At 47.6% G+C, this 141,829-nt stretch overlaps 3 protein-coding genes across 11 annotated transcripts in view; 2 read left to right on the top strand and 1 right to left on the bottom strand.

Moving 5' to 3' along the window:
• Positions 1 to 1,009: 1,009 nt before the first annotated feature.
• Positions 1,010 to 75,245, top strand: EEPD1 (endonuclease/exonuclease/phosphatase family domain containing 1). The gene is made up of 8 exons (XM_081147688.1): positions 1,010 to 1,421; positions 1,753 to 2,750; positions 46,814 to 46,865; positions 64,096 to 64,206; positions 65,961 to 66,095; positions 68,292 to 68,430; positions 72,952 to 73,146; positions 74,518 to 75,245. The coding sequence occupies exons 2-8, from the start codon at positions 1,873 to 1,875 to the stop codon at positions 74,715 to 74,717; spliced, it is 1,710 nt and encodes a 569-aa protein (XP_081003814.1). The 5' UTR covers positions 1,010 to 1,421; positions 1,753 to 1,872; the 3' UTR covers positions 74,718 to 75,245.
• A 1,376-nt stretch (positions 75,246 to 76,621) lies between these two features.
• Positions 76,622 to 141,829, top strand: part of ANLN (anillin, actin binding protein) — a 77,603-nt gene continuing 12,395 nt past the window's right edge. For 3 of the 8 annotated variants that reach the window (XR_013999510.1, XM_081146719.1, XM_081146721.1), the window contains exons 1-15: positions 119,570 to 119,749; positions 125,077 to 125,230; positions 127,081 to 127,398; positions 129,555 to 129,934; positions 131,211 to 131,433; positions 133,185 to 133,375; positions 133,656 to 133,763; positions 134,563 to 134,695; positions 135,464 to 135,574; positions 136,278 to 136,516; positions 137,225 to 137,370; positions 137,643 to 137,802; positions 138,402 to 138,537; positions 139,388 to 139,570; positions 141,091 to 141,217. Coding sequence is in view for 5 of the 8 variants with exons in the window: in XM_081146719.1 (XP_081002845.1) it covers positions 119,732 to 119,749; positions 125,077 to 125,230; positions 127,081 to 127,398; positions 129,555 to 129,934; positions 131,211 to 131,433; positions 133,185 to 133,375; positions 133,656 to 133,763; positions 134,563 to 134,695; positions 135,464 to 135,574; positions 136,278 to 136,516; positions 137,225 to 137,370; positions 137,643 to 137,802; positions 138,402 to 138,537; positions 139,388 to 139,570; positions 141,091 to 141,217 (2,627 nt within the window). In the remaining 3 variants the exon portion in view is untranslated. Of the gene's footprint in view, positions 76,765 to 119,515; positions 119,750 to 119,890; positions 120,421 to 125,076; positions 125,231 to 127,080; positions 127,399 to 129,554; positions 129,935 to 131,210; positions 131,434 to 133,184; positions 133,376 to 133,655; positions 133,764 to 134,562; positions 134,696 to 135,463; positions 135,575 to 136,277; positions 136,517 to 137,224; positions 137,371 to 137,642; positions 137,803 to 138,401; positions 138,538 to 139,387; positions 139,571 to 141,090; positions 141,218 to 141,829 lie in introns of those variants that run through there. The other 5 variants (XM_081146718.1, XM_081146720.1, XR_013999509.1 and 2 more) reach the window with 4 other exon arrangements.
• MATCAP2 (microtubule associated tyrosine carboxypeptidase 2) lies at positions 81,464 to 106,522 on the bottom strand. 2 transcript variants are annotated; one of them, XM_081146723.1, is made up of 7 exons: positions 106,263 to 106,522; positions 96,685 to 97,001; positions 90,082 to 90,225; positions 88,746 to 88,878; positions 87,899 to 88,204; positions 85,433 to 85,530; positions 81,464 to 84,085 (listed from the first exon to the last, which is right to left on the bottom strand). In XM_081146723.1, exons 1-7 carry the CDS (start codon positions 106,285 to 106,287, stop codon positions 83,924 to 83,926), a joined length of 1,185 nt encoding a protein of 394 aa, XP_081002849.1. In that variant the 5' UTR covers positions 106,288 to 106,522; the 3' UTR covers positions 81,464 to 83,923. The 2 variants fall into 2 exon arrangements, with proteins under 2 accessions (XP_081002849.1, XP_081002850.1); XM_081146724.1 differs by having other exon boundaries at positions 96,685 to 97,400; positions 106,263 to 106,436.

Consider the following 141,829-nt stretch of genomic DNA (forward strand, 5'->3'; position numbering starts at 1 on the left):
CTGTCTGACCAGGGTCAAAGTATTTAACAATCACCACATGGTTTGTTTAATCCAAGACTCTAGCTTCCGGTGTCCCCTGTAATGCAGCAGGTTCTTTAGACTTTAACTCAGCTGTCATTTCGTGGTATGACCCCAAAACGTCTGAATTCTGGGAAGCCTTCATTTCCAACTAGCATTTCCTTCCTTCTTAGTGACTAGACTTCATGCTTATAGGAACGTCCATGTTTACTCAGCGCTGGCTGTGCACAGGGGCAGCGCTGTGAGTACCTGCGCGAGCGCATCGCCAACGGGGGGGGGCGCCCCTCCTAGCAGCACAGGGGGCTGCTGGCGCCGTCTGAGGACATCTCCGTGGGAGCGGGGCAAAGCGAATCCTCAAGTGGGAGAAAAGAGCCGGGAGTGGGGGACGGAAGTTACCAGGGCCCCATCCAGTCCCTCTCCAAGGTTCTCAGATTTGACTGCAGAACCGAGCGAGGCCCCCGACCCGCAGGCGTGCCTCCCTCCCAGGGAGTCCCTGGCCCAGCCCCGAGCCCCAGGCAGTGTCCCTCCCTGGGCGCCCCTCGCCTTGGTGGGGCTCCGCCCGCGAAAAGCAGCCGCGCAGGTCTCGCCTCGGGGAGACTCAACAGCCTCCAAGCCGCGCAACCAGCTCTCGGACCAGGGTGGCAACCCCAGGTCAGCATCAGCGGACTCCCCGCAGCCCTCGGGTGACCAGCCGCAGGCGCCAGGCCCCGCCCCCTCAGCCCCTCAGCCCCGCCTCCGCGCCCCAAGCCCCGCCCCTCCCGCCCTAGCCCCGCCTCCGCGCCCCAAGGTTCCGTCTCACAGCCTCGCCCCTTGGCCCCGCCCCCGCGCCCGGAGCCCCGCCCCCGCGCCCGGAGCCCGCCTCTCGCGCTCCCCGGCCCCCGCGCGCTCGGGCCCCGCCCCACGTGCCCGCCGGGGGCCGGGGAGGAGTTGCCGCGCGGAGGAGGCGTGGCCGAGGTGCCCGCGGAGGCGCGCGCTTCGCGGCCCGGACTGTGGCTTTGACACGGGCGGCGAGCGGGAGCCGGGCGCTGGCGCCGGGCACTGGATGCGGTTCTGGCGGATCCCGCGCCCGAGCGGAGCGCAGGACTTTTTGCCTGGATCCACGCCGCTGCGGGACGCCGCAAGCCCTGGTGCGGCCGCGAGGCGGTGCAGCCGCGGCGGCCGGGTTTCGCCGCCGCCCCGCAGCCCCGCTTCTCTGCCGGCTCTAGGAGGGCGACTCCGAGAGTTTCTCCCGCAGAAGGAGCCTGGACGCGCGGCCCGAGGGGGCGTGGGAGGGATCCCGCGGTCGGCCCCTGGCCCGCACCCGCGCGCGCGCCGCGGCCGGAGGCAGGGCCCCAGCGCTGTCCGGGGCTGGGCGCCGGCTCTGGAGCCGCAGGTGGAAGAAGGACGCCGGCGGAGCGGCCGAGGTGGGGCGCGGGAAGGCGCGGGTCTGGGGGGCCGGTGAACACCTCGGTGCCCGCGCTGGGCGGCCGGGATTCCGGCGGGAACGAGAGGTGCGGGCCGACGGGATAGGTCTCTTTCCAAGAGGAGCGACTCGTAGCCTTTTTTGGTGCCACTGTGATAAAACCGGTCACCCCCAGAGGAAATTCCGCAGGGGCCGGCCTCACCGTGTGCTCAGGGTTCAAGGACAGCCAGCAGCCCGGACTCCGGGTTAGGAACCAAAGCTCTGGGTAGGGAGCGCCAACGCGAATCGATTGACCGGTCCAACTGATTTCCGTTTCTCAATTTGCTTTCCAGGTGGCCAGGTGCGAGCTACTTTTGGACGCCCTTCTGTGCCTTAAGGTCTTGCCGGGCTTCCTTCCTAGCCAGAGTCATCTGCGGTGGGGACGCCTTCCCGGCCCCCGATCCTGGCCGGTCATGGGGAGCACCCTGGGCTGCCACCGCTCCATTCCCCGGGACCCCTCGGACCTGTCCCACAGTCGCAAGTTCAGCGCAGCCTGCAACTTCAGCAACATCCTGGTGAACCAGGAGCGGCTGAACATCAACACGGCCACGGAGGAGGAGCTGATGACCCTGCCTGGGGTCACGCGCGCCGTGGCGCGCAGCATCGTGGAGTACCGCGAGTACATCGGTGGCTTCAAGAAGGTGGAGGACCTGGCGCTGGTCAGCGGCGTGGGCGCCACCAAGCTAGAGCAGGTCAAGTTCGAGATCTGCGTGAGCAGCAAGGGCAGCTCCGCGCAGCACTCTCCCAGCTCCGCGCGGCGGGACCTGCTGGCCGACCCGCAGCCTCACCACCTGGCCACCGCCGTGCCCCTCACCCCGCGTGTCAACATCAACACGGCCACCCCGGCCCAGCTCATGAGCGTCCGCGGCCTCACGGAGAAGATGGCGGCCAGCATCGTGGACTACCGCCGGGAGCACGGGCCCTTCCGCAGCATCGAGGACCTGGTGAAGACGGGCGGCATCAACGCCGCCTTCCTGGACAGGATACGGCACCAGGTGTTTGCCGAGCGGTCCAGGCCCCCGTCCACGCACACCAATGGGGGCCTGACCTTCACCGCCAAGCCTCACCCCAGCCCCACCTCGCTGAGCCTGCAGAGTGAGGACCTGGACCTGCCGCCGGGGGGGCCCACCCAGATCATCTCCACTCGGCCTTCCGTGGAGGCTTTCGGGGGCACGCGGGATGGGCGGCCTGTGCTGCGGCTGGCCACCTGGAACTTGCAGGGCTGTTCCGTGGAGAAGGCCAACAACCCCGGGGTGCGAGAGGTGGTGTGCATGACGCTCCTGGAAAACAGGTGAGGACAGGAACCACCACGGGTGTTGGGGTGCAGGCAGCTCTGGCATGGCCTCATCCGTGCATGCAAATGAGTGAACTTTTGGGGGGGTAGGAAGAGGGCAAGAGTATTAATCAGTGTTCTTGAGCCGCCAGCCAATATTGTCGCCTGCAGCTGAGTGCTCCTGCTCCCGAATGTTCAGAATACAGCTGTCAGGCTTGTGGTCCCTATCATGAATGTGGTATAGCTGAGATCAGGTCATCATTTGGGGTAAGTGGAGTTGAATTGGTGGTCCTGTTTGGCTCAAGTCCTCATGGGTTTACACCACACCGGGCCCTCAGAGCCTGGGAACTAGAGCACAGTTTTGCATGTGAGAAAGGTAGTTGGAATTTTTTTTTTTAACGAGAGAAAGTCACATTTGTTTCACTAAATATGCCTATTTGTGCGCACAAAACCAGCTTACACGCTAGGTATTTGCAAACACAGGCATGGTGTGTATTTACCAAAATGCTACGAATGAATCACTCTTCATTCTTTTTCCTTATTTAGCCCGAAGTTGCTTTTCATGCCCACAACTGGAGCCCCGAATGTATGTAACCTCTCCTGTCCCCTAGCCAGAAAAGGTCACACTGACCTGTGGTGAATATTGGCCACGTTTCCCCGCTTGAACCACCGGAGAAGAGACTGTGGGCTGGGCTCTCATCACAGGGTTTAAATAATTCACAACAGTGCGCTCTATAGGAACTTCCCCTAACCCCTTCCCCCCCATAAAACACAACAGTATTATAGCAGTCACTCCGGCTGTTAGTAAAATAGCGAATTGTATAATGTAGTCAGCTTTGGGAAGGAAAGGGATATTTTTCTGGTCCCTTCCAGGTCAAACCCTCTGAGCCTGACACCCTCCCGAGGTGGGGTGTGCTTGTGGCCACTCCTGCCCTCCTTTGCGCTGGGTTGGTGAGGCTGGCCCAGCAGCAGTCTGGTGACATGAAGTGAGTTCGGGGTGAGGGATGGGAATCCCAGTGCCCTGTGACAGAGTATCGAGATAAATGGGTAGGGAGAAAACCAGGTCACAACGTTTTGCCGGTCCTGTCCCAGTGGCGCTCTCTTGTCACTGAGGATGGGGGGATGGAGGGACCATGCACCAGCTCAGTGACCTGGACCTGGGAGTCCTGAGTGCTCTTCCTGCACCAATGTGTCCTCTGTTTTGCAGCATAACTCACTCCTTTTGCAAAATCATCTTGTACACAGGTGAGAACCAGACTCAGTCCTGGGAGATATTTATCTGGAGTGGTTTGATAATTGTCCTCATCGATGGCAGCATGGGAGTGTGTATGCGACCAGGGAGGGTAAGAGGGAGGGATGGCTGTTAAATTCCCATCGGGAGTTTCCTTAAGGCTCCCTTTGGGGCTTGGAAGGGATGAATCAGGACCTGAAGTCTCCCTAGTGAGAATGACAGCTCCAGCGGCTCTGGCTAACTTACCATGACAGTGATTTTTTCAAGTTCGGTCTCTGGACCGGCACTGGCATCCGAGACTGACTCAGAAACCCTGGGTTTCTGTGTTTTCTCACGCGCTCCGTTCGGTTCTGACTCACACTCAAGGCTGAGCCCCGTTATACTGTGTGTCCGACAATCACCTGTCCCCATGGCTCGCTCCGTAAAGCACCTTCCCCAGTACTGTCTTTTCTGACAAGCTCGGTGAATCTACCCAGAGCTTTCTAGGTACTGTGTTATTGTTATTATTTTTTATTGTTCTGATTATCACTGTGTTTACTCAACCATATGATGATCTTTCTGGTCAGAGTCTGAAGGGCTTATTCGGCTTCTAGAATAGATGAATGTCAAGGACAGATAATAGGGGGGAGAGAGCAGGGGACAGCCGGCCTCAGAGTGGGCTCCTCCCTGCAGCCCAGACCTGGGGCCATGTGGACACATGAGGAGGAGCTCTAGCAACTCTTGTTGGGCGTGGCCACATCTCTCACCTCTCACACCTGGCACACCTGTCGTCCTGTGGTGGTTCCTTCGTCTCTTCACAATATGTACAGTGTTCTGGGCACTCCCGGCACCTAGTTAGGGTCTGGTAAACATGAAGTAATAGGCTTAGGGCCTGTGTGACTATCCTAGGTTGACTGTGACAGCCGATCACGTGTCCTTAGAACAGCAGTGCACATCCTGCAAGAGCCATGTGTTCACACTGATTCACAAAAATCTCTCACATTCCAATTGTTTCTCTTCTTAGGAAGAGGAAATAGGTTTAGTCTGAGCAAGGACGGCCGCAGGTAAGTTTCTGGGTGGCTGTTTTTCATACATGTCTGCATATAAGGGTTACCTGACTTCTGGATCGGCCCTCATAGCTTCCATCAGTTTTCCCATTCATTTGACTTCCCAGTAATTCTGGGAAGAAGACAAGGCGTGCTTTAATGAGTGATCTCCACCTCTGGGCGAGGAAACTAAAAGCAAAGAAGTTCCGTGACTCGCCTCTGTCCCACGGCTCATCAGTGACTCACCTGGGACTTGAATCCAGACCTTCTGACGTTAGACCTATGCTCTTGGCATGCATGATGCCATGTTTGGTAAGCAAGTCACCTTTAGCCACCTCTTGAGCCACCTCTTGTTCATGCATCTCACACTCTGCCTATTCAAGGACACTTGCCAAATTATGTGCCAGTCACTTTTTCTTATGTTAAATCCATTGTAGACACATTTTTAAAAAAACCTTGGCTCTACCTTTTCTGTGTTAAATTGGTGAAATTCCTTAACCTCTCCAAGTCTCAATTTTTCCGTATGTTAAATGTAGTTCAAGAAAAAAAAGGCCCTTCTTTTGCAAAGGGCATAGCTAACTCTTGTTTTCCTTTCTGTGGGTTTGCTTAGGAGGCATTTTCTTAGACTGAAGTCCTCCGTGTGGGACTCTGCAGCATTAGGGTCCTTCCCTGAGTCCCTGAGATGCTGTTGCATTGGGGGACCGGCATGTGTAGCTGCAAGAAACAGTTTTGCCTGCAAAAGCTGAGGCCAGACAGCGGAAAGCTAAAGGATCACACAGTCACCATGAGCCTGCAGGGACAGGTGACACAGAACTGACAGGTTTCTCAGATTCCTCTGCCAGACCTCAGTCCTGGGCAGTGCTTCTCCTTGTTCAGTATTTATGGCGGAAAACTAACGAAGGAATGCTTCTGCCAAGTTTCTTTGCAAAAACTTGATGACAGTCAACAGATGGAATGAAGATTGTTTAATTTTTTATTTATTTTTTGCTGAGGAGTTGTTCTATGTTAAAAAGCCCTTTTGGTTTCTTAAGGAATAAGCCTGGGGAAATGGACAGATAATCTCCAAAGAAATCAGGAGGTTTAATATTCCACTTACCCAAATCCACATGGCCTCCATCAGGAGGCAACGTGTCCACATCTTGAGCTTTATAATGGCCTTAGTGTGTTTTCTCCCACGTATCTGCCTGTGGTATGGAAGGACAAGGGGAATTAGCTCCTGGCCATACCTGCCAATGGTGAAAAAAGACTTTAGTTTATCCAACTTGATTACGGGGATTAATATAAACACAAATCATCTTGCCATTGGAGTCATTCATTGAAGAATACGTATCGAGTGGCTGCTGTGGGCATGCATTTGCTAAATCCAGGAGTCAGCTTGGCCCTGGTCCTTAACAGAGTTAAGTGAATGTGAATCAGCTTGTGTGGCTCCGCCTCAGAACAGCCTGGGAAACCCATTTTTTAATTTTTTTTATTTTTTTGAGGAAGTCACTGAGCGTCATTGACATCTGGTTGCATTTTCCCCGTAGGAATAAGGGGCTCATTTTGGGCAATTGGAGGGCAGGTAGATGCAGCCACACATAACGGCTGTGAAATTCGTTTTGCTAGCTGTGGAAACTGAGGCTCAGGCTGAGTAGCATCCTTGTAGCCTTCAGAAATACAGATGTTGGAGTCAGGATTTGAAGCCAGGCCTCTGTCTGATTCCAGAGCGGGAAGCAGAGGTGTCTTTTCCCAAACTCCGTGTCCTTGGACTGACCCCCGGCCCACCTGCTGTTTCCTCCCTGTCTTGGGTCTTCGGCTGGCCGGGCTTCACCTAGACTCCTGGGACCGTGGCAAGGCCCTGGAGGCCTCCGCTCTCTTCCTGTTTTTGTTCTGAAGGACCAGGCTAATGGCCAGAGGTAGAGCGATGCAGAGGGCTCCAGGCCCCTCCACCCAGCCCCTGAAATGAGAGGCTGTGACCTTGGCTGCACTCCAGGGTGGAGTTCTGGTTCTCTGAGCCAAGGAGCTCTGGGTCATTTCCAGGGAGTAAGGTGGTCAGCTTTGAGACCGTGGGGTTAACAGCAGGAGATAGTGGGAATGAAGAGAAGTCCTGGTGTGGGCATGGCATGGGGTTTATTTCTCTCCAGGGAAGGATGTTCCTTTAGTCTTTCAAGAAAGCTGGGCCCATTGGGATCTGGCTTTGGAGGTTTGATAATACTGATTGTCCCAGGGCATGTTCATTCCTTTATTATTGACTCATTCATTCAACAGATGGTTTCTGAGCTCTCATGGGGTGCCAGGCTCTGTGTCAGACTCTGGTAATCAAGTGAACAGGTCACAGGCCCTGCTCTCTCATGGAGCTTCCACGTTAGGCGGGGAGATGAACACGTCAGCACGTGGATATGTAATTAGACAGTGACTGATGCTGAGGAGGGTGGAGGGGAGGGGAAGAGAAGCCTGTTGAGGTCAGTGGGGGTCAAGGAAGGTCTCAGCTGAAAGCCGATGGAGGAGGAGGAGCTGGGCATGGAAGGAGGTGGGGGAAAGAGTGCTCCACGGGAGGAACCAGCAAGTGCAAAGGCCCTGAGACTGCTCTTTCCAGACAGAAAGCCAGAGCTCCTGGAGTGGCAGGTGGCGGGTTTGCAGCGAGAGGCAGGGCCAGGTGGGTGGGGCCTCCAAGGCTCTTATTTTAACCGCACAGGGAAGCCACAGAGAGTTAGAAACAGGTTGATGAGTTACCTTTTACCAGGTGGTTCTGGCTTCAGGGAGTCCCCTAGGAGTGGGCCCTGGGAGTTGAAAGAGAGGCTGTTGCAGAAAAAAGGCTAAAACCGGCATTGGCCAGGGAGATGGGGACGTGGGTGGGGATGAGAGAATATTTAGAGGTGAAAACTGGAAAGACTCGCCTATGTTTGGGATGTTGCGGGAATTAACCGGGAGGACTTCTAGGAGACCGGCTCAGAGGAAGTTAAGAAATCTGGGGCTGACTTGACTGCCTCCCTGACGTGTGGACATGACACAGCTTGCCGACCTCCATCCACCTCGCCTCTCCCTCTGTGCTGCCTCGCTCAGGACAGGTGTGGATCCTGGTCCATCGTGGATGGAGGCAGAGGCCTGGTGTTCTGCAGACCCGCAGCTGAGAAGCAACTTTCTCTTTAGTATCAGTTTCCTATAGAACAGGGCATATTTGGGGGGTTTTAGGTGATTCTTTCTATCAAAAGCCATTTACATATATTTAATTCAACACTGATTGAGCACCTGCTCTGTGCCCACTACCTGGTGAGGTCAGGGACACAGGGAGAAGGTACAGCCTAAGCCCAGATCTGCTACCTGCCTGCCTGGTTCTGGAAGCATGTGACCTCAGTGTAGGGGAAGGTGGAGGGGACAGGACCAAGACAGGAGGTGGGGAGGGAGTTAGTCTGGAGGGGAGGTTGGGGTCTGATGTGGCAAGAGCATGGTGGCCATGGGGTGAAGGTCAGCAGACCCCCCGCAGCTGACCAATGAGGAGTAGGAAGTGGGAGTCAGTTCCTAACACTTGGGGCCAGCATGGCCCCCTGCCCTGGCTTATAATCTGGAATGTTTAGACAGGGACACGGCAGGCTCCCACGCACGGTGCCTCCCAGTAGAGAACAGCAGCGAGGTGTGTGCTATTTTTAACTCAGAATTACCCTCCCTTACAAGAGATTTTATCCTAGATAGAATTCCTTAATAACGAACTCTGCCAATACCATGAAATGTCCTGTGCTTGTCATAGACACGTGGTCTGTGTGTATCATGGACAGAGGAGTAGAAATTCCCTGCCAATGACTTCTAGCATCCAAACACTCAGAAGATGCCACAGCCATGCCCAGCTCCATCTGCAGCATCCAAACACCCAGGAGATGCCTTAGCCACGCCCGGCTCCACCTGCCGCCTGGGAGCCAGCAGCAAAGATTTGGGGACCTCAGAAACTTCCTGACCCTGAGTCTTGTGCATTAGCGAGGTCCCCGCAACAGGTTTTAGTGTAATGATTTGATTGATAGCTGTCAAACTGCTGGATTCCAGTGACTAGGGAACCTGGGGAGATGGGCTCAGAGCAGACATTTCATTATAAAGAAGAGCCTTGAATCCTCCTACCAGATCTTGGATGAAGAAGCCCTGGGTTTTCTTCTCTGGGCACAGCTCCCTCACCCTGTTGCTCTGTTGTTTGTTCCCAGTGAGCCCTTGTTTCCTGCGAATTCTATTTTGGTTCAGCCATCACCTGATTAAGCTGTTAAGGGAGGCCTCCCATTGTTTTTTTCTGGAGGCCACTGTCAACTCCAGAAATGCAGTGCTCAGCTCCAGAAGGTTGTTCCCGTGGCCACGTCGAGGATTGCGTGCATTCGGGGGGTGGTTTTATCGTGTTCTGGGAATCTGATCCTGTTTCTCACCCAAAAGCTGAACAGTAGAATTGAGACGTCATCTTTCTCGCCTTGGGCCAAGAGGGATGTCTTGGATGACTGGTGCTTTGAAAAATACTGACCAATATCCTGCTAAAAATACCCCCAAAATTCCAGAATGCATTTTCTTTTGTTTGTTTTTTTTTTCCCTTCCTTGTCACCATTTATTGGATGAACTCGACCAGGTGAAGAATGTACGTTCAATAAGCAAATTCAGTCGGAGTGAAATACTTTTGTGTCTCCCTTTTCTAAAATGGGGAAAGAGTAACCATTTCGGTGGCCTCAAAGTACCGAGGAGTGGCACTGGGCCTGGACCCGGCTGCCCATAGCCTCAGGGTTTCCTTGCTGGGGGGTGGGGGCTGCAGCTTTAGGTCACTATGTCGCTTTACATGCCGGTTCTTTACAAAGGGGTGCCCTGTCATTTTTAATTGGAGGATTCATTTTAAGCAGTAAAATACTGCACCCTCCCCCGCCTGATGATGGTTGTATTTTCAGTGTCCACTTGGTTGTATTTGTACCAAGAACAGAAACAATGGTAATTAGCACTGGTAATTCCTGTGGCTGAGGCCCAGAGCTAAGCAGCTCTGCACGTGGGTAGCATCCTTCACCCTCTTTTACAAACAGAGATGGCTCGGGAGCCGAGTGATTTCCCCCAGACACACAGCTTTAGGTAGTGGGGCCTGAATGGTAACTCAGGCAGTGAGACTCCAAAGTTTGGTGATAAGAAGCTGCCCTGGGTTCACTAGTCTTTCCCACATACTATATTTTATTCATCACCCAGCCTGTGCACTGGACTAGATTTTTCACCAACTTGTTTTGCATCCACTAAGTCATGGTCTTTCATGTAACGATGTAATTGTGTGTGTGTGTGTGTGTGTGTGTGTGTGTGTGATATTTGTTTCTTCAAAGTGGAGCAAGGATATCTGCAAAGCAGTCCGAGTGCAGGATCCTATATTTTCATGACTACCCAGCCTTTTATAATCGTCCCACCCACACCTATTTTGACAGCAACTTCTTTAACTTGCTCTTATAGGAGCTGTCCAAGCATTCCTGTCGGTTTTCTTAGAAACTTCTGCGCGCTCCTATTTCATCACTTGATGTCCCGTTTTAGGAGACCAGAGCAATATGTACTCCTGGCATAAACAAGTCTGGGGACAGACACTGCTGACCCCGGCAGGCACATGATGAGTGCCCCTGAGTGGAAGTGCGCAGTTAGCTGCTTGGGGGTGCTCGTGACCATGGGATTCCACCTCTCAGCACACTTTATGAAGAAACTGGGGACAGTCTGGTGCGTCTCTTGCGCAGAGGTTGCTGAGGAGAACATTATCATATTTCTAAACACACTAGTACCTGGGCCAAGTTATAGCATCTATTAGTCTAAAGGCAGTATTGCGGTCTCTCTATGTTGCACACCTAGCGGTAACTGGAGGTGGTTACTGACCTTCTATATTCTCTAGAAGATTGACTAAAAAATGGAACTATGTACTCACAAGGCTGAGAGTTCATTGTCCCAGTTCCCCACCAAAAATTTCTTGCAAATTTTAGAAATAAAAGAGGTGAAGGAGCAGTGTTTGTTTTGTTTGTTTGTTGTTTATTTTGACTTAAGACCTGTACTTGTCAGTGTTTTCTTCAGTGACGGATGGCTTGCTTACAAAACAAAACTCATAAATAACTTTGAGCCGAGAGGAATTTAAGCAGGTGGACCGGACTGGATGGCTTATTTAATACCTTTCCAAGTCTGTAACTCTTCACTGTCTTTGCTAACTGTTCTGAGTTTGGTTTTAGGGTTGGTTTTTGTTCGCGTTAACGCCATGTCCACATGTGGAACCGCATGGGAGACTGCAGTGTAGACATACATATGAACTGAACTCAGTTAAATACAGGCAAGACTGTTAGGAGTTGTTGTAACCTTGAATTATGTTAGTTTGTTAGTTTTGATGCTTCCAACAATTATAATAAAACCATAAATTGTTAGATATTGTTTGAGTTTCAACTTAGAACTAAAAGGTGCTTCTGCTTTTTTTTAAACTTTGGGTAAATTTAATTGAAGGGCATTTGAGATTATTTGATGGTTGTTCAAAATGTTACCACTTGCAAGCATTTATCATCTTTGCAGTTCAGGAGTGTCTTGTCATTGATGGACCAAAGCAAGGTAGAGAAATAAACAGGATGCTGAGTGAGAGATCAGACTGCACGACCACCCATGACCCCTGATTTCAAATACAGTATTTGTGTTTATCAAAGTAGCTATGATTTTTTTATTGGTTGGTGTATAAATAAAGGTTCTATATTTGAATGTATACATTTCTTCTAAATCACAAAAGTCCCTTCCAACCCTGAAGCTTTTCTGCAGAGAGGGAAAATGATCACTATTTCTACCAAAAAGCCTTCATTCCAAGAAGGGAAATACCGTAACAAATACCGCAGCCTGGGTGGCTTAACCACAGAAATTCACTTCTCACGACCTGGAGGCTGGAAGTCCAAGCGCAAGGTGTCGTCAGAGTTGGTTTCCTTTGAGGCCTCTGTCCCTGGCTCGTGGATGGCCGCCTTCTCCTGTGTTTTCCTGTGGCCTTCCCTCTCTACCTGTGTCCTAATCTCTTCCTAAAAGGACACCAGCCTTAGCGGGCTAGGGCCCCTCTAAGGACCCCCTTTTACCTTAATCACCTCTTTAAAGATGCTGTTTCAGATACGGTCACGTTCTGAGGTGCTGGGGGTTAAGACTTCAGGATATGAATTGGGTGGGGGAGGGCGGCTCCATTCAGCCCATCACAGGATGGTGTAAGAAAACTGCCCTGGGACTTCCTTCTTGGCGCTTTGTGCAGAACCTGCTCCTTCGGGTGTTTCCTGGAGAGATGATGATTTCCCGGTACTTGTTTCACGGTTTAAATGCTAGAGAAACCCGCGTTCCAGCTCCTGGAATGGCAGTCTGCAGGCGAGAGGGATGGCTTTGCTGCCGGGCCACACAAATACGGACCAGCTCTCGGGGCTGGGCTCTCCCCTTCCACCTGCCAGCCCTTGGCTTCCTCCTGAAACCTTCCACCCACCCCCAGCAAGGCAGCAGCTCCACTTTGCCAAGTTCCTTGCTTGCTCTTGGCTCCAATCATGGTGACACATGATGTTTATGTGCCCTTTAGAGCTCAGTGCCCTTTGGAACTGCTGTGGAAGGTGAGACTCAGAGGGACCCCTTGGAAGCCACTCCGGCCTGCCCTCCCTGACTTCTTCGTTACGCCCCGTGTTCATCCTGTCGTACCGGCCTGTATGATGAGGTCTGCACCCCTAGACTGGGCACTCTTTGCTTTGCCCTGAGTGCTGTGGCTGAGATTTTTATAGTCATTAAGTAACTTAATCTTCACGCCATCCCAGTGAGGCAGGCAAAGCATCCCCACCTCACGCATGAGAAAACTCACCTCGAAGAGCTGACAGTAAACTTGCTGGAAGTGCCATGGTTGGTGAGGAGGGGGCAGAGTGAGCGCTGGGCAGGGCTCCTCAGCCCAGACTGTCCCTCTGGCCAGTTCAGAGGCAGGGAATCTGCACACCTGCGGATAGGACCGGGCGGTTAAGAGGGAGGGACAGTGGTTCGCTAGCCTTCATATATCTAGAAAGCGTGAAGAGATCAGGTTAAGGGGTATTCCCTGGAGTGGTGGATCTGGTAACCAGGACAGCTAAGTGACCAGTGGGCGGGTAGAGTGTCGCCCTTTGTCTGTGATTCCCTTTGTACAACAGAAGTTCTTAGTTTTGATGCCATCAAATTGGTTAATTTTCCTTTGGATGCTATTTAGCAAATTTCATGTCACTCCAAGTTCACTCTTACATTTTCCTCTTATCTTCCTAAGTTTTTTATCTCTCTGGAGTCTACCTTTGTGTAGGAATGAGACAGAGGTCCAATTTTACTTTTAAAAATTTTCCCAGTGTCATCTGTGGGCAATTTATCCTTTCCCCACTGACTGGGGATGCCTCCTTTATCACGTGTCCATCAGGTTTAGTGGTGTCCTGTGCCTTTTCCATCCTGTGTCTGATACCATGACATTCGGATCAGGTGTGTCTCCTTCCTGTTCTTAAAATTTGCTTAACCATGTAAATTTTAGGATCAGGTTGAGTTTCTCAAACATCCTGTTGGTTTTTTTTGTGTTCTGTTTTGTTAATCCTTACCTGAGGATATTTTTTCCCTTGATTTTTTGAGAGCGTGGAAGGGGGGAGGGAGAGGGAGAGGTAGAGATAGAGATGATAGAGTTAGAGATAGAGATAGAGATAGAGATGATAGAGACAGAGAGATCATAGAGATAGATAGAGATAGAGATAGAGATGATAGAGATAGATAGAGATGGAGGGAACATCAATGTGAGAGACACACATTGATTGGTTGCCTCCCACATGTGCCCTGACCTGGGCCGGGGAATCGAACCTGCAACCCAAGTATGTGCCCTTGACCAGGAATCAAACCCTCCACCACCACTGAGCCACACTGGGCAGGGCCATCCTGTTGGAATTGCATTGACTTTACAGGTGGAGTTTGAGAAAATTTGACGTCACTGCAGTGTCAACTCATCCTTTCCTTGAACATCTGTATTTATTTGTTTATTTAAATCTTCTTTTGGAACTTTTATTTACTTACTTATTTTGCATTTCTATACTCAATCTCGACGTGGTTTCTTATTTATACCCTCAGTTATAGGACTTCCATTCAGCTAGTCTTCAGGTGGGTCTCCAGGTTGATCGTTCAGTAATTTAGTTGTAATTTTGATGTGGTTGTGGGAGGAGGCGAGCACAGTGTTCACCACCTCGACGGAACCTTCTTTTGGAACTTTCGTTAGAGCTTAACATATTTCTACATGAAGAGCCCGTGCCTTCTTTCTCTGGTTAAATCTTAGATACTTTGAGTCCCTATTTTTAAAGATCCCCAGAGAATGGAGTTCCACAGTTTTGCTTAACTGTCCTTATTACCATGAGGCTTTTCTTCCACCCCTGTACATTCTTTATTTGTAATTTAGGCTCATTTTTCTAAAATGTTCCCAGGAGAAGTAAAAATCAGCCTTCAGAACCTCTTTGGGGCTCTCTCTGTATGTTTGGGGACCTCAAGTTTAATCTTCCATTTTCTAGTCTCCCCCTGATTAATTTCAGTTCATTTTGTATTTCTCCATGATTCATATTTTTCAAGCATAAGTCATTTCTATGACTATACCCTAAACCACAGACTGTTCTTCGTGTATGAGTAGGTCTGCAGATGTGAGCAGACCCAGTAGAAAAGCCCAAGCACGTGCTGCTGGCTTAAAATAAACAAGCGAAAACATGTGGTGACCCCAGATTATAAATGTTTAAATTTAAAATTAATATTATTTGTGCAGAACAACTCTAGCAGTGAGTCAGACTTTATTGCAGGTCAAATTTGAGATCAAAGAGCTTGGAATTACCTTTTTTAGTTTAAACATCATTTATTGAATCTGGTTTTTGTAAACCTTTTTTGCTTCTCACGTGTCTGTGGATTCCTGTGTGTATGGCTGCAGACATAGGTCGGTACATGCTTCCACCCGCAGAGTGTCTGGCTCTGCATGAGTTATAAATGCACTGTATTTTAAAATAGATCTTTCTCTTTAGTGTCAATGGCTCCTTTGCTGCTTCCACCTTCTCTGTGACTGAGCAGAGGTGGGGGACCTGGATGCAGCTGGCTGTACACCGCCTTCTGAGCATGTGTAAGCTCTGCTCTGTGGTTCGTTCCAGCCGCACCCAGCGGTACCAGGTGAATATTAGAAGTTTCTTTTATAACCGGTTTCCAGATGACCCGGTAGCTGCTAAAGTCCATGACCTCGGTCTTCTGCACAGTTCAAGGCCAGACTATGAAGTCTGTCTTTGGCATCCAAGTTGGGGCCTTTAGTTTTGATAAGAAACATTTAAAAGATACAAAGTGTGTAAGTCGTCCTTGAGCCCTTTCTCCCCTCGTGTCAGTGCATTTTACTTTCTTGAGCACCCAGAGCCCTTATGTCCCACTGTCATTCTTTTAGGTCCCTCCCACCCCACACTTCTGTGCTTGGAACATTTTCTTCCTTGTAAGACTTGGTGGGCAGCAGAGTCCCCCGCCCACGGGGAAGCAGGAGATGCAAAGGCTTACTTTCCCAGCATCCTTTGCAGCTAGGGCCTGGGCTCTGCTGCTTGTGGGCTGTTCTAACCTCTGAGTTGGGAGGCAGTAGCAGTGACAGGGCAGGGACTATGAAGAGCTCACTCCAGCTGTGGGGACAGCTTACGCAGGAGCAGGGCCCCGGGACAGCAGAGACGATGTGGCTGGTGGCCACTTCCTCCGAGAGCCCAGCCTTCTCTCGGCCTTCTGGTCACTTTCAGCAGGTAGTGGTTACACCTGGCCCATGCACAAACCCTGCGCAAGTGTGGACACCTGGATCAAGGGACATCTGTTACATGTCTGGCTTAGAGTCCTTGTCAGAACACAGTCCATTTTTAAGATAAAAAACCCTAACAATCAATAAACAGAAAGGGCTGGAATTCATCCTCACATGGAAAAGTGAGGTCTCTCAATCATGGCAATTTTGACCCTTTAAAAAACTTTTCATGTTGAGATTATTAGAGATTCGCATTCTGTTGACATTTTGGGCCAGGTAATGGGGGGTGAGGGAGGCCTGTGCACTGTAGGATGTTTAGGGACCTCTCTGGTCTCTACCCACAAGATGCCAGGAGCACCTCCTTTCCCAGGTGTGACAACTGGAAATGTCTCCAGACATTGCCAGATGAATGTTCCTAGGAGGCAGGATTGTCCCTGGTTGAGAGTCACTGCTCTAGAACCACTCATCAGAAAGGCACAGAGTATGGTATGGCCACTGTGAGGACTCTGGCGCAGGCGGCCAAGTTTCTGTGGCTTCAGGAGAAGTGCTGGACGCAGGGGCCCAGGCTGGGCAGGAAGGAGGGAAGCCAGGGGGCCGAGAGGGAGACGACTGGTCTGGTGAGGTTGAAGTAGAGCTGTGGGTGACTTGCATCTGGAGAGCTGGGCAGTGAGGCTGGGCATGCACTGTTTTAGCTGTGGAGCGTGTGGGGTAGATGGAGCTGGAGGGAACATACGGAGTAGAAGGCAAGGCTGGGGAGGTGAGGCCCAGGGACCCCCCTGCACCCCCGCCCCTCAGTGGGACTACCAAGTAAAGGAGGAACTTGGGAGCCCCAAACTGATTCACCGCCCTAATGATGAGGGTGAGCCTGGGGTGGCACAGGGTTCAAGATGCAGGAAGGGCAGGGATGCTAAGCTTAGCAAAAGTCCCTTGGAAGCAAGACCTTGGGGGGAGGGGGTGTCAGTGGGCTTCCTGGATGGCAAGTCATGTTAGGAGCAGCCAGGAAAGAACCGCCTTCCTCACACAACCTGGGGACAGAGTGGACATTTAGGAGAGAAGAGGTGGGGCCACTTACTCTTGGGCCTTGTTTTATGGTAGAAAAATTGGGTCTCATGGAAGTCCAGTGAATCCTGCAAGTTCTCCTTTGCAGTGGCTATTTGAATAAAATTACTTCCGTTCACCTGCTAGGAGGTGCCCCTATTATAGTTGTGAACGTGTAGGTAAAATATTAGCAGGGTTAAGATACTCAGGTATTAGTGTTCATACTTCTATAGGGGAGATCATAACATTCCTTAGGAATGACCCCTTTCAAATACAAATGAAAACTTAGTCAAAATAAATGAAATATAAATATTATTTTTCATATAGAAACATCTCAAATTAGAAAAATACTTGTCTTTGACTTTAGATGATGCTTACCTGATGTGTGCTTGACTCCATTATAAATACAATCCTAAATAGAGTGCTAATGCCAAAAAGCAGAATAAATCATTTTCAGCAGGGAAAAAGGAGTGGGAGGGAAAAGAGCATATGGTATAAATTCTATATATAGGTGTAACCTAAAAATAAAGCTGCCTGCTTCTCCTCAAGTAGTGCTTAGGTACTTTGAATGTCTTCAGGGGAAAGAAAAAGAATAAATCCAGAAATAATTAAATATATTTTCACTTACAATGCTATCACCTACATTTTTAGAGACAGAAAGTGGGTCGGTGGTTGGGGCCAGGGGTCGAACAGGGACTGACTGCAAATGGGCACAAGGAAAATTTGGGGGAGGACTGAGAGTTCAAACTCTGGATTGCGGTGATGATGGCAGCCGTGTCCCCTCACCAGGGCCATCAGTGTTACTGCTCAGCACAGATGTCTTATTTTCCATGGTGTCTTATTTGACTTCTCTGCAATTTTTACATCAGTAGAAGCTTTTCCTCGAAGGACATTACAGGTGGGACTCCAGTGTGTACAAGGCACACACAGAGATGGAAGTGGGAAGGTGGGGCCTGGAGTCTCGCCCACCTGACTTCCCTGAGTGCCGCTCAGCCCTCTTTGTGCTTCATAGTCGCCTGAGAAGCCTTAAGGCCATTCTCACACTTTCCATACCCACTTCTGCCCTGCCATGCCCTGCAGCTGGCCTGGGAGGGGCTGGGTGTGGGGTGTTCTCCCTGGAGCCTTCCAGGTGGTTCTGAGACTGCTCCTCCCAGCACAGTGAGAAGCGGCTCCAAGTGTGAGTCAGGCCCTCGGTGCTGGAGCTGTGAAGCAGTAGCAGAGACTCCAGGAGCCTCTTGTCCACCGCAGATCACCTCCTGGAGAAAGGAGTTGGGCAATTGGCAGGGCAGGATGCTCGGACCGGCTGTGCAGCACCTGGAGGAAGCGGCGGGCAATCTGTGCAGGTGGTGCTATTTGTCCTACCAGACGCCACATTCCGTAGAACCCTTTCTACTTGGCTGGACCAGGGTTGACAGGAGAGGACAAAGGTGACGGAGCAACAGCTTTTCCTTCCTGCCTGCCCTGCCCGCTCTCTGATTTCCCATTTTGGGGACAGCGGAGGGAAAGTGTCCAGTAGGGCTTCAAGGTCTTCCCCAGATCTCCCAGCCCAGAAGCCAGGGCCAGGTGCCCCTCCCTGCTCTGCCGTTGGAATACTGGGGATCCTGTGACTGTACCCACAGCTGTAGCTTGTAGACCAGGGTAGAGGGCAGGAGAAACTGTAGTAGACACAGTCAGGACACACGCATGGTGGCTCTCAGGGCAGCCCCGGTGCCATGATCTCAGGAGCCTGCATGTGTGTGCCTGGGTTCTCACGGATGCCAGCACATCCTCAGATCCCAGTTTCAAATCCCTCCCTCTGGAAAGCTGACCCTGATCTGGGCAGATCCGGCCCCTTCCCTGCTCTGTGCCCGCTGGGACAATGGGCATCGTTCCTAGGTCCGGTCGGTTCTACCCCTTCTGTCTCCTGCTCTGCAGGCCCTTCCCTGGGCTCCCAGCCCCATCGCACGCATCTGGCCTCCCGCAGCTGTGTCCCCTTACTTTTTCTCTTTGTGTCCTGTCTTCTTTCACTGTACTGGCCCAGGGGGACTTGAACATTTAAGGCCTGCCTGTCACTCTTGTCACCCCCCACTCTGAGTTGGATAATCTGTAGCATTCCCTGGAGTGCTTTTTTGTAAATTCCTGAGCCCACCCAAGACCTACCAGCTCTGACCTCTAGGGTGGGGTCTGGGAAATGTGCACTTGACCAGCTCCCTGGTGATGCTGGTGCGGGTGGACGTTTGAGGTTCACCAGGTGGTCAGCAGGTACCTGTCCACGTGCCCTCTTCACCTTAGGACCCCCCTTGCCCCCCCCGCACTCCACCACCGCATCCCTCTGCCCTAGTTTCCCACAGCTGCCTGTGTTTCCTTCATTCCTGGAGGGCTCAGATGCGGGTCAGGTGTTGGTGCGACACAGATGCGGGTCAGGTACCCCCTTGCTGTGGCTTTCTCCACATGTCCCGTGTTCATCTCCACGTTTTGGGAACGCACGAATCCAACTGCCCGTCCCAGGGTTGTCTCTTCCATAAGCAACTCAAGATGAGTGGTCAGATCTCCACTCCTAATATCTCACACAGCCTGACTTGGGAGGCACAAAAAGAAGCTGTGAGAGGAATTTGCAGGGTAGGAAGCATCTTGAGCTTGGCCTGTGTCTTGGGGATCCTTCATGCTCTTAGGCCCCTCTCATTTTAGAGGGATATGCACGTCCTCGTGGGAATACCATAGTGTAAGAGAGAAATCAATATGGCAACAGAGTTAGGAAACACAGGAGTTTCTCTTGGTGCCCCCATGACCTCAGCATGAACAGGGCAGGGGGATCTCAGAGAGGAGGGTCCAGGGGATGCCAGTCCCTGTCCCTAAGTTCCTGCCAACTCACATGACAATTTGTTATAACTGCTCCCCAAGTTCGAGCAGCTGACTGGGTCTGTTCCAAGTGTCTTAGAGTGTGCGGATGGCTGGCACATGTCACGTTCTCCATGGGGACGGACACCTGGCTTGCTGGGCCCAGGTTTTGGGCTTGACTGACACACCTTCTAGCTGGGCTCCTTGGAGAAGATAATGGAGACCCAGGAAGCCTGAGCATGGTCTCTTTTTGATAAAATCTGGTCCCATCTGCAGAGTGGACCAGCCCGACAGAGGGCCCACAGAATTGCTTTTTCCTTGTTTTTTAGCATCGTACCCAGCTTGTGTCTAGGAAGCATCCACCTGGGATGTTGTAGGATGTTGCCAGTTGGTGCAGCAGCTCTTCACCTGATTGGACAGCAGCTTTGCTTCAATGCTGGTTGCATTTCTGTTTGTTTGCCTCGGACTGTATGGATTTTTCCACAATGGTGTAACTTGTTGCTTTGGCTGCTCAAAACACAGATTGGTGGCTGCTGGGTGTGTCCCCTGGGCTTGCAGGTTGCTGATTCCTGCTCAGACCACCGAGGTGTTTGATCACTTCTAATAAAGACACATATACCCAGCAGCTTACAGACTGTGTTTGACCTGCAGTCCATCCTATCTGGGTGACAGTCACAGAGTCAAGATTCACATGTACCCCAGGGGTATCAGACCTGGGACTCAGGGCAGAGAAAGCTCCAGAACAACAAATCTGTGTTTCTTCCTTCCCCTGAAGATTTGTGATCCCTTCAGTTGGAGGCATTGAGTGATTCTCTAGTTCTCGCTATCTTTTTATAAAATGAGTTGCTACAAAAACGTTCGCAAAATGTGTATAAACTATAAAGCATTAGTGAAACAGTGAGCACCGTATGCCTGCCACCAGCATGAGAGCAAGAAGTTCCCTTTCGAAGTTCCCTTTGTGCCCCTCCCACACAGAGACGACTCCTGCTGGAAATGTGTGCTTTTGGTTCCTTGTTTTTCTGGAGAGTCTGACCACATCTGTATGTATCCCTAACAGTTGCGCCGTTGAGCTTCATATAAATGGCGCAGCGTGCCACGTATTTCTTTGCAGCTCACATTTTGTTCTCTCAACCTCATGCTCCTGAGGTTCGGCCTTGCTGGTGCACGCAGCTATAATGTGTTCAGTTTCAACGCTGCACCGTTCCATGGTGTGGACTCACCACACTCCACTTACCGTTCTGCTGCTGAGAGACATTTGGGTTGTTTCCAGTTTTTTGTTGTCACAAATAGTATTGCTGCATCCCTGGTCGGTGTTGGTCAATGGTTAGGGCGTTGGCCACACACCAAGGGATCGTGGGTTCGAGTCCTGGTCAGGGGCATGTACCTGGGTTGCAGGTTTGATTCCCGGCCCTGGTTGGGGCACGTGTGGGAGGCAACCAGTCCATGTGTCTCTCTCACATCGATTCTCTCTCTCTCTCCCCTCCTCCCCCCATCCCTCCTTTCCACTCTGTCTAAAAAAGCAATGGAAAAAATATCCTTGGGTGAGGTTTAACAACAGAAAAACAGTACTGCTTAAAACATTCTCGTATGTGTCTCTTGATGCACATGGGCAAGAATTTCTGTTGGGAATGGATTAGAATTCATGCTTAATGAATTTTTATTTTATTGATCAAACTAGCATCAAGCATCCCTGTGCCAGACATGATTTCACAGTGATTTGGGATCACGTGGATTCCCAGATCCCTTGCCTCACTCCAGTGGTCTGTGGCCCTAGAAGGATGCTGCTCCTAACAACTCATGACGGTCACCGGTAAGAGATGAGCATCCTGAGCTGGAGATGGTTGCCGTAAGGGAAGGAAAACAATGCCTCTGCACCTGTTCACGGTTCCTAAGCAGCCTTGGTGTTTCCCCCTTGCCCTTTGTGTAGGTGGCACTGTGTTTGTTTGGTGTGTCATTAGGCTCTGCAGGGATCCTTTGTTCTATATCAAGTTTCTTTTAAGCTCCGTAGAAAGCCTTTACCTTGGCACAAAAGTATGCGGCACAGATCAGAATATCCCTTTACCAACTGGCAAAAGGGACCATTTAATGCTGGAACAAATAGTTCTGGATGTTATAAGTATAGGCATTTGAAGTGCACTTACCCTCACTCTTTCCTTCCTAGAGATTATGTGTTTCTTGGTGGGTTGGTTTCTTCCTGGCATTTGTAGAAAACCAGCAGCATGGTCTTAGTCTTTTAGATCTAGTCTTTTACCTCCTCGGGCTTCCCAGAGAAGGGTGACAGTGGCCAGTGGAGGAAGGGCTCTGAGGCAGGCTGGCTCTCCTGCCCCCGGAAAGTTTATCCAAAGTGGGGTCTGCCTGAAGTCCTGAGTGTGGATTCCAGGACAGGCAGTGTCCGTTCCTCTGGCCCCAACTCCAGACCCTCGGTGGGAGCCCTAGAGGGTTCTGCTGGCCTCACCCAAGGACAACAGAAATGCAGGGCCGCCTGCTCCTGTGGAATCGGAAACTAGAGCCGCAGCCTAGCGGAGCGACCCCCAGTCGTGGTCTGTTCTTTCCTTAATGCCTGAGTCAACATTCCTGCGTTGACCTAGGGAGAGAAAGATTCAAGGCCAGCGACCGAGAGTCCTGGGGATACACGTGCAGCGAAGGGCGCGCTGGTGTGCGTTCCTGTCGGCGGAGGGGCGGGCGGGCCAGCGCGCAGCTGCCTACAGGCAGCGTTTGGACTGAGTAAAACTTAGTCAGCCAGCCATTCTCGCGGTCGCCTTAGGAACTGTGACGGGGACATTAGTGCCGGACTGCCTTGCCGAGTCTCTAACGCGGTCATCGCAGAGGCTCGTGACTGCCTGGGAGGGAACGGCGTCTGTGTGACGCGGCAGCCTGCTCCCCGCATTTTCGTCTTTGCACAAGCCCAGCAGAGCCCTGCAGGCCGGGGCAGGACCCGCACCTTCGCCTGCCCCGGCCCGCCCGCGCCGGGCTCTGTTCCCGAGGTGGCCCTGCGTGCCTCTCTCCGAGCTAGGTGGCCCTGCGTGCCTCTCTCCGAGCTAGGTGGCCCTGCGTGCGTCTCTCCGAGCGAGGTGGCCCTGCGCGCGTCTCTCCGAGCGAGGTGGCCCTGCCTGCCTCTCTCCGAGCGAGGTGGCCCTGCGTGCGTCTCTCCGAGCGAGGTGGCCCTGCGTGCCTCTCTCCGAGCTAGGTGGCCCTGCGTGCCGCTCTCCGAGCGAGGTGGCCCTGCCTGCGTCTCTCCGAGCGAGGTGGCCCTGCGTGCCGCTCTCCGAGCGAGGTGGCCCTGCGTGCCTCTCTCCGAGGTAGGTGGCCCTGCGTGCCTCTCTCCGAGCGAGGTGGCCCTGCGTGCGTCTCTCCGAGCGAGGTGGCCCTGCGTGCCGCTCTCCGAGCTAGGTGGCCCTGCGTGCCTCTCTCCGAGCGAGGTGGCCCTGCCTGCCTCTCTCCGAGCGAGGTTGCCCTGCGTGCCTCTCTCCGAGCGAGGTGGCCCTGCGTGCCTCTCTCCGAGCGAGGTGGCCCTGCGTGCGTCTCTCCGAGCGAGGTGGCCCTGCGTGCCTCTCCGAGCTCCGCCGTCGCGGGTCGCGCCTTGGCCTCCGCACTGCCTCCTTGGTCAGGCCACCTGGAGCTTTTAGAATGTTCAGTGAAGTCTGCTTTCTTTTAAAAAAAATTTTTAAATTGCGGTGTAACTTACATAACATGAAACTTAACCATTTTAACCATTTTTAGTATAAAGTCTGTTGGCATTAAGAACATTTACAGTTGTGCGACCATCACCACCTGGCATCCCCAGAAGTTTTCATCTTCCCAAATTGAAACTCCGTACCCATTAAACACGAACTCCCCCCCACCCGGCTCCTGACAACCCCGTCTACTTTTGTCTCTGTGATTTGACTACACTCAAGAACCTCATATAAGTAGAATTATACTGCTTGGCCGTTTGTGACTGGCTTGTTTCACTTCGTGTAATATTCTCGAGGTTCATCTATGTTGTAGCATGTGTCCAAACTTCCTTTTTAAGGCTGAATAATAAACATTTTGTCGATCCATTCATCTGTCCGTGGACCCTTGCCCCCCCCCCCATTTTTCTCTTGTGAAAATAGGGGTATAAATATCTATCTGCAGGTTCTATTTCTCTACTTAATGGTAATTTAACTCGGTTTTAACTGTGCTGGCCATTTTAAAAACTGTAATTGTTACTTTCTTTGTTAATCTTCTGGGTACAAATTTGCATCAGTCTTGTATGGTCCGTCTCTTTTTTTCTAAATAGGACCTGTTATTTTTACTACAGGATGTTTAGAACATGTGCTCTGCTTGACAATCAATATAGCAATAGTGATTGTATTTGATGATGAGGCCAGAAATGGGCGGGAAGAGGCTTTTTCTGTTCTCCTGACATCAGCCAGTTATAAGGATGTCATTTTATTGGTCATTTTATCCTGTGTGTCTGGCACCTGCTGGCACTGTGCTGGGGTGAGTCTAGGGGGTGATAATGGCCTTTGAGTCCCCTAACAGTTTTGGGAGTTAGTGACTGCAACTGAGACAGGCAGGCTGGGTGGCTGTCGTCTGAGCCTGTGGGGAGGGAGGGCCTGGTGATGCCAAAGGCTGTGGTCAGTGATCAGTGCCAATAAAAAGCAAAGTTTCAATCAGGGCCTTTCCTTCCCTCAGGTGAGATCTCCAGTAAATTGGTGGTGAGAGTTAATTCCACGTATTTTCCTTTGCTGAAATGAGTGGTTTACACTTAAAACACACACACACACACACACACACACACACACACACACACAAATAAAACGAGCTCTGAAATATGTAAATGGTAATTACAGATATTTAGTTTTAAATATGTTTGGAAAATGAGTAGATGAATGCTTATGAGGACCATTTGACTACTTCTGATGTTTTATTATGAATGCTAAATGTTATCAAGGATTTATATAATTTCATATTTGGAAATGCTTTATAACAATTTATTAGCAAATACTGATTTCCACATTTAAGAAATTTTAGTTTAATGCATGACAAACTGAGTGTCATTTGGTGGTTTCAACTGGACAGATACTGTGGAACTCTTGAGTAGTCCGCTACAGTAACCAGAACCATTGAGATATGCCCACGCTTCACCCTGGCCCTGCCGTTGGTGTGCGTTGGTGTCAGATGGTTTTCATCCTATCAGTCCTTGTGGGACTTGAGATACAGTGAGGGCAGCCAGGGGTTGTGGGGGAGGAACCCAGCCCAGCACTTGGCACAGTGCGGTCCTCAAAAATATATTTACTATTTGGCTAACCTAACTCATGGAATTTCAAGATGAGTGCTAATCTGAATTCTGAGGATGGAACACTTGTCTGGTTGAAAAATAGGGATTTTTTTTTTTTTTAATGCCAAGTCCCAGAAAAGAATCAGTGAATGGCTTATTTAGTCTTGAAATACTAGTACTGGTGTTATTAAATGTGCAGTAACTGTGGCATGACATTGAACTGCTTTATGTCATCAGTGGACATTGATTTGCTAAATGTTTTCAAAGTTCTCCGGCTATGTTATCTGTTTGGAACGTGAGGATCTTGATGTCCAGTCAGTGTTTATTGAGTACCTGCCATGGGGAGAGCTCCAGTGGGCTCATTGCTTTAGGGAGAGAAGACAGTGCTCCCCCTACCACTACCCAAGACAACTGAGAGTCTAGGTTTCCCGGGAATGAATTAGTCACGTTTCCTTACTGAGGTTATTTAACTTACTGAGGTTAAGAACAGAAGTCCCCAAACAGACTTGGTTCAGGTCCTGCGCCTGACGCTCGCTGTCAGGACTCACATAAGCTGCCTGTGCCTCAGTTTCCCCATCTATAAACTAAACTAAAAATAGCAACATGAGCCTCTCTGACATTGATGAAATGTAGGTGGACATGCAGATAAGGCTCCTTTAATATATAGGAAATGTGCAACCAGCACCAACCATTATTTTTAGCTCCGGTGACTCTTGGCTTGGCCAGGCCACTTATTTCTCTCCCACCCTCAATTCTTGTGACATCATCAGACAAAAATCAGTATAATCCTGACTAAGAAATGATTCTTGATTTTCCAAAGGCTGTGCATTTCACTCTTCAGCCCCAGCTCCTTGCGGAGGGGAAACTGGGCGCAGTAACCAGCACCCAGGCTGGCCTGTGCGGACTCACAGAGGCAAACATACGGCAACTTCCGCCGGCTCCCTCTGTGCCTGTGGGTTTATTTCAGTTCTTGGAGTCCGCTACCTGATGGGAGCCTGGCACACGAAAATAACACGAATCCCAGCACAGTTGTAAACAACCCGCTCTTGAAAGTGGGGGTTTGGAGCCTGTAGTGCGATCACCCCCGGGTTATTTTTAGAGAAGCCCACCCCATGTAATCACACATCCGTCCTGGCCTCGCCTCCCGGCGTTGGGACCCTGCTGGCTGGGAGCTGGCTTCCACCCGCCACACCCAGGATGGCCGGCTTCCTCATTTTGGTGTCTTGCCAGCCGTCTTCCCTGAAGTCATTACAGGTCATTACAGGTCATTGACCTCTTCCCTAGAAAAAACGCTCAGAGGTTTTTGAACTTGAAATGGTTCCCCAGTCGCTTTTACTCGGAACTTGAGAGTTCCCTCATTTGGGCTAGATGATATAAAATCAGACAAGTGTCCATGGTTACCGTGGGCAGCGTGGTGACTGGTCCTAAAATTCAGCATGTGCTGGGACTGACGAGGGTGAGCTGACAGGACAAGGAGCCAAGGCCCTGAGGTCACCAACTGCGATAGCTTCAATTCAGAACCTAAAATCGAGGTTTCATCTCCAACCCCTTGTTGTGGGCAAACCTTTCTGGCACAGCTGTGTAGGTGAGCGTGGGAGAGGGTGTGGGTGTAGATGGCACACCAGAGACGGGGACAGCACCCTGGAGTAGCCTGGAAGCAGCTGCCCCCAGCCTGCTGAGTCCTCCCTGTTTTATGGCCGAGACCTGAGATGGCATGGGAGGGGGCCGAGTGCCACTTGCTTCCCACAGTGAGGTTTCCGGCCCACACTGGGGAAGGGCACTCAGCTTGGGGATGGTAAGTGATGAGGCCGGTTGCCTGGTCCAGCGCGAGACATCCTAGGAGGTGTGACCTGGGACTTCTGATTAAAGCAGACCCAAGACCCTGTCTGCCCCAGGTGGCCACGCCGGGTCTCTGACCACCCACACTTCATTCTGCATCTTCACTGTGTAACTCGAGGCTGCTCTTTTTCGTTAGTTGGAGGGAGCTTATCCCGGGGACAGTATGTGGCCGGAGGGCACAGCCTGTTCTGGTTTGGGAGTCTGGGATCCTGAGGCTGTGCCCCCTGCCTGTGCCCTTGAAAATGATGCATGTGCAGCCGCTGGAGGCCCAGGGGTGGGGCACCGATACTCTCCCAGGGGGCGCAATCCTGCGGGTTAGAGGCCCTCGCCTGGACCCGCTCCACACAGGCTCGGGATGCTCCGGGCACCATCTTCCGCGTCTCTAAAAGCAAAGCCAAGAACTTTGCATTTGCAGATGTGACTTTTATTTTTAAACGCTGGGAGTGACGGTGCGTGAGCAATGACGCATCAGCTGCCAGCTAATCTGTATTGTGTAAAACACACAAACCACAGATTATTTTTAAAGAGGAAGAAAGCACAAAAACAGATACGGCCAGCTCCTCATGTCACGTGAATTGGGGGAGATGCCACCAGCGGCATTTCTGAGCAGCGGAGGGGAGGCCGGTGTGACCAGGCTACAGGGCAGGGAATTCTGTCTGGCCATCTTCTTGGGGTTGACACCTTCCCTTGTCTCTAATTCCCAGGGCACTGATGTTCATCTGTAGCAGCATGTATTCCTTCTTTCTCTTCTCTTTGAACAAATCTGCATAATTTTTGTGTCCACGCTGAAAAGCACAGAAAAAAGCTGAATTACAGAGCTTGCGTGTTATCCCAAAGTGAACTAGCCTGGGACCCGAGCAGTAGAACCTTTCCCAGCGAAGGCCTGCGTCTCAGCACCAGGAAATACTCGGCAGACCTGGTTTACTCAAGCCCTGGACTAACAATAACCTGGCTCCTCTTATATTAAAAAAAATTGATTTTAAAATCTAGGAATAGAGCCCTGGCCAGCGTGGCTCAATGGTTAGAGTGTTGGCCCACACACTAAAGGGTCAAGGGTTCAATTCCTGGTTAAGGGCATTTACCTTGGTTGCAGGTTTGATCCCCTGCCCCTGTCAGGGTACGTATGGGAGGCAGCCAATCGATGTGTCTCTCTCACATCAATGTTTCTCTCTCTCTGTCTCTTTTTCTCTCTTTCTCTCTCCCCCCTCCCCCCCCATCTCTAAAAATCAATGGAAAAAATATCCTCAGATGAGGGTTAACAAACAAAAATCTAGGAATAGAAATGCTACTCCCTGGACCACCATTGAACTAAATTGTGTTTCCATGAATGAAACCAGAGGCCTTCCCAGTTCAAGAGACGAAAAGCATCCGAGTGGGAAGGACCCCTCCTTCCCCTCCCTGGTTCAGAGGCTAGTCGGGCTGCACGTTTTCCCGGAGGCCAAGTGGGGCCCGGATGCCCTGGGCTGGAAGGGAGGCTGTGGCACAGCGCTGTTCCTCAGTCCCATGTGGGGCGCCTTGGTTTTCCAGTGTGGGCACTGTCTAGATGATAAGAATTTTCTAGAAGGGGGGAGGTGTCATTATCATTATTATTAACAGCTCATTATTCCTCCCTTTAGCAGTTTAACTTTTCTAATTATTGGCCTGGCCTTCTGAAAGGGTGAGGGTCGGGACTTGCTGAGAGATGGCAGGACATGGTATTTATAGGAATGAGGCATCCTATCTGGGATTGATAGTGATTAATAGCAATAATGTCTGGGATTTATAAGTCCATGACTTTCTGAAACTTTCAGGGCTCCCTGGGCCAGTTTTATAGAGACTGGGATGGGGGGAGAGAAGTGGGGCTCACAGCCTGCCCTTGGATGGGCCTGGGCTCAGACCCTCATTCCCCTTTCCTGGCGGGGTGATGGCATCGAGGTCTCAGCTGCTTCTTCCCTGAAATGGGAATAGCAGGCTTTTCCCATGCCCCAAGTCTCTAGGGAGGGGAGGGACACTTCCCCTGGGGCAGGGAGCGGGTGATCACAGCCATCAGAGCCCGGAGGCGGTGGTAGGTGATGGTGATCAGCTCCCTTCCTTACCAGTCCTACCGGGTTGTCATGAAGACATGCCACACTCAGCACCTGGCCTGTCGCCAGCACTTATAAATGACGGCTATTATTTATTACCTGGTGAATCGAATTCTGCCTGCTCTTGTGTAAGATGTGTGGGTATTTCCTTCTACATTCATTTCTTGCAGCTTGGAGCCCAGTTCTGGAAAGAAACACTTACTCTGAGGGAGTCATTCATTCCCTGCCCATTCTGGTGTTCTGGACAGACACTTTCTTGCCCTTCAGAACCTGTCGGGAGGTTGACCCCAAGGGTGTTTAATTTGTGCCTTTGTTGTTTTTTGTCACCAAATCGCCCAGGCTCACTTCATGCCTGAGGCTGCCATGGCAGAGACTTGCTGGAGTTTTCTACAGGTTGTCGCTGCGTCAGCTGGCTGTTACTGTGTGACCAGATTTCTGGAGTCCTGTAGCCCCGGGCGCAAGGGCCTGAGTGTGTCCCAGAATCACCTGGCCAGACATGTGGGAGTCTCCAGGTAATTCCTATGGAAGAGTTAGTAATGACATAGAGAGCAGGGGAGACACCTGCAGACACCACCCACTGGAATGGGACAGAGCAGCCTCCTGTCTCTCCTCATACAATGTTCTGAGAAGATACAACCTCACTCCTGTGGTATTTTTGCCAAAAAAGCATAATCTGAATTTTGTTGTTGTTGTTTTGTTAATCCTCACCTGAGGATATTTTTCCATTGATTTTAGAGAGAGTAGAAGGGAGGGAGGGAGGGAGAGAAAGAGAGAGAAACATGGACGTGAGAGAGACACATCTATTGGTTGCCTTCCACAGGTTCGAACCCTGGCCCCTGTTGGGGTGTGTGTGGAGGCAGCCAATAGATGTGTCTCTCTCACTTCAATGTTTCTCTCTCTCTCTCTTTCCCTCCTTCCCTCCCTCCCACTCTCTCTAAAATCAATGGAAAAAATATCCTCAGGTGACGATTAACAACAACAAAACACACAAAAAGACAAAAAACAACAAAACTCTGGTTCTCTTTTCAACTCAGCTGAAAGGCTCAGCAGAGATGGGCTGTTGCAGAAAGACTGCATCCCCGTTGTAAAAGCTGCCTCGTGGGAGTAGCCGTAGCCGTAGAGGGAGGGGAATGTGGCAATAAAGACAGACCCTGGGCCCTCGTTGGCAGGAGCAAAAAGAAGGCAGCCCGTGGGTTTAATGAAAAGTAGGCAGTGAGCCAAAAATTGCCACTCTCTCACTTTTTTATTTGAAAGAAGTGTCATAAAAAGAATAGGTTTTACTGTGAAAATTTAAATGAGTCAGAAAAGCACAAATAATAAAGAAAAACCATGCTTAATACCATTCAGAATAACTGCTCTTAGAACCTCAGCAGGCGCACTTCCAGTCTCTCTCTTCTGTGCTCACGGATAAATGTCTGTTTTTACAAAATTGGGGTCATGCCGATGTATAGTTTCATAAACCACTCTTTTGCCTCAATAATATTTCGGTCTTTTCCCCATGTCGTGAAATGTCCTTTAGTTGTGAAATGGCTGCGTTAGATAGAGGCCTCGCAGTTAGTTCATCTGAGCCCAGCAGCTGCAACGAAGGTGATGGTGATGCTGCTGAAGAATTAGTTTTGTACAGTAGCCCCCCTTATCCATGGGCAACCTTGACCTGAAAATATTAACTGGAAAATTCCAGAAATAAGCAATTCACAAGTTTTAAATTGTAGGGTGCTGGAGTCTCATGAGACCACTCTCTGTCCCCCGCAGGGCTTGAATCATCCACTTGTCCAGTGTCCCCCACACCGTACGTGCTCCCTGTTCTTTCGTCCCTTAGTAGCTGGCAACCCTTATTTTGCTTAATAATGGCCCCAAAGCCATTCACATAACTTTTATTACAGCATATTATTATAACTATTCTATTTTATTATTAGTTGTTGTTGTTCATCTCTTGCTGTGCCTGCTTTATAAATTAAACTTTATCATAGGTATGTATGGATAGGAATAAAATGGTATGTACAGGGTTCAGCGCTGTCCACGGTTTCAGGCATCCACTGGGGCCTTGGAAAGCACCGTCTGCGGATAAGGGTGGGGCGACTGTATAGAGCTTGCTCCGTGCCAGGCGGTGTTCTGAGCTTTACACGTAAACCTACAGCACTTCATCATCACACAGCCCTGTGAGGTAGATGCTGTAGCTCTTCCCACGAAATCCTTGTTGCTTGACATCTAGGCTTTTCCTTTAAAAATACATGTTTTATACAACTCTGTGATAAGCATCACCTTCAAGCACACACGCTTTGCTTCAGGTTGCTGCTGGGTCACAGGGGCTGCATGTTTCAGAGTCTGGCTGCATGTCCCTCATCCTAGAGAGTGAGTCTCCCCTCCCTGTCCCTTCCCTCTTGTTTGGTCTGGGGGTGGCCTGAAAGATGAGAGAGGGCGACTCTTGGGTGTCTGCTGAGCGTCACAGCCTGTGACCGTGGGGTCTGAAGAGGGAACAAGTCTTTGGTCCCAATCTCCCAGGCCACTTGTTGGCCTTTTGTTGCTTTGTAGTGTCTTCCCCCTGAGGTACTGACCTTGACACACAGAGCTCCCGTGGGGTTCAGGGCTGTCTGGCCATCTGGTATTTGCACCTGCCCCAAGACACACTGGGAAGGAAACCTGGGGGTCCCAAGCCTGGCACACAATGGGGCCCCCTGGGCTGCAGAGGCTGGGGCTGCCTCTTGCCCGGGTGTGCCTCCCCCTCCCCTCTGTGGAGTTCCTGACGAGGCTGGAAATTACTGTGCAACAGTAGTTTTTAAAAACGTGTGTCTTGGGGCAGTGCAGCGAATGTTGATTACTTCCTGGGTGCTAGACACTGTGCTAGACACTGCGGGGTAGGGACAAATAATCTGTGGGTTGTGCCTTCTAGGAACTCTGGGAAGCCCATCCTGTCCTGGTTCTAAGACAGGTAAAAGGTTAGGAGGCAGTGGTCCAAGTTCATCTCTTCTCTTCTGTGGCTATATACACAGGTCATCCTGGAGCCCTGGCCCTCGGGACAGAGCAGGGTGAGCGGGAGGCAGGAGGGCTGGCCACCGACTGCAATAGACAAAGGTCATGTTTCATCGGGGACAGAGTCCCAGAGGTGGCAGTGGTGTGACACTTCTGTCACTCCCTTCTGTACAACTGTGATTTTCTTTGTTGTTTTATTAATCCCCACCTGAGGATATTTTTCCCATTGATTTTTAGAGAGAATGGAAGGGTGGAGTGGGGAGAGAGAAGCATTGATGTGAGAGAGACACATCAACTGGTGGTCTCCTGCACCCACCCTGATGGGGGCTGGGGATCAAACCTGCAATCCAGTTACTTGCCCTTGACCCAGAATTGAACCTGTGACCTTTCGGTGTTTGGGCCAATGCTCTAACCTCTGACCCACACCAGCTAGGGCTGTACTACTGTGATTTTTCTTTTTACAACGAGAATGCAGCCTTGTGTTATTTGTATAAGTGAAACAATTTAGAAGATAAGCTATAGATAAAAATAGTCTTTGACTCTAGACTCTCCCAAGACTCCCCCACTTTGAAACTGTCTCATGTCTAAGTCGCTGTTGCTGGTGGCTTTACGAAGGGGAGAACACACTCTGCATTTCACACAGGAGAGGAGGGGTGACCACAGGGTACTCCGGGCCCCTCTGGAGCTTTGCAGAGGGCTTCACATTTCATTGCCCACACGGTCCTCGATTCTCAGCCCCAGTGTGGTGCGGGGAAGGGTGAAAGCGCTTGTCTACAGTGGGATTTAGGAAACTGAGCTGCAGATGGACAGCATGGAATGTGATTCTCTCCCCCGAATGAAGTGATGTTAGGTTTTGAATTATGTATTTAACTTCTGAAAATGGGAATAAGTTCCCAGTATGAGCAGGTTGTTTTGTTGGGACTGGGGAGTGAGTTGCAGAGACACCAGCTCTCTGACTGTTTAACATAAAGTTCAGTGCGTCCGCGAAGTGGTGTTTTCTGCAAAGAGTGGCCAGGATAGCAAAGAGTGGCAAAGACAAAACCCCATAGAAACTCTCTCGGACACTGGGGTAATGGGGCCACTGACCTAAATAGGGCAGGAATCCGCCAGTACAATGAGCTCATGTTGCCAGGACGGGCTGAATTGAGGCCACTGCACCCAGTATTTACACGCTGGCTCTGTGTGCATTCAGGCCCAGACGACAAGCAGGCCGCTGTCCCAAGACAGCCAGATCACTCCCACCCGCCCACAGATGGTTTCCTGGCACCAGGAGCCTGCCAGGCTGGGTGGTAATGGGGCTAAATCCCTGGACAGAGACACTGACAAAGGAATAAATAGGATTTCATCAGAAGAATCCCAAGACAGGGAAAGAACCCAAGTGTCCTTTGATGGGTGATTGGGTAAAGAAGGTGTGGCACATGTACAGGATGGAATACACTCAGCCATAAAAGAGATGAGATACTGCTGTTTGCGACAGCACCGGTGGGTCTTGAGAGTATCGAGCTAAGCGAAATGAGTCAGATGGAAAGTCAAGAACCGTACAGTTTCACTCATAGGTGGGATATAAGCAGAAAGCGACAAATGAAAGAACAAAACAGACTCGTAGACACAGACAACAGAATGGTGGTTACCAGAGAGAAGAGGGTGGCCGAGTAGAAGAGGGAAAGGGGGTCAAATATATGGTGACAGAAGGAGCCTGGACGCTGGGTGGTGAGCACACGGTGCAGTATAGATGATGTGTCATAGAAACGTACACTTGACACCTACATAATTATTAACAAGTGGGACTCCAATACATTTAATTTAAAAAAAGAAAAAAGAATCCCAAGAAATGAGTGGACCTCGGGCCGCAGGGGTGAGAGGGAGCAGTTCTAGAATGTCACTAATTGAAGTACAACGTCCAGTTTTAAATCTTGGGATGGAACAGTTTAAAAAGGTACGACGAAACAGTGGCATTCATTTTAACACTGTTTACTTAACCTAGGATATCCAGAATAAGAAGATCCCACATTTATGCGTATCAGCAGTACAGAAATTACCAATGAAATGCTTTACGTTCTTTTTGCGTGTTCTTTGAAATCCAGGGTGCGTTTTCCCCTTCACGGCACATCTCAGTGTGAACCCAGCACATGGCAAGGCTGCGCAGCCACGAGGGCAGATCTAGAAGCTGAATCCCTCAGCATCTTATAGAGTCAGCTGGGGATGCTGCGAGGGTGCTGTCTGGGCCCATGGGATCACTGCAGGGTCCTTAGAGCATTCTTCTGCTATTAAAAAAAAAAGCTTTAAACCTTAACAAGTTATAGATAGTAGTTCTTCACGTTTTCATAGGGCTTTTCCACTGCAGGATACTTTTAGTATGTTCTTCGCACCTAAAACTCTGCGAGGGAGGCAGGCTGGCACCGTTCCTTCAGTTGATGTTTATTGAGGGTCTGCTGGGTGCCACATCTTGATGCACATACAGTTCCTGGAGCTCAGAGTCCAGGGAAGAGAAAGCAAGTCACATGTCATTGTGGTCAGACCATAATATGAGCAGGGGCTCCAGACACATGTGAGAAATGCCTTCATTCTGCCGGAGGTGTCAGGGGAATCTTCAGAGGAGGGATCTTTGAGGGGAAAGATGCCAAATGAGGGGCCTTTGCTAGGAAGATAAACTGGGAGAAACGGGTGAAGGGGAGGCGCATTCTGAACACGACCCATTGGGGTAAGAACTCTGAACCTGGTATGTCCGTTTCACAGCGCAGCCGGCTTAGGCCACCTGCTTGGCCTTCTAGAGGTTTATGGGAGAGGGGTCTGGAGCCCAGAAGGTCGGGTTGGCCTTGCTGGAGCAGCTCTTCATCTGGAAAAAAAGGTTCCCGGCCAGATGTTTGGAAGGGAGAGGGTGGTGGGAGGGGCCCTACTCTGAAACTGGATGATCAGGTGACCTCAGATCCAGGTCCTTTCCTGTGACCACCAGTTTTTTTGTTTGTTTTTGTTTTTGTTAATCTTCTCCCAAGGATATTTTTTTCATTGATTTTTAGAGAGACAGGAAGGGGGGGCACGGAGAGAGATGTAAGAGAGACACATAGATTGGTTGCCTCCCACATACCCCCGGACTGGGGCTGGGACTGAACCTGCAACCCAGATATATGCCCCTTACCAGGAATTGAACCCACAACCCTTTAATGTGTAGGCCAGTGCTCTAACCACTGAACAACACCTACCAGGGCATGACTACCAGTTTCTGTTTTGAGATCTGAAATAAGAGTATTCTGCCTTCAGTTCTATGTTGTCCCTACACGAAGGTTCCGTAGGGCTGTGTGCTGTAGGTACCATTGGCAGTGTCTCTGTTGTAGTCATCAGGGGGCCTGGGGGTAGGAATCACCACTCCCAATGTTTCCAGCCACCCGTCTGGAACTGACTGCCCCTCTGAAATCCCGGTGCAGGACTTGAACCCACTCAGAGAGCTTCTTGCCTTTTGTCCACACCAGGCCCTGGGCCACTACTGGGGCAGGTCAGGGACAGGGCCACGCGCCCTCCAGGAATGGCGAGTCTGCTCTCACTCAGCAGCTTTTATTTTTATCTCATCTGCGTGTTCCTCTTTTCAGAGTGTGAATCCTAGTGACCCGAATGAGCTGTCGGCCTGGGCCCGGGCCAGCAGGACTAGGTTACTCCAGTTCAGAGATGCCTGGGGCTGGGGTGGCATTGACCGGGGTTCCCTTTGTGACTGGATGGGGATGGGTGAGGCATGCTCACCCTGGCCAGAGGTAAAAGCGTCCCACAAGACAGGCAGGTTCTCAGACTGGGGAAACATTATGCCCCAAGTAGACTGGGGCCTGTATCACCCCTCTCCCTCATCCCCTTCCTAGCAGCCCTTTTAAAAGAACAGGAAAAGTTTGCAGAATTTGGATGTTAATATTTAGAGGCACAAAGTGCAGTGTGTGAACCTCTCAGAGTTTGGCCGTGGATAGATTTCAGGCCCACTGGCTTTGCTGTTCACTCATGTTGGCTCTGCTGAGATTTTATTTGTGCTGATGAATCAACAGCAGGGTTTCACATGCAGAGGCTGGGCCTTGGGGGGTGCTCTTTCCCTGGGATTGAGTGGTCAGTGGCGGCTGCCCCAGGCTCTTAATCTAGGGAGATGATAGGGTAGAGTTTTAGAAATAGGAAGGCAGACGACCTGCCCTACCCTTCTGTCGGCTGATGCCCAAAACTCATTGAGTCAGAGGGAAGAAAAGCAGTATTTGTGGGCGCCCCACACTGTATCAGGGCCAGTGTTAAGCACATTTCCTATGTGGACCCAGGAGTTTCACACATGGTTGTGTGAGTTTATCCTTAGAAGCATTTCCCTTCCCTTGGGAAGTGGTTCTCTAAGTGTGGTCCTCGGACCAGCACCATCACCTGGACACGTATTAGAATGCAGAGTCTCGGGCCCCACCCACAGTCTCCATAATGAGGATCTGGGGAGGGTCCCAGCTCTGTTTTTACAAGCCCTCCAGGGAACACTGATGCCCTTGAATGCTGGGGAACCCCTCTCCGAGAAGTGAAGGTCACAGACCTGGAGCTCCTGCACCTAGCTCAGGCATATGACTGGGCAAATTGGGCAACCACTCTGTCCTCAGTATGCCCATCTGTAGAGTGGGAGTACTAACAGTACATACTGCATGCGGCCGTGTGGGTTACATTAGTGTATGTTAAAACCAAGTGGTGCATCCTAAGTGTTTGCTCTGACTTGCTTAAAGTCAACCGGCTTTGATCCCAGGTCTGTTTGACCTCAGGGCCATTTCCTCATTTTGTTGTGCAGTTGTCCCTTAGAAATCTAATTCATTTCCTTGTTATACCATCTCATTCTGCAAGAATGGAGGCTGCTTCCTAGGTACAGGCTGGCAACGAGGTTCCTTCCTCTTCGCCAGCTCTGGTTCCTTCGCAGGAGCTGAACTGCTCGGAGCTGGAGAGGGATCTTAAGGCCAACTCTGGGTTGGGCACTTGCGTGCCATTATTGATTAGAGATGTCCGTCTGGGTGCTCAGTGGGTTCTTTCCTCACGTTGGGGTTGTTGTCAGGCAACTCAGCGTGAATTTCTGATCCTTTCCTGTCACTGGGTTTAACAGGAGCTTGAGTCACCACTGAATGTTGTGTGGGCTGCGTGTATAGGGCAGATTAGTGGGAGGCTGCGTGTGGTTTGTGGGCCAAGCTTGGTCCAGGAAGTAACGTGCTTCTTGGCCTGATGCCATTTCTCCTGGACTTGGGGTGGTTGTGGCCACAGGAAAGGGCCTGTTGAGGACCTGGATGTTCTGAACCCTGGTCACAGAGCTTTCCATCTCATCACGACTAATAGGAGCTTGTAGCCCCACTTGCAGGTGTCAGCAGGGTTGGTTCCTCTGGGGCCTCTTTCCTTGGTTTGTAGACAACCGTCTTCCCATGTCTTCACGTGGTCTTCTGTCTATGCACATCTGTGTCTTCATCTCTTCTTACAAGGACGCCCGCCATTGGCTTAGGCCCACTCCCATGGACCTATCCATCTCAATTACAGTCACACTCGGAGGTACTGGGGTTAAGATTTCCACATATGGGATTTAAGGGGGACACACAATTCTGAGGTTCAGGAGAAGAGCTTCAAGGAGGCAGAAGGTACCAGCACTGGTTTTAATGGTTGGAGGTTGAGAAGATAGGCTCTGGAAGGATCAATGGAGAGAGCAGTTTTGGCATGGGGCCTGGGGAGAGGGAATGTAGTCAGTCTTTCAAGAGTAGACTTGGGCCTTTTGGTCCTGGAAAAGAGCAGAAGCTCTGCTGAGTGGGAGGGACAAGCAAAGAGCATGGGAGAAGCATCTAAGGAGATTGGACATCATAGCGCAAGGTCAGCTGGGTTGAGGACTTTCAGTTTGTGACATTTTATCTTTTTAAACAGTTTCCACAGGAGATAGATGTCCTGTTTGAGAAGTGCACGTTGTACTTCCCACCTGGCACCGTCACTAAGCCCCTGGGCGTCTCCCCACAGAGCCCTCCTCATCAGGTCTCCTCAAGGAATTCTTCGATCTGTTTCATGTAAAGGTGGCTGTGTCTTAGTCTTCATGAGTGGCGATCTTAGCTGTCATACCCTAAATCAGTTGTCTCAAAGTATGGTTCCCGGGCTGGCCACATCTGCCGTCCTGGGAACTTGTTAGAAATGCCAGTTCTCCAGCCCCATCGCAGACCTACTTTGGGAGAAAACTCCGGGGTGGGCCCAGCAATGCGTTTTAACAGCATTCCATGTGATGCTCCCTGAAGCCCCAGAGCCACTGTCCTTAATCCAAAACCACAGGCAGATGGTTGTTGAAAATTAACAGAAGAGCCTCCAAGCAGCCATGTCTGTTCCCCTCCCGCCCAATTCCTGGAGGAGCCTTTGAAGTTGTCAGCTGGAACCCTGAGCTTGGAGAGCTGGGCTGATAGAGCTAGAGGTCCCTGTCCTGCAGGGGCATCTTTCAAATTACAGGGTCAACAGTTTCTGCTGGGATCCCAGGCAGCTTTCCCCGCCTGACTCAGCACACGAGGCTCCAAGCCAGCTGGTGGGGGGGGGGGGGAAGGGAAGGGAGCCTCCTGGGCCTCCCTGGATTTGGCGTCTTAAATTGAAGACAGTGAAGGACTGGAGGGGCCTGACTTGCAGGCTGGGGGATAAGCTTTCACACACAGCAGCTGGAATTCATAGCGGTGGCATCAGGGGACCTCTAGCTTTGAAGACCGGGGGAGATGTGGCTGCTTAACACAAAGCAGCCACGGCCCCCCAGCCGCTGTCTGGGTCACTGAGCCCCCAGTGCTCCTTGGGGCGCCCTGGAGATCAAAGTTTGGCTATGGTGGCTGTGGCTGGTACTTGTAAGGGGCTTGGCCTCTGAGCTGCAGCTCACAGCAGCCAGCATTCATTGCTGGAGAGGTCGAGTGGGTTTTCTCCCCTTAGTAATCAGAGGGACAGACATCCAGAGACCAGCCAGATCCCCACACATCTGAAGCTGACTCCAGAAGCCTGAGGGTGAAATCTCACAGGTAACCAAGGCTCTTGGCACAGAGTAGGTGCCCATTTGTCCCTGTAGTGGGATCCTTGCTCACCTTCTGAGAGCCCATAATCACAGTGCTAGAGGCTCTGCTGCCCGGGGTCTGTGTTCCAGTCTGTGCTGTGCTGTTGAGCAGGGTAGATCCGGACGTGGGTGGCTGTGGCCACAGGAAAGTTCTGGTTGAGGATCTGAACGTTCTGTTCTTGGGACCCGGGACTGGCACTGTCCCCTAATGCTGTGGCTGTTCCTGGTGGGAGGACAGAGTAGGTAACTACCTGCAGTGTCAGTTCTTCTACCCTGGTGGAAAACCTCTGGGCTCCCCTGCAGACGGTAGACCAGCATCCGATCTAACTCAATTCCTTTGCATTTCATATACCTGCATAGGTGAACCTTCCATGCTGCCCAAATCACAGGAAAGATGGAAACCCTTGGTTCTGGTTCTGGTTGACCCACATGATTTTGAGCCAGTTAGTAAAACTTCCCAGACACTCTTGTTTTTTCTGTTTTTAAGTTTTCTTTCCAGTGAGTAGGCTTTAATCATACTTCTTCCAGGTGGTGGCCCTACACAAAACTTCTTGGGCAAAATATTGATAGTTGTTATTTATCAAGACTATTCGGGAATCTAAAATTCCCACACATACTGCTCTAGTGTCTCCAGAGAACCATAACCCATAAACACAGACAATAGTGTGGAGAAGGCCTGGGGGGGGGGGGGGGATGCGGGGGGGAGGGAATCAATAGGGGGAAAAAACTTTCAACAATAAAAATAAATTAAAAAAAAAAGGAAAGGAAAGGCATGTGTGCATGGTTGCAGAATTTCAGCTGCGTTGTAGAGGTCCCATTGGTCAAGTGCTTCACCTCAGGCCGCGCAGCTCCCAGGTTGCCAGGGTGACTCGGGTGCTGGGAGCAGTGTCCTTGCACCCCTTCCCTCCCCATCACTCACCTGCTCTGATGAAAGAATTGAAATTGGCTAATAAAAGTCCATTTTCTCTATGGTCAAGTACATGTAAATTTAAACAGCATAATAACACCTTTCCCACCCTTTGGGGTAGGGGGATTTACAAAAAGTTTACAGGGCAAAGGAGTGGGTCACACAGTGGCTGGTGGAAGTCTACATCTGCAAAGCAATTCTGCAAAAGTTCCTTAAAATCTTCAAAGTGCATATAGCCCTAGGTTTCCTGGAACCTACACTTCCTGGAAGTGTAATGTTTGGAATAGCTAAAGGTATTGGAAAAGTAGTATATGCACTTTTTCACCAAAGTGGTAACTAGAACACTGAAAAATTTCAAACTGCCTTGATGTCCATCAAAGATTACTCTAGCATGTCGCTATATTTATATTTACATATATCTCCATTAAAATTACATGAAAAATACTTAATGACACAGAATCGTGTCAATTAATAATTACAGTAATTTATAATTTAATGACAATTCAAAAATAATAGAAACAGCATATACAGTATGATTTTCAATTTTATAAAGTGGTTATCTTTATTTTTATAAAGTCTAAAAGGGTATGCATCAACATGTTAATGGTGTTAACGGTAGCAAGAGTGCAGCTGTTTCCTTCATTTTTGTGTGTGTGTGTGTATGTGTGTGTGTTCTAAATTTTCTGTAATAACGTGTGCTCTGTAAAGAACTTCTTTTTAAAAAGTAAAGGAGAGATTCCTGTGAAATATGCTCCCATCCTTGCTGCTTTAAACAACTCCCTGCCCAGAGAACAGTACTGGCTGGTCTGCATTGCGAGATGAATGCTTGCCTTCTGCTGATTAATGAGGCCACTGCCTCTGACAAAGCCCAGAGGTGAAGCCCAGAAGAGAAGCCTTGCTAAGAGGCGAAAGGTCAGCTCGAAGCCAGATGAGGAATTTGGGCTGAGCGCTGAGTTGGAACCGCAGACCATGAATTGTCTTTCTAATTTCCAGTATGATCTGAAAGCAGATGTTTTTTCCCCTCTCACATGTTCAATTAATCACTCTTGCTCTGCCCCAGAAAAATAAAATAAGTGACTGAGTTCTTAAGACGGTGGCGATGGGTAGCTGAAAGCAGCAGGCATGAGCCTTGCTGGGCTTATGTGAGACTAGTTGTTACAGAAAGTTGGGTGATGGGCGGAAGGGGCCAAAAGCAGGGCCACATCTCATGGATCTTGTGTAAAGCTGAGTTTTAGAAATATTCATTTCATGGTGGCTTGACAGGCTTAGGAAACGTGAGAGGGTGGGAGAGGAGGAGAGGTGACCAGGAGGAGGGAAGTGGTGATTCCATCCGGCTACAGTGAGTGAAAGCTTCAGGGGGGCTGAGAGAAAGCCCTGGGGGCGAGGCATTAATGGGGGCGCGGGGGAGATTTTAAGTGGAGCTGAGGGTGAGTTTCACGTTGAGGTTGGGAATCTGCACGTTGTGTTCAGATGAAAATCAGAGGCCAGCCTTTGTGTGAAGTATCATCAGAAGCCAAGTCACTGGCCGCAGCTTACCTTGAGGTGCATCGCTTTGTTCATCGCCCTGTCCCAGGTACCAGAACTACACCTGGCACGTAGTGGGTGCTCAGTGAATATTTGAATAAAAAGCGGCGAGTGCTTTGAAACCACACAGACCTATGCTCAGTGCCTGGCCCTGGGGGGACCCCACACAAGCCATCGAATCTCTCTGGAGCTGTAAAATAGGAGTTGGAATCCGGGCCTCTTCAGTTGAGGGTGAACTATCCCAAAGGTGGGAGTAGGAAAGACTAATACTATAGCACCCAGACCATGCAACCAGTCCCCGAATGTGTGGTAGCTGGAATCGGAATCTATGGGAAATGTGTAGTTTGTCACAGCTCTGTGTCCTCCAGGGGAAACTGAGGCATGGGAGAAGTAGCATGGGACAAGCTCAGTGGAGGACGGGGCATCTGGAGACAGCTTTGCTAACGGCACCTCCTCGCCTTGGTCAGCTCTACCTGCGTTTCCTTCTGCTCCTGCCTTTCCTCCTGAGCTTCCCAGGAATAAACTCGCCAGTGTGCCGTGGTTTTATCTCCTGCGGCAGAACAATGCCATTGACTTTCTCATGGGCTTCCCTGTGGGGCTCAGACCCTGGAGGAAGTTGGATGTTTCAGTCTTTTCAGAAGTGGCACCAAGTAGGGAGTTTGCTGCTGACAAAGGAAGCACGGTGTGGAAAGTGTTTTCTGGTCTCCAGTCAGGAGCCCACTGGCAGCTTCCTACACGGGGTCTGACCATCTTCAGGTGTTTTCTGTTAAGGCTAGGCTTTGTCGCCTCTGGCTGTTCCCATGGTTTGTGCTTGAAGAGATTTCCAGAAGGTGCTGTCCTGGGTCCACACAGTGGGCCTCCCTGGGAGCCGGTTCTGGGGCGCCTGCCAGGGACTCTGGAGCTTGGAGGCCCGAAGCTGTGGGGCCTCGAGAAGCAACACCTGACTCAAGTGGATTTGCTCTTGGGTACTTTTCCCACGGGGACAGTGAAGAGCCCTGCAGGGTGAGGAGGAGCCACTCTTTGCATTTGCTGAACAAGCCAGTTGCTGCAAACAGGAGCTCACCCTGCCTGTCTGCCTCGCACACCTGCATGTGTCAGCTTAGAAGCCACTGTCTGGGGAGCCTCTCAACTTCGTGTAAAAGCTGACGGCATCCTGTGTCTGCTCCTGGGAGTGCCCATCACCTGGCTGATGCACTTACTTACCTGGCTCCTTTGTTAGACTCAGGTTTGCAGGCTGAGACTGGGTTTGCACGTCACTGAATCCCCAGTGCCCAGTGGTGCCTGGTACATAATGCATAACCCTTAAATATTTCATCCATGCTGTGAATGAATGGCTCCGTATTGCATTGTTTGCGCATTTATTGAGAACTCTCATACCATGCACTAAAACTGTGTCACTTAATAAATGCAGTGGAAACCCAAAAGTGTCAGAAAAAGGGGGCTAGAGAGAAATCTTGACTCTGGTGCCCTGTGGGTTATAACCTGTCCTAAAAGTGCGAGTGTGTATAGTTGGGAGTCTAGCCTGTAAATGAGTTTGTAGTGCCCATAGTTACCTCTTATGTGCGTTGTCAGGGCCAGTGAGCTTCATTCATTCTGCACGCAGCCCGAAGCCACTCTTTGCCTTCTGCCCCTCCAACTTTGCGGCCTCTCCTCCCTGCCATCGGTGTGTGCCTGGCACACTCCCCTCGCCACTTCTAATTCTGCTGTAGACCTCACTGTGGAGATGCCGACCCACCGAGTAAGACCTCTGCCCTCTAACACCTTACCTCCTGTGGCTTGTCTAGCAAACTTGACTGCACACATCTTAGGTCTTTCTAAGTGCTGCACGCCTTGACTTCAGGATTCTCCCTCAAAGGTGCCACTTTTCTAAATAAATCACTGTTTTTATGCGACCTGCCTCTCTTCTCAAAGTCAAGTGCCAAAGAAGAAACCACAGGCCATTGCAGCGCCCATCTGATGGAGCTCTGTGTTTTCCCAGCATGCTGGCTAAGCCCCGGCCACCCGGCAGACATGCCCTGTGTAGCCCAGCTCTGCTGGTCCACGTGGGCACCAGGAGAGGCTCAGGGCGACACACCTCCCTGGGCTTGTGCCCAAGCAGCATCCTAGCCCCTGGGAGCCCTGTGAGAGCCAGGACAATATTGTGTTCATCCTGGTTGCCCTGCTGCCTGGCACAGCTTGTGACATAGAGAAGGGACTCAGTGTGTGTTTGTGGAATTCGCAAAAGGATGGAAGGAGGGAAGGAAGTGGGGAGAAGGGGAAAGGAAGGGAGGGCAGGAGGAGCAGGACTGAAAATGAGAGATGAGATTCCCTTCCAGGGTGGGAGGCAGGCTTTACTGAAAGGGTTTGTTGCTCCTCGGTATGTGCGATTCCCGCCCAGGGAGTATCCCATGAGCTAGGAGAATCCGATACTGAAATATGAAATTAATACTCTTCATGTTGAGAGCTTCCAATAAGGTGAGAAAGAACATGAGGAGGGTTATGTAACAGGAAACACCTCGGACTCACCTTAGGACGAGAGCTGTAAGGGGGAAGCGCAGCTTTCTGCGAGATCCAGGGTCCTGAGCAGCTGCGGCTGCTTCGTGTGGACAGGCGCTGTTTTCCCTTTGAAACTCAGACCGTATGGAGTCGCGTGTCTCTCATCTTCTCTCCATCTTTTCTCTCCTGCCCCTAAAATGGTCTCGTCTGTGTTACTGGGGTTTAGCAGTGTAAAAACGTTTCTGTTGGTTTTTCTCCTGTGCCTCTCCCACATTAACACTGTTCAGCGTTGGTTCTAGAGCAGATGTTAAATCAGTTTAATCTCACATGCAGAACATTGACTGGCTGTGGCTCACTGGAGGGTTAAGAAGGATTCTGAAGCTGTATCTATGTTAAAAGGGGGTCATTGTCATGGAAAGAGGTGGAGAGGGTTGGGGAGTAGCAATGTGCGTGCCACGCGTTTGCCATCCCCGGTCAGGGGAAAGCACATGATGAGAGTGGGAAGTGGCATCCTTCAGGTTTTGATCTGAATGAGAGTCAACCGAAGTTGTTTTAATATTTCATTCGGAGCCTGAGACGATTGGTTTTCAGCTTACGTTCTGCAGTGGTTTGAAGGCAGTGTCTTTGCAAACGGAGAGAGAGAGAGTTGACTTGCATAACAGTGTTTAAACCTTTCCTCTAACCTTTAATATCTGATATCTGATTTGTAATTGGATTTCAGGATCATGGAGAGGGGCAGGAAAAGAGACTATTTAAAAAGTCCCGGTAGGATATTTTCCATGGTTATTTCAGAAGCAATTTAAGCTTGTGGAAGTTGAGCCACAATGAGAAACTCCTCAGCATGTAAATTGCTGTCCAGATTGGTAGCCTGGAATATAGACTCGGAGGCTGGGAATCAGTGTGTGCCGCGGAGAGGCCGGTTGCTGTGACTTGCCACTAGCCATGTTTAATGGCCGGCATTTGTACAAATGCACATAGCACCTGTCATCAAGGGAGAGCACACCTGGTCATCTGGTTTGAGGCATCCTTTCCCAGATGGAGAAACTGAGGCTTGGCTATTGATTTTACCATCCAAACTGCAATGGGTGAGCTAGTGACTTGGCCTATAGGCCACATAGCTGGGCGTGTCGGTCAGGAAATATTCCGAGTACTTTCCAGATGTCAGCAATAGATAATGCAGATGTAGTGGTGAGAAGACCTTTGAGCCCCCATGCTGGTTGGGAGGAAATAGGCAAAAGCACCCCAACAAATCAATGCTTTAAGATACCAGCAAGTGCACTGGAAAAATAAGACATGGCAACCAGGGACGCTGCTTGGAGACAGCATTTGCATTTAGACTGAGTGATGTGGTGAGTCAGAGTCGGTGTTGAAAGATCTTGGGGAAGACGTTTCCAAGCCAGAGAAACGAGAAAGCGAACATGTCTGAGAGATGAGGGAAGGCCAGTGGGATTGGAGCAGAGGAAGTGTCCTGTCCATCAGCCCTGAAATTTGCGTATTGTTGTTGGTGGGGGTGGCTTCTGTAAGCCTTTAAGACTTTCATTGCACTTCCTGCAGTTGCTCTTAAGTAAATCATTGCATTTGGTTGGCTAGTGCTCTGTGAGTTGTACAGAGAGATTACGAAGAATTCTGTAAATTAAGGTGAACCTTATCATGGGCAGAACGCCTTCTGAGGCAGGTGTGTGGTCCAGGTGGGGCCCCTTTCTGCTCCAGAGAGCCCAGGCAGGTGGGTGGGGGTTGGGGGCACAGTGACCAGCAACCATAGCAGATTAGCTGGGTAAAGGGGGAGCATGGTGACACCATCAACAGCTGGCCTACTCCTAACCAACCTCGCTGAGCTCCCTTGCTTCCTCCCGTGTGCTCATGAGTCCAGCCTTGGCTGCCTGCTCGCTGTGACCATGAACACTTCAGAAGCCACTTGTCACAAAAGGGGAAACACCTCCCCGGTAAACCTGCATCCACTTCCGAATCCTCTCATCGCAGTTGCTGGCTGCGATCTGGGCTCTGGCCCCTGGACTGGAAACTGGCGGGCTGTGTCCACCACGCCCTCTCTGTCCCCATGGTGCCTTTGCCTCTGCTGGCCTGCCTGCCCCTTTTGTCTCCGGCTCCCTCCCCTGGCAAAGCTTAACCAGCCCCTCCTCCAGGAAGCCTTCTCTGACCTCTGCTGGGCCGGGTTCCTCTCTGAGTCTTGGCCTGTCCCCTTGGCACACTGCACATCATATTTTGGTCTGACTGTGGCCTCCAAAGGGCCTTGAGCTCCTAGTGGGCGGGGAACATGTCAGAGTTGTCATGGACCCCTGGCTGCCAGCACATAGTAGGGCCTGATCCATGTGCGGTACACCAGTGGACAGCTGATGCTAGCTCTTGGCTGGTTATCATCAGAGGGCTATTGGGGAAGATGACACTGAACATGGGCAACTGTTTCCTTTTCTGCATTCCTCTGAATTTATCCAGGTTCCTTATATGAAGCAGCTACCAGTTGCTTTTAGAAGTTTTTTTGTGGTGAAATATACATAACAAAATATACTCTAACTTTAACCATTTATAAGTGGCATGAAGGACATTCACATTGTTGTGCTTCTGCCACCACCATCCATCTCCAGACCTGTGTCATCGTCCCTAACTGAAACTCTGTCCCCATTCAACACTCACTCCCCTTCCCCTCCCCCAGTGCCTGGGAACCACCATCCTACCCCCTGTCTCTGTGAATTTAACTGCTCTAGGGACCCCACAGACGTGGAATCATACAGTATTGGTCCTTTTGTGTCTCGCTCATTCCATTTCATAGTGTCCTCAAGGTCCGTCCATGTTGTAGCACATGCCCGAGTTTCCTTCTTTTTAAAGCTGAGTAATATTCCATTGTGTGTGTACCGTGAGGGACATTTTAGTTGTTTGCACCTGTTGGCTATTGTGAACAGCACTCCTACGAATTCAGGTTTGCAGATACCTGTTCGAGTCCATGTTTTCAACTCTTCTGGGTATTTGCCCAGAAGCGGAATCGCTGGGTCCTATGGTAAAATCACTTTTACAATTTAGAAGCATTTTAAATAGTCCTGAAATGGTCATTTCATTTTAAACCCAAGTTCACCTTAAGATGGGAGGTGACACAGAAATGCAGGCTGAAATCTCAGAGTTTTGTCCTTGCGACTTACGTGATGCTTGGTGACATGAAATGGTTTGTTTTCAAGTGTCGTTTTAATTTTTTCTTCCAGCATCAAGCTTCTCGCTGTGCAAGAACTCCTCGACAGAGAGGCCCTGGAAAAGGTAAGTGTTCTGTCCTACGCCCCACTCACAAACACAGAGCTGAGAGGCACACACTGGAAAAATTCAACTCCCTGCTGTGTGCTTTATTATCTGGGCTAATGGATGATAGAATTGAGGCTCACAAGGTGACTTAACGGAAATGAACTAAAGGGCAGAGGAAGGAATCAAACCCCATGGTTCCACTTGGAAAGTTAATGCTTTTCCTAATTCAGAGACAAGTTCTCAAGTTCGAGACCCTTTTTAGGCTACGTCTGAGGACTGGGAAACTCCCTCCCCACCTCAAACGGAGGTTGTCACTATGCTCTGGAAGAGATATATGGCGTATCTCGGCTTTCTAGGTTCAAGTCAAGATACAGCTGAGATCTTTGGCTGCTTGGGGATTCAAATTCTGTGTGGGAGGTGGGGTGGGCCCTCAAAAGCAGGCTGAGCTGGTTCCAAGGAGTCCAGGCTCCCTAGTGCCATACATGGACCCCCCAGCTCATACCCAGCTTCTCTCCTGGGGAGCTCAGGAGTCTTCCCAAGTGTGTTAGAATCTGTTAATATAAAAGAATGTTAATATAAAAGAATGTGCTTAGAGAGATAAGCACTGAAGCAATATTATGCTATTTAGAATTTAAAATGTCTGGATTCTAGTCGGACTGCTGGTTGGCACTGAGGCAATTTAAGCTTTTAAGCACCAAGCGGTGATGTGAGGGGCGAAGGGGTCTGGGCTCGGGCTGTGAATTTCTCGCCCCATCAGCCTCCTCTCATCACGGGTGAAACCAGGAGGGTGCTGCCCACCTGAGCTCACGGAGGCGACACCACAGCCAAATGAGTTAGTGTAGCGGAAGGGCTTTCTAACTGCCAGCGCACTCAAGCCACATTAATTCTTAATTACTGATATTAATTCTTAATGCGCACCCAGCCGTTAAAATGCACCAGGCCCAGGAGAGCATGAAGATTCTCTGTGTGGGCTTGAAACTTTTAAAAAGTTACCTCTCCTGACACAATTCTCAGTATTCACTCCAGTTCTTCGTTTTACTTCTCAATTCAAAAACAACATCAGCCCTGGCAGGTTTGGCTCAGTGGTTAGAGCGTGGGACCTCGGACTGAAGGGTCCTGGGTTTGACTCCCGGTCATGGGCACGTGCCTCGGTTGCAGGCTCCATCTCAGTCCAGTGCATGCGGGAGGCAACCGATTGATGTGTCTCTCTCACATCGAGGTTTCTCTCTCTCTCTCTCCCACCCCCTCCCTTCCACTCTCTCTAAAAAAATCCTTAGGTGAGAATCAAAAAAACAATAAAAACACACAAAACATCAGACCAAGCCTGCCTAAGGGGTGTGCTAAGGGGTATCAGTATAATAAAAACACAGGCGCCGATATATCAGTGAGGGCTGTGACCTGGAGGGGCCGCCCCGTGCCGCCCACCTGCGGGTGCCGACTGCTGCGGGATCGGCAGAGAGCGGGGCCGCGGCGGACTGGGGCGCGCAGTGTGGCTCGGACGGCCCCTGTCCTCGCTGCGTTATTTTGGGTTGCTAACCCTCTCTGTGCTTCAGTTCCCCGGACTGTAGAGTGGAAATCTTTATACTCCCCAGGCCACAGAGGCTTCGAGAAGGTTAAGTAGCCGGTCCATGGAAAAGACTTCGCCCCGCGTCTGGCGCTGACCGCTCCCCCGGGTTCGCTGCTGCACCTGTCACTTCTCCTTCCTCCTCCGCCCCCGCTTCCTCAGCGAGCCTGGCCGTGGGTTCCCGCTGCTCCCCGTCTCCATACGTGCCCGGGAGCCAGCTTTACAAGACGGCCTCAGTAGGCACGGGGGCCAGCCGGGGGCCACAGCTTCCTTCTTCCTTCTTTCCTTTGTGCTTTAATTCAGTCACTCACTTTGCACATGCCAGGCAAGCAGCAAACACTCCAGAAAAGTCCAGAAGCAGCCCGTTGACATGTGCTTGGTAGCCAGTTGCATTTTGAACGACACATGGCATATTACCTGGCACGGTACTGTTTTTTGCACCAGTTTATAAAGAGCCCATGACTTGCAGATTCTCATTCACGGGACATGTGGGAGAACCAGCATAAAAACTTCCCGGTAAATCGTAGGCCTTTGACCTTTGCCGCTCGGAGCATGGTCTGCAGATCAGCAGCAATGGAAGCTGGTTAGAAATGCAGACTCTTGGGTCCCGCCCAGACCCCCGGCTCAGTCTGCATCCCAACAATACCCCAGCGATTCATGAGCACCGAAGTCCACACAGCTCTCCTGAGGGGCATCATTTATTATCATCAGTACTACTGTTGACCAGCCCATCTTCAGAGAGCACCTGAGGCGTAGCAGCTTTTTGCTTTTGTGGCCAATTAAGTTCCTTTTTTTTTGCATCAAAAGAGAAGTAAACACCATCATTCTATTTGTAAGAACCCAGTTCTTATCCTTGGTTTGCCAGCCTCTTCCTTCCATTAAGAAAACATTCTTATTTAATTGACTAGGCAGAGCCAGTAAGAAAGGCCTCCATTAGACACGTATCCTGCAAACCTCAGACCTCTCTGACCGTCTCTTAAGCTGGGCTGGAAATCGCAACATGCCTCTGGGTCTGGCAGTTACTGAACTGCTGAGGTGCCACCTGGTGGAAATGGTCACGTCCAGACGGACAGTCCCACAGTGGGGACCTGCACACACCTTTCTCTTGTGAGACGGAAGTTATGGCTCATTCCCCTCACAGGTGCAATCGCAGGTTAATCTGACCAGTAAAATTTTCAAAGGATGGGAAATGTAATGGAAAAAGCTAAAAGGAGGCAGCAGTGTTTGGGGGTCCCCTAGACAGTTAGACATCTCGTGCCTTTTCTCCCCAAAGTTAGGCTTGTTGTAGTGATCCTGGAGCTTCAGTTTAAAATGACCAGCCACTTGCCTGACTTGCAGTCTCCCTGGGTTTAGGTCAAGCGAGAGCCTGTCTGTTTCTGGAATGGACTTTCCTGGCTTCCACAGCACAGGCCCAGCTGTGGGGAGGCTCTATCATAGGAGAGTGTGGTTGTCCCCCACCCCCCGTTTCAGCCTCACCTCTGTTAGGCCCTTGGGCTATGAGGACCTTTCTCAGAGGCCCGGGTCCCCTTCTTCATCCAGAGAACTGCTCTCTGTGGTCCCTGCCTGCTAACAGTCTTGGGGTTCATTTCCACAGTTGACCCTGACTGCATTGTGAAGAGGGGGAAATTCTCCTTTTCATACTCTGTTTTCTAACATTTTCTCTCCTCCTTGCTCCAGGGGTCCTCGCTGGGTTTCAGGGCCTGTGTCTCATCTGCCCTATTAATATCAACACACGCTTTCTGGGGAGAGCTAAATGGTGACCCCCCCCCCCCATAGATCAGTAGGGTTCCAGTTTTTACTTCTTCAAATGTTCTTTGTCTTAATTCGGGTACAATAGATTTGGGGACACTTGGGATGTTAGGTCTCTGAATTTCTCTTCTCCATTAACACTACATAAAGCTATTCCCTAGACAAGTGGCAGTGATTTGTCATTTATTTTAAAAATAAGCTATAAAACCTACAGCTAATACTCTTAAATTTGTCTACCAATTTCTTGTTTTTAAAAAAACACACTGTTAGACTCTTCTAAAAAAAAACACTTTTAGAAGATGGTTTAATGTGCATAAATGTCAGGAGGATAGGGCATCCCTCTGAAAAAGCCTTCTGGACCTGAAGGCTTTTCTTGTCAAATGTCCCTCAGGTGTGGAGCAAGGACGTGCTTTGAGAAGGCAGCTGCCCTTCGACTCCTCTGATGTAAGAGTAGGGAGGGCGCTTTTGTTTTTCTGAACTTGAGTCCCGCAGACTTGTTTCCCAGGCTTTAGGAACAGGCCCACCTAATGCCTTTCAAATGTGGCATTGCATGAAAGGAAATAAAAATATTGGTACAGCTTGATTTAGTAAGCTCGGTTTTCAACGACCCTTTCAAATGGCTTCCTGCAGAGCTGCAAACAATAGTTTGGCCCTGGACTCCAGCTGAAGGTCACCGTCCCCCTGGAGGGCCAGAGGGCAGAGCGCTGGTTGACCCAACCCTAGACCTGCCCAACTCGTGGCCACTGCCGGTGCCACCCCACCCCCAACCCCGGCCTCCCTGGCCTCTGCGAGCCACAGCTGGGCTATCGGTCAAAGCTGACTGTGTCCATGCTCATCCCCTAGGACCCGGGCTCTGAGGGCACACAGACTGGGGCTGTGGCCACTCTGCGGTCTCCTAGCTGTGTGATAGGCCTCAGTTTCTTCTTAGCATTGGGGTGTGTGTGTCACAATGATACTGACTTCATGGGGATTTTTCATGAAAATTAAGTGAGGTGACGTATAAGATAAAGGGATTTTGTGTATGGTAAGCACCAGAGCAGTGGTAGCTAATTCTATTTCTACTGCTGCTAATCACCTGCTCCTATGGTCATCATCATCGTTGATATCTTATATCATCATCAATCATCATCATCATTATCATCATCATTATTGATAACTTTCTTCTCCTCTCTTGAGAAGCCCAACTTGAGATTGATTTGCTGTCATTAGCAGATGTTAAAAAAGGAGCCTCCCCACCCTGCCCCTTTGCCAGATTGTCTAGGACAGTCTTTCATGCTTGCTGCTGCCAGATGTTTCTCCTAGACTTTCAGCTTCGAAGTCTGTTTCTTAGTCCAGTGTCTGTACAGGTGGAGCAGGTGATCGCTGAGTCTTCGGGTGCTTCATGTGTGAGATAAAGTATGTGTGGTTTCACCAGCGAGCCTGGGACTGGACAAACTGAACTTGGTATTTGCACCTAGTAGCTAGTCAGAGACTCTTCTAGCTGAACCCTCGTGGTGGGCGACAGTAGAGTTAGAAGTTAATAGCTTTGGAGTTTTTCAGAAGGAAATGGGAGAAGTTGAAGTGTTCCCCTTGCCCAACCAGCTGAGCCACCTGGCCAGGGGAATTTACATGTTCTTGAAGCTTCTCCATGGAGCCCCTCAGGTTCACACTTCTGGATGCTGGGCGGGGGGGTGGGGTGGAGAGTAGGATTCATTGCTCCACCCCAGAAACTTTGAAATAGCTTCAGTCATCCACAAAATGGTAGCCTTGGGAAGAAATGTTCCTCGAGAATGGACAAGTCAACCCTTCCATGTGAGTCATAGTTCCCAAGGTCGTCTGGAGCACCCTGTATGTGGTCAGGGTTCAGCCCCATTGGTGCAGAAGCAGCAGCCCTGCAGTTACTGCTCTGTGACATACGGTTTGATCCCATGTTGGTTGTCCTAAGGGGACCGTCTGGTTGGTAGGATGTCTGCACTGCCATTCTTCTAGCATCATTTCCTTCACTGGTGACTTCGGACATCTTTAGCCCCAAACCTGAACTGTGTCACTACTAGTCGTACTTTCTGCTGTTGTGCTTTCTCTTCTCTCCTGTGCTCGTAGTTTTCCTGAATGTCAATCCTCACCCTACACAGCCAGTCTTCATCCCCTCCCGGCTCCCCATAATTCTTAAGAGCCCGTCCCGTCCCAGTTAGTCCAATAAATCATAGCTTACCTGAGCTCATCTCCAACCTAACCCCAAACATTGTTATTTAAAAAAACGTTGGCTTTCAATCACTAGAAATTATTATGAAATAATTTTATCTAGAAATGAGCATTTTTATATGCAATTACTCTTTTTTGGTCGTTTTCTATATAGCTATTTGTTTTTATGATGAATACATAATGAATTTAGGTTGAAAATATTTTTTAAATTTTGGGGCCATTTAGATACAATGCTATGAACTTAGGACTGGCAAGGAAAGAACTCACGCCTGGACCTTGGTTCTTCCAGGTTGCTGCTGGCCCAGCGAGTCTGCCCGAGCGCTGTCTTTTCCCTGGGATGGTAGTCCTTGGTGGTTGCTTACTTTGTCTTTATACTCTAAATGTTTTGAGCTACTTATTTTCTTAGTGGTTGCTCTAGAGTTTAACATTTGCGTCTTAATTTATCAGATTTATTTTAACTTATTTCAGTACGATATAGACACACTATTCCTATGTAGTTTCATTCCCTCTTCTCTGTATTGTGCTGTTGTTACACATATTACATCTAAATGTGCTGCAGACATGACTATGCATTGTTAGAATCATTACCTTACATATTCTTATGTCTTTTAAAGAAGATGAGAGAAGAAAGGAGAACACGTATATGTTTAAAGAACTGTCATTCTATATGTTTATGGAATTGCATGTTAACCTTTTTATCTACCATTTCTGGCTTTCTTTGTTTGTTTCTGTGGTACCATCTGGCATAATTTTCTTATTCCATCTTTGCTCCTGCCCAGCTCCTCTGGGCTGTCAACTATATGACATTTCTCTATGTTACAGCCCCAATAATACAACAGTTTACATGTTGTTTATACAGTGTGAATGAAGGCGGAAAATATGCATTTATACTGTCTTTTATAATTACACAATTGCCTTCACTGGTTCTCTTCATTTTTTTCATGAGGATTCGAGTTGTACTGGGGTCACTTGCTTTTAGCCTGAAAAACTTTCTTTACCATTTCTTATAAGGAAGGTCTACTAGCCATGGATTCTTGCAGTTTTGTTTGTCTGGGAATGCACTGCATCTTCATTTTCAGAAGGTGCTTTTTCTGGATTTAAGATTCTTGGGTGACCGCACTTTGAATATGTCATTCCACTGCCCTCTGGCCTCCATTGTCTTGGATAAACATTCATCTGTTAATCATATTAGGAACAGGTCACTTTTGAGAGCTGGATGTATGCCTCTGCACTGTGTTTACTGAAGGGGTACTTTATTTATTGGGCTTCTGAAGAGCGACTCACACTTACTCAGTGTCTCAAAGCTGGTCTGACTTTAGTGACACAATTTAGTTTATTTGAGGAAACTTCAAAGGCTTTTTCTACATAAAGTCCAACAAAACATTTCACACAGTCTAGCAAAGAGAATGAAAGGAGATAGCGTCATGCTATTCCAGTAAGACCAAGAACTTTGCAGTAAGAAATACCTGATTTTGATTCTCAAATTATAGGTTATGAAATCAACTTAGTAAGTTGCAACCAGCATTTGTTTCATTTTATAGATATAGATGTTGATATAGATATGTATATATATGTATATATACATGAATGGATGGATGGATGAGTGGACAGATGGATGGATACATACATACTTACATGCATACATGCATAGTTGGCAGACAGACAAATATACCAGATTGCCATATAAAAATTATTTATTTCTGTGAGTCATGGTCAAAATGTTTGAAAACTGCCATCCTAGACCATTTATTGGCTTGGAAGAGGGAAAGAGGGCGTGCTCTGGGATTCTTCCAGTACTGGCTGGGCTCTACTTGTCCATTGGTATATCCTAAGCACTTTTCCCTCTTGCTTCCTTAGTCTCTTGACTCTATTTTGCTTTTCAACAGAAAGAAAATCTGCCCAACTCATTACATTCCTTTCCAAATTGTTGCATGTGGCCACCACCTCATACAAACACCCGCATCGCCATGGTGATGGGAGTCATATGCAATTTCCTGTCTCATTCGGTCCACCCTCAACTGCTTCTCTTATCAGGAAATGCTAACAATGAGTTGGTACGAGAAAACTTTCAATTCATTTTTTGACAGAATTCTGAGATGTTTCATGAATGATTCATTCATTTCTTGAGAGCACGACTTTGTATTCAGCCAAATTTGGGCTAATTTGTCATTTTAAAATGAAACAGAAGGGCATGCAGGCAAAACTGTTTGGCTCAGTTGCTAAAAACCTTTTTTTTATGCTGATGTTCTCAGCAGGTAAAATGATCCTGATTGAGCTGGTCATGAAAGCATGCTCTGACACAATTAATTCAATGCAGAGATCTATCAAATCGTTCACTACCCATTTAGAATAAATAATTCCTACAGGTGATAAAATATTGTTTGGGTGGCACTGTGATGGCGAGTTTGGGCCTTAATGAGATTCAAAACTTCTGGGAAATCATCCAACCTACTTTCTGGGATTTTAATTTGTCTGTGTAGAAATGCAGAAAAATGGTACTGACATCCCTTATGAACATAATCTAAGACCCCCTTCTAGATCCTAGACTTGGTTTCCCTATGACACGCTAACCTGGGCTCCCTCCCCACTCCTCCCCTGGCCCTAAGCTGGCTCTACCAAACTCTTGTCCATGAAATACAGGCTCACTTTCACATGAAGAATTAATTAGGTGGGAAAAGACAGCTAGACGAAGCAAAGCAGCTCCCCATATATTAATGGGTCCCTCCAAAATTACCTGCCTTGGTTACCTGTCATGGCTTCCTACACAAGTGGCCAGTCAAGAGATTTATCTAAGTGGCTGTGTCAAATCACAACGAGTCACAGAGCATCTCCCTGATGTGTTCAGCTCCTGGAATCCACCGGGACAAGTGCCCAGGACTAAAGCAAGATCTTCAGCATTTTTGAGCCAAAGGTCTGAACTCGGATGGGAAAGGGAAAAAGTTCTGGGCTTTTGCCTGAGTCCCAATGTTGACACCAGCTCCTGGGGGATCAGTAAAGCCTTTCCCCCCGATTATAAAACTGTGACACTGTAGTTTGTGTTATTGCTGATCTTCTCTATCAGACAAGACAAGCTGGGTCTTCCCTCCTTGTCTCCACCCAGCTGAAACCCTGCTGAGGAGTAAATTGCTACATATTGATTGTTCATTCTGCTCCTTGTTGTGCAGATGTCCTTGCTGTGCACTTGGTGTAGGTGGCTGCACTTGGGAATAAGAGGGGTAGAGGAAACAAGTATTTTTAGGCATCGGTTCAAGGCATGGTGGGGATGCTTTTTATGTTGTTCTGGTTTATTTATTAACAGCACTTAATCAGCTCTTATTTATGAAAAAGAATTAACTGTGTGTGTGCACATAAATGCAAGTTTTCTACACAGATAAAGTTCAAGCCGATTACCCTGGTCGGTTTGGCTCAGTGGTTAGAGCGTCGGCCTGTGGACTGAAGGGTCCCGGGTTTGATTCCAGCCAAGAGCATGTACCTCGGTTGCAGGCTCGATCCCCTCCCCACCCAGCCCTGTCGGGGCACACGCCAGAGGCAACCAATCGATGTGTCTCTCTCACATCGATGTTTCTCTCTCTCTCCCTCTTTCTCTGTCTCTCACTCTCTCCCCCTTCCACTCTCTCTGAAAAGCCATGAAAAAAATAAATCTCTTGACTGGCCACTTGTGTAGGATTTTAATGAGGAATAAAAAAAAAAGTTCAAGCCAATTAATCAGCAAAAGTTCAAGCCATTTATATTATGGCTAGAAAAGTGAAATTTCTAGAAAATTTGCAAGCAGAGAGAAAAATGAAAATGTAAAGTTACTGTTTGGTCGCTGTGATTTACTTCTGTTGTCCATTCCCTCCTTTATATCGTTACCAGAGCGATTCTTCTGCAACCCAAGTTTGATCATATCACTTCCCTCCTTGTAGCTGCTTTGGCGGGAAGCTGAGTGGCGTAATGAGGTCAGATAGACAGGGATTTGGGTCCTGGCTCAGCCACTTGCTTTGGGTGATCTTAATCCCTGCAGCCCCGTGTTCCTCATTCCTTAAGTGGGGATAAGGCCTCTGTCGCAGGGCCGAGGAGTGAGTCACAGCAGGCGACGTGTGTAAGGAGCCTGCACTGATGTGTGGCACGTGGTGAACCTTCTAGCAGATGAGCCCTGCTCTCGTTCTGATTCATTAATATGATTTCTTCTCCTGTGCTGTGGGCACCGCCGTGGCGCCTGGTGTGCCACTTGACTTTGTAATACGTCCCTTCTTTCTGTCCTGTTTGCTTTTGCGCCACCCACTCCGGTATGTTGGAAGGAGCCCGAAAAGCCTACAAAATTAATGTCAGGCAGTTTGGCTATTTTTATTTTATTTTATTATTTATTTATTAAATATGTTTTTATTGGGTTTTTTTAGAGAGAGGAAGGGAGAGGGAGAGATAGAAACGTTGATCGGCTGCCTCCTGCACGCCCCCTACTGGGGATCAAGCCTGCAACCCCAGCATGTGCCCTGACTGGGAATTGAACTTGCAACCTCTTGGTTCATGGGTCAACACTCAACCAGCTGAGCCACACTGGCTGGGCAGTTTGTCTATTTTTAAATGCCTCTGGCCAAAAATGTAATGGCAAAGGAGGTTGCGGGAGAGATAGTTGGAGGGTTGTTCTCCGTTTCTCCCGTGAGCACAGGGAGTTCAGAGCCCGTGCGTCTCCGCACACTCCAGAATGAGGGTGCTGCTTTGTGGTTGTCGTGCCTGCTGCCATCGGGTGTCCGGGAATGAGAAATTGTGGCTTCCTCCGTCCCTAGCTGCCTGCACAGAAAAGAACAGCCAGATCTGTGTGGTTTGCCCTGAAACAAAGTAGGAAATATGCAGGCTTTAAAGACTAGGATTTGGCATCATGCAAATCAAAATAAAGTAAGTCATGAATCAGTAATGCTCTCACCCCCGGCTCTGCAGTCGTTATGTTTATGATTATTGCCGCCGAGAAAGGCAGGCTGCGTAAACACCATTTAGAAGCTGAAGGCTGGCGTTTTATAAGAAAAACGCCACCAGAGCAGTTTCCCCGGGGGCCTGCAAGTACTAATTCTGTTTCATGGGAAGGCTCCTAAGAATTCTGGATTCTTCACAGAAACAATGCGTGGAAAGTGCTGGAGTCTTGCATCTGAGAGAGTCTAAGAGTGAACTCATGTTTATAGGCAGAGAAGATCTCTATCTATCTAGGGTTGAAAAATATGTGGGTGTTCCCATGGGAGGGGCGGGATGGCAGCTAATGGCCACTGCCAGCTTTGTTCTGCTCCTAAATTATTTTCTTTGAGTTTAAGCAGCTAAATCATCGTTTCCTACCCGATTGTGTTGGCTTTCTCTCTCCTCCTGGCCCTTACCCTTCCTGTTGCCATGTCTGAAACCTTACGGGTAAAATGCTCTTATTAATAAATGGCCCTGACCTGGCTGGGTAGCTCAGTTAGCAAGAATGTGGCCCCGGTTTGCCAAGGAAGGGTTCGATCCCCGGTCAGGGCACAGGCATGAATCAACCAATGACTGCATGAGTCAGTGGAACAACAAATCGATGTTCCTCTGTCTCTTTCAAATCAATAAATTAAAAAAATAAAATAATAAATTGCCCCATGGGAGGCTTTATTTGGCTTTAGAGACCGTCTTTCCCCTGTCTACCTTCCTCTTACCTTTCTTTGAGCCTATTCACCTGACATCAAAGAAGGAAGGCTCTAGAAAAAGAGGCGTCACGGTTGGTTGGCCGAATCGCCGTGGTTTGTCTTAGGAAGTAAGTTACGGTCCGCTAACAAGTGGGGGCAGCCTTTTTGCTTACAAGTGAAATGTAACATCTGTCGCTGGCGTTTCCTGTTGAACGTTTGAATAGTTCATTAGGAAGAACCAAAGGAAACTCCGACTCCTTGGCCTTCACTGTGGGCTCATTTCTCAAGCGATGTAAGAGCATTAGCATCCATGGGATGGCACAGGGGGTTCCAGCCGCGGTGCGGCCACCCCAGAGCTTCTGCTCAGATCCGGACGCTTCGCTCTGCCTGCAGCTTTCCTCCACTCCCCGAAAATAGCCACAAAACACTCCAAAACCTACTGCTATTTTCAGACTTGCCTCCGCTTGGAATAATTAGTTTCAGTCATTACTCACAAGTTTAGTGCCTAATTTGGGAAGATGTACTTGTTTTATTTGTCCCCAAACTGTCTTTTTTGAGCTTTGAAAAACCTACATTCCAAAAATGACTGGACTGTGTGCTCCTCTCCCAGGCGCTCAGTAATCGAACCAAGAAAACTCTGGAATAAACTGTCTAGTGGCAGGTCCCCAAGAGGGTGGCACTGACTCCCTGAGGCAGTGTCCCCAGGGGAGTGGCACCGACCCTATGTGGCAGCTTCCCCAGGGCGGTGGCACCGACTCCCTGCTCCCCGCCTCACTCGGGGCTCCATGAGGGACAGCCAGACTTCACAGCCATAGCACCTGGTGTTGGTCTGTCAGATGAAAACCGTGGCTCCTCTGCTTTATCTTAAACATCGAATCCATTGCCCAAGTCGATTTTTTTTATGATTGACATAAAATTCCCATATCGTAGACTGATTATTTTAGAGTCCAGGTGAAAGTGGAGGATTCAGTGGCGTTGGTGCCTTCACGGTGCTGTGCAGGCGTCACCTCTGACGGGAGCGGAGCAGCCAGTGCCCGGGAAGCAGTCCCTGCCCGCTCCTTCCTCTTCCCGCCCCGGCAGCCGCCCATCTGCTCCCTGGCTCTGTGACTTTGCCTGTTCTCCACGTTCCGTAGGAAGGAACCACAGGCTAGGTGGCCTTTGGTGTCTGGCCAGTTCACTCGGGATGTTTCGAGGTTCATCGTGTGGGAGCAGGTGTCAGTATCATTCCTTCTTGGGGTTCAGTGCTGACCCAGTGTATGCAGGCAGCACATTGTGTGTGTCCACTCCTCAGCTGATGGCCACTTGAGCTGTGTCCATCTCTTGGCTGGCGTGAGCATTCACACATGAGTACCTGTCTTCACTTCTTTTGAGCTAAGTTCGCTTACTTCCTAATTCTCTCTCAGATCTGCCCGCTGCTCTCCTTAGGCTCAGGTCACCTTCATCGCTCACTGCTACCTCACTGGTATGTGTGTGACCACGCTGGCCCTGCTCCACCCTGCACTCTACACTGAAGCCCTGCGGCCTTTTCAAAATACAGGTCTCATGTTCACGGCCTTTATTGATCTTAATATTGTTTGCAGGGTAAGGTACAAAGTCCTTCCAGGGCACTCAGGGCCCAGCATTGCCTGGTTTCCAACCATCCCTTTAAGCTCATCTCACCATTCTGCCCCTCACCCCCTGTGCTGCAGCCACGTTGACCTTTCTGTCCTGCAAACTCGCCAGGCTCAGTCCCACCACAGGCCCTTTGCACATCCAGCACCAGGGGATGGTGCGCCACATCCATATGATAGCCTGGTAGATGGCCCGTGATGTGCATTTGGAAGAATTTGTAATACTGTAGCAGCATTATAAATGGGAAAAGCAGAACACAGAAGTATGTGTGTCTGTATGAGTAGACAGATATACATACATTAATAAAATGCACAGGAAACGGGCTACAAGGAAAGCCACCCAAAGTGTTAGCAGTGGTTGTCTTCGCCCAGTGGTATTTGACTGAAATTTTTCTGTTTCCTCTATTTTACAAATTACCTTATAATGAGCTTGTCCTTATATCAGGACATAAGCCTCTGTTTAAAGAGAAGGGGAGCCCGGCTGGTGTGGCTCAGTCAGTTGCCCATCTTCCTGTGCACCAAGAGGTCGCCGGTTCGATTCCTGGTCAGGACACACGCCCGGGTTGCGGGCTTGATCCCCACCCAGTGTGGGGCATGCAGGAGGCAGCGGATTGATGATTCTCTCTCATCGATGTTTCTATCTCTTTCTCCCTCTCCCTTCCTCTCTCTATAAAATCAATAAAAATATGTTTAAAAGAGAGAGAGAGGGAAAAAAGCACAAAATTACTGCCCAAGTCTTAACTCTCATTTAAGATTAGGAGTCTTAACATCCAAAGACTCGGCGAAGAAGAGCACCTTTGGGAATGTCTCTCCATTCCTGTTCTAACTTTCATTTCCGTGAAATCTTCAACTTCCCCTCGCTCTCCGTGGTACAGTTGCCCTTGCAAAAAAAAGTTTCAGTTGCCCTTGGAAGGTTCCTTGCCCGTTGCTTATTTTTAACCACCTCGTTCAGGAAACATGTGATGACTAACTTTTAGAAACACCAGCAATGGTCTGTTGACAGGGGTGCAAGTGTGTGTCACTACCCTTGACTCTGTGAGAGCAGCTAATGATTAGCTGGCTTTGGCAGCCAAGGAAAAGCCTCCTTGTTTGCGTTTGGTCTTCCTCGGCGCGATAAGAATGTTTAGACAGAGATAAGCAGCCATCCAGAGTTCCTTTCGGCCCCATGGCGATAGCATGTTCGCGGAGCTGACCTCCACGGGGCCTGTGGGCAGAGGGATGGGGCTGCTCGCTCACCACCTCTCTCCAGGGGTGAAGAAGGAACTGAGCTGGGAGAGCAGGGCAGCCTTACGGGTCTCCAAGCCCTTGGCTGGGTGTTGGGGCGCCCTGGTCCCTGCCGGGGGAAGGCTGTGGTCCGATGTGTTGGTGGCCCCCGGGAGAGCTGTGAACGCAGGCCCGTGCAACCAACACGTGGACGATGCAACTGACTTTATCAGGGCGGTGGCTGTGGAGGTTTCAGCTCCGGAGAAGCCACAATTTGTAATGTGTGTGGCGCAGTGACGTCACATGGGTCGTTGGTTTAACCATTTCCTGGGCCTTCTCTCCAAAGTGCGTTTGAGCGTTAGACTTGGCCGAACCTGGGCTTCATCCTGCCCGGCCACCCGCTGGCAATGGGCGACCTCGCCATGCTGCCTTTCAGGGCTGTCGGTAGGGTACCTGGGACAGTCCATGGGAAGCGCCGGCACTTAATAGATGTCGGTTGTCTCTCCTCCCTATTCCCCTCACCCCGCTCTGATTCTGTTGTTTAGAGGATTCAGAAGCAAACCTGCTCGTAAGTTGGCGTCCTGTGTTTCCTTACTATTGTTGGATTTGCCCAAACTTAAACTATTAAAATTACTGCCTGTTAAAGGTAAGTGCTTATCCCAGGCGGCTTGCCTGGGTGGGGCTGGGGACTTTAAGGAGAGCTGTATAGCTTTTTGTAAGTGGAGCCTGCTCTCTGTGTTTGGGGGAAGCCTCCGGAAAGCTACCCCAGTGTCCTGTCAACTCCATCAGCTTCTTCGTGGAGTTCACACAGCAATTGTCACAGAGAAAGCGGGAGAGAGGAGTTTCAGGGTCTGTGAGGACCCTGTGTTTCCTCTCCCGTTTTTCCACTTCTCTCACTCCTGACCTTGAGGCCCCCCCCCCCCCCCCCCGTGGCCACGCCAAAGGATGGGGCGGATTGGGTTGTGCCACCCGACCAGCTGGCTGTGGGCCGGGTGCGAAAGGTGATGTCACCCTTTTGGTCTGAAACTAGCTGAGCCCAAGGTGGTGCCTGTAACTTATCCTGGAAGAGAGAAGCCGTAAGAGGAGGTCCCCAAGGCACATCCCTTTAACTCATTCTGCAGGTGTCTGCGGCAGGCCTGCTGTGAGCCAGGCCCTATCTCATGGGGTTGTGTGCAAAGAGCCCCAGTCAAATGCCCTCGGGGTGCGGGTGGGGCTGCAGTGGTATTTGCTTGTGTTGAGTAATAAAAGCTGTCTCTCCAGAGCCCAGGATTAACAGTATGAAAACCGAGTTCTACGTCAGCGATTGTCTAGCCTTGCCTAGAGCTTCTCCAACCTTAGGTGGAAGCTGCTTGGGGACCTTGTAGTGCGCACCTTGGTCCTGGCCTCAGAGATTCTGATTGCGGCAGGGACAGGGTTCCCAAACCTGTGGTTTTATCAAGAACCAGTGCGATTCTGATGGCGGCAGGTGGTGGGTCAGCCCCGGGATTTTAGCAGCACAGGAGGCGTGGGGGAGGGGAGAGTTTGGAGTACTCAGGTGTGTGGATCACAGTTACCTGGGAGGCTGTTTCCAGGCACACACACCTCCTGCTTTCTCCTTCCACCCTGCCTGACCTGGTGAGCCATCCTGACTTATGAGAGTATATTTCTTCCATCTGCTATGTGGGCAAAGCTGCAAAGTTGAGAACCAACTCTTCTAAATAAAGCCATGTCTGGCAGGTTCAGATGTGAGGGCTCTCAGAGGGGGCTTTTGTTTTCCTTGGAAACTTTCGGCAGGAAGGATCTAAGGGTTTGGTGCAGGCGGGCTGGCCCACCCCTTTGAGGCAGAGGGCAGGACACACACCCTCGGTTCATCCCTCCCTCTGACTTCCAGCTGCATAACCTTGACCGTAAACTCAGACTCCACTGTTCCCTGTGGCACTTAGCTCCGGTTGCTGGGCCCCACCCCGTGACCCTGATTCAGTAGGTCCCGTCGAGGCCTGGGAATTTGAATATTTAATAAGTTTGCAGATGATTCTGATCGAGCTCTGACTAGCACAACTCGAGCTCCCAAAGACCATCTTTGGGAGCGGTGCACATGGAAAACAGTGTCACCCTGTGTCAACTCTTCTCATGGCCGCCCTCCCCATCATAGTGGTGTCGCCAGGAATGAGACTGTTCCAGTTGGGCAGGGTTGGGGCGTGAATGGGAGAGTCACCTGTCTTCAGGTGTCTGAAGGTCCTGGGATGGTGAGGAGGGGGGAGATTGTTTCTGGCTGCCTGCAGGTGGCTCCTCCCAGCTCAGGGGTGGGCTTCAGAGGCTGGGGCTCCCTGTGCTGGCTGGTTGGCTAGTCACCTGGGGGGGGTGCTTTTTAAAAATAGAGCCTCCCACCCTAGCCGGTTTGGCTCAGTGGTTGGAGCATTGGCCCTCAGACTGATGGGTTGTGGGTTTGATTCTGGTCAAGGGCACGTACTTCAGTTGCAGGCTCGAATCCCAGCACCGATTGGGGCACATGCAGGAGGCAACCAATTGATGTGTTTCTCTCACACCAATGTTTTTCTCTCTCCCCCTCTCCCTTCCACACTCTCTAAAAATCAATGGGAAAAAATATCTTCAGGTGAGGATTAACAATAAATAAATAAATATAAGTAAAAATAAAAATAGAGCCTGCCTGTGCCTGCTCGGAGACACCGGTGAGCAGCGGGTTTGGGATCCCTGCGTGGAGGCCAATGGCGTACCAGTTGGGCAGCGGAGAGCAGTTTTCCTCTTACTGATTCCCGGATTTAGCTCTAATGCTTCCCTGGCAGGAAACTGGACCCTTTGTGAAGAGTATTTCCTCCCTGGGTCCCTAAAGGTACAGTCGATAAATCCTGGCTGCGTTTTCCGAAGTGCTTCATTTCCCATCTGAGGATGGTGACCAGCCAGGACGAGCTGGCCAAGGGGATGCAGCGGGGTGAGGCCCCCGTCAGAACAGCAGTGTCCACGGTGACCCGATCCTGGGGAGCACACTGCCCAGGCAGACTCAGAGTCAGGTGGAAACTGAGGCAGTGATTTCGGTAATTAGCTCCAACGAGCAATATTCCCTCTTTAGTTTGTCCTTCGTGGACTTGAGGAGTTTCCCGGTTCCCCAGCAGGTGGTTGGAGAGCGTCACTGGGCACCATGCTCTGTGCCAGGCTGGCTTTATAAAGGTGACTCGGGTATAGTCCCTGCCTCCTGGCGTCCACTGCTGACCCCGAGCCATCTAACTGCAGATGCGCAGACAAGTGTCCAGATGGGGCGGTGGGCCAGGACGGCGCTGCCTGGGGCCCTGGGCGCCGCCGGGGCCCACGCTGACGCGCGCTCTGTCTTGCAGTTCTGCGCGGAGCTCAACCAGCCGGTCCTGCCCAACATCCGCAGGTGGAAGGGGGCCCGGGGGTGCTGGAAGGCCATCGTCGCCGACACGCCCGCGACTCAGCTCCAGAAGGTACCCTCCTCCCACAACATGCACCTTCTTAACATTTTATTGAACTTTCCTTTTTCACTCATCACAGACATTTAACTTGTCCTTTGCCAACATTCTCGATACAGTTTTGTCTTTCTGCCCATTTTTACCATTTGTTTCAAAAGGCCCTGGTTCTTGGCTCATCAGTGCTGAGATAGGGACAGACAGCTGGCTCCCCAGGTGGAAGTGGGAGTTTGGGGTGTCGGGAGGGGGGAGAAATCTTGTCTGGAGCCGAGGCAGCAAATGGAGCATTTCTGTCCTTTGTCCTCATAGTCTCTTCCTACAGCTCTGCCTCTGCCGAGCGCATGGAGACCCCGTTGCTCATTGACTGAAAACTTGGGGGTCACTTAATTCACTCACCAAGTGTTTGCTTTCAGTGGGATAAATTGTGCATGTGAAGATGGTGGCAATTTTCAGCAGATTATAATTTTGAATTACCTTTCCTTGGTATCACCCATGTGGCTGTCTGTGTTCACTGTTGCATATCATATGCAAGACCAGATTTTGCTCATTTGGAAGGTTCAATATCAGTCAATATCAGCGGAGTTTTAGATTTTAAAATAGACTTTTGTTAGTTAAACATGAGTTGGAAACTGGGTCATCGCATAATTTTCCTATAAACGCAGATGTTATAATTTTATCTCCACACTATACCAACTAGGCTTATAAACACATATAAATTGTCCTTATATGAGTGATACTGAGATTCGGGGCTTTTAAATTGTAAATGTATGCTGGATTTAAATTATCCAGTCATTTATTGACCATGAGCTCTCTTTTTAGCTACTGCTTAAACATGCTTTAAATCTTGTTTCTCCGGTTTCATGTTTTGGAGCGTAGATGGTTACTGTGGGTGCAGCCCATGTGGGTGGACCATGTCTGGTTTTTACCACTCTGCCCATGGGTCTCCTCCTCAGTCCACATAAAAACCGTAGCATCTTGCTCATTTTTTGTTGCTGTTAATAGCACTTCACACATACGCAGACTCACGGGTTTCTTATAGTCCCTTTAACACTCTGTAGTCATCCATTCAACAAATGGCCCCCAACTGCCAGGGACGGCAGGGGTCAACACCAAGCTCCGGGACCCGCCAGCACCACCATTTGCCCCCTTCCAGGTCTTCACAGCGCCCTGCTCCTGGGCTTCAGACCCCCGTGTGGGGGCTCCATCCACCTGTAGTGGCCCTTGACCAGTTCCACCACTGGGAGTTAGCCCTGACCTCCATTCACCATATATTTATTTATGGAGCAAATATTTATGGAGCATTTCCCAGGTGCCAGGCTCCATGTGTTGTAAGCAGCAGGTGATCAGTTAGCAAACCCACTTTTTGGGGTCTTCTTATTTCGATTCTCAGCGTTGCCATTTACCTGCTGTGGGACTTTAGGGAAGTTACTTAACCTCTCTGAGCAGCTGAGTCTTCATCTGGCCCATGGGAGTGGGACTGGCTACCTCGTGGGGTGTGATGACTAAAAAGATGCCTTCTGTGCATAGTCTGGGCTTCCCCCAACCCCTGCCCACAGAAAGAGAAGCGCCAGGCGCCCCTGGCTGTATGGAAAGCCCTCGGAATTGGGAAATTGGCCGTAGGGGCCATCTGAGGGGAAGGCAGCAAGGAGCACGCTGTGGTTTCGGGTGAGCGTTTGTTTCAGAAACAGCCCTGAGCATGTGACCCACGACTCCTGCCCGGTCCCCCCGCCCCAGCCCCGCCCTGTCCACACTGACGCCCCTCTCCTCCGCAGGGCGCCGGCTTCTCGGGATTCCTGTGGGACACCTCGGCCGGGGTGGAGCTGAGAGACGCCGCCTCGCAGGAGAGCTCGCCAGGCAACGGGCACGGCAGGCCCTCGGGCCCCAGCCCGTACCTCGCGCGGTTCAAGGTACCTGCTCCGTGATACTGGGAAGGTCCCCTTTCTCTAAAAAGGGAAGAAGAGCCCCCTTTTAAGCTCTCAGCCAGAGAAGCCTCGTCCACCTGCCCTGATTGTGTCCCCTCCTGGGTTTCCCTGGGCCAGTGAACGGTACAGGGCAGGAATGAGAGGGACTTGGAGGGACTCGGGCTCTGAGAACTCGGGCATCTGGGCAGGAAGGACAGACAGCAGGTGCTGGCTCCCGAACCTGGCACATCCAAGTCTCGTGGGGAGATTCTCTTAAAATCAGGGATTCCCGGACCCCACAACCTACAGAGTTTCCAAGGAGGGCCCAGGACTGCCCTCCAGCCATCTTCAGCCATCCCCACCCCCAGCACTCTTTACCGGGGTCGGCATCTGGGGATCTCCGGACCACAGGGCAGCAGAACTGTTCTGGGGACCTTCTCCTCTTTACCAGGCAGAAGGGGGCCCCGTGAGGGTCATTTGGGTTTGGAGGGGGTTTGGGAGGAGCCTCTGGGTTGTGGGGCCAGGACAGCTCTGGATGAGCCCTCACCTGTGTGGGAATCTGTCTGTCCCACCTGAGTCCAGAGCAGCAGGCAGACAGAGCGGAGCTGTCCCTCAGGTCCCTGGGTGCCCTGGGGAATGTTAGAGAGCAGCAGACAGTCAGACACTGAGTGGCAGGAGGGATGAGAGGCCAGCAGCCAGAACAGATCACTGAGTGGGCAATCAGTTGACCTTGTCCCCTCAGCACTTACCTGTGACATCACAGGGTCCAGCAGGTGTGGTCCCTCGACGTAGAGCCTGGCAGGCTGCCTGCTGTGCGTTGGGATGTCCCCTTCTGTGGGCTCCAGAGCAGTTCTGGAGCCTGAGAGCTGCCCCAGCCCCAGCTCGGTTCCTCTCTGGGCCTGGGATCCACTAGCTGGGGGCTGGGCTCCCCACGGGCTGGGGCTGTTGACTCTGGTTGGGGCTCATGCTCTTCTCTCACCTGTAGCTGTAGAGGTGCAGGGACTCCGTGAGCACACACGTAGGCTTCCTGGGGTTTTGCTGATGGTACTGATGTGGAGACCAGACACATATCATCTTTAAACCCTCCGAACAACATCGGAGTCCCTTTTTATGGAAAGGGTTGTACTGGCTTCGGCCAAGCAGGGCCACAGCCAGAGCCCGCCAGTGTCTGTAAAAGGTGGGCTATTTTTAATGGCCAATGAAAATGCTCTCATGTCAGGAATGACTGGTCCAGATTTTCTAAATGAAGCAATCAACTCCCAAGGCAACCACTCAGCCTCCTGTGCTTCGTGTCACATTCTAGGCCAAGCAGATGGCGCAGGACGGGGATGTGGCTTCTCTCTCCAGGCTCCCCAGGCGGGGTTCCCTGCCCACGGCCTGAAGTTGGTTCCTCTGTGGTCAGAGCCACAGCTGCAGGAAGCTCTCAGGCTGGGTGGTGGCACTCACAAGCCAGGGTCATATCTGTAAGACAAATGACAGCTGCCACTTCCCAGGGAGTCCCCTGCACGCCCTCCCTTCCCGGCAGTGTTTAGAGTGGTTGCCTTGACGAACGGAAGTGGGGATTGCCAAACCCCAGCAGCTGAGCAGCGCTGCAGAGCTCAGGGGACCAGCCCCGTCTTCAAGTTTCCGCACCTACACCCCCGGGTCCTTCCTGGGGACCAGGACCGGGGCAGAGCCCGTGCGGCCAGCATTCGGCCAGCTCCCGTTCTTGACGTGTCAGGTGAAAGCAAACATCGGGGTGTAGGAGGCTCTAGAGGGAAAGAACCCATTTCGGGTGGGCAGGACATACGGGGTAGGGAAGGAGGCAGGTCCCACAGTGGGCCCTGCAGGGGATCCAGGCCGGTCCCCCACCTGGGGAAGACCCCCAGTCTTTCTTAACAAGCAGCTGCTAGAGCCACCACCCCTCCCTTGTAGTTACTTAGGAGGGAAAACAAAAACCCTGACAATTCCAGATGTGCCCAACTTCCCAGGCCCTAGGAGGAGTGGGTGTCACGTGGGGGGTTGGATTAAGGAACAAGACAGTTCTCAGCCCTGCAGGTGCCCCGAACAGACCTTCCAGGGACCACTGCCTCTCCTCCGGTGGGAGCAGCCTTGTGCTCTGTTGCCAACATCGTGCGTGAGCCTGTTTGTGGATCGGTGGTAACGGATACTGGAACTAGAAGCACCTAAGCTGCCCCTGTTGCTTTGTCTCCTCCTGTTCAGGTGGGAAGTAATGACCTGACTCTCGTGAACCTTCACCTGGCAACCCCGATCCCCCCGGGGGGTGAGAATCCAAGCAAGAACCACAGCGACAGCCACCGCGCCGTCAGCTTCGCCCAGACCTTGCAGGAAACCCTGAAAGGTGGGAAAAGGTCTCTTTCTGTGGCTGGGTCATGGCTCCCACCTCCGTGGGCAGGCCGGGGTGGCCTCCGCCGAGCATCTCTCTGGTCCTGTAGGCTGCTCGTTCAGTTGGCAGTGGTGCCCAGCGAGGACTCTGGAGGCAGTCGTGCCCTGCACCTTCTGGAGCCCGGGCCCTGTGCGTGGTGACGGCTGTCTCTGTGCGTCTCATGTACATGGGCCGCAGTGTCCGCCTTGTGGCTCTTCCAGCCTGCCTTTGATGGGAAGGATGACACCCTTCCCGTGACAGCTTATCCTGGGCTCCCCAGCCCTGGCTGTCAGTGTGCTGCCACCTGCCTCTCCACACGCGCTTGTCTTGTGAAAGAGGGGCAGCCGGCACCGAGGGACAGGGGGCGGGGAAGTCCTGGTCCGCGGCACATGGAGTTTTTCTCCTGGTGGGACGCAGATGGCACTGAAGGGCCCGAAGCTCTCAGAACAGGTGGGTTTTCATCTCAGCTCCTCCAGTGGCTGCAGGACCTCACAGCACTGCCCACGTGAAGTCCCACCCGACGGGGGACCCACGTCCTGGGGGACCCCACAGCCCTGCCCTCACAGAGGCGCTGTAGGCTCGGTAACTGTCTGTGGGTGGATGTGAGTGGACTCGGAAGATGCCAGAGGGATTAAGAGAACATGAAAAAGGGCAGAACTTCAGAAGAAGGTGGGCTCCCTGTTTCCCAGGCTCTGCCCCCAGCAGTGCAGAGGTTTTCTCCGTGTGGTTTGCTGGAAGGAGAAGTTGCCGTGACGGCAAAGACTGGGACGTTTTCAGGTGGGCTCGGATTTTCTGAATGCTGACCTTACAGCCTGGAATTCTCATTCATATTTTAAAATTTTGACCGATATTCTCTAGCTTTCTAAGCCTTTTCCTTGTTACGTTGGCCCCTCACAGTTAGTTCATGAAGATTCGTCTACAAAAATAATTTGGCCAAACTACAGCCTTATATTTGAGCTTTTTTTTTATTGCAGTAAAATATACATAACATAAAAATTTACTATCGTAACCATTTTTAAGTGTGCAGGTCAGTGACATTCAGCACATTCCCATTGCTGTGCTCCTGCCACCACCACCATCTCCAGTGTGTCACCCCAAACGGAAGCACTGTCCCCATTTTAAACACTGACTCCCCCCCTCCCCCCAGTGCCTGGGAACCACCATCCTACCTTCCGTCTCTGTGAATTTGACTGCTCGAGGGACGTCATAGAAATGGAATCTTAAAGTATTTGTCCTTTGTGTCTGGCTCATTTCATTTAGCCTAATGTCTTCCAGTTTCCTTTACGCTGTAGCAGGCGCCAGAATTTCTTTTAAGGCCAGATACTATACCATTGTATCCAGGGTGGAGCAAAAGTAGGCTTATAGTTGTGAGTAGGCGACACACAGTTTATTCTTGTATTATTATTAATGACTGTATTATTCCCCATATAGACAACTCTAAACCTACTTTTGCCCCACCCTGTATGTATATCCCAGTTCGTTTACCTGTCCATCGGCCAGTGGACACGGGGTTGTTTCCATCTTTTGACCGCTATGAGCATTATTACGGATCTTGCATTTTGATGTGCCGTTCTACTTAAATTATGAGACTTCAGGCTAAACAAGGAGCAGCGACGTGGGAAGTTGCTCACCTACAGTTAGCCTTTAAACTATTTGGCTTGGTAGCTTCTACAATCTGTAGCCGTTTCTATTGTTCTTGATCTCAAGGTTTTCTCTTTTTTTTGACACGGAAACAAAGGAAAGATGCCAGGCTATTACTTCTCTGATGACCTTAAGGGCTCCCAGGTTTTTTTTTCTGATATCCAGGGAGTGGTCAGGTTTCATCAGAAAATCTGGGCTGGTTACTGTTCCAAGTCCTCAAAGGGCTGTTGACCCGCAGCATGGCTCGGCCTTGACACGTCCGGGTGTGGGCAGTGACTCACATCACCCAAGTGTGGTCCCCCAACCCCCCGCTTGCTAACTGAGGACACAGCAGACCCAAGGATTCAGGAAGCGCTCAGCCTGCCCAGGGTGCAACAGGCCACATCGGTTGGCACAAGCGGTTCAGCTGAAACAAAGGCTAAGCCTCGCCCTGGCCAGTGTGGCTCAGAGGTTAGAGCACCGGCCCTCGTACCAAAGGATCTCGGGTTCAATTCCCGGTCAAGGGCATGAACTTGGTTTACAGGTTCAACCCCACACCCCCGATTGGTTGCGTGTGGGAGGCAACCAATCGACGTGTCTCACATCGATGTTTCTTGCTCTCTCTCTCTCTCTGCCCCCTCTTCCCCTTCCACTCTCTCTGGAAATCAATAGAAAAATTATCCCTGAGCAAGGATTAGCAACAACAAAAATTAATAAAACAAAGGTAAGCCTCTGTTCCACAGGCTTCTTTCTATCGGAGTGAACAGAGCTGGTTGGATTAGTGAACTCTGGGCCTTTCTGCCTTTGTCTGGAGTGTGCGCCAGGTTGACGTCAGCAGGTGCTGGACCAGTCATCCGGTGGCAGGGTTTTCTTCTCTCAGACCCCACGGGGCTTGCTCTGCGGACTCAGCAAGACTGCAACCTGGCACATAGTAGTGCCTGACATCTGCGGGGACCATCCCTCCGTGGGGACCAGTTCCTGCCATTGTCATTGGCATGCTATATACCCAGAGGCTCCCTAGGAAATCGGCCTGGAGCATTCTCCCTTCACTTCTGCAAACCAAGGGAAGGACCAAGGAGCCCGACCCAGGGGTCACTGTCAGAGAATTCAGGCCTCTGCACCCCTGAGTTTCTCAGAGATAAGAACTGTCTCGATGGCTTCCCCGCCGCTGACGGACCAGGAGGAGATGAGCTGTAAGAATCCCGGCTGTGCCTGTTCAAAAAAAAGAGCTGAGATCTTCATAAACAAAAAATAAGACAGCCATCATTTTCATTCCTGAACTTACACACAGCGGGGTTTATGGACCCTGGACAACTAGCATCCCTCCTGGTTTCCAAATGGTCTTCTGTAGCCCAACCTTCCTCAGGCCTACATCCCACTGAAAATCTCTCTCATTGTAGGGAACCTTCTGCCTCAGTCTTTTATAACCTTCAGTTTCCCTCGATAGTCAATGCATGTAGCAACTTTCTCTCCTTTCCTCTCAAACACTAAAGGCATCTTAGTTCTGAGGGTTCCTCATGCCTCATTCGCCAGTTCAGGCCACACGTGGTTGTCGAGTGTTGGCCGTGCAGCAGGCTCTGTTCCAGGCACCGTTCCAGGCACCTGGGGTTTTGCAGTGCACAGCCAGCCAGCCAGCCACTCACGTCCTCACGGCTGTTTCATCCTAGCTCAATGTAGAGCCCGGACCTGAGGGCTGGCTCGGTGACTGCCTCAGCTTCTCACCTGCGGAGAGGGCCTGGCACCCGGCGAGGGCTCCGGGACGGTTATTAACATTGGCCAGGTGTGACTTGTTAACGTCCCTCTCAGGTCAGCTTTCCCACTGGAAGTTGGCACTGATTTCTCAGGACAGCCTCGGCTCCCTCTGCTCTGGGTGCCAAGGTCGTTCCCATTTAGCGTGAAGGGTACGTCTCTGTTGCCCACACAGCGGAGCCTCGGCAAAGGCCTCCATCTCAGTCCCGTTTGCCCCGCGCCCCTAGAGGAGGGTCCCCTGCGGCGCACGAGCGCCCTCTGCTGGTGGCTTGTGTCATTTCACTTCGGATTTCTTTCCCAGCCATTGTTACTGAAGCCTATTCCTGGGGGGGCCCGGGTTGGGATTTGCCGGGTGTCTGGGGTACGTTTGGCTCTTGTCTATGAACTGCTTTCTTCAAAGCCTCCCCTGCAAGGTGTGACAGAAACGCTACTCCCTGTGATGACAAGCTCCCCGAGGGGAACTGGAGACACGCGGCAGTGGTCAGGCTGTCGATGGGAATTGCGCAGAGCCCGGCGGGGCCACGGCCCTCCCAGACTTCCGCTCACTGTGGACAGTTCTTCATATCCACCCCATGCACCCCAGTGTAAATCAAGCCGTGGGGGAAACGCTGAGAATACTTTAAAGAGAAAGCTTTCCGCTGTGGCTCAGTGTTGATGGGCTGGGGCTGCCCTAACAAAATACCCGAGACTGGGCCGCTCATTTTCTCACGGTCCTGCGGCCAGAAGTCCAAGGTCAGGGTGTCCGCAGGGTGGGTTTCTCCCGAGGCCTCGGTCCTTGGCTCTCAGGTGCCCACCTCTTCCTGTGTCTTCGCGTGGTCTTTCCTCTGTGCTCAATGTTTTTTGAGATTTGCAAATTCTCATGGAACACATGAGCTGGAAAGGGGGTGACCCTGCACCACCCGCCCCCCCCCCATTTCCAAGCATGTGACTAATCTCCTCTTAGAGGTTTGGGGGTTTTTGCCCGAGGAGTTTAGAAAAATTGGGGAAATGAAAACCACGTGTGGTCATAGTCCCTGGGGGGGGTCAGTCAAGGCTCGCGACCCCCCTTGAAAAGGGCCGTGGTCAGCACCGGGTGTTCTGCCTTCCCAGCACGGCTCCCACTCCTGATTTTCCTTTTCCCACTTCCAGGAGAAAGGGACGTGATTGTCTTAGGGGACTTTGGCCAAGGCCCAGACAGCAGCGACCACGACATCCTGAGGAAAGAAAGATTCCACCCCCTGGTCCCCGCACACACCTTCACCAACATCAGCACCAGGAACCCGCAAGGCTCCAGGTCTCTGGACAACGTCTGGATCAGCAAAAGCTTAAAGAAGGTCTTCACAGGTAAAGGCATCGCTCCCTTCTCCTACCCAGAAAGGAAGTAAGAGGCACCCGTCCGAGCTGACAGTTCCAACTGACCGTTTGGGGTGAGCAGGAGTCGGGAGGTGCCTTACCTCCGCGGGGCGTTTACAGGGCTATAGTTCAGGTGACTATAATTATCATTCCCACGGGGCTACTTTTAAGAGTGAAGGTGGGCCCAGCCGGCATGGCTCAGGGGTTGAGCATCGACCTAGGATCCAGGAGATCGTGGTTCGATTCCCAGTCAGGGCATGTGCCAGCAGGGGGTGTGCAGGAGGCAGCCGATCAATGACTCTCTCATCATTGATGTTTCTATCTCTCCCTCCCTCTCCCTTCCTCTCTCTGAAATCAATAAAATATTTTAAAAAAAGAAAAAAAAAGAGTGAAGGTGTGAAAAGCAATGAAAAGGCATTTGCTGGTATATAATAGTGCACAGAGTGTCCCAGGCAGACCTGGTCACGGGCTAGTGGAGACCCGATTCAGAGATGGACTGTTACCTTACCCTAAGTTTAAGGACACTTAGTCATTCAGCAAACATTTCTCCAGCCCTGTCACATTCAGGCGCTGGGTGTGGCCTGAGGTCTATGGACACGCAGTGCCCCAAGGTGAGCAGACATGTCATGTAGTGTCACCCAAGGTGAGCAGACATGTCATGTAGTGTCACGGTAGGATGGAATGGGAGAGCTACTTTAGACAGGACCCCACAAGGACCAGGTGTTGTGGGTAATCTCAGCACTAAAGAGCAGCTCCCACCACACCAGGCACCTGCTGAGATGACTGTTTGGGGTCAGAAAACAATTAGAAATGTGGAGGCTACAGTCAGATCTTCTGCTGACGGAGATGTGGCTCGGCCCTGAGGCCATGGCTGTGCTTTGTCACTGCTCTGGACTGGCGTTTGGAACTATCATTGTCTTCTTGCTTTATGTATTTCCAAATCTTTATTTTAAAAATATTTGCTATTTCATAAGCCTCTGTAACTTGCCCTTTCCCCCCTTTTTATGGAACGTATTCCCCCCACCAGCCTTGCTTTGGATGTCTTGGTGAGACAGTTGTCCCTGTGTCACATTACTCCTGATGATCAGATTAGAAGTGGCGTGTGGTGAGGAGAAGGCCACCCATCGGGCAACGGGCATGTGGGTGGGCCGGCAGCCTGGACTTAGGAGTTTCAGGGCCTAAACTAGGCAGGGTCACCTGTCCAGAGAATCAGAGTGGCCGAGACATCTCCAGTGCAGGGCACTCTGGTAGCTGAGGAGTGTTGACAGGGACCCCAGGCCTCCGTGGGCAGCTCAGGTCTCCACTGGCAGACTATGGCCCCGCTGACTCCTCCCTGATTCGGGGTCTCTTCCTCTCCCTCAGGTCACTGTGCTGTCGTGAGAGAAGGTCTCACGAACCCATGGATTCCCGACAACTGGTCCTGGGGCGGAGTGGCGTCTGAACACTGTCCCGTGCTGGCCGAGTTCTACGTGGAAAGGGACGGGACCAAGAGGGACGGCCCTCGGAGTGGCAGCGGGGTCACCCTGGAGCGGAGTGAAGCCAACATTAAGCACGAGCGATGACACCAGATGGTGTTTCCACTTTAGCTGCAGGGGCACAGGAGGGTCAGCCCTTCCAGGAGATACAGGGTCGGCTGCCTGTGGTCTTTGTCCCGCCGTCAGCACCTGGGCCGGGACCTGCCTCCTTCTTCATGGATGTTTTTGGGACCTCGTGGGGGCTGGAGGTGCAGTGGCCAAATCGGAAGCCCAGCGGGAACCAGAATGCCTTCTGATTCCTGGCCCGCCAGCCTCTGCAGACGCGGGCCGTCCATTGCCGCCTGGGCTGCAGCACAGGGAACAGTCGTGGAGGCTGGAAGGGAGTGTGCAAGCTGTTCCAGGCTGCGAGGCCTGTCTGAGAAGTGCCTGGAGCTCTAGTCTCTGACAACCAGCCTGCGATGTTCTGGCTGCAAATTACATAAAGCTTCTAACCGTGATTGAGTGTTCTTCTCAAATATTCCGAGTGGCGATTTTCAGCTTTGTTTTGACAAATAAACAGAGGTGAAGCTGCCTGGCTGTGGTGAGAGCCCAGGGCCGGGTCCCCAGCTGCAGGTGTTTTGTGCCCACTTCCGATCCTCCGGGGCCCGTAGCTCGAGGGGTCCTGAACACAGAGCAGCACCTCCTGGGGGCCAGCTCCATTCATCTCTGCCCTGCAGAGGCGCCTCTCGCACCCCCATCAGCCCCCCCCCCCAGACTCTATAGAGTCTTCACATCACCTCCTCCCTCCCGGCCGTCCTGCACCGCCTGCCCTCTGCGGCATGGTCCCTTAGGATGGAGAGCTCCTCCTCTGCATCTCCCCTCCCCCACCCGTGGCAACCTCTGGTCTTTCACTGTCTCCACAGTTCTGCCTTTTCCAGGGTGTCATGTAGTTGGAATCACACAGTCAGTCACCTTTTCAGACCGGCTCCTTCACTAGCAACCTGCACTTAAGGTTCCTCTGTGTCTTGTGTGTCCTGATAGCTAATTTCTTGTCCTTGCTGAATGATACCCCGTCAGAATGTATCTGCTCCCCTTTGGATTGTTTTTGTTAAACAATCCCCCGCCCTTCCCCAGAGTTCCCCCCACCCCACCCCTGAGCTGCCCACTGTGTGGCCTTTCTGCCTGGCCCCTCCCCTCCCCTCCTGCCCCTTCTCTTCTTCCCTCCAGGATTGTGGATGAAAAGTCCTGGAATGGATGTTTTTATTCGAGCATCACACATGGTGCAACGCCAGGCTAGGCCCTGGGGGCAGGTGGGCGGGGCAGCCTCAGGGACCTGAGCACCAGGCCATCAGAAACCCCGCCTCTCCCTCCGGCCTTTGCCGAGCCTCACGCAGCTGCCAGGCAAAGCGATTCATTCCTGCCTCTTCCATCACTTGTAAGAAAACCACAGGCCCCTTAATGAAATCCCCGAACCCTGGGCTCCGCAGCTGGTGCAGATGGTGCTCCTGAGTGAGAGGGTCAGCCCTGCCCCCCACCCCCTGGGGCCAGCTCTCTGCCCGAGTCCCGCCCTGTGACTGCTGGAGGCCGGCACCCCCCTTGCTCCCACCCACCGCCCAGCTGAGCCCAGGCTGGGGCAGAGGCGGGCGGCTCCCAAAGGCTCACTGGGGTGGAGGGACTCCAGGGAACCTAAGAGCTGACTCACGGGGCCCACAAGGTAGGGCCGCCCCGTCTCCAGCCTGTGGGGCAGGTGGGCGCCTCCCTGCCGGGCCCACCCCGTGGGCGGACCCTGGGGCAGGCCTGGGCAACTAGCAGGCAGTGCAGAGAGACAGAGTGACAGCCGAGCTCCCCGCCCGGCTGAGGCTCCGGTCACCTGGGTTCCACCTCCTGCCGACACCTGGCCCCTTCCCCGCTGCTAGGCCCGGTGTCTGCCCCTCCCAGGAAGAGCCCAGCCCACCCTCAGCCGTGCAGGCTCCGCCTAAGGGGGCTCTGGAGTCGGGGGTGGGGAGGAAGGGACCCCGAAGGACCGACGGCGCTGCCTGTCTGTGTCCCACACCTGGCGACTTACACAGCCGACCTCAGGACATTCTTTCAGGATTCGGGGCTGATGCCATCGCCCCATTTTGCAGGTAAGAGGCCTCCCTGGGCTTCACAACCGGTAAGTGACCGAGTCGGGATTCCAACAGCTCTGTGTGACTCCGAAGGCCTTGCTTTGAATGCTCTTGAGGGGACGGGCTCACAGCGAGGAGTAAACTTGTGTAGCAGACGCACAGAGTACTCTGTGAATCAGAAGAAGGGGAAGGAGTTTTCACCGGGGGCAAATCTGAGGGGTCTTCGTGGGGGAGGTGTCTCTGGAGCTGGGACTTGCTGTGTGGGACTAGGAGATGCTGTGGCTGATTCTTGGCAGGGGGAACCTTGAGGGCGAGGGTGTGGAGGGAGGGAAGTGTCCAGTGTAATTCCTGTGGCAAAAGCTTACGACGTGTTACGGGGAAAAACTAATCAGAGCCAAAGGCCAGATCTTAACAGGCAACGGGCTAAGGGAAATGGAGGCTGTTCCTTAGGCTGTGGCGGCAGAGCAGAGGAGAGCCTGGCAGGAAAAGTGCGGGGCGCGGGGGTCGTGGTGTCACTTACTGCTACAGGCGCCCTCTGCTCGGTCGCAGAGCAGGCGAGCCAGGTGTCCCACCGGGGGCAGGGCAGGGCGCGAGAGCAGAGGTGGGCCCTAGGGGGCAGTGTGGAGTGGCAGAGGACACGGGTTCCAGGGCCGCTGCCCTGGCCGGCTGGCCGCCCCTGGCGCACGGTTGGACCGTGATAAGGCCCCAAGCCGGAGCCCCCTCTGTGTGGGGTGATCACTGTGGGGCTGACTCGTCTGAAGGGGGCGAGGTGATTGCGTCAGGGCTGTCCTGAGACGGAGCAGGCAGGCTTCAGGGCACCCGGCCTGCGGCCGAGCCACCTGCCTCCCCGCAGGTAACCCTGAGGCTTCTGCCAACCTCGTCTGTTAGGTTAGGGAAAGCAGGAAAAGGCCCGGGTTTGGGGGTGATGCTGAGCTCTGTTTGGGACAAGTGGCACCCAGGTGGCTCTAGGACGAGTGTCCCGGAGTTGGGATCGGGCAGGGACGCTGCCCTTGGCCTCCCAGACCCCACTGAGACGGGGCAGGGTGGCCTAGACCGTGACAGCCCACGCTCGGCTCGGCTCGGCATGACTCCTGTGCTGAGTGTCGGGCAGGGGCTGAGACTGGACGCAGAGGAGAGATTTTGGAGCAGGCGTGCGGGAGGCTCCAGTCGCACCTTCTCTGGGGCTGTTTAAGGTGCAGACATCTCCCTCCTGGAGAGTTATGCTCGCTGAGAATCAGGGTGGGTTCGGTTTAGCTCCGAGGTCAGCCAGCAAGAATTACCCGCTTCAGGGCCTCCGGCTGGAAACAAAGCCCGAGAGGAGCGGAGCCAGGAGGGGAAAGAGCTCGGGCGCCCTCTAGTGGACAGTGGCGGAGTGGCGTCCAGGAACTCCGCGCGGGTCTCCAGTAACACCCACAGAGAACGAGGCCTTCCAGCCAGGAAAGGGGTGACTGACTGTCCCCCTAAACTCAGTTTACCTGGAAGAGCCAAGCCACTGAATACTCCTGGAGGTGATACAGTAATAAACTACAGCTATGATAAAGGTTATTTTAAAAAGGCAAGAAAACCAAATATCTGGTTTATCTAAATTTGAGGTACTTGCACTTAGGACATTACATCTGTGCTGCTCTTAAGAACTTTGATCTGGATGGTGTTAGGATTTTTTTCAGGTTTATCTCATCCCCATTTAGGGAGGAAAAAAAAAAAATCCCCAGAGCTCCACAATCTATTGAAATTACCACCTACTGATAAGTTTCGTTTTTTAAAAGAACCCCCATAACTTTATTTAAAGAATTCATATCTCAGAGTAATCTTCAAACTCTATTAAATGTAAAAATCAAAATATGGAATAATGTGTAGTAATCCATCATTTGTGCTAAAAATACAGCGGTGTACATTTATATATTTGTATTTGCATAAATTATCTCTGGAAGGATACACAACACACAGACACACACACACACAATTGGTGGTTGGTTGTCTTCTTCCCCCCAGCTTTATTGAGATATAACTCACGTATGTAACATTCTCTAAGCTTAAGGTGTGCATGTGGTGATCTGATACACTTACATATTATGAAATAATAACCACCATAGTATTAGCTAAATACCTCCATCATGCCTGGCTGGTGTGGCTCAGTGGCTGAGCACTGACCTATGATCCTGGAGATCGCGGTTCAATTCCTGGTCAGGGCACATGCCCCGGGTTGCAGGCTCGATCCCCAGCAGGGGGCCTGCAGGAGGCAGCTGATCAAAGACTCTCTTATCACTGATGTTTCTATCTCCCTCTCCCTTCCTCTCTCTGAAATCAGTAAAGAGATATTAGAAAAAAAATACCTCCGGCACGTCATATAACCACTATTTCCTTACTGTGGTAAGAACATTTAAGATCCACTCTCCTGGCAACGCCAAGTGTATATACAATGTTGGTAACTGTACTCACGGTGTGTTAGATCTTCAAGAACTAACTCGTTTGCTTAATCCCGCCACCTATTTCACCAGCCGCCAGCCCCTCCCAGGATTTGTTTTTGATGATATCGTGAATGTGATTTTCTTTTTCAGATGGTTCATTATTAGCGTATGGAGATGCAACTGATTTTTGTGTGTTGATTTTGTATCCTGCAACTTTACTGAATGTGTGGATCCAGTTCTAACAGTTTTTGGGTGGAGTCTTTAGAATTTTCTCCATATAAGAACCTCTCATCTGCAAGTAAAGACAAGGTTACTTCTTTCTTTCTGATTTAGACACTTCTTTTTCTTGCCCAACTGCTCTGGCTGGGACTTTGGGAACCGTGCTGAATGGGCCCGACGAGAGCAGACACCCTTGTCCGGCTCCTGATCTTAGAAGATAAACTTTCAACCTGTAGCTGTTGATACGATGTTGGCTTTGGGCTTGTCATAGAGGGTTTTTATTATGTTGAGGTTCATTGTTTCTAGACCCAATTTTGGGGAAATTATTCTCTCAAAGGAATAAACGCCTAATTGTTGTTGCTGTTGGCAGCGGGGCACAAACGAGGGGCATCTGGTGCATGTTGCCAACGTCTTCGGAAGCTGGTTGTCTTTCGTGAGGATGCTGGGTGGCTGGCAAGGGATGGATGGTCAGCGGTCCCTTCCCGTTGGTCGGCTTTCTGCACTTTCTTTGCTTCTCCCCTTTCCCCGGCTGCAGTCCCTTTCGGTTCTGAAGGCTCGGGGTTCCAGGTCAGGTGTTGGCAGGTTTAGCTTCTCCGGTGGGCTTGGGAGGGACCCTTCCAGGCACGTGTCTCCTTGACTCGCAGGCGGCTGCCCTCTTCCTTCCTCTGGAGGTGGCCTTTGCGCCGCGTACTCAAAGTTCCCCTCATCTTACAGCGCCCCCGCGGCTGGCTGGTGGCGCTCGTATTCCGGGTTAGGTCCCAGACATGAATTCCTTTAGCTGCTGCCGTCAGGAATGGGGGAGCCCTAGCGGCTGGCGAGGCCCCGCAAGCGCGGTGAAGGCCCGAGTCCAAGGCCCAAGGCCTTAGGATGGCGCGTTGGCCCCACTGAGCGTCCCCCCGCTGGGGGCCTCCAGGGATCTCCCCCAGGCCTCTGTGGACCAGAGCAGCTGTGTGCGCGCCCTGCCCCTGCCCCTGGCCCTGCCCCTGGCCCTGGGAGCTGTGTGCGCCCTGCCCCTGCCCCTGCCCCTGCCCCTGGGAGCTGTGTGCGCCCTGCCCCTGCGCCTGCCCCTGCCCCTGGGAGCTGTGCGCGCCCTGCCCCTGCCCCTGGCCCTGCCCCTGCCCCTGGGAGCTGTGCGCGCCCTGCCCCTGCCCCTGCCCCTGCCCCTGCCCCTGGGAGCTGTGCGCGCCCTGCCCCTGCCCCTGGCCCTGGGAGCTGTGTGCGCCCTGCCCCTGGCCCTGCCCCTGCCCCTGGGAGCTGTGCGCGCCCTGCCCCTGCCCCTGCCCCTGCCCCTGCCCCTGGGAGCTGTGCGCGCCCTGCCCCTGCCCCTGGCCCTGGGAGCTGTGTGCGCCCTGCCCCTGCCCCTGCGCCTGCCCCTGCCCCTGGGAGCTGTGTGCGCCCTGCCCCTGCCCCTGCCCCTGCCCCTGCCCCTGGGAGCTGTGTGCGCCCTGCCCCTGCCCCTGCCCCTGCCCCTGCCCCTGGGAGCTGTGCGCCCCCTGCCCCTGCCCCTGCCCCTGCCCCTGGGAGCTGTGTGCGCCCTGCCCCTGCCCCTGCCCCTGGGAGCTGTGTGCGCCCTGCCCCTGCCCCTGCCCCTGGGAGCTGTGCGCCCCCTGCCCCTGCCCTTTGGGGTAAAGCCGCTGGGGTTGGAAGCATAAGCCTCGCCGAGTGGTAGTAACTGCTGTGACCACTCCCACAGAGCATGTCATCCTTCTGTCTGAGCCTCAAACACACAAGCAGGCCCGTGGGCGAGTTTACGTTCCCTTGGTAGCACTTTTTAGGTCCGGGACTGGCTGTGCTGTAACCTGGTCCCAGCCCCTCACAGGACCGAGGACAGTTCTTGGCATCGTCAGAGGCCCTCTGGCGCTCAGCACGGTCCCGCTCAGTAGGTTCTGCGTGAAAATCTACTCCGAGAGCAGGGTAGGGAATTACGACAGAGGGGCGCTCGCTCCCTCCCCGGGCACAAGCTGAACAGGCCAGGGGAAGGGTGGGGTGTGGCCGACGTAATCCTGTGACTGCCGGTCCTCTCAATAATTACCACCCAGAAACCCAGAAATACCGCCATGAAAATATATTAGGTTTTCAAAGAGCAGACGTTTGCACACACATATATCCACACACTCCGTGAAAGAACCTCAGTGCTGTTTATTTCTATTATATCGAGACACAAAATGTCAAAGTTTTACAAAACCAACCGTACAAACTTGAAACACTTTTACAAAGGTGAAAATATAGAGAAATGAAGACTATGGAATTTTGTCAACCATTTTACTTTGAATCCTGTCTTGTGTGAAAACCAAATAGTTCATCGGAATTTGTATGTGATACTATGTGTTAAATTTCAGGAGACAAAATGGATGAAATCCTAAGTGTCAATAGTGTAGGGCAAATTATTATTAAAATTAATGTGATCTTCAATTATTCCCGAGTACTGCTGCTATAATTTCCTATGTATTAAAACTTCTATTTAGGAATAAAACTGACAGTATAATGCTATTTCAGGACAGAGAATAACCTTAGTTAAATCTTCAATCCCAACTTTTAAAGCTTAGCTTTTCTACTAATCTGAAACTGTTTTTGGTTCATTGCTGACTTTTAAAGTGTCTTAAGAAAATCGACATTCTCCGTCCGGATGGTGCCCATGTTTTTGTTTTTGTACCTGGCACTCAGGTGAGAAAGGTTTTCTTCCCCAAACCAGGTAGAGGGAGAGAGAGTCTGTCCATTTTAACCTTGGGCCTGGTCACTGCCCATCATGCACCAGCAGGAAGCGGAGGCTGCTGTGGTTTTGCTTGTATCTGAGCCACGCGTGGAAGAGCAGTGTTCCTGCGCTGGGGCTGAGCTCCGGAGCAGTTGAGCTTAAGCCACAGGACACAGATGCTGCCCTTCGTCTGAGCCTGGTCCCAGCCAATGAGGCGCTGTTTGCAGTCCCCTCTGACAAGTTTGAAGATGAAGGCAGACACAGGACGCAGAGCTGAGCCTGGATGATCTCCGAGGGAACGATGCGCGAGGGGGCAGTGGGTTCTGCAGAGTCTGAGAAGTGCGAGCACTGTGCCCAGCCACCCGGAGACGTGCAGCCACCCCCAGGCCTATGGCACAGGCACAGGCACAGGGTGGGCGCCTCCCATGCTCCCAAGGGCCTGGCCCATGACTGCGAAGTGGGGTGAGGCGGATGCAGGGCTCTGCAGGAGCTGCCAGGCTTCCGCTAGAGTACACCCGTCTCCTTCAAGGAAGCCCTTCTGGGCGCACGAATGAGAAAACCACATACCCAGCCTGCGAAAGATCTGCAGTCACCTCCCAGCATGACCGCACACACCTAGCGTTAGCACCATAGTGAAGCCTGAATTGAGGTAACTCTCAGGTAGCTGTGGGTAGAAATTACAGTGGTAATTTTATGTGGGTTTTTATGGGGAGGGAAGGTCGTTATTCTTTAATTTTATTTCTATTACAGTAGCAGTTTTAAATGGGGTGTCTACAGCTGTATTCTTTCTGATCATTAAAGTAAGTTGTTTGAGGAACCATTTGATCGCAAGTATGTAAATATAAGTATATATCAAAATTGACAAACTATAAAGCCAGGTGGGTAAGCTTTTGGCAGGAGAAATGTAGCAAATCAGAACTCTCATTTTAGAAATTTAAACTGTCACTGTTGGGTTGACGAAGTCAAAGATTTCAATAAAGTACACCGAGCCGATCTCACAAGGCCAGCTCATCAGATGGCAGTGCCCAGGAACACCAACTTTCAGAGCAGGGCAGGTTTCCTGTAGATGCTGCCCCGTCAGCGTCCGGCTGCTACAGGAAGTAGATCAGTCTGTCTATCCCGTTTGTTGCTCCATTTACTGAAAAGGTGAATAGCTTTTGTTTTCCCGGACTATTTTAATTTATGTAGATAAACCTCTCTGGAACTGGTACTTACCATTTATATAAAGGAACAGAGAGGGAAAGACCCTAAAACTTGGTTAAAATTTTGAAGGGGTTCAGTTTGTTTCAGGAAATGAAAACAGTTTAGTGAAGGGATAACTGGACAAAGTAAGAGAATTCTCTAATTTAGCTCCTATACACTGGCAGGGTGAAATAATAATGTGTAAAATAACTAATGAAAGCTTTTCAAATCGTCTCCCCCTTAACATTACTTAACATGTAAGAGAAACAGGAAATCTGAGATCTAGCTAGTTTTGGGGACATAACAAAACTAATTTTTCAGAGCTAATTACCACACTTGTGGAATAAAACACAACCTTGGAGTCTGAGCAGCACTGGGACGCAGCCTCCAGCTGAAGCCAGTCCTGGTGCTCAGGCAGAAGTCTATCGCTCAATCTGACCAAGATTCTTCAAAAACACTCATCACAGGATTTTCATCTGACTCTGCTGAGAGTCAGATGAAAACAGGTAACTTTCCCTGCAGCCTGTAGAAACATTTTTGGGAAACAGTTTAAGGTTTGTCCTTAATCTAAACATTCAGCTGCATACTGAGACCAGTCTGCGGAAAGCGCATGTAAACAGTCCTTCCTTTATAAATCTGCTGATGCTAAGGGCACCAAAAGGTATATACAAGGGCGCAGTCTCGCCATGTCTGCAAGGATGCTGGTCAGCATATAAGGTCCCTCAGCTCCCTGTCGGTCAGCTCGTTCACTTCCATGATCCTCTCCAAGTGCTCCATGTACCGCTCCTGGTCCTGCAGGAAGTGAGGGACCCTCGTGTTCTCAGTGACTGCCAGGCCTTTCAAACGGGCCACGTCTTCATAGGAGACCTGGGGAAAGGAAGCTGAGTCAACTCTAAACGCAAATTTGGAAGAGCAGTTTCTTCCCTGGGTATTAAGTGAAGCTTTTAGTGTGTGCACTACTTTTCAATTTACTTTAATACCTAAAAAACAGCAAAAATCAGTGTCTTCATTTTCTTTTTTTTAATTTTTAAAATTTTTATTCATTTTAGAGAGAGAGGGGAAGGAGGGGAGGGAGAAAGAGAAGGAGGGAGGAGGAGGGGAGGGAGAGAGATGGACCGTTGTTCACTTATTCATGCATCACTGGTTGCTTCCTGCATGTGCCGACTGTGAATCGAACCTGCAACCCTGGTGCATCAGGACGACGCTCTATCCAACTGAGCTACCCAGCCAGGGCTTCTCTTTCTTTACTGTGTTAGATAAGAATGTACTTATCTGGTCCCTCATACTATGACCATCTTTTTTAAAAAGATCAAAAGTCAATATTTGATTTTTTACACCTACTCAGTTTAAATATTACACAACTAAGCTTACTATACATGCCAGAGACCCTAAACCTAAACAAATCTCCTAAGTAAAAGAATCAAGAAAACAGCTCAAATATAAACACCACAGAAAAATCAGCTCAATTATAAATTATATTGGGCTCCTATTTCATTTGAGAAATATAATGATTTGTTTGGTGTTCTATTTTTTAAAATTTCCTCTCTTTCATTTGCTTGTGTAAGATCCCAACTTTCACAGGTATTTATATTAAGTTTAGGGGTGAGACCTTTAAATTCTATAAATTATCTTTGCAACTTTAAATTCTAAAATATGGCTGACTTTAAATACTACTGTTTTCTGATCAATATTCTTCCTGGTTCAGGAGGAAGACTTGAAGAAATCATATTCATATTGTATCTGTATTTTATTTTTTTTTTAAGTTATTATTAAAATGACTTTTTGAGTACTTACACAACTAAGTACTGTACAGTGAAAAAAGCCTTGTGGTTGGTGTGGTTTAATACATGCTGATGTGTTAAGGGAAGAAGTATTATATCTACAGAGTACAAAGGCAGTTTGAATCTGAGCCTGATGTCATCATAAAACTGAGCTGGCATCTGGCCGGTGTGGCTCAGTGGTTGAGTGTCAATCCAGGAACCAACAGGTCACTGGTTCGATTTCCAGCCTGGGTTGCTGGCTTGATTCCCAGTGAGGGGCATGCAGGAGGCAGCGATTGATGTCTCTCTCTCATTGATATTTCTATCTCTATATCCCTCTCCGTCCTTTCTTTCTAAAAATCAATTAAAAAAAAACATAAAAAAGAAAAAAAACCCTGAGCTGTAGGAGATGCTGCCTGGTGTGATGTGCTGGGGACACTGCTGTGTCACTCACCTTCCCCAGGGTGGTCAGCAGGGGAAAGTCGATGGTCTTCCGGTGCCGCAGGAGCTGCAGGATGCCATCCAGGTACACCTGGTCTTTACTGAAACACCCTGCAGGAAGCACAAGCATGCTCACTACCTGATGTTAGAAAGCATCACTAAGTAACCAGGTACTAACCCACTCTCTTCACTGTAGGAATCAGTCCTGTATCAGGAGTTTCTAATTTGCCATGTTTACTTTTATGTAACTACTGTACCTTCGTCTACCAAATGTAAGGTCTTCGGAGGTACCAGGATAATACGGAGACCAGTAGCTTCCTTTTAAGAATTCCTTCTCCCCAGATCCCCACTTCCCATAATTAAAATAGCATTTCTTCCTAATTATAAAGAAACACTGGGCCTGGCCAGCATGGCTCAGTGGTTGAGCACTGACCTATGATCCAGAAGATCGAGGTTTGATCCCCAGTCAGGGCACATGCCCAAGCTGCAGGTTCGATCCCCAGTGTGGGGCATGCAGGAGGCAGCCAATCAATGACTCTCATCATTGATGTTTCTATCTCTCCCTCTCCCTTCCTCTCTCTGAAATCAATAAAAATATATATTAAAAAACAACAACAACGATACATTAAATTGTATGACTCCTATAAATAATTATCCCACTCTCACCCCCACCCCACCATCTGACTGCAACCTTAGCTCCCATGATGCAGTGAAGGCACCCGGGTGGGGAGGCTGGGGGAGGAGAGCTGTAGAGCAGTCAGGTCTCATGGTGGGCAGGGAAGCTAGGATTTCAGAAAGTTTTTCAAAAACTACTACCCTTTTACCCCATTAAAAATAATTCTAGGTGTTTTCCCTATGAAAACAAGAATTAGGACTGGATTTTAAAGAATATGGAGGTTTGTTAATAGAAAAAAATGTGGACGGAGACATGAGGGGTAGAAACAGCCCGTGAGATCTGAGCCTCCTTAAAAAAGGGAGCTCCATATACAGAGAAGACCCTTCTCCATCATGACATAACTTGTGTACACCTTTTTAAAAATTTGCTCTACTAAATGGACTAAAAATCCTACCATATGGAAAGTCCTATATTATGAAATTGTGGATTTTGTTAGATATGCTAACAGCATGGGGACTGTGAAAAACAAGTTGTCTATCGGTTAGAGATGCAAACTGAAGTATTTACAGGTAAATGGGGAGGTGTCTAGAGGGCTTTAAAATGCTATAGGAATGAAGTGTCACGTGTACAATTTACTTTAAAAAGTCACAGGGCATGTCATCAAAAAGTGAAGACAACCCACAGACATGGGAGAAAACATTTGTAAATCGTCTGACAAGAGATTCATACCTAGAATATTATTCAAAGAACTCTAACTCTGTAATAAAAAGACAACCCAATTTTAAAATGAGCAAAATATGGGAAGTGTTATCCAAAGAAGATATACAAATGGCCAGTAAGTACATGAAAAGACTCTCAGCGTTATCCATCATCAAGGAAATGCAAGTCAAAGCCACATGAGATTCCACCTCACGCTGCCAGGATGGCTGTAAAACCAAAAGGAAGCGAGTTCGAGGATGCGGAGGAACTGGAACCCTCCCACACTGCTAGGGGATGTACAGGGTGCAGTCTCTTAGGAAAACAAGTCTGGCAGCTCCTTGAAAGGTTACACAGTTACCATTTGACCCAGCAATTCCACTTCTAGGCATTTATCTAAGAGAATTAAAAACATAAACGTGTACACAAATGTTCATAGCAGCAGTATTCATAATAGCCAAAACGTGGAAACCACCCAAATTTCCATAAACCGGTAAATGGAGAAATAAAACTGTCAAATCCATGCAATAAAATATACTAATACTGACAAATGCTACAATGTGGATGAACCTTTGAAATATTATGCTGAGAGAAGCCAGTCACAAAGAATGACTGATATTTTATCTGATTCCATTCATATGAAATGTCCCAAATAGGCAAACCTATAAAAGCAGATGAACAGTTATGTAGTGCTGGGGAGAGGGGATGGGGAATGGCTACTAGGTAGAAATTTCTTTTTGGGGTGATGAAGACGCTCTGGAGTTAGAAATTAGTGGTGGCTGCACGACTGAATATTCTGAAAACCACTGAATTGTGCATCTTAATTGGGCGCATTATACGTCATGTGGATTATATCTCAAAAAAGTGTTTTTAAAGCTAGAGAGAGAGAAACAAAAATGACAAACTGTTAACAGCTGGTGACTCTAGAGGGAGGATATGTGAGTGCTCATTCTATCATTATTTCTCTATTTCTGTCGGTTTGAAATTCTTCAAAATGATAGGAAAAATGAGTGCTAATGAAATGTGGTTTGGGAAAACCAAGACTGACTTCAATGAACAAAGGTTTAATTTTTCACAGATGAGTGCTCTGCTTGGTGAATCAGGATTTAACCAAACTCAACAAACAACTCCCCAAAGTCAGAGAACCTATGGTCACGGGACACCCACCTGGCTGGGACGTGTCGGTCCAGCCCCTCTTGGCACGAACACAGTAATCCCACCTCGTGTTGGGGTCCTTGACAAACTTCCCAATCTCTCTGAAGAGTTCGCAGAAGGACATCTGGCTGGCTTGATAGACGGTGTAGTAGAGGAGGGCAGCCCTCCACAAAAAGGGGTCCTTTCTGAACAGGACACTGTGAATGCTTGCCAGCCCTTCCTCCGTGGGATTGTTTGGCTTCAGCTCGTGCTTCTTGCGGCCAGTCCAACTGTTCCATGGCTGCTGGAGGTTGTTAATGCCTCGGAAATAATGTGTGCCTGCGAGAAAAGAGGCACATGAAAACAAGAAACGCCAGTGTTGTCTTCATTCTTACTCAAAAAAGATTCCACCAGCAGCTCTAGAACCACATTGCTGTGCACCTACGAATCAAAGCAAAGCAGACGACCCGATCCTGAAGCCTTCGGTTGGAGGGAGCACATGGTCTTCCAAAGACTCACGTGTCTCATTAGAAGAGGTGTAACTTTTACAGCAGTTTGTTTTTGTAAAGGAAAGAATCATAGACTTGAAACTGAGAAGAATCTCAGAAATCATGGAATTCAATTTCTTCAGTTTAAGGTCAAGAAACTGAAACTCAGGTGGGGTGGGGGGTGGGTAAATGACTTTAGCTTAATGGAGCTATGCAGTTCCTAAAAATCTAACTTGAAATGAGACATTCATCACTGTAGCTTTAATTCAAGTGAAACCTACAATTCCATTACTTTTTGCCAAATACAACTAAGAAAACCTCACAATAAAACAACATCTCTGTGGAGCTCATTTCCGATACCACAGATGAACAGTGGAGAAGGGCTGCCCCACCTATCTCGTGCCTCAGCATTCCCTCCAGCCAGTGCTCTCGTGCAGTGGAAACATTGATGGTCAGCGTCGGACATCCATTCACTACCGTCATGGAGGCTCGGGAAAGCAGGTCCTCAGTGAGGTGGACTACAATCTGAGGAGCAACAGGAACAACATATATATTTTATGTGTTTTTACAAAATGTGAAGATGAGGGAAACAATGGCCTCATAAACGAACGCCTTTCTCTTTTGTTTGCACCACCCATATCTCCCAGAACCAAGAGGATAACTTGCAGGGCCAGTCCCTTTTGTCCATCCAATTCTGAGCCCAGGGGAACGCCCGGACCTTCACTGGACTGACAGGGAAGCAGGCGGCTCCGCCAGGAGGACACAGGACTGAGCCCTGCCTCGCTGTGCTCACACGGCCCCCTGGCTAAACGGTGCAGGGAAGGTGGCCTGCTCACCACGCGGCCAATGCCTTTTCAACACTGAATGCCAGGAACTGGCTTCTAATGAGAGGCCACTGGGCAATCTCTTCATTAACCATGTTCATAAAACCACTCACGCGATCCAAGTACAGAAATGGTGGTAATCCTCTGGTCACAGGGCAGCCTTCCAAGTCTCCCTCTAGTGCCCCCTACTGACTGAACCTAAGAGGGAGCCAGCTGGCAAAGAAGAGAGGCTGACAGGGTCCTTGCCCAGCATCACACAGCAGGGTATATATGAAGGTTGGTCAGGAGGTTAGAGACAAGTATTTAATAACCCAAACAGGATGTGCATGCATTTTATGCACCGTCTACATGCAGAAGACAGAGGGAAGCAGTAAGTTAGGTTACTGTGTTGTTCTGTTTATCACCATTACTTAAATTTTGAGTGATCCTGAGAGCTTTCTTAAATGATGGGATTAAACTTGTTTTGCCCCTGCCCTTCCAAAAAAGAAATGGTAGTAAGAAAAGAAACTAGCCCGGCCGGGCATGGCTCAGTGGTTGAACAGCGATCTAGGATCCAGGAGATTGTGGTTCGATTCCTGGTCAGGGCACATGCCCGGGTTGTGGGCTTGATCCCCAGTTGAGGGCATGCAAGAGGCAGCTGATCAATGAGTCTCTCATCACTGATGTTTCTCTCTCTCTCCCTCCTTCCTCTCTCTGAAATCAATAAAGACATATTAAAAAAAAAAACACCAAACTGAACACAATTCAATGCAACAAGAAATTGGACTTAGCTATTTCGTCAGAAATCTGTGTGACTAATTTACAGAATTAAATAGGGTTGGAAGAGCAAAGCCTGTAGCCAACACCACAGGGCACTGAGCAGGTTAACTGCCCACGGCCGGCTCAGCTCACTCAGGACTCCTACCTCCCCCAGGCAGCCTTCTTTCAGCATGTACTTCCTGACATGGCTCCAGATCCGAGGCTTCGAGAGCAGGCTCCCACCCGTGGTCTGCTCAAACTTCTCATAACTTCCGTATTTCTGCAAAGTCAGTTCCATAATATGGATGGACTGTGAAAGAAAGAGAGAAGGGAAGCGAATAGCCTCCTATTACTTCAAGATGAGTAATCCAGTCATATTCTTATTTATCGTGACCTGTTTCTGGGTTTACTGATTCCAAATGAAAATGCAACTGAGGCACCACATCTTTCTAAACTTTAACAGCTTTCACCCATTTTCACAAATTTTTACAGACACCTGTGCAGTTACAAATACTACTTTGTGTTTACTTCTCTTTAACACATATGGTCCACTACTACACAATGTACCACCACATGACCAACTACATGTGACCCACTACTACACAATCTACCACATGACCAACTACATGGGATCCACACTACTACATGATCTACCACATGACCAACTACATGTGACCCCACTACTAGGTGTACACCCAACATAACTGAACACATCTGTCCACACAAAAATCTTTACACACATGTTCATAGCAGCATTATTTATAATAGCCAAAAAAGTAGAAACAACCCAAACATCTATCAACTGATGAATGAATACATAAAATATATACATACATGGAATATTATTCAACAATAAAAAGTACTGACATGCTACGACATGGGTGAATCTTGACAGCATTACATTAAGTAAAAGCAGCTTGTTACAAAGGACCACGTAGTGAATGACTTCATTTATCTGAAATTCCCAGAATAGGCAAGTCCACAGAAAAAGAGAGTAGACTGGTGGTGGCCTCGGGCTGGGAGGTTGGTGGGAAACGCTGAGTCATTTTTAATGGGTATAGAGTTTCCTTTGGAGGGGTGATTAAATGTCCTCGAATTGGATAGTGGTGATGGCTGCGTAATTCTAAACGTGAAAATCACCGGCTGTACACTTTAGGTGGGTGAACTGTACAGCACAGTACTTTTATCTTATTAAGCTGTCATTTTAAGAGGAACAGTAATCAAACAGCACAGGCACGTTTAAACCACTAACCAGGAAATGGGAAGTCTCTACATAAGCTGCTCAGCTTTGTCTTAGATAAAAGCTTCCTGAAACCTCTCAACATTCTGCTGACAGATCTGCTTCCGGTTTACCTGCTGGTTCTGGCCACCGCTCAGCAATCTGGAAATGTGACCATCAGTCACGAGCCGCTCCAACAGTCATGTGCTAAAAACTATCTCCCTTTGCAGCTGCTGTTTTCACTCAGTGAAAACTATATGCAGCAGGGACACCAACGCGATAGGAGGCAGGGGAGGCAGGCAGCCAGCAGACCTGGTTTCCGAGTGCCCGAGTTCACTGACTGTGAGGTCCTAGGCTTGTCACTTTACCTTCCTCAGGTTGAGTTTCTTCACTGACAAAATGGAGATGAAAATCTTTGCCCTACTTACCCCACAGCATTGCTGTGAGGGCAAAATTAGAAGAGGAGGAGGGGGAAGAGGGAAGGGAGACAGAGAGGGAGGGAGGGAGGGAGGGACCGTGAATACATCTTATAATCTATTTCCCATTAACTCTGAACCACACCAGGTTTTAACAGAATTAAAGGCTGGGTTTTAATTTTAGAATTTAAGGTGACTGGTTTGACTTCTACCCAATCCCAACCCTCCCTTTATTCCTCCCTTTAGTAAACTCTACCGTCTACAACTCCCCCCACCCCAATACTGAATCACCCTAGGGGGTCACACAGTCCTTTTCTTTAGGCCAGTGTTTTCAAAACTATTTCTTATGGAAAAGTGGTTGACTAGGTATCATTTTTATTTTTTTTATTTTTAAATTTTAAAAATTTTATTGTTTAAAATATTACAGATGACCCTTTTTCTCCCCAATGACCTGTTCCACCCCGTTCCTTCCCCCTCCCAGTCCCTCTCCCCACCATTGTCCATGTCCTTGGGTTGTGTATATATGCACATAAATTCTTTGGTTACTCTCTCCCACCCACCCGCCCTCCTCCATCCTTCTGACATTCATCAGTCTCATCTATGCTTCCATGTCATTGAATCTATTCTGTTCATCAGTTTATTAAGTTTGTTAGATAGGTATCATTTTTAAAAGGGTTCCATGGCCAAATGTGTTTGGAAAAATACTGGATTAAAGTTAAACAAGGCTCTTCCGAGATGTTATGATGATACTGTGTGTGGTGGATCTTGGGGGTGAGTGTAACATTTTGTTTTCCAACTTATGTGGCCCTTTTTCTCACGTGGTATTTCTCAGAACACTTTGAAAATGCTCACTTTGGTGAGTATGAGGTACACACACAAACATACATCATTTTGGTACTTCGAACTTCTCAGGATGAAAACCAAAATTCCAACTACTGAAAACATTTTTCAATGTGCTTCTTGGCAGCACATCAGGTATATAAAATTCTGAATTACTCAATGAGATCATTTGGCCTCCATATAAGGTACCATAGCCACAAACTGGTGGGACACTCGAGCTGTGGTCACCCACCCAGACTTTCAGCTGCAGGCAGTAACTGTGTAAGGCTGGTGAGCGGGAGACATCTGGGAGAGGCAACGGAGGAGCATCTTTATATTCCAATGGTTTAATAAAACTCTGCGCTGACCCTAAACAATCACATATGCAGGCTGAACAGGGCCTTGGGCCACAGACCTGAACCCACCGCTCATAGAGTGCTTCACTAAATTCCAGAATCCCATCGATAAGGACCATTCATTCCTTTCATTCATTCCTCTTTACGGTCACCTTCTTTGTGCCAATCACTGTTACTTTTGTTCATTTTTATATTTCAGACTCTGAGTCCCTGTCCAACTATTACACTGGCAGAGAGGACGTATAAACCAGCATTATTTAGCGATACTCTTACGGAGGTCAAACTAAGGTGTTGTGAGATCACAGGAAAGGTAGACAGGAATGAGGGACTTGAGGAAATAGAGGGCATTCCAGGCAAAAAGGAATAACATTGTCAAAAGGTTATACAAAGGAAAGAAAGTGAAGTACAGATTTCCCGAACTGGACAGGCACCAGGAGACTCATTTCTTTACTGCCAGAAACTGTGCACGATTCTGGGAATAGCTGAAGTAAATAAAATACACTTTATCAAAGAGGTCAGTCTAGTGGTGAAGACAGAAAAGACACCTAAGGATGGTGACAGTCTGATAAATGCTGTGACAGGGCATTTGCACAAGATGCTGTGGGGGTACAGAGGTGACTGTGGAAACGTGAGCATGAGCCAGACCATGGAAGACGAAAGGCCTGTGGGCCATGCTGAGGATTTGGGGCTTTATCCTGAATTATGCTGAAGTTTCTCAGGAAGGGAATGATCAGATCTGTACCTTAGAAAGACACAACAGTGTGCAGAGCAGGGGAGATGGAAGCAAAAATACTTCAGCCAATAATTCATTTTTCTATAAAACAGACTGCAGACTATGGCCAGATTATAATAAGAACAAAAACATTTCAGGAAATCATATCCTACATAAGCAGAACCTAAGAAGTAGATAGCTCTGAGATACCAAGTCTGCCTTCAATGAAGGAACAAGGAAACAACACAGTGGGACACAGAAAGGTGTCACCTGCAGCTCCTCCCCCACCCCTCCTACCTTCTGCAGGTTTGTGTCCTCAGGGTTGGGTGGCCTGGATGTATACAGTGGTGAGTGGAACACGAGAGGTAACTGCTACCAGGATGAGATTAGTTACAAACAGCCTAGTGCTGCAGAGTCTGCATTCACCACAGCAAGCAGTGAAGCAGATACTCAAGCTGTTTTGTAGGAAAGATAAGAACCTGAGAATGCACTCAGGCCAGTTTTCAAAGGCAAATCAACAAAGTGTCCTTTCAAGGAGTCATCAAAGTCATGCCTTCTTCCAAGGACAATCTGGTGGGCTGTTTCCACCTCTGACTGTAAGAAAATCTTCCTTGCTAGTTAGGTTTAGAAATGACCCGACTTCTCCAATCTAATGCACAAAGTTACTTTGGAATGTACTAAACTCAAAATAATCTTTTGAAAAATCTTGTATCTTTAGGGTATGTGTGAAAGGTTTGATTTGCTAAACAGAACACCGTGTCACCTAGGAAGAGGTATCATTTAAAGAAGGCTTACTTTGTCCTGCTCTTTAGTGTCAGGACAACTTGAGATCTACCAAGTAAAATGCCATCAACACCAGTACAACTGAAATTCGCCTTAAAGAAATTTTATGTCAAGACATCCTGCTATCAAGGAAAGCGTCTGATTTCCAATTAAGTGTTTCTATCAAAAACGGAAAAGGAACACTTGTCTTGCTTTAGAATACTTAATTTTATGAATTTGTGATGCATGTGTTTTAATACAATGAATGACGCATTCCACTTACACTATAAACTCTAAAAGCAAGACATTGTTTTCCCAGAATCATATTTAAAAGGCAAACAGTTTTGCTCATGGACACAACTTTTTATAAGAATGTGTCACTCTTAAAGTGTTATGATTGCTAAGACAATATGTTTATGTTCCATACAATTATGACTCTAATATTTCATTAAAATATTTTATTGTGTTTTGAGATATCAATCTTTTGGCAACCACATCTGTAGCATCTGTCTTCATTCACACCAACATTCTGCAATACTCAGTCCCTCATCTTTCCTAACTGCATCTCCCCCAGAGGTTATTATGCGAGATGCCTGGCACCAAATCAAAGGTTCAAAAGCTTTCTTCTTTATAACTCAGTTCAGTGGTTTATTTCCATTTAGATGTTTGATTTTAAACATCACTTTCTTCCATAACCTCCTTTCTTGTCACTGTCACTGGCTCTTTCTATAACCTTGTTTACTTCTATTACCACGTTTGCTACTTACTACTGACCCTAGTGAGTGAACACTTAGGGCCCATGTGGCACTGTCACCACAGGAGAGCAAGGTGGCTGTCCTGATGACAACTGTTCTAGGGAGGGGGCTGGGAATAACTTTTCCATCTGAGCTAATCCATAGAAGTGTTTCCTTCCATTAATATGTGTAATAAAAAACGAAGTATATTTGCAAATAACAGTTATCTTGAAAAATGTAGTCTTCAGAAGAGGGTAACACTGGAATTGGGTTAAAATACAGATGGTAGAGCCACAGGTCAAATAGTGTCAATTCTCAGCCTGTGGGAATGCTGAGGCTTCCTCGTTGCCTCCCAGAGAAATGAGAGAGCATTCACTTTGATTTAATGCTGAGAAATCTCTCCCAACTGGCAGGGGTTGGGGTAGACTCCAAATTAAAAAGTGTTGGTGAGTAAATCTCAGCCATTTCTCTCAGCACTAAGGAGGGAAAAAACAAACAGCTGTTCAGTAATTATCATACATTTTAAATAAGTGAAATCTCTATTCAATCATTGCAATTTCCACCCCCCCCAAAAAAAAATCACAAAATGATTGCCAAAGTAGGAATACAAACAATAGCTGACTTTTAAAACTAATGTTTGGCACAATCTCAGCACATTTAAATAAAAAGTGGTCACCCATTAAAAAAATAGAGATGCAATAGAAAAGGTTTCTTCTAGCAAAGGAAAATAAATGGCAACATTAAAGTTCTTTTAATCTTAAAATAAGCTTTACATAACGGCTTAAATGACTGGCCAGATTCCAGGTCACTTATAATAACACAGAACCTGCTGGTCACAAGTCCAAAGAGCCACATGCAGCAGAAATGCTGACACAGGGCACACAGCAGAGGCAGGTGGAACTGTGCAGTGTGGCCCAGCAACAATGTGCAGCCCCGACAAAGCCACGCTGAGCCTGGTGTGTCATAACAGCCTGTACAGGTTAATTTAACCAAATGAGGTCTGCCTGTGATCTCAGCACTGTGCCCTGAAGGTAAACACCAGCTGATTTCTCCTCAACCCTTAACATAGACTGTGAAGTGTATTAAGCCCTGACACACACAGCACAGAACTACATGCTTGGTGTCTAAATGGAGCAATCAGGAAATTGCTGCTCATGTCACTCACATGTGATTTGCTAACCTTGAAGATACCTTTCAAACTTCCATTATTTTCTTCTTTAAATAAGTGCCTAAATATTGCTTTGATGATGATGAACTATGTGAGTCAAGCACTAACAAGTTCCTGGGCAAGCATCCAGCCTGGATCCCCATGTTTGTGGGGGCCTGAGCACACTGGGAATGTAATACAAGGAGAACTGGAGAGACCAAGCGCTCTTTCTGAGGCATCCAGAACCAAGTAGAACAGTGCAGGCTGCACTGGTCTGTGGGCTCACTAACTGGCCACAGGTCTAACTCCCACAGGAGAGCCTGGACCCAGAATCTGAAACTTTCTTCCTAATCAAGTGTCTTCCTGCCACAGAGTCTACAAAATAGTGTCTTTTTGGAGTTTGATGCGTACGAAGTAGTTTACATAAGGGCTGTGCCACTTACCTGGGAATTTCTTGTCACGTGTATCTGTGTCCTGGGTGGGAGTTAACTATAACATGCAAACAGTTGGAGTATTTTTAAAGTCTTGTTTTCTTTTTACAAGACTGTGAATAATTGTTTTAGTTACATAGATATGAAATAGCACCACTGCAGTAGCATTTTACCTGCTTAAGGAATCGGCCAGACACGTTGCAGTGCTTGGCTAGCACACTTGGCAGAGAAGGGTTAGCGTACTCAAACTGAGGGTTGTAGGTGTAGTCGGACTTGAAGAATCTCAGCTTCTCCTTCTCCAGGTTGGTGGGCTTTATAGCAGTCAGTATACAAAATTTCCTTCCCGAAGAGTCATCTCCTTTTTCAAAACTTCTAGACAGCTGTGGCTGTGGCTGTGGCTGTGGCTGTGGCTGCGGCTTCGGCTTGGGGAGAGTGAAGTGGTGCCGCTTGACCTTGCTGTGGGGTTTAGGTGGCAGTGCTAGGCTGTTCCCTGTAACAGAGATACCATGCGTAAATGTCACAGGGTTTGACACTGAACTAGTGACGAGAACAGCAGGCTGCCTGTCTAGGCAGGACCAGGTATCACTGCTCAGCACAGGCCTGGGGGCTCTCGTCTTGCGAAGGTCTTTGCTACGAGAAGAGCTAGAAGATTTGCTGGGTTTCCTACATCTTTTGGAGTGGGTGGAGGAAGACCGCTTTTGTGCATGATGCCTTTTCTCCTCTTTGCTCTGCAGGAGGACATTGTAACTACTGGTCCCAGTGGTGAAAATGTCCTTCAGTATTCCGGGAGGTAACTGTGGGACACTCCTTTTGCGGACAGTGACCAGTGACTCTTCTGCATTCAGGATAGACTTCTTAGCCAGTTCTTGCTCAGGCCAGTGAAGCTTTTCTGTGTTAATGAACAAAATCAAAACAAAAGAAACAACAAAGATACCATATGAGGCGAATTGCTTATTATATGAGGAGTATTCTGAAGGTTCTTTAAAATTTATAATTTTGCAACCATCTTTAGAAAAGACACTTTAACTATTAAAGGTATATATTACTAAACTTTGGTCATGCTAACCATGGTCACTTCTATATGCTGAATTATCTATAAAAGTCCACAGCTTCAAACCATTTAGATGATCAAAGTTTAATATAGATGTGAGATAATACACATAAATAATGTGAATACTCAGCTCTACCAAAGAATGTGGATTTCATAAATCCAAGGCACCTTCAAAGCCAATATAATCCCAAAATTTGACGGTTTACATAAAGGTAGCTGCTAGTAAAGGAGGGATAACACTGCCTTACTGATCTCAGAAACCACTTTTAAGATTAAATAAATGGTATGTGTATGTTCAAGCATATTTTAGTAATGTCACTCACTAGTAATTGGCTGATTTTCTTAATTCTAGGCTATAGGTTAGGATGAAAGAAAATCAAGGTTTTTTTCTTGCCATGTCTGAAAAAACTGCAATGACTATTACATAGGTACCAATATATCAAATAGCAAATTAAGGAGAGGTCAATTTTGTCTTTAGATCTCATAAGTGGTTTAGAGAGACAAGAACCACTGGACATACTGCTGCTCACATGCTACTGTACGACCTGACTTGCACTCTCACTCCACAAATACGTGGAAACCACTAATTAAGCATGTGGCTCTGAAAAACCCCTGTGCAAATACATTATTCCTGCCTTCACCCAGCTTCTAATCTGGCTTTGAAGATTTGAGTAATACAAGGTAAGAAGAAGGTTAGTGAAAAGCAAGAGAGCGCAAAGTGAGGAGAAACAGATAAGATTTCAGGTCGACCCTCAAGGGCTTTCAGATTCAATTCTAAACTGACAAAGTGTTTGTTTACCTTGAATCCTACTTGTCTGAACTAGACTCCAGCTAAAGGCCTGTAAATATGCCCAGTCTGTCCATAAGCCTCTTCTAAACCTTTTCTGCAAATGTGACATGTGATTCTCAGCCAGTCCTCTTTTCCAAGTCTCGTGGACCGTTGTGCCTCTAGCCCTCAACCTCTGGCTCCTACTACTGAGGCAAGTTCAATGCTGGCTGACTTGGTGAGTGCCTGCCTCGCTCGCCAAGAAAGACATGATTTCTTTTATTTCAAGTTTTTGAAGACTGTTTATCCACATACATCTGTCATTCACTCATTCAAGATTAGATGTTCAGGGATCCTTTCTACAATAAATAGTAATAAATAACAACAACAACGGCAACCACCATTTGTTGACACACTTATATGAGTTTGGGGTTTCACCTGAAACTGTACCTGTTCTATCACGCCTCAGAGATGTGAAGTAATTGGCTCGAGGTTATATGACAAGAAAGTAATACACAGTAAAGTGGCATTTGAATGCAGGCGTGTCTAATTACAGATGCTATTCTCTTGTGTATGGTCATCCACTCAACTATGCAGACATTCAGTATTAACTTGGACCCATGCACACCACTGCACCCTTTCTTCCTTGGCACAGAACTCGCCACCCCAGTAAGCCATGGTAATTTGGATAACCAATGTACTAAGATAGGTACCAGGACAATGTTTTGTTCTTCTCTTTCTTTCTAGCGCTCAGGATGGTGTCCAGTAGATGTTCAGTAAATGTACACTGAACGAATGAATGAATGGCATGACCTTAAACATGCCATTCACCAACCATGGTAGTTAAACAGGTATTAGTTGTTCCAGGACCTTTCTATATTTACATGTGGAGACACTGCACAAGTGGAAATATAACAGGGAAGACCCCAAACCATTGGTTCTCAACTAGAGGCAATTCTGCCCCCCAGGGGACATTTGGCAATGTCTGGAGACATTCTGGTGTCACTAGGAGAGGTGCTACTGGCATCTTGTGGATAAAGATGATGCTAAACATCTTGCAATGCACAGGACAGCTTCTGCAACAAAAATATTCTTCCTAAAATAGAGCCCAGGTAGAGCCACCCTGCTCTAAATATAAGCTTTTAAAACCTGGAAGTCGTAGGGTTTTGGGTACAGAAACAGTACCAGGTCAAAAGTGGATAATAATCCAAATACGTAAGGTACATAAAAGTCCCTTTACTTAACATTGTCTAGCCCGGCCGGGCGTGGCTCAGCGGTTGAGCATCAACTTAGGATCCAGGTGATCGGGGTTCGATTCCCAGTCAGGGCACATGCCTGGGGTGCGGGCTCGATCCCCAGCCGGGGGCCTGCAGGAGGCAGCTGATCAATGACTCTCTCATCATTGGTGTTTCTATTTCTCTCTCTCCCTCTCCTTTCCTCTCTCTGAGATCAATAAAGATATATTTTTTAAAAAACACACAACAAAACATTTTCTAGGCCAGAACATATGAAATTTGAATCCTGGTGTCTAAAAGATAACATGAAAGCATGAACTTGCAAGGGTTAAATAGCGTCTACTGCATACCCAAGTTGAGAGGTGAGAGGCAGGAGCGAGCCTGCACAGGGTTGTGTTGAAGGTTGACTGCACAAAGAAGCCATTCAATAAATGCTCAAGACCAGCCAAAAGTAAATGGAACAAACAGAACTCTCATCGCAGGTGGGTAGGTACCAGTTCCTCAGGCGTTTCAGACTTAAGTGCTGCCAACTGATAGTCAGAAATGGGCAGGCCGGGCAAACATGGGCCAAGGAGCACAGAATCCAGACTGCAGCCCAAATGCCCACCAACAAGGCCAGTTTCTCCAGAAGACGCCACGAGTTTAGGAGACAAGAGGTGATAAGGAAAGGAAGACTGAAAGGGACATTAAAAGGGCAAGAGTAAGAGAACTGAGATAAGAACAGGGTATCACAGACCGAGAAGTCGGGTGAGCACTAGGCCCAGCCAGGTAGGTCGCCGGAGGTAACCAGCCTTTCTCACTGTCTTCGCAAGGGGAAAAGATACCTCGAGTTAAAACCAGTGGAAAAAACTACTCTGAGGAATTCTGAATTTTGATGGCTCATTACATTTATGTTGTGTTGATTTTAAAAAAATGAATATTCAATGTAAAAGTGCTCTTTGGTTTCTAAGACTCAGTAGCTCTATGACCAAATCAGGGAGCTCACAGTTCTGTTTTGTCATAAAGTGTCAGTGACCTGTAAATTCATTCTGTCCCATCTCGAACAACCTATATACTTCAGGATACTTTAAATTAAAAGTCCAAAACCATCTGCCAAAACACTAAAGGAGGAGATGGAGGGAGAGAGGTGACTATGTGACAGGACCTGTCCCCCCAGGAGGTGCAGCATCAGTTCACTTGCTAATTATCTACCTGAGAGGCTGAGCCTCTGTCCTTTCTAAGCTCCATCTGCTGAGAGCAAAGACTGGGAGTGCCGGTGGCGTTTTTATTTAATAACTGCCAATCCTGCCAAATGGTGATATGCCATGATGTTCACAAAAGTGGACAGGTGGTCCTTCAAATACACACAAGGATATAAATTAATTTCTCGCAGTAGGCACAATAACCTTATTTTCAGTTGCATGAAAAGTAGTGAAGAATCTGAAAGCTTTTTGTGATTTTAAATACTACTGTTTAAGAAAAAATGACTTTTACACTTGTATAAGAACATAATAAAAACCCAATCAGAAGATTTAATTGAAGAACCTCCAATTCTAACTCCTTTTTCTTGAAAAATTAAAACTTTTAAGCAGGAGCAGGCTTCTTTGGGGGTAGTGTAATTCATTTTCCCTCTGAAAAATAATGAGATACCTAAAAATCAGACTTGCCCATATTAAAGTCACTATAGAATGTGGCATGTTAGCCGTCAGCAACCTGCCTCACTAGAACCCTGGCGTCAATGAAAACAGTTTGTTGATCAATGAAATCATTCATGCCAACCTGATTACTTGTACTGAAGAAAAGGGGAATATTACATTAAAATCCATACTCAGTATGTTCACACAACCAGGTGAAGCTACTGAAATTACCAACACAATGAAAGCTTCCTTTGTATCTAGAACGGGAGCAAAGGGTACCGGGGTTGCTGGCTTCCATTCCCGCTCTTTCAATTGCTTCTCTGTAACACGAGTCTAATCACTATGCCCATCACCCACGGGTGCCTCAGGCTCCTCATCTGGAGAAATGGGGAGAGGAGAGCACTGCTCAGTCAACTCTGTGTTTCACGGTCATGAATAGGTGAGTTTCATAGTAATTATGAGGCCCTGGCTGGAAGGAGATTAGATCACCAGAAACAAAGCCTACTGGAAAATGCCATTCAACCAATTTTGACCCACAAGATGGCAATTTTATATGGTTCACTAATACTTATGAAACCTGAGAGCCTGGGGTAATTTTACAGCACAAAACAATAGGTTGCTTGATGACAAACAGAAGAAAAGGCAAAACAAAACAAAATAATCCCTGAGTAAGATAAACACTTTGATCAAGTAGTTCATCATCACTTAAAATTCAAATGATACCATCTCTATGCCCAGTGGAAAGGATGTCTAAACAGTGGTGTGTTCATACAATAGAGTAGCACAGTGCAATGCAAGAGCAAACTGAGGTTTGCAACAGCACAGACAATCTTGAGCAAATGCAACCAGATCAAGAGAGTACATAATGTGTGGTTCAAAAACAGGCAAAACTAACCTATGGTGCTGGAAGTCAGATTAGTGGTTACTTAGGGAGGGGTTATAACCTCCCTAGGAGGAGGTACCAGGGGAACAAGTGCCAGAAATGTTCTACATCTTGCTCTGGGTAATAGTTACAGATGTACAAATTCAGCAGGCTACACATTTAAGACTTGTGAACCTTAATGACTAAGTTATATCTTAATTTTTTAAATGGTTTACAAAAAATCAGTATCATTGAAAACATTTATTGCCCAAATGTCTGCATTATAATAGATAATCAATTATATCTTAAATTCAATAGCACCAACTATAGTTTCTCAACTGTAAGTTAAAAAGGAGATGGAAAGATACTGCTATTATAATTTCAGGAGCTGAGAAACACAACTGTATTTCAGGATTCCTAGAAATGCCACCACCCCAGCTAGGAGTACTTCAGTGTTATTCTATTTAGTGACAATGATTCTTTATAAGGTGACACTGTTGGTTTTGGGTCAGAAACTGTTGTGTGTTGTTGTTTTACAGTTAGGAATATGCAGGGTGTGTGCTACATGCCAGAAATGATGGTTGTGGTGAAAGAAACAGCATTGAACACCATCTAAACTAACGGAGAACATGCCAGAGAACAAACTTCCCCATGGTTTCCCATTTGGGATGAAAACAGAGCTCCTAACCACAGCACATGCGGTCACTCGTGCTCTGTCTCTCTGCTTCTGGCCTCCCCCTGCACAGTGTCCCCGGAATCCTCCACTCGAGCTTCCTTTTGCTTTGAAGTCCCTCCCCTTCCCCCTCTCCAACCCCAGCACTCCCTCCCACTCCGCTCCCTCCCCTCCTTGGGGTTAATGTCTCCTCATCCTTCAGTTCAGACAGGAAACCTCCTCTGGGAGGTTCTTTAAAGCACTTGCCAGGTGGCAGTAATGGCTCTGTTGGGACGATGGCCCTCCTTCCCCAACACTGAGATTGTATGGCCCCTCATGGAGAAGTCTGTGTTGATTTTTGCTCACTGCCCTGCTCGCGCAAGGATAGCCAGAGCAGTAGCAGAGCGATGAGAAGATCTGAGAGAAGAAAACTCACACCAGATGGCATAGAAAAAAGAAACCATGAGAGATGTTAAAGACAAGTTCTAATGGCAAGTGCCTACTACTGTTTGGACAAACAGGAGCTATGTGCCTGGATGTGCTCATCCCGTAAGGCCACTGACCTTAAGATGACTTTGGTGTCCAGTATTTTGAACATTCACCTTTGTTACAAAGGAGCTTCCTTTCCGGATGACTCAGTAATGTCTTATATCACATACAAAATATGGGCAGTAAGAAATAATAAATTTACATTAATCTTATATGGCTTCTGACAGGACTTGCTACTCACTGAATGAGCTTGATGTTTTCTTTTCTATTTTGAAAACAATAATTTTTAGTAAAATATGATCTTTCCAGACCAAAACTTACAGACTTGCCTGTGATAAAAACTTAAAAACCACCAACTTGAGTAACTATCAGATTATGTGCCACTGCTGTTAAATGAAATCTTCATGCTGAATATCATGGCTTAAATCAGCACACAGTCATTGCAACAGTGTCATGCGACCCTAGTGGCTTGGGAATGGAGCTGATTTGAATCTTGGCTATTTATCAGTAGGTGTGACCTTGACCAAGGTGTTGAACTTCTTTGTGCTGTGTTTTCTTATCTGTAAAATGGGATAATAAATTACATATGTCATAGCATTGGTTCAAAGAACAAAAAAGTTGGTATATATTAAGTGCTGAGAACAGTGCAGCCTGTGTTAATCAGTACCATTACCATACTCAATACTATATTCAGCTCCTATAGAAATACTCCATGAAATAATATAAATGGGAAAATACTTAGAATCATTAAATTTGGATTTCCAGGGTAAATTTAACATTAAGCAATTAATTCTGCATTCTAGAACCAGCGTTTTTGTGGCTTTAGTATAATGAACTATCTTCTTTAAAAAGCTATGAGAAGGCACAGAAACCTTTTCTGACTTGATTTCATTTCCAGCAGCATATACAGCACACGTATCTTTCCTATTATGGTTCTCCCGTCAGCAGCTGCACCAGGATGTTGTGTTTATTATAGTCAATCATGACCAGTCAGTCAAAAGTGGGTAAGATATTATATAGGAGTGATTTCAGAAACACTGAATTGCTTTAGTCCTTAAATAAAAATCAGTTTGTTCTATATTTATAGTGATTTTAGAGCTTAAAAAAACCCCACATATTTCCATCAATACTCCCACCACAAATAACTAAGGTCTTCTCTAACCAGAAGAACGGGCTTCTTAGACATACATGAATAGTGGGGGGATAACAAGGAAAAGGGGGACATGTTTTCAGCTAAATTCTCATAAAGTTTCTGGTCATCCAAACTGGGCTTTCTGACACATAATGAAATGCTGGGCTAGGGTTCCAGACTACCATTTTAACTAGTCAAGCACTATGTAAAGGAAACAGAGAAACTTTTTTGAAAAACGGCCTGGCCAATTAAAGAGGCTGTCAGTTTGAGGCTTGATTGTCTCAAATGGCTATTTGAATGTTTAATAACTATAGAAATTCGCTGCCAAATTATCTCAAGGTATTAAACATGCAGAGCTAGATTGATAAGTGTATTGCCATTAAATTATGGGAAGGGAGTTGAGGCAAGAGGAGTGTGTCTACTATTTTATAACGTATCTCTCTTCAAACTTCCAACTCTGTGTATTATTAAAAAAAAAAAAATAGGAGGTCCGCTTCGTATTGTTAATAGTTGGCCAGAATATCCAGTTTCTAACACTATCATACTCATGTTCTCTCTCTGTGATGATTGTTATGCTTTGGGAAAGTTATTTTAATTGACTTTACTTCTAAATCATTGTCTAATAACCTTCACTGACAGAATCTAGCTACGTAAGGCAGTGGTTCTCAAGTGCGGAGGGGAGGGTGGCAGTGTGTGTGATCTCGCCCTCCAGGGTTCAACTTGACAACATCTGGAGACATTTTTGGCTGTCACAGCTGGGGTAAGGGGGGTTGCTGCTCCTGGTATCTAGTGGGTAGAGGCCAGGGATGCTGATAAACGTCCTACAATGCACAGAACAGCCCCCACAGCAAAGAATTATCTACTAAATCAATGTTAATAGTGCCAAGGCTGGGAGAGCTGCTCCAAGACAAAAATATGGTATTTTTAAATAACTTTCAGCATTTTCATTGTATTTTAAGATGAAAATAGCATCTACATCAACTCACATTTAAAAATATCTAATGTCAATTTAAGTTGCCTCTTAGATCTTAGATCCTATGACCGTCTGTGCTTCCTGTCAACGTAGGGATGGGATAAATCCCAGCAACGTCAGGATTGAGCAGATCAGCTCCATAGTTTACACCACGGAACATGAAGTAAAACAGTATAAAGTTGAGACCATTAGCATTTGGAAAGGAACTTAGTTTTACAATTAAAAACTTCACAGAAAAATGGCCTGCTAGGTACCAGGATGCCTTCAAGGCCTCACTTCTCTGGACACCGGTGTCAGAGTCAGGCACCTCCGCTCCCTCGGCCGCCCTCCCTCCAACCCGGGCCCCTGGGCCTGTCCTGCGGACGGTTACGCAGAAGCCGGAGCCGCAGCGTGGCCTAGAAGGTCATTCCAGACCACGCAAGGCAAGTTCTGAATGATTAACACCCAGAGTTACTTAAAAAAGTAACGAAGGCAAGTCAACTTTCTGACCTGGGGTCTGAACACCCCTTTTTGACACTGGGCACAGGACACAGAAAAGCGACCTATTAAAATACCAACTGAGGACGACCCCCGCCTTGGGAGGACACGCACACGAGCGGCCGCGGGGAGACGGACGGGAGAGTGTGCTTTCCGTGGGCTTGCGTGTGAAGAGCACCCCGGAAATCAGGTCCCACACGAAAACGCCCCGGGGCGCGAACGAGAGAGAACCCAACAGCGCGTCGGGGCTGCACATTCGCAGGACCAGCGACCTGTGTATGACGGCGAGTGACCACAGGACAAGGGGCCGTCTTCGCCCCCCCCCCGCACCTCCCGGCCCGCGGGGTTCGGGGCGCCCGTAGAGCGCCGCGCGGAGCCGCCTCGACCGTTACCCCGGCATCCGGGCGCTCGGGACCCCGCCAGCCCCACAGCCGCCGCCGGCGGCCGGGCAGACGTGGGCGGCCCGCAGGCCCCGCGGCCAGCGCCGCCCGCACTCACCGGTCACGCGGATGGACTCCAGCATCGTCCGGCCGAGGCCCGGCGGTGGGCGCCGCGGACGCGGGGGGCGACAGCCCGGGCCTCGGAGACGAGGTCGCGGGGGCGGTGGCTGTGGCGACCTGGGGCGGGATAAGGCGGGTAAGGGCGGACGGACACCTGCGGCCGCGGCCCGGAGCGGCGCTCCCTGCAGCGCGCAGGTGACTGAGGGGACGCGCCGCGGCCCTCGGAGGGTAGCGGCGTTCGGAACCCCGCGCTGTGACGTTGCCGCCCCCCCGTTGCTAGGAAACGTTCTTGGCGTCCGCGGGCGCTGCGCTTCACGGAGCCTGCGCGCCGCTGGGGGCGCCCGCGCGTCGGGGCAGGCTCGCGGGCGGAGAGAAGGCGGGCGGACTACAACTCCCGGCGTGCACCGCGCAGCCCGCGCCCCGGGACGGCTCCGGTCTCCTGCGGCGCGCGCGTTGACTGACTCCCGCACGGCCCTGTGTGCGGCTCAGGGGGGCTGGCGGGCGCCGTGGCTTCAAGAGCGGGGGGAGGGCGTGTGTGAGGTGAAAGGCCCCGCTGCGAACTCTAGGCCCGTCCCTGCCCTTTAGTTAGCTCGCGAGGCGCGGGGGAGCTAAGAGCGTGGGGTCGAGCACCTTCTCGAGCTGCGGGAGCCCAGACACGGCCACCGTTTGAGTAGCCCCCGTGGTATCCCGATCCTGCAGTTCAAACTTTGATTATGACTGTTTCATCGGTAGGGCTGACTGCTGCTCGGTTTATTATCACGGAAATGTACCCAGTTTTGCGAGCGCGCAGCGCGGGCCGGGTCCAAGCCGGGCCTGGGGGCGTGACCGGGGCAGCGAGGACGCCTGGGGCGCTGACCCCCGGGAGGAGCCCCTGGAGCGCGGGCCCGGCCCGGCCCCTTCCCCCTCCTCCAGGCCGAGTCGTCGGGAGACGGGCGGAGAAGGGGCAGCCTTGGCCGGGGGGAGGCCCCCTGGGGGCTCGCCCTCTGCCATCCACTGGACACGGAAACAGCGGGCGCGTTTCCAGACCCAGGAACGAAAGAAAGCTGAAGGTCGGCGAGGACGTCCCTCTGAGAAAGGCAGGGGGCGTGTGAGAATCTGTGTCTTCTTCAGGAATGAGGAGAGACCTGTGAAAACGTATCCCAAATAGTGGGCTGCCCCACATCTTACTGTCAGTCGTCAAAATCTCCCCGGAGCCCAGCCGCCCCTCAGCACCACGCGCCGGCCCGGCCCGCCGCCCCTTCATCCGGATTGTGGCTCCAGTCCCCTAAATCCCCGCCCTCTCATCCGGATTGTGGCTCCAGTCCCCTAAATCCCCGCCCTCTCATCCGGATTGTGGGTCCAGTCTCCTAAATCCCCGCCCTTGCATCTGGATTGTGGCTCCAGTCCCCCAAGTCCCCGCCCTTTCATCTGGATTGTGGCTCCAGTCTCCTAAGTCCCCGCCCCTTCATCTGGACTGTGGCTCCAGTCTCCTAAATCCCCACCCTTTCATCCGGATTGTGGCTCCAGTCTCCTAAGTCCCCGCCCCTTCATCTGGACTGTGGCTCCAGTCTCCTAAATCCCCACCCTTTCATCTGGACTGTGGCTCAAGTCTCCTAAATCCCCGCCCCTTCATCTGGATTGTGGCTCCAGTCTCCTAAGTCCCCACCCTTTCATCTGGACTGTGGCTCCAGTCTCCTAAATCCCCGCCCTTTCATCCGGATTGTGGCTCCAGTCTCCTAAGTCCCCGCCCTTTCATCCGGATTGTGGCTCCAGTCTCCTAAATCCCCGCCCCTTCATCTGGACTGTGGCTCCAGTCTCCTAAATCCCCACCCTTTCATCTGGATTGTGGCTCCAGTCCCCTAAGTCCCCACCCTTTCATCCGGATTGTGGCTCCAGTCCCCTAAGTCCCCGCCCTCTCATCTGGACTGTGGCTCCAGTCCCCTAAGTCCCCGCCCTTTCATCTGGACTGTGGCTCCAGTCTCCTAAATCCCCACCCTTTCATCTGGATTGTGGCTCCAGTCCCCTAAGTCCCCACCCTTTCATCCGGATTGTGGCTCCAGTCCCCTAAGTCCCCGCCCTCTCATCTGGACTGTGGCTCCAGTCCCCTAAGTCCCCGCCCTTTCATCTGGACTGTGGCTCCAGTCTCCTAAATCCCCACCCTTTCATCTGGATTGTGGCTCCAGTCCCCTAAGTCCCCACCCTTTCATCCGGATTGTGGCTCCAGTCCCCTAAGTCCCCGCCCTCTCATCTGGACTGTGGCTCCAGTCCCCTAAGTCCCCGCCCCTTCATCTGGATTGTGGCTCCAGTCTCCTAAATCCCCGCCCCTTCATCTGGATTGTGGCTCCAGTCTCCTAAATCCCCGCCCTTTCATCCGGATTGTGGCTCCAGTCTCCTAAATCCCCACCCTTTCATCTGGACTGTGGCTCCAGTCTCCTAAATCCCCACCCTTTCATCTGGACTGTGGCTCCAGTCTCCTAAGTCCCCGCCCTTTCATCTGGACTGTGGCTCAAGTCTCCTAAATCCCCGCCCCTTCATCTGGATTGTGGCTCCAGTCTCCTAAGTCCCCACCCTTTCATCTGGACTGTGGCTCCAGTCTCCTAAATCCCCGCCCTTTCATCCGGATTGTGGCTCCAGTCTCCTAAATCCCCGCCCCTTCATCTGGACTGTGGCTCCAGTCTCCTAAATCCCCACCCTTTCATCTGGATTGTGGCTCCAGTCCCCTAAGTCCCCACCCTTTCATCCGGATTGTGGCTCCAGTCCCCTAAGTCCCCGCCCTCTCATCTGGACTGTGGCTCCAGTCCCCTAAGTCCCCGCCCTTTCATCTGGATTGTGGCTCCAGTCTCCTAAATCCCCGCCCTCTCATCCGGATTGTGGCTCCAGTCTCCTAAATCCCCGCCCCTTCATCTGGACTGTGGCTCCAGTCTCCCAAGTCCCCGCCGCGGTTCCACCCCTGCCCGCTTCACCTGACCCTCGGAACCCGGCGGCCAGTGTGATCCTGCTGCGGAGCCAGATGGCTTCCTTCTCACCTGTGATGTCCCCTCCTCCATCCCCTCTCCCCTCCTCTCCTGTCCTTTGTCCCCCCTGGACACCCTGGCCTCCCTGACACCCCCAACCCCGCCAAGCGCTGCCTGGCCTCAGGCCTGCCCCAGCTGGGGTTTCGGGCTGGGCATGCTCTCCCCACATGCCCAGGAGACCAGTTCCTTCATTCAGAACTCAATCCAAATGCCGCTTCTCAGCGAGGCTTTACCTGGCCATGTAATTTAAAATTCCACTCCTTCCTCTGATTTCTTATCCCCCTTTTCTGCTTCATTTTTCCCTTAACACTTAACATTATCCAATTCATTTATTTTGCTGATTTGTCTTATTGTCTCTATCCCTAGAATAAAATTTCTACAAGTGCAATGATTTTTGTGTGTTCACTGCTATATTTCCAGCGTTTAGAATAGTGCCTGGCACACAGTAGGTACTAGACAAATTATTTGTAAGTTAATGAGTAAGTAGAGAATAGAAAGTATGCATTTTCAATGATAATTCAGAGAAAATAGCATGATATAAAATGGGTATGGAGATAAAGAAAAACTCTTCAGGTTAAAGCACGTGATACAGTAATGAGCAATGAATCCTTTGCATTCATAAGAGCAGTTATCCCTGCAACATACATCCTAAGGAAAAGGGCTGCAAGTGAACCTTACATACCAAGCTCCCTTAGCTTCCTTATATATCTAAAACTCTAAAACCCACTTTCCAACTTTGCTACAAATGCATGTTACTCCTGCAAATTTCTAGTTTTCTGTTTCTCAAAAAAACAAAGACTCCTAAAAGATTTTTCCCGGTCATATGTAAACAATTTACTCTGAATGCTTTTACTAAAGCATACTTAATCAGATTGTCCATTTTCATTATATTTTGAAGAAACCAAGATGTGTTGTTTTATCCATTCCACTTATTTAGATACAAGGCACTGGGATTTGTACTTTTAGAGTACATAAAGACACAATACTTCTCAAGAACCTTACTGACTAGTAGGGAAGGCTTTATACGCATACTACACACACCTTAGAAAATGATATGGTGTGGTGATTGCGGGTGGGGTGGGGTGGGGGGAGGTGCAAGAGGATGTAGGGGAAATAAATGGTGGTGGAGAAAAAAGAAAAAAAAGTGATGTGCACTAAAGGGATACTTCCCTCTTCAACATTTCATTAAACTCAAGAATTCCAACAGCAAACAGTTTGATGCCCCTATAGTTAGACCACCTAGAATATTATTTCATTCTTTACTTTCAAAATTATTTTAATCTAAATCTTTACGTATAAGTATTATATAAAGCTGCATATCTATTTAATCAAAGTATTTTAAAAAAATTATCTTTATTAACCAAAGCATTTTTAAAATATATTCTTCCTGTACTATTAGGCACTGAAGTGCTCTTGCTAACAAATTTGAGAATACAAAGGGTTTATCTAATTTCTCACAAAACCAGTACTGTGATCAGCTGCTCTGGCCGTCCCCGCCCATGCAGCTATTCACCCTCATCAATCTCTGTTCGTTACTGCCCGGTGCTGTGCCTGCTTAGTGTTCCCATTGGCACAGCCTCTGCAGCTGCCCACTTGGCTGCTTTTGAGTCAGCATTGTCTTTGCATATCCGCCAGACAATGAACAATTCCATCTCGCTGAGAAACTTCCATCTTTCTACCTGTTTCTATATAAGCTGTCAACATCAATTCAAGAGAACTGATGTGATTATCCAGTTTCAAAGCACTGATTGCAAAATAAAGTTAAAAATGTATTAAAACTGACTTTAATAAGTTATGTTTATCTTTAAAGATGCACCTTCTCCCCTCTTTAAAGTTTTACTAAAATTTCCCAAGAATAGCCAAGAGCAGCAGTGTAGTTATCCTAGTGTGACACTGTACTTCCCTTTTAAGCTCTGTTTTATGCGCCCTACCAACATTACATTGTGGATTATTTTTACTTCTGAATATCTTTAATGATGATTTCTGTTCAACTTAAATACAAAAATATAGGAAAGAGGGTATTTTACTAGACATGTTATCCCTTCATGTGTGGTGGGACATTTATGCTATGAGTAAAGAGCTTGAAGTTTTCTTATTTCATCAGTAACTTTTGATCAGTAACGTGTTGATCAGTATATTCCATGTACATGCTACATGCAAACTGTTCATAGTTGGTGGAGTTTGGGTCCAAACATCTCTGTAGTGAGAGAGGATTTTTTTTTTTAAGAAAAAGATCAACAGTCTCCTTTTGAAAGACTTATAATACATCCGATCATTTACCATGAACGGGGGAGTGGGTGACAAAGAGCAGGAGAGCATGAAGGGGAAGGGGACGTGGAGGCTGGAGAAGGCTGCTAAGAAGTATTGCTAGTGCCAGTGGAGGGACAAACAGCTATGAGACTTCACTTTTGACAGCAAAAGTTCATTTTGTTGAGAACAGATCAAGCATATATTAGGCTGGAAACTGAGAAAAAGTTTCACTTCTTAAGAAGTTAGTAACAAAAAAATTAGAACATTAAAATAAAAATTTCAGATGAGAATTTAAAAGAATGGGGGGTGGGGAGCCACTTGAAGAAAAGACTTTCTTTCCTGTTCTATTGGAATCCCTTTATAACGGTCTATGTTACTGGAAATACATGAATTGAGGAAAGTCCATCTGTAGCCTGCTGTTATAAAGGAACAGAGCAACTGTAGCGGCAACACCCCAGATTCTAACCAGCATCAACAGAAGCCTTGGGGCAAGCTGGAAACAATGTTCCTTCACTTAGTCTTAGAGAAAAACCCAGGGAATAGCTGGTTTCATGGCTTTTTTGTGTGTGTTTTTGTTACTCCTCATTGGAGGATATTTTTTCCATTGCTTTTCAGAGAGTGGAAGGGATGGGGAGAGACACAGAGAGAGAAACATCGACATGAGAGAGACACATCGATTGACCGGGGCTGGGATCGAGCGGGCAGCCTAGGTATGTGCATGCCTTTGACCTGACCTTGACCAGAATTGAACCCATGACCCTTCAGACCGTAGGCTGACCCTCTAACCACTGAGCCAAAACCGGCTAGGGTAGTTTCATGGCTTTAAAAAAAAAATTTGTCGGTGAAGCTTGAGAGCTTTCAGGATGCCTGTCCTGAGAATGGAATGTTTTCAGTATGTCTTTTTCAGGAGCATGAAAAGCATTAAGTGAAAAGAATGCTTTGTGAAACCACCTTCGCCTTTGCACTTCAATAAAGATGGTCCAAACAGCACAAAAATCCTGGCAAACACTGGTCTTTAAAAACAGGACATTTTGTTTCAAGTGACTGAGGGAGGACAGATATTTTTTACATAGTCAAAAATATTGCCCATCTTAATCATCTTTGGAAGAAAAGATGCGCATCAATTACTCCACAGATATTTATGAAGTCCCTACTATGTGTAAGACAGAAAGATGATGAAAAAGACATGACCCTGCCCTCAGAAGTTACCAGTAGTGCACACACACCTACGTAAACATGGTGTATGACACAAACCATTCCTTGAGCACATGCATCAGGGATGCTCCAGTGAGTAAACCAGATCGTCTTCTTGGAACTTATGTTACAGTGGGAGAAACAACCTGAAATCTACTTAACAAACAACATACTTTCAGATACAGACAGGTGCTATGAAGAACAGTAAAGCAGGGAAGTATGTGGGTGGTGACGTGGATAAGGGGGGGTGTCAGAAAATGCCTCTTTGAGGAAGTAACTTTTGAGCTGAGAGTTGAAGAATACAAGTCAGCCATATGGAATTTGGGGGCACAACCATTCTAGGTACAGGGAATTGCAATGGCAAAAGCCCTGAGATGGGAATGACCTTGACATGATCCTGGGGCTACATAAAGGTCAGCATGGTTGGAGTCCAGTGAGCTGGGAAAAGTGATAGAAGAAAGATCTCAGAGGCAGGCAGGGGTTGGGGAAAGGAGTTTAGATCTTATTCTAAGTGTAATCAGAAGCCACTGGTGGATTTTAAAGAGGGCAGTGACATAATACGGTTTATTTTATTTATTTTAAATATTGAATTGACTGCTGTGAGAATAATGCATAAGAGGACAGAGTGGAAGCAGGGAAACCAGATAGGAGACTCTTGCAGTGGCCAGGTGAGAGTGATGATGGCTGAGAGAAATGGGAGCTGTGAGAGGGGGCGAAGTAGAAGATATCTGCAGGATATATCTGCAGGCAGTTGATCAGTAGGTTGGGTATGTGGATAGAGGAGGAGAGGAAGAAAGAATCTGACATGACCCCTAGGCTTCTGGCTTGAGCAACTGGGTGGCTAGCGGTGCCATTTATGGAAGTGGGGACTGGAGAACAGGCTTGGTGGGGAAATTTTATTTTGAATCTGTTAGGTTCAATATACCAGTCAAGAGTACAGGTCAAGATTTCAAATAGGTGGTTGGATATTAGGGTTTGGAGTTTAGGGAAGAGATCATGTAAAGAAATATATCTGGGAGCCATCAGTATATGGATGATACTTTAAGTCAAGAGGACTGAAGAGATCACCTAGGGAGTGTGTGTAGGTAGACAAGAGTAGGATCTGGAGCTTTAGCCATTTAGTGGTGGAGCACAGGAAGAGTAGCCAACAAAGTTTTAAACACACACACAGAGCAATGTATACATAACTATATAACTATGTGTGTGTGGGGGGGGTTGGGTGGGGGGAAAGAGTTGATGTCATGAACACCAAAATTTGGAAGGGTCAATGAGAGAGGAGAAAACCATGGTCTAGGAGTAGTAAGGAGAAGAACTTTTTTATTTTTGTCGAAGCAGCTCCTATTCCATCTCCCAGCTCCAAAAATTCGTTCAATATGTTGCCCACAGATAGGGGGTGTATCAGATGTTAAACTCATAAGAACAGATACCTATGCTTGATCTTAGCCAGAAGGATGAGAAGTGATAATTAGGAAAAGCTTTTGAAGTTTTGGAAGATAAAGAAGTTCACAGCAGACATCAACCGAGTACAATAAACCTTCTTCTTATGTCAAACTTAAGGAGAAGATTTTATATTTGATGTTCAAGAAAGAGAATTTGATGTTTAAGGAACATTTGCTTCTGCTATTTTGCAATACTTAAGAGCTACTTTAACATGGGATCACTAAAAATTTAAAGATAGGATCTGTGAATATAGCTTTGAGAAAACTAGATATGGAAAAGTAAAATTATCAATAAGTACATAAAAGATTTCTTCCTTTTTATGAAATGATTTACTGTGGTCCTTTAAATATAAATTCTCCAATACCCTTATTAACCACTTGAGAAAATAAAAAAGAAGTTAAGCTGTATACATTTTGAGAGTAATCTATTGAATAAAGGAAATATGCCTGTAGTTGCATTTTTTTTTGAAACAATACAATATGGTCACAATCTGTTTTCCCTCACTTTGAAATATGAAACTTTATATGTTCACAATCTGTTTTCCCTCACTTTGAAATATGAAACTTTAATTCATTGATTAAATTAAAAAAGAAAAAAAGTCTCATGCGAAGGACCAATAAAATGTAATGCTAAATACCATTAATAGCAGAGGTTATAACAAAAAAAAATGTCCTTTTCAGTAGCATGTCTATAACATCCTTTGATGGCTCCTAGTTCTTCATTATAATAAATGTAAAAGAAGTGGCCCTTCAGCCAGATAACCTGAAGTCCAGGACTTGGCTTTGCTCTTTCTTGCCACAACCTTATGTTTAGATCTTGGCCTTTTCATTCTCTGCGAAAATAAGAAAATTTATGGCATTGAATAAAATGAGAATGTGTGAATGCATTCTGAAAAATTTACTGTAAATATATACCATTTGGAGCATCCTTATTGAAGTAAAGTCTTTGGAATTTTGTTTTTCAGCCCTCTATCAATGTTGTCTGTGAAAGACATGATTACTATTTCCTTTGTTGAAGAGGTAGGATCAAACTCTCATTTACTAGGGCGGCCTTTAATCTCCAGTTATCTCTGCTTCACAGCCTGGACTCTATTATTATAAAGTTAATGTAATAATCTGAGGTCTTTGATTTAAATAGTGTTAATATTCTGAAAGTCATCAAAAGTGTCTTCCCTTATTATTTAAATAAAAAACCCACAAGCTCCCAAGTAATTTAGGTAAAGACCACAGGATAGCCTAACTGCTAATAATCATGTAAATATAGAATACATTTATTTTCTTTCCTAACTTAATAGTTAATTTTTTTTTAAAGAAAGTAATTCCAAGAGAAAAACATGGTTGCTATTTATTTATTACTTTAGATATAGCTCAAGGGGACACTTATGTCAGTATTGTATTTTTGGTGATCAAAATAAATAAGTTAACTGAAATGTAAAGAGTATAAACAGTCTAGGATTTGAAGTCAGGCAGATGTGGTTAAAATTATATGGTGATGGTCTTAGGCCCATCATTTAGCCTCTTTATATCTCAATTTCCCTATCTCTAATATGGGAATAATAGTTACCTTACATTCAGTTCTCCAACAAATATCTATTGAACTCATGTGCCCAGAAAATGCTGGGTTACAGCTATAAACAAGACAAGTTCCTGCCATTCCATAGCTTACACTCTCGTAGGAGAGGTAAATAATAAACAAAAATATATAACTAAAATAATTCCATATAAGTGGTAAATGCAGTGAAGACAATAAATCAGAGGAACAGGATGAAAAGTGACTGGGGGCAGAGAGAAGGGGTGTGGCCACTGGGTCAGGGAAGTCTTCCTTGTGGAGGTAGCGATTTCAAGCTTAGACCCAACTAATGAGGAGACAGACATGGGTAGATCTAGAGAAGCAGTATCAGACAGTGAAAGTTTTTGAGGCAGGAAAGAACTTAACATTTTTTAATGACCAGAAAAAAGGCCTATGGAGCTGAAGATTGGTGGGGAAAAAAGGGGGGAGGGTATTATGATATTCAGATGACATTAGGATATTAGGAGAAGTAGGTAGGCAGGGTCCAGATCACATGGGGCTTTGTAGATACAATAAAGAATTTGGATAGTATTCTAATTACAATGGAAGACATAAACTGGCTCTTAAACAAGAAACTGACACAGCATAATTTACATTTTAAAGATCCCTCATAGTTCACAGGTTTGCAATGATCAGTTATGTCCCTTTACACCAGTAATAAGTAGTTTAAAAATATAACTGAAAAGATACCATTTATAAAAACAAAAACAACAAAAATAATAATAGGAATAAATGAGAGTTTAAAGATCTTGATGGAACTACTCTATAAACATTTTTGGAAGATATGAAGTAGGCCTAAATTAGTGAAGATATACCACGTTCATGAATGCAAAGGCTTGATATCACAAAGATGTCAATTTTCTCCAAATTATGTGATAAATTCAGTAAAATTTCAATTAAAAAAATCTCAAGAGGATTTTTTTTTCCTTTATGGAGATTGACAGTCTGATTCTATAGGAAAAAAACAGGGGGAAAAATAATTTGTCCTACCATTTATCAAGTCTTTAATTACGATAGTTCTATATTGGGAGAGGAATAGATAATAGGCAAGGAGAACAGAATAAAGAGCCCACAATAGAAAAGCTGATATGTTACAAAAACGCCATTACAGGTCAGTGGGGAAAAGACAGACAATTAAATACTACTAAAACAAAATCAATCCAGATAATTTAAAGACAAAACCATAAAAAACCCTCATATTTTAAAATATTTAGAAGAAAATAAGAGAACATCTTTATGACCTTAGGGTAGGGAAGGATTTTTTTAAGACATTAAAAGCTCAAACCTTAAAGGGAAAAAAATACATTGAATCACATTAATATTAAACATTTCTGTACATCCAAAGACATCCTAAAGTGCAAAGACAAAGGAAAAGATATTTGCAAGCCAAAAAATCAAATGGTTATTTTCCTGGAAAATAGTAAACCACAAAAAGTTTACAAATCAGTAAGAAAAAGACAGATAACTCATGGGATCTTGGAGAAGAAAAATTGGAAGTGAATGAAATGTCCATTAATAGGATAATGGGTAGATAAATTATAAGTACACCCATACAATAGTATATAGCAGTAAAAAGGAATGAAATGCAGCTGGAGCTATTAATGAGGATGAATCTCATAGAAAGAATATTGAGCAAAAAAAACTGCAGAAAGATATGTACAATGAAAATAAAATTTATGTAAAGCTCCATATTGTTATGGGTATGTATATAGATATACTTATAGTACATACATGATAAGCATGAAAAACAGGATAGTTTCACTCCTGGGGAGTGGAAAGCGAATAGTATTAAGGAAGGACACACAGGAGACTTCAATTATGAGGCTATATATTTTATAAGCTAGGTGTTGGGTACATGATTATTTTATTTGCTACGTTTTTTGTAAACTGGAAATATTTTATAACAATATTAAAAGGGAAAAAGTAATTCTAGCTTATAAACTGAAGAATGAGCTACCACAGGGTAAGAATGGAGGTAAGGAGACATGACAAGATGCAACAGCAGTATCCCTGAAGAGTGGAATGGAGTATTTAGCATAGTTCCTGGCACAGTAGGTATTTAACAAATTGTAGCTATTGTTGTGGTGGTTGCTATCATCATCATCATCATCATCATCATCATCATCATCAGGGTAAAGACCAAAGACACAGGGGAACTGTGAGGAAAGAGAAACTAAGTGTTTCAAGTAGCTATGTTGTCCTAGGTGCTTTACTTACTTACCTTTTAGTCTTATCTAGAATCTAGTTATAAAGAATCTAAGGCTCACAGAAGCCAAAGCCAAAAGGCTTGAGGCTACATACATTTCTAATGACTCATTTTTCAATGTTGTTTAAAACATACACTCTCTCCCGCCAATATACACACTGCTTCCCTGTCTAGCATTTGAAAAAAAAAAATTCAAGCATCTTTTCTCTTTGGTTCATAAATAGCATATTTTGAGTTAAATTGATTAGTTCGATACACCAAACACTCAGTGCCTTATTACTTATTACAGGATACTTCTGGATCTCTCCTAATTTTTCACTTGATCGTCCTAACAACTCTGAGGAAGGGCAGTTGATCATTCCTGTTTTACACATGAGTCAACTAAAATCCAAAGAGGCTAAATCAAAGGTTCCTAACCCATGTGACCATGGACTTTATGAATCCCTATGTTAAACAGTGTATGACTGAATGGGCATTTTTCTAGGGAGAGGGTTAACTTTAATTGTAATGTCAAAGGAGTTCATGACTCCCCTAGTAGGTTTCAGAAACAACAGGTTAAACGATTTGCCTAAAAGGGTCCTGGTGCAGCAAAGACCCCAAGCAATTTCTCCCTACCTCACACTCAGAATTCTTTTCATTACAACTTACAGCATCAAATTTCCAGTTACAGATACTGGTGAAATACTTTTTGGAATGTTTGCTGACTGCTGAGGTGCAAATGTTATGAAATATACTGAGACATCTTACCCGGGAGTCTGCTCAGCTGTTGGGCAGTCACTCTAGTCTATGAGGGTGTTATTTTTCAAATGAACAAGTCGAGAGCTGTTGTCTTACAAGCCCTAGCGCAGACCTGCTAAGAAAGGAATCTGATAAGGTGGCTGTGTAACGTAATTAAAATAGAATAATCATGAGACGGGGCTTGGTCTAGCGGTGGGGAGAGGACCCTGAGCTGAGAGTGGGATTTTCATTTCTCCTGGGCCGGCTACCTAATGTCTCAGGCTCTCCTCTCTCCCAGATGTAAAAGGAAGGACTGAAGCGGATCGCTTCTCAGGGTCCTTCCAACTCTACCCTTGCTGCAGTTGGATAGGATTTAAAGTAGGAAGCGCCAACGGGAGTTTGGGGTAGAGACTCTTTCCAAAGTCGGTTCATGTCAGCCTTATTTTCCCAATGAGAGAGGCCTCCAGCGGCCAAGGTGGGTTACCGGTCATGAGCCCCAACTGTCCCGGCGACCCACCAGACCTGCCGGCCCCCTTTGGGTGACGAAAAGGCGGGCGGAGAGCGTGCCCTGGGAGGCCCCAAGGTCCAGGGGGTTTCACGGGGCCAAGGGCTCTCAACCCCACACGTAGGAATGCAGGAAGGTTCCGCCCCAGCCGGGCGACCAGCTCGAACCGGGTGGGGAGTGCGCGCGTTGAGGGTGGGGCTGGGGCCCCCAGGCGGCTTCTGCGCCGGCCGCGCCGCTCCTCCCGCGGACCCCCGGCTACAGGACGGGGCCGCGCGGAGGCGGCAGCAGCGCCTGGGAACCACTGGGCTCGGCGAGGCCACGTGACCCAGCTCGGGGGCGGGGAGAGCCGCGCCCCGCCCCGCCCCGCACGCAAGCGCGCGGCTGCCGGCGCTGAAATTTAAATTTGAACGGCTGCCGGAGTCCGAGTCCGACTCGAGGCTGCGGGGAGAGGAGAGCAGGTTGGGAAGAGTCCCCCGCCCCGGACTCCTTGCTTCCTCCAGGTGACACACTTGAACGGGACTCACTTCTTTTCTTTTTCTGAATCTGAACCACCGTCTCCGTCGTCTCGCAATCGACACGGGAAGCCCGAGGCGATGGACCCGTTTACGGAGGTGAGAAAACCTGCGGGCGCAGCCGGGCTCGACCCTCCTCGGCCCCCACCTTCCCTTCCCACCTTCAGTCAGCGTCGGGGACCACCCGGCCGAGCGCGCGTGCGCGCGCGTGCGCAGAGCGTGCGTGCGGGGTCTCGCGGGGGCCGCCGGGAGGGGCCGCGGCGCGCCGGGCTGTGCGGCTCGTCCGCTCTTTCCCGCAGATGCGGTTGTGGGAGGAGAGTTTAGGGGGTGTCCCAGAGGTGGCGGAGAACGTCAGGTTGCCCGGTGGTGATGGTGATGCCCCGTGGAGTGGAGCCCTGGCCCGCCGAGTGAGGGTGGGGTCCGACGGGCCGGTCCCGCGCGGAGCGTCGGGCGGAGTCGGGCGCCGGGGTGACTCACGGTTGCGTGTGCAACCGCCGCTGGAAGCGAGTGGAAGTGATTTGCGGGATTCGAGCGGCCCGCAGAGGAGCTGCGGATGCGTTTCAGGATGGTGTTCACGCAGTGACAGCGAAGCGTTGAAGTGGCCGGTGCCCGAGACCACCGGTCCCTGTGACTCAGCAGCTCCTCCGGGTCCCGTCGCTCAGCTGACGGGGGGAAGCTTCATCCCCGGGTTAGCGCGTGAATGGAAAGGGGAAGTGCTGGCCCAATTCTGCACAAACCAAAGTTATTAGCCCACGACTTAAAAAACCAGAGTAAGGAAATAAACCTTTTTGTGTGTGTGTGTTGGTGGATGACATTACAGCAGCGTTCCACTCGTCTCTCGTCCTCTGGACGTTGAATGCGGATTAAGTACATTCTTCCCTTGGGGTGGTTTCTCCAGCTTCGACTTCTTGTTGAGGGTGCTCGGATCAGCAGTTTCGTGTTGCCAGTTGTCCACTCCCCCCCCCCCCCCTTTCTTAAGGTTGAGCAAGTTTCAAACTGTTACTTTTTGAGGTTTTGCAAAGTGGACCTAAAAATGTCTCCAAGCTAGATTAAAAAGTTTAAATGCTATGGAGAGTAGTAATACTTTTTTTTCTTTTTTTTGAAATGCAGTTACAGTTCCATAAGTGTAAGGTAATTAAAAGTTTCAGCAGTTAGAGTTTACTTGTTTTCAAACACAACAGTATTTTTGTATCAAATTCTCAATCTTGGGAGAAATCACAATTTCTTTACCTTTTAAAGATTCACAACACATTTTTGTAATAGCTTTAAAGAATAGGGCAGGCAGTCGTTTGCCATATCTTTCACGTTGCTAACGTGGGATAGGATTCCTTAAAACATTAGTCCAGTGTGTTCTGAATATTTTATTTATTCTAAGTAACAGGGACAAAGCATTTTGAAAGCTGGCTGAAATCTCTACTTCATTTTACATAAAAATGTCATTCTGAAGCAGTACAAATCTCAGTTGAAAGGAACTTTATTTGAAAGAAACCCTCATTTTACAGAGTGCTCAGAAATGTGTATTGTTTAGTATGTATGGTTTGTATTATGAAGAGTTAGGTCCGTTGCAGTTGGAATAAACGGCTTTGACAGCTTTTCCTTAATTGGCAGTGACTGAACTCTTTGAATTGGTTCCAGCAGTAGGTGCTTCCTTACAGCATTCATAACATTTTTGCACAGTGAAAGGACCTGGCACAGTTCCTTGTCTGAGGAGGACTGAAAGTCCGTTGAAATGACTTTCTCAACCAGCGTTCTTATCAGAAACATAGAACATGGGAGATTGAGAGACGGTTTTCTCAATTTCCCCATGGCCTCCTACAAGCATAGCAGAGCTTTTAATTCATTACATTGATGTCAGGGAACCAGGGCTTAATTCTCTAGGTAACTTGGGTTGAGAAAGGCTACTGCCGTCCTAAACTCTTTTCTGTGGTTCTCCCTGCTGCCACTGGGGCTTTCTGGCACACACTTCTCCCTGCCTCTTCTGCTGGCAGACATTGATTTAACCTCTTGCCCACACACTGTTCTCCCTTCTTCAGAGAGGTCGCCTTTCACAGAGCTCATTTCACGTGCATTTACCTCCTGAGCATGTTTCCTACCGGAATGTGAGCTTCATGAGCAGGCCTGTACTTTCCTGTTTAGAGAGGTTTCCCTAACCTCAAGCACACCCAGTAACATGCTGCTGAATTAATATAGGAGAAAGCCACTTGGTGTTATTATTTTAAAATTAAATAATTACAACAGTAGCTGTTAGAACATTTTAGCAATTTTTTTTAATTGTAGAAAATTTCAAATTGCTCATTTGTAATGACTGCGCATGCATCCATCACCCAGCAACACAAGGGCATTGCACCCCCCCTAATCCTTCCCACTGAATTATTTGAAAGCAAAGCCTAGAGATCATATAATTTCATACATAAGTCTATCATTAGATGCAAGGACTCTAAAAAGAAAAACATCATGTCGTTATCACATCTAAACAACTAACAACAGTTCCTTAATATCAAGTATTCTGTCAATGTTCAGATTTCTCTAAGCATCTCATGCTTTTGCAGTTCGTTTGAATCAGGATCTAGACAGGGTCTAGAAATGACCCCATCTTGATTCATGGGCAGACAAGCAGTTTAAGCAGATAGCACTAAAACAGTTATGTTGATGATATGAAGTTAGTTCTCTGACAATAAGTTCTTAAAAAGAGCAATTGGATTTTGTCAAAAGATAGTTTATAGCAAAGTGTTTAAGAACCCAGACTCTGGAGCCTGAGTTTGAATTCTGCCTTGCCTCTTCTTAGCTATGTGACCTATGGCTTTCATCTCTAAAACAGTAGTAAAAACAGAACCTACCAAAGGAGGTTGTTTTTTATTTTTTGCTCATCTACTTTATTTTTAATCTTGAATTTTTGGATCCAGAGTAGACAATAGAACAGTTGTGTAAGTTAGAATGGCAAAACCACATTCTTTTGTTGTGACCCATTGCTCCTAGTAACTGAAGATACACTGACTCACAAGTATTCTAACTGACTGGAATGGAATGTGGGCATGTCCATGAGTGAATATAAGTAGGCTAGTTTTATCTGGGGAGGGATATAGTTTAACAATATCGCTTTTGAGTTTGTGGAGGACTTTTATTTAAAGGGGGAGGGTTTTGTAGGCACTTGGTTCATAAATCACCATTTCAATGACAGTGCATTTTGACTTAGTGTCACTTCTTTCAAAGAACTTAATTTTTTAAAATATTTTTTTTTAATTTAGTTGATTTTATTTTATTTTTAAAACTTGATTCCCGCCCAGTTGGGCGTGGCTCTGCGGTTGAGCGCTGACCTAGGATCCAGGTGATTGGGGTTCGAGTCCCAGTCAGGGCACATGCCTGGGTTGCAGGCTTGATCAGTGACTCTCTCATCATTGATGTTTCTATCTCTCTCTCTCTCTCTCTCTCTCTCTCTCTCTCTCTCTCTCTCTCTCCCCCCCCCTTTCCTCTCTCTGAAATCAATAAAGATACATTAAAAAAAAAAATTGATTCCAGAGGAGAAGGGGGAGAGAGAAACCTCCATCGCTGCCTCCCACATGCCCCCTACTGGGGATCGAGCCCACAAGCCTGGGCATGTGCCCTGACGTGGAATCGAACCCATTACCTCTCTGTGCATGGGAGGACGCTCCAACCAAGTGAGCCACACTGGCCAGAGCTCAATGAACTTTAAGGTAGAAATCATCCTAAAGAGGGGAGAGAGTTGGCATTCTTCCCAGCTCAGCTTGTGCTTTTGCATACTCTGAGGAATTTTTAAAAATTGTTATTCTGTTTTAATTAAGGAATTAAAAAGGTCATTTGGAGTTTAATTTCATAGTCTGCTAAGTACTGTATCTGTCATAGGGCAGGACATAAACTCCAGCTGAGACTCTGCACCCCTCCTTCAGTTGTGTGCATTCGGAAGAGAACGCATTGTTTTACAGGTCTTGTGTTTGCTTTTCCACACCAATTCAAATAGGCACTTCAGTGTTCAGGGCAAGGAAAGAGTATTCATAACTTTATGGAACGACTCAGATTTCAACATAAAACTTTTATATTGATATTTACTTAAATAAAACATTAAGATTGTTTAGTTTTTCTTTTTCCCTCTTAGGAAGTGTCCTGTTTTCAGAGGACTAATATGTCAGTTATCTCTTGCTGTTTAATGCCACCCTAAATCTTAGTGGTTGTATTAGTTTTGCTGCTGTAACAAATTACCACAAACTTGGTGGCTCAAAATATTTTCCATAGGTCAGAAGTCTGATGGATTTTATTGGGTGAAAATCGGGGTGTCAGCAGGATTGTGTTCCTTCTGGAGGCTCTAGGGGAGAACATATTTTCTCGCCTTTTCCAGCTTCCAGAGACCACCTGCGCTTCTGGGTGGTCTTCTCAGCCACCAATCACATTACTCTGACCTCTCTTTCCACTGCCATGTCTTCTCTGATGCTGACTTTCCTGCCTCTTTCTTTCCCCTTATAAGAGCCATTGTGATTACATTGGTCCAGATAACCCACTATGATCTCTCTATCTCAATATTCTTAACTTAATTCTTTTTGCCATATAACATTCATAGGTTCAAGGCATTAGGATGTGAACATCTTTGGGGACCATTGTTCTGTTCACCTATCTTAGAGCTTAAAACAACCACCACGCTACTTTTCATGATCTGGTGGGTCAGCAATTTGTGTTAGGTTCACATGAGCTGTGCTTCTTTTGGTCTCCCCAGGGGTCATGCATGGAGCCTGTGTGATGTGGCAGATGATGTCAGCTCAGCCGGCGTGTCTAGCGGGCTTACCCTGGGCTTCTTCACGGAGAGGCAGTGTTCCAAGGGAGGGGGAGTAGAAACTGCAAGACCTCTCGAGGCCTGGGAAGTCACACAGGGTCACTTCTGCCACATTTTATTGGTCAAAGTAAATCACAAGGCCAGCGCAGTTCAGGGGTGTGGAAGTAGATTCTACCTTTTGATGGGAACAATAAAAAGTGTGGCTATTTAAAATCTCATACAGTTAACTGTACCCATGTTTTATTTCCTCCTTAATGTTCATGTTATATCTGTGGTGATCTTGACATTGGGCTGCTCATTTAGTGGATCTTGACTTAAAATTACTTCAGATTTCACTTTGGAAATGTATGTAACTGTTATCCTGCATGGCAATTGGTGATTTTATTTATTTATTTTAAAAATATATCTTTATTGATTTTAGAGAGAGGAAAGGAGAGAGAGAGAGAGAGAAACATCAATGATGAGAGTCATTGATTGAGCCCAGAACCCGGGCATGTGCCCTGACCAGGAATCGAACCCCGATCGCCTGGATCCCAGGTCGACACTCAACCACTGAGCCATGCCTGGCTGGGTGCAATTGGTGATTTTAGAAGTTACCTGAAGTTCTGTGAGCCTTTGACTAAACTGTGTTTTAAATGTCATGTAGAAACTGCTCGAACGAACCCGTGCCAGGCGAGAAAATCTCCAGAGGAAGATGGCTGAGAGGCCCATAGCAGCTCCGAGGTCTGTGACTCCTGCCAAGCGAGCCAGAGAGCCGCTTGCAGAAGCAAGTAACCAGCAGCCCCTGCCTGGGGGAGAAGGTAAGGCTGTGAGGTAATTAAAGGAGAGAAGCCCCAAACATTTCATTGGGTGTGCACAAGAATCAGTCTTTGGGAGACCAATGTGGCAGTCCGCGGGGGAAAGGTCAGCCTTCTCTTTCTCTTTCAAGATTATTTTCTACGTTAGGACTAAACCTCCTGGGCTATAGCAGAGTTTCTTTTAACAAATAGTTCAAGTTAATTGGTTGAACTTTATTATCCTCTAACCAAAACGATTCTCAAAAAGAGAATCATTACTGAGGCTTTTTATCGTCTGTCTGCTGAACCAACTCCCTAGGGCTAGGCCCAGAGTATGGGTTGTTATTATATAGGACTGGTGAAATTAGACACACATAAACACTCCGAAACCTGTCTTATTCTTTCCTAAGTCCTGGCATCCCCAGCTGGCTGCCTTAGTCTTTTCCTAGAGTGTGGAATAGTCTGGAGATAATCCTTAGTGTAACTTTAAAATACAGGCAGAAAAAGTATTACAGAGATGAGGGCTGGGGGCTGGCTTGCAGTTATTTTAGAAACCAACTATAGAATGATCATTTATTTTTGTAAATTTATTTTGAAGGAAGGTAGGGAAATACATTTCATATACATGGTATTAGGCCAGGAAAATAGAGGCCTGGTCCCAGTCCAGGATCTTCTGTTTCCACTGTGACTTGGGTTTATACAGTCAAATAGTGAGCACTCTGTGCTTGAAAATCAGTGGTTAAAACTACATTTTGATGCTTAAATGATAAGTTGCCTGGCCGGGCATGGCTCAGTGGTTGAGCGTCGACCTAGGATCCAGGTGATCGGGGTTCGATTCCCCGTCAGGGCACATGCCCGGGTTGCGGGCTCGATCAATGACTCTCATCATTGATGTTTCTATCTCTCTCTCTCCCTCTCCTTTCCTCTCTCTGAAATCAATAAAGATATATTTTTTTAAAAAAAGATAAGTTAATGGAAAGTAAATGAATTACAGAACATTAGAAAATTTCATGATGTATATTTAATTAGATGGATGTTGATAAGGGCCTCTCACTAATACAACTTTGGTCACTGCCAGAACAAGAATACTTGGTTAGACAACTGATGAAACTGACCTCTTATGAAATTTACATTCTGAGTTTTTAAAAATACTAATTTTCTAGGGGATGCATTAAAACTTATTCCTGAATTGCAATAATATGCCTTATGTTTGCTCCTTTTTATTTTAGGACTTTAAATTTTACTTTATGGGTGTTCATGGAAGTTTAAAATGTGAAATGTTGTTAAACACTTGTGCTGATGTATTTGTTTGGTATTGACTAGATAATTCAGTCACTCTTTTGGTTCCCTGCTCTTTCCTAATCCTCAAGGTCAGGTGCCCTCCTACCCTTGCTTATTATTGTCCATGAAGGATTGTTTTAAAAACAGAAAGTCTCATTTCTCCTCTTAGTACAGCTGGGTCACTGTAGGCAGGTAGCTAAATTTCTCCAGGCCTGATTTTTCTTATCTAAATATGAGGTGATCGGGCTGTGTGATCTTTAGCAGCCCCTGGCACATTTGCTTATTCTGTGTGTGCACTTTTAATTTCCTGTTGTCTTAAACTGTATAAAATATTGTGCATATATCTTGAGACTGTAGCTTGAACTTATTTTCATTCAGGTTTTTTAAATCATAAATTACAGTTTTTTAAAAAAGAAATCTCTCATATTTGATTTTCAAGTTCCTGAAATAAAGTAGAATTTTTACATATTTCTTTTTAAGTAAAATGATTTAAAGGATTAGAGAAACATGGTGCTTTATTAATTTGTTAAGTACCTATGGCAAGTTGCTGTGAGAAAGTATGGAATTTTAAATTTCTTCCCCTTTTTATCTAGAGAAATCTTGTACAAAGCCATCACCATCCAAAAAACGCTGTTCTGACAACACTGAAGTAGAAGTTTCCAACTCGGAAAATGAACAACCGGTTGAGTCAGCTTCTGCCAAACCTTGTTCTCCGAGTCCTGTGTCCCCTCAGGCGCAGCCACAGGCACCTGCTCCGGCCAGTGATCCCCTGCCCGCCAACCGGGCATCGCTATTGGGCCTGCAAAGAGCACCGAACTCAAGACCAGAAGTGACTGCAGCCTCCTCTGTTAAAACGCGAATGCAAAGGCTGGCAGCCCAGCGGCGCCACTGGGACAGTAACGATGCGACAGGTACGAATGATAGCATTGGTATGGCCCTTAAATCTCTGTCAGTAGGAGTCACCCTAGTATGCTGAGAATTGTATTTATCAGTTAACAGATGAAGATAAATGCTTTTGCTTTATCTCTGTCCTAGTGTCGTCACTTGCACGTGGTTTGTATATCAGCAGTGTACTTACCAGGTGGTGGCTCTCACCGCAGTAGATGAGGAGGAGGTCCTTAGACTCTTGGCATTATTAGCATTGCTGACCTTCAGCTCTAGATCCAAGAAGTTCTGTTTCATGGATGAATTGAGGAAACTTGAATGACTATGGTATGCAGTGCTGTTGAATAGGGGAGGGAGAAAACCTCAGAGAAACATTTATCGAGCACCCACAAAGCATGTCAGCCTGCTAAGGTGCTGGAAACAGATGGAGCGACCTGGGCGTTGCCTTTCCCAGGCCTGTCCTCAGATAGGGAGCCGGAGAGCAGGTCAGCAGTCACACAGCAGGTTATTGTTCTGTGATAGGTTTTATTTATCTCCTAATTTGTTAGGAAAAAGCCTTGAGGTGACTTACAAAAATACCTCTGTTACAGAACAAGCAAAGTAAGATCAGGGTGAAGAGAGGGGAAAACGAAGTGAAGGGTGAGGTTAGGTTACTGAGCACAGGCACAAGTCCTCCTCACTTGCTAGAAAGGGTTCTGAGTTTACTAGTAGCCAGTGGAAGGAGGGGAAAACCATCAGCTACATGACTAGTGTTTATAAGATAAAAGCAGAAACCATCATTGGCACTGAGACCCGAGAGAACTTTCTTCCTGGTGTCGTCAAAGATGGCCTTGTGCAGGCTGGTTACTCACGAGAGGCAGATGGTCCAGCCCCGAGCTCACACCAGTGACAGCAGTTACAGAGTGAGCCCACAGAGTGCAGGTGGACAGCGGGGACTCTCTCAAGGAAGTGCTCCTCGGCATGGCTTTCAGAGCCTGGCTCCTGTGAATCAGTCACCAGACCATTGGATTGGAATCTCAGGAGTGCAGTGGAGCCTGGGGAGTGCTTTTGCCTTTTCTTTAAGCTGCAAGTGATTCTGATGCATAGCCAGAACTGAGACCAAGTGATCTGAAGAAGTGGATGGACTGCATGTACTTTGGGCAGTTTTCCATAAATATTAGTTCTTTCAATAGAAGTTTTGATAAGTGTTGCACAACAAAGTATTTAAGAGTACCCTTTCTGGCAGCGATGATAAACTCAAGAGCAGACACTGGGTAAAGTGCCGGGCATCCTAAGTATCTTTTTGCTCTAAGAGTATAGCACTTAATTCTCATAATGATTTTATGAGATCCATCCATTTTTATCCTGTTACGGAAGAAGAAACTGGGTGCAGAGTGGCTAAGGAAGCTGCCCACGGCCAGCAGCTAAAATTCAGTACCGTAGCCACTAACCATATGTGGTTTTAAAATCTGAATTAATTAAAATGAAATGAAATTAGGCTTCTTAGTTGCTCTAGCCACATTTCGGGTACTCAGGTGGTCACTGTATTGGACAGCACGGATCGAACATCTCCAACGTCACAGAAAGTTCTCTTATACAACACTGGTCTAATTTATTTTTAAAATAAAAGTTCCTGTGGAATACATAATCTTAAATTGTTCAGTGTTGTAACAGCATGAATTCTAAAAATATAACTTTGAATGTATGGTATCTTATAGCATTCACAATCCATCAAAGAATTGGAAAAAAATAGGCATGAGAAAGTTTTGATTTTCTTTTTTAATTTGGATTAACTGTCATCTGATTTGAAAAGATATTGTCAGATTTAAGCAGCTTGGTATCCTCATGCATATGAGAGCTTTTAACTAGTTCTTAAACCTGTTAACCTCATTTAAAAATTCTGAATGCCCAGCTGGTGTGGCTCAGTGGTTGAGCATCGGCCTGTGGTCCCAGAGGTCATGGTTTGATTCCTAGTCAGGGCACAGGCCCGGGTTGCGGGCTCCATCATCCTTAGTAGGGGGCGCAGGAGACAGCCGATCAATGACTCTCATCATTGATGTTTCTCTCTCCCTGTCCCTTCCTCTTTCTGGAATCGATAAAGACATACTAAAAATAAAAATTCTGACCAGAGTGATCGTGGTATTTACACATACTTGCATCTCTTGAGCGTGGGTGCTAATTCTTTTTTGGAAAACATTTTCAGATGATACCCCTGAAAGCTCCCTCATCTCAGCAGTGCCAGCGGAGGACAAGGCTCCCTCCCCCACCAAACCAGCGGAAGCCTCAGCAACTCCGGTTGGGAGAAGGGGCCGTCTGGCCAACCTTGCTGCAACTATTTGCTCCTGGGAAGATGATGTCAGTCACTCATCTGCAAAGCAGAACAGTGCCCAGGGACAGCCTGGTACCACTTGTTTATCCAAAGCTTCCTCTGCAAGCGGAGCATCTGCTCACATCAATAGCAGCAGTGTTACGCAGGAAGCTACATGCGGCTCCCAGAGGGATGGCAATGCCCCTTTGAGCAAGGCCCTGGCCTCGAGAGCTGAGGGCACATCCTTGACCAAGGTCGTAGTTTCCAGCCCTGCGGTAAGTACATACAATTTAAATACAAAAATCTTTTTCTTCTGTTATGAGTGAGAATGTACATTTATGTGTAGGTATGTGTTTTTATAACATATCCACAGTTTATGCGTATTTTTAGAATATTGGTTTCATAGAAAGTGAAAGTCATGAATTTGGTACCTCTGTCCCAAGGTAAATGATATGTTAACAACTAGTGCAATTCCAAAGTGTGTAACATGAAATGATGGAGCCTCTTCATCATCAGGGGGGACACTGAAATGGCTCTCTGCTAGAATGCTTGTGCATGTGGGTACATGTAAGATAGCAGGGATTCCCGAAAACTGGTAGCTATAGTTACCAGGGGGCAGTAGTCAGCGGTGGGCACTGTACTTCCACTGTAAGTCCTTTTGGAAGGTTCTCTTGTGCATGTACTACCTCCACAGTTTAAAACAAAAATCTTAACTAAAAAAGAAAATGTTGTGTTCCTGAGCATCGTCTTTAAGTAGAGAGCTGGGTTTTGGAATTAGATCTGCACACAGTTCCAGCCCTATCACATAATTGGAAGTGTGGCCTTGGACAAATTACTTCATCTTACAGAGCCTAGATAGGGTCCTGGGGAAGGTGGAGTGAAATAAAGTGCATAGAGCACTTAGCATGGTGCTTGGCATGTAGCAAGTACCTAATTTATTATAATTAGTTACGAAGCACATGATACAATTTTTAAAAACAATATATATTTTTATTGATTTATTGATTTTAGAGAGAGAGGAAGGGAGAGAGAGAGAGAGAAACATTAATTGGTTGCCTCCCAACCTGCAACCCAGGCATGTGTCATGATCTGCAATCGAACTGGCAGTCTTTCAGTGCACCAGACTACACTCAGCCAACTGACCCACACTGGCCAGGGCTATGATACTATTTTGTTAAAATAATACTGCTGTAATTAAAATACAAAAAAACATGTAATTTGGCTTAACATAGTTAAAATTTATAAATGTACTAGTATGATACTATGAAAGAAATTTTTTTAAAAAAATAGTGATTCTATCCCTCATTCTAAATTACCCATCAACATATTGTGCAGACAAAACTATGTAGTATACTTTGAATTACAGCATTTCCAAGTTGATTTTTTTCAAACCTTGCAGAATGGTATGATCTATTAGGTAACAAGAACATTTTTTTTCCCATGACTTTACATAAGGCTACCAAGCAAATAGGATTTGAGTTGTTTTTTTGTGGGACTATCTTTAACTGTTTTGAGTGTTGTTATTTACCCTAAGTATAAATTGTGTTTCAGAAAACTTCTTCCCCTGTGAAATCTTCTATATCTGTCACCGATGCTAAAAGCTGTAAGGTACAAAAGCCTGAGCGACTTCCAAAAACTCCTGTTAGTTCTCTGAAAACAGAGGCATTGAAACCGACTGGGAAGTCAGCTGAATCCCAGACAGTTCGGCCCAGGGAAGAATTAAATAGAGAAACTTGTCTGCAGTCTCAGACAAAAGACAAATCTACAACACCAGGTTATGTATTTTTTAAAAATCTGAAGTTACTTTTGTTTTCAGGGCTTCTGTTCTCAGCATTTTAAATATCAGGTTTGAATGGTACAGTGTTGGTTTGCCAGGGCAAGTGCCGGAATGTATCAGATGAGACTTCTTCCAAGTCAGCTTTAATTGATAAATATTTATTAGTGTAGACTGATCCAGTTACTGGTCAAAGTACGTAACCCGCTGCATCTTAGCAGTTTAAACATGCTTTTTACTTAGAATGACTGTGCTAGATACTTTCTTCTGTACTTTTGGATGCAGACAAAGCACATGCAACTGGAAGTCCCATTTTAAGGGCATAGTGGAGAAGCGCTCTTACAACCAAGTGTGCAAAGCAGTGCTTCTCAAACTTCACTATGAAGGCACCCCTAATAGCAAAGGGAAGCGAATGTGTATACAAAGGACTCCACTTTCAGTTATGTTTGTTGGCATGTATATTGTGTGTGAGTGTGTACATATGAAAATTCAAAATTACCTTCTTTATCTTGTGGTGACTTATACCTATTGTATACCCCAACATGCTATTGGTTAAGAAACACAAGACTCAGAAATATGGTAATATTGTTTACTTTGAACTATATATTTTTTCCTTAGAATTGCTTTTGGAAAAACTGTTTTCATTCTAAATTTTAACTTCTTGAAAAACAAACTCTTGAGAAAATATAGTTCATCATAAAAGAGACGTAGACAGAGAGATGAGAGGGGGGGAATCCATTAGTTATGGGGTAAGGTAGCAACCAGCAGCCAGTTTCCAGATGAGCCAAAATGAGAATTGGAAGCAACAGCAAAATCCAGTGTGGAAAAGGGTTAGTTACTCCCAGTTTTCTAAAGACTTAGGGCACAGATCAGAACGGCATAGATACAGACGCCTTTTTTTCATGCTTGGCTATTGTGTACCCCCAGAGTACAGTAACAGGGCCTCAGAGATATGTAATTTACACGGTTCTTTGTATCCTTAATGGACTTTAGTTTGAGATGTGGGATGAAGTGTTAATAAGGGACATGTGGAGCCTTCAAACTGTGGCTCTGGGTCAAATTTTGCCCTTCACTTGTTCTTGTAAATAAACTTTTACTGGGACACACCCTGCCCATCTGCCGTCTGACTGCTTTTCTGCTTCAAAGCAGAGTTGAGTCGTGATAGTGGCCGTATATTCTGCAAAGCCCAAGTATTTATTTGCTGGTTCCTTAAGGGGAAATGTTTCCCAATTACTAATGTAGATGAACTCCTTTTACACAGTACGATCCTTGTATCCTTAAGATGGAGGCGATTTCTTTCTCATTTGTTCTGCTTTAAATGTACCCCATACTATTATAATTCCTGGATTTTCATATGTTAGACTTTTTAAAAGCAAGATAAAATAAATTGGGCTGTAGAAATATAAGTAATTGGGTTATCATGGCCAGGACACTTGGTAGTTAGGTTCCGATTATTCAGTTTAAGGGTTTTCTGATCCCCACTGTCCTTGCACGCCACCTTAAAAGAAATATACATACATATTTTAAAGAACTAAGTCCTAAAATTAAATTTTAGGGCATGGAATTAAATAGTATGGTAAAAAACATTTTATTTTATTTTGAACTATTTTTATATTGTTTCCTTTCTGAGTGACTATTCCTAGTAGAATCAAAGCATTTTGGAGCTGTACTGGAATTTAGACCATTTTCCAAAGAAATCATAATAGTTACTTATTCTGAATAGCCCCCAACACTGTGCGTATTTTCTGTAGGAGGAGCAGGAGTCAAGCCTTTCCTGGAGCGCTTTGGAGAGCGTTGTCTAGAACGCAGCAGAGAGAGTCCCGCCCATAGCACGCCTCATAGAAACCCCGTTATCACTCCAAATACAAAGGCCCTCCAGGAAAGATTGTTAAAGCAAAATACATCTTCATCTACTACCCACGCAGCACAGCGGCTCAAGCAGGTATGGCCTACTCCTTCAGCATTGTCCATTGTATGGTCTCAGCGTAGAACCCGTAGAAATAAAGTTGTGTATCCCCATGCCAGTCTTCTTGACTGACATAAATAGCATCTTGATTCTCTGTGTCTCGTATTTCAAATCAGAAATATTATTGTTCCGTGTTCCTTTGTATTGTGATTTTTTTCCTCTTAAAACTGAAGACAAGCAAAGTCAGTAGTGTTTGGATATTATTCTTAAACATACTGTTGGTTCTTATGTAAAATAGAGCTTTTGATGGTTTCAGGAACGTGAAAAAGAACTAGAATGTCTCCGTGGCCGATTTGACAAGGGCAATTTATGGAGTGCAGAAAAAGGCAAAAACCCAAGAAGCAAACAACTAGAAACCAAACAGGTAACTCAAGCAAGGAACAGGAGAGCAAACTTAGCACCAGAGTGAGGCTGGGATCTAGCTGTGGTTCTGTGTTGTACAGCAATTCTTTACATGCTTTCCTGTGCCAGTTACCTGTGCCGCTTTACTCACAAACTCCTTAAGTGTTCATGCCGACTCTGGTTTTCTCGTGATGTTTTCCCACTCAGTGAGCTCTTTACCAAATTCACTGATGGCCCACTTAAAATCAAATTAAAAAAAAATTATTCCCACCATTCCATTGATTTCTGATGCCTTTTAACATTCTACTTAGACACCGGTTCTAAAATGTTTTTCAGAATCTCCTTTTCTCATTAATGATTGTATACCTCTCCCCAAATACCATTCTTTTAGACTATCTAATCCTTTTAGTAACCAAATACCTCCCAGATTTCTCTTTATTTCTATATCACTTCCTGTCCAATTTCATTAATCAGCCTTCAATGAAATTGCTCCTTGTAAATGTAAACTATGTTATGTTTCGTTTCCATGCCTGCTGTGTACAAAGTGCTGTATTAGGATACATTTTTAAGCTAAAAATAATAGAGGTACATTGAAAGTGGGTATCAGTAGAAGAAGAACACTGTCTGTGTAACCAGTGTGCTTTGAGAAATAACCTACATGTTCCGAACATGGCCAGGCCTTTCACACGCGTTGTCTGTTTTGTTCTGAGCAAGCTTATATAGAATAATGACTGTGGTTTGTTTCATATAACAACATGTAAAAAGACAAAAATTTTATTGTTTGGGCAAGTAAAATTTATCTTTTCATTTGCTTTTTGCAGGAAATTCACTGTCAGAACACTCCCCTCAAAAAACACCAAGTTGTTTCAGATTCTCTGTCACATCCAGTAGCAGAAAAGGAAGAGGGGACAGAAAATCAGACTCCAGCGAAACCTCCCAGAGCAGAACCCGCAGGTCAGCTTTTCCCTTCCTACTTCACTACGAGGAACTCTCAGTCTGCCGTAGTTTTGGAAATCAGTGTGGAAGTCAGACACGCTGCTCTCGTGTAAACAGGCAGATCCATCCTCCTTCCCAAGCCCACTCTCACTTCTGGCCACAAGATAAGCTTTTGCCTCAGTTCCCTTTCCAGAGGGAGAACTCGTACTCTTGATGAGAGTGTAAATTACTGCAACTTGTAATTGAATTGTAAGGTGTACGAAATTCAGCTTCTCTGCAAGTGTAAGTTGAATTCTTAGAACTAGTGTGAAGGATGTGCTGTGTACGAAGAGATCCATTGTAGCACTGTCTGTAATTGTAATGAGATTTAAATGACCTAAATGCCCATCACTAGAAGACTGTTTAAATAAATTGTATGAAGTCCATGTAATCAAATATTATGTAGCTGCTTTAAAAGATTAAGGTAGCTGTGTACGTGATGACATTTAATATGTCGTTGACCGTTAGAGAAATACTTTTTATTTTTTAAATTGTGGTAAAAAGCACAGTATTAAAATTTAACCATCTAACCAGCCGCTCAGTGCACAGTTCATCGGTGTTAAGTATATTCACATTGTTGAGGAACAATGAGTGACGGGGTGTTAGAGAAGGCAGGTGTTTGAGGTATTCTCTATACATTTCTAGAACTGAAATGCAATTTTATAATCAGAAAGAGAGACAAGGTTCTATAGCCAAAAAATTCTGGGTTCATATATATGTTAATACCTTTTTTCCTGAAACTTTTAGGTTTCACTGACTGTGAAATGATGAAGTCTAGCCCTTTGAAAATAACATTGTTTTTAGAAGAAGAAAGGTCTTTAAAAGTAACTTCGGACCCAAAGGTTGAGCAGCAAACAGGTTGGTTTTTATTCTTTATTTTTTGTTAACACTGAACATGTTATAAGAAATAATATATTAGTGGAAGCACATATTCAACTATATGATGTCCTTTGTTTCTAAATGTCTTGTGATTTTATAATTCTTTTTTTTTTTAAGTAAGGAGTACTCTAGCCTCCACAAGATAGAGTGCTGTTAACAGTTATCTTTAGGTCACAGGCCCCAGTGAGTGTGCTCTAGGCTATCATGGACTTTTCACAGGGAAGGGAGTGCATTGCCCTAGCACTGGGCATTTACGTCAGGAGACTTGTGGCCCCTGAAGGTATCTGTGAGTCCTGCCCTGGGTGGTGTCAATGTTTTCCTGTTAGTGGCTGCCACATCAAAGGGCAGCTCCCACAATAGAAAGTCATTTCAAGGAACATTTTTTGTAAGTCTGAAAATTTTGGCTATTATCCCGAGTTCTTAATAGTCTTTCTTACACTCAAAGCATTGAATTAATTTTTGATAGTTTCCTCTTTTATTGCTTAGAAAATATTCCTAGAGTTTTGAAAATTATTTTGGTTTTATATACTAGAAAGTTTTATTATTATTTTTTAGGAGGTGCTTTTCATTAGGGCTTTTCCCTTCTTTACTTAGTAAGCATATGAATGTTAGATTTTCTTGACGATCCCTTTAATTTTTTCACGTCTGAAGCACAGTCTTCGCTTACTGAAATATTTTTCAGAAGTGGTCCGTGAGATGGAGATGAGTGTGGACAAGGCGGATGACATCAACAGTTCACAAGTAATTAATGACATCTTCAGTGACGTCCTACAGGAGGGCGAGCTGGATGTGGCCAGGAGCCAGGAGGAGGTGGGCCAGGCGGAAGCAGAGAGCAGTGAGGACCAGGAGGATGCCCTGAATATCTCCTCCATGTCTTTGCTTGCTCCGCTAGCACAGACAGTTGGTGTGGTGAGTCCAGAGGTAAGAAAAGACTGTAAACAGGCTCAGGGCATAAACTAAGTAGGATTGGGGTCTCCTTTTGTTTTAGTGGGTACATGGGGATTTAGCACTCTGTAGTTAGGGGGATTTTGCAGACCTGATGGTAATTCTCTTAAAAGAGAGCTTAAAAAAAAACACTAAAAAAATACTCTTCAGTCTGTTGACCTTACATAAAATCCAGACTAACATGGCTTCAGGCCAGACATTTGGGCTCAGATCCTGGCTCTTCCATTTCCTAATGTTATTGGTCGTATTGTTTAACCGCTTTGCTGCAGTTCACTCATCTGTTAAATGAGGTTAAAAATAGTACCTGTGTTATGGGGTTGATGTGAATATTAAAACATACTGCTATATTGGTATTGAGCACCAGACAGATAACTAACATTTATTGAGAGCTAAGTATATTAGCTATTGCCCTACATCAAATAACTGCAGCTTTGTTTGGAAATTGATTCAATTAGAAATATTTTGAAAGTGGGTCACAAGTGTAGATTTTAGCAGTCTTTCAACTTTTATTTGTTTATTTACCTTTAGGAACTTATTTCAGTTTGTCTTATTTTTATGATGAACCAGTTGACTTATTAGACATTTATTTCCTGGTAATAGAGAAGAATTTGTTCAGTTCTTCAGAATTATCATTTAAATCAACGTTGTCCATAAAATACTAAGACCCAATGTGCTTCCCTGCAGGGTTTAGTTTCCTCGCCTAGACTGGAATTAAAGGACAGTGGCGCACGTGATGAGAGTCCAAAACCAGGGAAATTCCAGAGAACCCGTGTCCCGCGGGCTGAGTCTGGCGATAGCATTGGTTCTGAGGATCGTGATCTTCTTTACAGGTGAGAATGTTTCTGGGAGGCATTCACTCACTAAGGTCATGGTTTAGATTGATGTAACAGGTTGGATTACTTGTCATTATCATGGTAGTAATGATTAACTTGCATAAAACTTTGGAATAAAGTGTTGGTCTGTCACCCAGTGACATTTTCCATTCTGGTGGTGTGTTCTGCTGATACGTCTCAGTATCAGTGTCAGATTCTGCAGAAATGTTTAGTAAAAGGTGGTGCCTTGTGTGTCACTGGGCTTCTAACAGTGTAACTGTCTCCTGAAGCATCGATGCGTACAGATCTCAAAGAATCAGAGAGACTGACCGCCCTTCGATAAAGCAGATTGTTCGGAAGGAAGACGTTACTTCCAAATCAGAGGGGAAAAGGAATGCTGAAGAAAAGAGTGTCTTTCCTCATCAGGTTAATGTCAAGCAGAAGATGCAGGTGTGTATGTCTATGGAAGGGGGTTTTGCAGTGTTTCCTGCTTGAGACTGAGCTGGAGCACAAGGTTCTGGCCTCACTCATCTCTGTACCCTGAGGGCCTGATGCCTAGGACCTCAGCAATTGCCCTTGAATTCAGTTTAATTTGAGGAAGGTCCTCTTTATTAGAAAAGTTGGAAGCTTGTTTGATATTGTTGGAATACTTATGTTTAAACAGGTTTGTCCTAAATATCCGTAAAGTGTAACTATAAATTAGATGGTGGTGAAATGTGAAATTTATTTTGCGCTTAAAGGTTCTTTTACTCTAAGAAAACAGTAAAAAAATTACAGCATACATGTACTTTGTTGGACATAGTCCCAATTATAATTTTAATAAGTATGAGTTGAAAGCCTTTCATAAGGAAGAATGTTTATAGTGTGATTATTACAATATGCTGAATGTTCTTGGTGCATAGTGTTGAAACTTGAATGGTGAAACTGGTGTTTTGACTTTCTGGAAATTTTGGAAATTATTGAATCAGATTGGTTAAAATCAAAGTTTACAGTAAAGGGAAAGTGGTGACTGAAAATGTGAGTTTTCCTCCTCTTGCTGGTCTCACCAGGACCTCAACAATGAAGTGAACCTGCAGCAGACAGTGATCTACCAGGCCAGCCAGGCCCTGAGCTGCTGCGTGGACCAGGAGCACGGGAAGGGGTCCCTGGAGGAAGCCGAGGCCGAAAGGCTGCTGCTCATCGCAAGTGCGTTCCACACCCGAAGCAGCCCAGCACAGCTCCACACCAGGAAAACTCGCTTCGTCTCCTGTAGTCTGACACCTCTAATTGTGGAGAAAGGGCCTTTTCTTTTCTTTTTTTTAATCCTCACCTGAGGATATTTTTTTCCATTACTTTTCAGAGGGGGAGGGAGAGAGAGAGACACATCGACTGGTTGCCTCCTGCACGCACCTCTTCTGGGGCTTGAGACTGCACCCAAGGTACATGCCGTTGGCCGGAATCGAACCCAGGGCCCTTCAGTCTGAGGGTCGACACTCTAACCACTGAGCAAAACCGGCTAGGGCAAGAAAGGGCCTTTTCTGATAACCTGTTTCAGTCAACCTATTTTTTGTTTTGTATAAAGTCTGTGAACAATCTGCATGTAAAATGAGATGTAGTTTGCATGAAAGGGTGAGAAAAACTGGAATGCACTTGAAGGAATGGAGTTGTGCAGAGTAGGCCAAGAATGAATATATGAGTATACTTACATCCACACACTCTTATCTCTACCTGTCTACCTACCTATAGCTAAAAGTGTGTGTGAATTTTGTGTGTGTATTTGTGGTGATGAATAATGAGGCATGTTAGGGTGGAGAGATTATGTCACACAAGAAATCTGACTAAAAGTCAAAGCACTAAATTATGAAAACTTGGTAAACTGATGACCAATTAAGGTTTTTCCCAGCTACCTGCCACCTGATTCTGTAAGGAGAGTTACTGATTGCGTCTCTGGGCTTATGTACTGTGGCCGCATCAGTGCATTGTCTTGAGTTGGTCTCCTTTAGAACTAGTTGCAGTTTTTAATATTTGAAATATTAACTTGCATATTTTTACGCAGCTGAGAAGAGAACACTTTTGATTGATGAGCTGAATAAACTGAAGAGTGAAGGGCCTCAGAGGAAGACTAAGGCTGGTCCCACATCCCAGAGTGAATTTGCCCCATCCAAAGGGTCAGTCACTTTGTCAGAAATCCGCTTGCCTCTCAAAGCAGATTTTGTCTGCAGCACAGTTCAGAAACCAGGTACGTGATTTTTATCTGCATGCCTTCTAGGCCACATGTTTAATTATTCCCTCACCTCGACTGGGATTGTGCACATGGGAAGAGGCAGGTAGCGTGCATAAAGGTGCAAAGCTTGTATCTTGGGCCTTTAGTTCCTTTCATGAAGGCGTGTGTAAATATAACCAAGGGGAATTTCATATGTGGCCTCACAGCCACACAACAACAGATATGGCTGTAATTAATAGGAGGCTAGCGAAAGATAACTAAAAGAAGTCTTTATTGAGTTCAGAGAGAAAGGAATAGGAGAGAGAGACATCAATGATGAGTCATTGATCCGCTGCCTCCTGCACGCCCCCCACTGGGGATTGAGCCCACAACCCGGGCGTGTGCCCTGAGTGGAAATCAAACTGCGATCTCCCGGACCCGAGGTCGATGCTCAACTGCTGAGCCATGCTGGCCGGGCCTGAAAGATAATTTTGAACATAAAATATTTTCCTGAGTTCTTCTGACATAGCGATCAGTTTTATTAATTAATTTTATTGTGGAAAGTATTTGGGGCATCTAAAATAACTTATTTTACTTTATTCAGTGTAAAATTCGTCCCATTGTAGAAGGTGGTTCTATAAATTCTGAATTTATGGAGCCTGGAGGAGTGAGGAGCCTCACAATGGGGACATTCCTGTTAAATCTCGTCCCCTTTGCCCTCTCGGTTGAATAGGTAAATGTTTCTAAGCTACGTCTTCTCCTAAAGATCATTTATTAGCAAAATGGCTGAAGGGGAGTATGGCGCCAGCACCTGCGAGCCGCGCAGGGTAATTACAGCCAGCCTCAGGAAGTTCAAGTTTTATTACATTTTGGATTTTTTTAAGGTTTAAGTTTTTGTGTGAGACATTCTCTTTGAGGGAAAGAAGGGCTAGACACAGGTGAGACGTGGACGTGAGGGGCTGGGAAAGGAAAGCGTGGAGGTCTTCAAGGGTGTGAGCGCCTTGGCAGGAGTGAGGGGATCTCAGTCCCCACGCTTGCTGTTTCCTGCTCCGGCGGGTGTGGGTGAAACCTGGTGGTCCTTTAATGTGTACCTTGAGATCTGGTTATTTAATGACAAACTGAAGAAATAGTTTGTGTTTTCATTGGAATTTATTTCTGAGGAACTTTCACAGAAATAGAGTATTTTAATCTCAGTTTTGAAATATAATCGTATATGCTCAGATATATACTCAGGTATATACTACTCAGGTACATAGTATTAGCTAAAGAATTAGTGGTAATAGGTAAAATTTGAAGTCAGCAGAACTTGAGGGGTGTGGAGTGAAGTTATTTTAATTCCCAAAGTAGGAGGAGACCTTGATAAGGCGTATTCCAGGATTATGACCATCTGCTTATGTCTTAGTGAATGTTTTATGTCTGACAGGTTGGTTTTAGAAATCTTTCAGTGAACTTTATATGGATCAGGGCAGTATTATTTCACCCCTCTGGTCTGCAGAACGCCAGTGATCTCACTCATTCTGCGCGTGCTTATTCTGTAACGCGGTTCCTTCTTGCAGATGCAGCAAACTACTCTTTCCTGATTCTGCTGAAAGCGGGAGCCGAGAATATGGCAGCCACACCCCTGGCAAGCATGCCTAGCTCTCTGAATGGCGATGCCCTGACATTCCCCACTACGTACACTCTGTAAGTGCATGAGGCTTTCGGTGGTCCAAACACATTCTCCTTTTAATAGTTGAGACAATCTAAACACACAGGTGACTTTTATAACCTTGGAGGTGCAGGGTGGTCATTCTTTTTATATGGACAAGTAACTCAGTTTCCAGTTGGTTGGTTGAACTCTTCTTTGTTTCTGACATTTCCTTCCATTGAGTAGTATCTTGTTTCCCTGTGACTATAGGTATTTAATGTTTTGGAGTGCTTTAAAGTGTGTGTGCGTGATATTGGGCATAATTTTTTATGTATGCTTTGAATCTCATAATGTACTTAATATTCAATCTCAATGAAAAGACATATTTCATGTCATGGGTTTATTTTGAAGCTAGCATCAAAATTCACTATGAAAAAATTACTTTTATTATTGAAGATTTTGAGTTGTAAAATACTCAAGAAGATATTTGACTTGTATTATAGGAAAAAATAGACTGTTCTTACCAATTTTTATATTCTTAAGTGGTTTATAGCTGCTGTCTTTAGTTGAAACACAGTGACTTCCTTTGCTCTTAGAGTATTGTAACTGTATTGATGGCATGGTCTTGGGACATAACTTGCTATTTTTCTTATATTTTAATGCATTGT

The sequence above is a fragment of the Miniopterus schreibersii genome, assembly GCF_964146895.1.
Source record: "Miniopterus schreibersii genome assembly, chromosome: 9".
NCBI lineage: Eukaryota > Metazoa > Chordata > Mammalia > Chiroptera > Miniopteridae > Miniopterus > Miniopterus schreibersii.

What these genes read in the sequence shown, in the direction of transcription:
- EEPD1 (XM_081147688.1), top strand. Translation starts at nt 1,873, where the DNA reads ATGGGGAGCACCCTGGGCTGCCACCGCTCCATTCCCCGGGACCCCTCG. An exon ending in CCGCGACTCAGCTCCAGAAG is followed by an intron (nt 64,207 to 65,960) that starts GTACCCTCCTCC and finishes TCTCCTCCGCAG; the next exon opens with GGCGCCGGCTTCTCGGGATT. An exon ending in CTTGCAGGAAACCCTGAAAG is followed by an intron (nt 68,431 to 72,951) that starts GTGGGAAAAGGT and finishes TCCCACTTCCAG; the next exon opens with GAGAAAGGGACGTGATTGTC.
- MATCAP2 (XM_081146724.1), bottom strand. Translation starts at nt 106,287, where the DNA reads ATGCTGGAGTCCATCCGCGTGACCG. An exon ending in AAGAAGGCTGCCTGGGGGAG is followed by an intron (nt 88,879 to 90,081) that starts GTAGGAGTCCTG and finishes GTTGCTCCTCAG; the next exon opens with ATTGTAGTCCACCTCACTGA. An exon ending in AATGCTGAGGCACGAGATAG is followed by an intron (nt 88,205 to 88,745) that starts GTGGGGCAGCCC and finishes CTTTTCTCGCAG; the next exon opens with GCACACATTATTTCCGAGGC.